The 144,179-nt window shown below is 39.5% G+C and overlaps 2 protein-coding genes across 7 annotated transcripts in view; both read left to right on the top strand.

The window, feature by feature from the left end:
• The first annotated feature begins 44,778 nt into the window (after positions 1-44,778).
• Positions 44,779-115,139, top strand: GLRB (glycine receptor beta). Of its 3 annotated transcripts, none has more exons than XM_032633634.1 (10): positions 44,779-44,916; positions 47,012-47,162; positions 74,505-74,611; positions 76,395-76,462; positions 90,013-90,242; positions 90,343-90,425; positions 92,002-92,142; positions 97,562-97,714; positions 105,093-105,385; positions 112,010-115,139. In XM_032633634.1, the coding sequence occupies exons 2-10, from the start codon at positions 47,041-47,043 to the stop codon at positions 112,304-112,306; spliced, it is 1,494 nt and encodes a 497-aa protein (XP_032489525.1). In that variant the 5' UTR covers positions 44,779-44,916; positions 47,012-47,040; the 3' UTR covers positions 112,307-115,139. The 3 variants fall into 3 exon arrangements, with proteins under 3 accessions (XP_032489525.1, XP_032489527.1, XP_032489526.1); XM_032633636.1 differs by lacking the exon at positions 90,013-90,242 and adding an exon at positions 79,123-79,187 and having other exon boundaries at positions 44,792-44,916; XM_032633635.1 differs by lacking the exon at positions 44,779-44,916 and adding an exon at positions 45,233-45,630 and having other exon boundaries at positions 112,010-114,465.
• A 27,599-nt stretch (positions 115,140-142,738) lies between these two features.
• The window catches only part of GRIA2 (glutamate ionotropic receptor AMPA type subunit 2), a 170,688-nt gene continuing 169,247 nt past the window's right edge, over positions 142,739-144,179 (top strand). The window contains exons 1-2 of one of the 4 annotated variants that reach the window (XM_032632568.1): positions 142,739-143,276; positions 143,841-143,981. In XM_032632568.1, coding sequence (XP_032488459.1) covers positions 143,189-143,276; positions 143,841-143,981 — 229 coding nt within the window. In that variant the 5' untranslated portion in view covers positions 142,739-143,188. The remainder of the gene's footprint in view (positions 143,277-143,840; positions 143,982-144,179) is intronic. The other 3 variants (XM_032632569.1, XM_032632567.1, XM_032632566.1) reach the window with 3 other exon arrangements.

Raw genomic sequence — 144,179 nt, 5'->3', positions numbered from 1 at the left:
CTGCATGGGCCCCCTCCCCCCTCGACTCCCCCATCTCCCGACCTGGCCACACACACACTGGTCCACGCTAGGCTGTGATATAAACTGGAAATTAACCTTTGCTGTGTTAGGCTGCTGAGATTTTGACATGTTTATTACAAAACTAAACTCACTTTGTCTCACTAGATTACGTGTGCTCCTTGAGCTCAGAGGTCTTGCTTTATTTATCTGGATCTCTTGTTCTACGGAAACATCTGAGACAACGCCCTGCACATAGGACATACTCAATATATGTTGAAAAAATAAGTAAATGAGTATTCTCAGCAAGGGGTAATAGGTACCTTTAACTAAGGCAATGGCAGGAAGCCGTATGAGTAATTATTTAAAGACATCTTCAATTTGGAAATGATTTTTAAAAAGAATACTTTTAAAAATATATGGTTCTTTAATAATTATCTATATTTTAAAAATATACAGCTTTTATATTTGACAAATACTGTGTCAGTATTCACTCTTCTTTTAACTTTTTTTGCTGAATATGTCTGGGATTGTTGTGAAATATGAAATGAAAAGTGACGTGTGATGAAACGTATTGCCATGTGTAACATGGAATCAGTTGGACTAATTTTAGGTCATGATGTCACATGTTGTAACATAATTCATTCTCCCCACAGCTGTATCTTCTTAAATCTTTTTCTTACATTGATAGACTTGAATTTTTGAGCAGTTTTAAGTTTACAGAAGAACTGAGCAGAAAGTACAGAGGGTTTCCATATACCTCTCCCTTCCCCTATTATTAACATCTTGGATTATTGTGCAAGATGTTATAGTGGGAAGATGTGTTTTATTGTTTGCTATAATCGATGAGCCAATACCGGTACATTATTAATGACTAAACGCCATAGTTTAGAGTTCACTCGTGCTGTGTTGTAAATGTATAAAGACATGTACCCACTGTTACAGTATCATAGAGAATAGTTTCACTACCCAAAAAATTCTCTGTGCTTGGCTTATTCATCCTTCCCTTGGTCCTTTCTTTTGAAGCCCTGGCAACCACTGATCTCCTCACTGTCTCCATAGTTTTATCTTTTCTAGAAGGTCATATAGTTGGAATCATTCAGTCTGTGTGGAGCCTTTTCAGACGGGCTTCTTTCACTTAGCAATATGCATTTAAGTTTCCTCCATGTCTTTTCATGACTTAATAACTCATTTCTTTTTGTGATTGAATACTATTCCATTGTATGGATGGACCACAGTTTATCTACTTTCCTGTTAAAAGACATCTTGGTTGCTTCCATGTTTTGGCAATGTATAAGTAAAGCTGCTTTAAAAATTCATGTGCAGATTTTTGTGTGAGCAGAAGTTGTCAGTGAATTTGGGTGAATACCGAGGAGGAAGATTGCGGGATCGGATTTTGTGAGCATGTTTAATTGCACCATTTGGCCTCCCAACCAGCAATGGATGAGCTTTCCTGTTAGTCCACATCCTTGTCAACATTTGGTGTTGTCAGTGCTTTGGATTTTAGTCACTTCAGGAAGTGTGTAGTGATTCTTCTTAGATTTTATTCCATGGTACTTAATTCTGTCCTATGTTTTCAGACAAAGTCCTCCTTATTACCTGTGAAAAGCGGAAGAAGACAGTGGAGAACCGAGGTTTACATCTGGGAATGCAGGCTTAATTTATCGAAATCATAGGTCACCTTGGGTCTTAGACTCAACTTTCATGTATGAACAAGTGGGAACTTCGGCTGAAAAACATGCTTCTAAGAGTTAAAATTCTGTGCAACTTACTTTGTTTATCCTTTATTGACTCCAGTACTTTCTGGCTCATGTCCGAGAGCAGGTCAGATCACTGTGATGACGGATGAATCGACCCAGCATCCCCAAAGATCGGAGGAGCCAGTCCCAGCTCTGGAACTAGTGACCCCATGCTTTGCCCTGAATGTGGTTGCATAGTTGGGACTATGTAGTTGCACACCTTCCTTATAAAGTTGCGCTTGCTATGAAATAAACAGGCTGGAAATGGACAAGAGCAGCTGGTATGAAATTCCTTTCGAAGTACTGACTCTTTTATCTCTGCATTTATGAGATGTGACAGAAGGACAACCAAATGGTCACAGGATGGCTGCGGCTTAGGGCACAGGTACGAAACTCAGGGCACTGATACAGTTGCTTTTTGCAGATAGCTGTTAACATTCTGAAGTGACTGTCAGGTGCTGAGTGAGATTTTTAAAGGTGCTGAGAGTGGGTAAGAGAAATTCCTGGTCAGAGACGCACATTCTCTGTGGTTCACGCTTCCCTTCTGGCAGTAAGCTTTGGGATGACTGCTCTAATTCTGACCCTCGTGTGTAAATATTGTTTGAAGGATAGAGCCTAACAATTCATATAATTCCAAAGAATTCCAAACTCTATACTACTGAAGTTTGGGGGAGAGGAAGGAAGGTGGGTAATGGAAGAAATTTTACTTTATTCCTGGTATTGTTACAGAAAAAAATTATTTTTCTTATCTTTCAAATTGAAACCCGAGTAAACCTGGCTGACAGGCGAACTGACCGTATTATGATGGCACTAAAAGCCAATTTATTTGCCAAATGTCCTTCAGTGAGAGCTCTGGTGATTGAATGATACTGAAAGTTGTCCAAAAGGGTGATAAATTCACTTTTATGTGTTTTGACACTACGGATAAAGAAATTACTGTCATTTCTCATGGATTTTTAGTTATGAGTTACTGACAGCTGTGCAGTACCAGATCTAAATGTCATTACTGCGAGCTCATTGACTTTAGGATATGTACAGTAGGAAAGTTAGTACGCTATTTTAATAAAACCGCTTACAGAGAGAGCACGGGGTAAATATGTTTCAGTTTGATTTCAAACTAATTGCTAGTATATTAAAACTATTCTGTAAATACCGAACACGTAGATGATATTCTAGCATCTATCATTAGTCACAAAATATGAATGCTTGTACATTGCCCTGTCCTTTAATTGATTCACATCATAGTAAGGCCAATAAAGGTATAGTAACTGTGGTAAACTGTATTTTTTGTCAATAAATATTCAATCTTCTTCTCTCTTACCACTGAGAGAACCGTACTTCCCCACCCCATCAATTCTGGGTTTGGTCGTATAACTTGCTTTGCTAATGGAATGTGGCAAAAATGACATTTTGATAGCTCTAGCCTTTAAAAGAAATTACAAGTTTTCATCAGTTTGTGAAGCACACCTAATCCAGTTCATAGCCTGAAGCACAGCTGCAGCCCACACAGTCCACAGCCAACAGCAAGCACTGTGAATAAGATGTATTTGCAGTGTGTGCCCTTAAGATTTGGAGATGTTTTTCTTCTTGTTATGGAGCATAACATATTTAAAGCCGACAAATGGAGATATTAACATCTAAGATTGAAGCGTTTTTTACAATAACAACAAAGAAATAGAAAGCTCTGGCATTGGCTTGGGGCTGGCTGATGTAATGTAAGAAAACTTTTAGGAGTCTGGAAAAAATGGCAAGCCGTGTTATGTAATAAGGAAATATTTGGCTGAACTTTTGAATGCAAATACCTGAGGGGCTGAGAATGTAATGGATATGGTGTTTGAAATTGGTTGTGATTTGATATATCTGTAAAGCTAATGCAAGAAAGAATAAGCTCAGAAAAGATCTGCACTGTTTGTGAGGGGACACAGAGAGTCTAAGGAAAGCTGGAGGACTCAGAAATGAAATGGTTTCTCATTTCTAGTGAGTCTAAGATAAAAGTGAGAAACCCCTTGAGCCACAAATGCTGACTAGCCCTCAGGACACAGTGTCAGGGCTGTGACCATCGCAGATGTATAATGTATTATATTTTCTAAGAGGGAAAAGTGAAACAAATAGCATTTGCGGTTGCCATCCTGCCCTCACTACAATACACATTTCCACTCACCCACGTGAACTAACATAACACCTGCTCTGAAATTCACTCATACGTTAACATTGATGCAAACAGCAGCCATGCCTTATTGTATCAGACACCCGTACTCGTGTCTATGTCTGAGATTTAGCCCATTGTAAATGCTCAGTAGTAACTGCTGAATAAACTCTTGATTTTTTCCCAAGGTCTTAGATTTTAGATGCTAATAAATCTGTTTTCAATAAATGAAGGAGACACATATGTCTTGTATAAAAAGTCACACTTAAAGGCTTACCAATTTAACATACAATGTAAATACATAAATAATTTTTGCGTGTGGGTAAAAGAAAGACTTTAAATTAAGACACAGTGAAGAAAATGTTTGGAAACTCCAGGGGTTATCTTTCATTAATGTTCATATTGATATAAAAAGTAATAAATGTATTTTTTGGCCAAGATATATATTGCCTAGATTCAATATTGTTTCTGACAAAGGGTAAGAAGACCCAAACATATGAGTACTAAGGAAAAATGCCCTAAAGTAAAGATGGTCTACAACTAATATTTTTTTCTAGTGCAGCCAGAAGTAAAGAAGAAAAGACTTCCTAAGAATTCTTTTTTTTTTTTTTTTTGGTTTGTTGGGTCTTCGTTGCTTCATGCGGGCTTTCTCTAGGTGAGCAGGGGCTACTCTTCGTTGCGGTGCGCCGGCTTCTCATTGAGCTGGCTTCTCTTGCTGCGGAGCACAGGTTCTAGGTGCGTGGGCTTCAGTAGTTGTGACACACGGGCTCAGTAGTTGTGGCTCATGGGCTCAGTAGTTGTGGCTCACGGGCTCTAGAGCGCAGGCTCAGTAGTTGTGGCGCATGGGCCTAGTGGCTCCACGGCATGTGGGATCTTCCCGGACCAGGGCTCGAACCCGTGTCCCTTGCACTGGCAGGCGGATTCTTAACCACTGTGCCACCAGCGAAGCCCCTCCTAAGAATTCTTGAGAAAAGTATTACAATTGATGTTATTGAGAATTCAAGAAAAATTTCCCCCAAGTTTACTTGGTTTGTGAGTGTATTGGCTTACCCTTCTGAGTTTGCATCAGTTTAAAACTCAGGGGATGTAAAACAGAATTGCCAGCATTATGTCTAGATATCCTTGCAAACCAAAAGAAACTTGAGTCATGAAGTTTGTAACAGTACTAAGGGTGAACTGCACTTGCTTTTTCCATGCTGTCTCTGTCTCCATGACAGAAGCAGCTGTAGAATGAAGGGAAAGATCTTAAGCCTTCTAAAGTCTTGAGTCATTTTAGAAATTCCTTCCCTTTGTATTAATTACATATTTTAGTTTGATGCTGCGTTCTAAGTGTAGTTTCACACAAGAGGCTGAAGACACGAAAATCCAAAGTAGTCTTCAGAAGTCTCTCCAGAAGAGAAAAATCTGTTAGAAATGAGCATGTATAGGAAAAAATAGAAAAAATTTGTTTTAAATTTATAATAATGGAAAAAATTTTAAAATACTGTTTATAAGACTAGAAGCTTAAAGTGTGTCTTTCCACCACAGACTTCAGCATCCCTTCCACTGATACTCATGAATTTTATTACAAAATTCCTTGGCTTCACTACACTAGCTTTACCAGTTGTTTTCTTCGTGGACCTGTGTGAAGAATTAAGTATTTCTCTATTATTTTACTCGTGTATTTACTTTGTAGTTGAATTCAATTTATAATACATAGATCAAAGTCTTCCCAATTTGCAAGAAAATTAGCTGTTTATAAAATATTTAAGCTATTTAAATGTGTTAGAATCCAAGGGACCTCAACATTCCTTTTGAGCTACTCAGTGAAAGTAGACTTTGAAAATCCAAGAACAATCTTAACTGAAATTCCTATCTTAACAAGAAGAGAGAGAGAGGGAGAATTCCTAGTGTGATGGTCAGGGACCATTATACTGCGATGATTTGACTTATGATTATTTGACTTTTGGAGAGCTCAAAAGCACTAGGCATTCAGTAGAGAGCACACTTGGAATTCGGAGTGTTGATCTTTTCCCGGGCAAGTGATTTGTGGTTCAGTACTGTCTTGTGAGGCTGGGCGGCCACGTGGTCACCAGGGTAAAGAACTGACATGCTTACGACCACTCTGTATGCAGACAACCATTCTGCTTTTCACTTTCAGTGCAGTATCCAGTCAGTTACACGAGAGAGTCAACACTTTATTATACAATAGGTTTTTTAGATGATTTTGCCCAGCCGTAGGCTAATGTAAGTGTTCTGAGTCTGTTTAAGCTAGGCTAGGCTAAGCTATGATGTGTGGTAGGTTAGCTGTATTCAATGCATTTTTGACTTACGATATTTTCAACTTACAGTGGATTTATCAGGACTTAGCCCCGTCGTAAGTCAGGGAAAATAAGACATTTTGGCCAGTAACTTAAATCATGAATTAAAATATTTTCCTCTGGAAGCTGTCAAATTATCAAACCACATCTAACTTTGTAAAATATCCATGTCTAAAGAACAGTAAATATGTCATGTTTAAATGTGCCTTGAAAGATTTGATTGTAAAGCTGACAACTTTACAATCCTCAAATGTTTTAATTGGAAAAAAAAGTAAATCACATTTATCATGAACACATTTATAATTATCATGAAAATAGGAGGACTGATTTTTATCACCAGGACTAGAAAGGGTGACAGAAAGCACAAGAAAGGGGGCTACGTAAGATTGCAGGAGATATTTTCTGTGCACGTGTGAGTGGAAGAGGAGCAGCGGTGGGTGAGAAGCACACAGGAATATTCCCTGCTCTTTCCCACAAGGCCTGAGGGCACAGTCTTCTGGCGTCCCACGCATTTGCATTTTTAAGAGCTCGTTGCAGTTAGCATCCTTGTATCTATCTGATACAAACCTGGTAGAGCAGTAAACTCAATGATTTAGAAGAAAATACCATAATGTCCCTTGGTTTCTAAGATTCTAAAAGGAAAGCAGCATAAATTCAACATAAGCTAATTCAGACTATCGTATCGTATCCAAATTATTAAATGGAGGAAATGTTGTACCTTCTCTAGCTACATCCTCTTAGGAGGTTTATAAAATTCATATTTGCTCTTAAGGTCAAGATTGAGGGATTGACCACCGACGAGGACCTTGTCTAATTGTCAGCTTATATATTGTTTTTTATTTCCAGAAAAACGTCTGGAGTCTCCACACAGGTAGCTACCATTGAATAATAAGTAGCATGGAATGGTCCCACCCAGCCAGAAGTTTAAGCACATACAAGGGCAAGGATGTTTCATAATTACAGGCTCTTCTCCCTCTACATGATCCCGCTTTTCCACATCTGTGGTACCATCATCAAGCACAGGGTCTTGCAGTTCTGTATTATAATATCAGGATATTATAACATCCCTCATGAGAGGACTTTCAGCGGTGGACTGACCACTGTTACTGACCTGTAGAGACTTGTGGTGTGGTAAGCACTCATGGCCCCCAGCGTTTGCTGCTGGTTTTCCTCTATTTTTGTAAGCAGCTCTTTGCAGGAAACCGCCCTCAGCAGGAAGCCCCTTTTCTTGTTACTTTAGCAGAGCTATATTGTCACTAATCTTAAACCAGGCGCCCCCATGCTCTATTCGTCTCTGTCCCAAGCACACAATACTTTGCCTAACCTGTTGGTTCTTTCCGTAGATCAAAGTAGAAATAAAGAATAAGTAATTAACAGATGACCAGATCTCTCCCCCAGCTTCCCCTTCAGTAATCTGGCAAAGTGTGTGAACAAGACAACATCTGAAGAGAGATCACCAGCAGTTGACAAGCCTGCCCACAGCGGGGGATGACGACCAATCTCACCTCCCTTCTCGATGATTCACTGAAATTACTTCCCTTTTCCCCTTTAAAAACCTTCACGGCCGAGCAAAATCTCTGGAGGTGGATTTTGGGGACCCTGAGTCCACCTTCTCCCCAGATTGATGGCTTTCGGATTAAAAGCAACTTTCCTTTCTACCAACACTTGCCCCTTGGGTACTGATTTTCCAGCAGCAAGCAGCTGGACCTGAGTTTGGTAATGTTTGGGGACGTGGTTCCGTAGTAGAATGTGGAAACTGTCCCAACTGCATTGCCTTCAGGTATGATTCTCTGTGTATTCGCCTGCTGCAACCAAGAATACTTTTTCTTTTTCTCCTCTCTCTCTCTCTCTCAAACACACACACTTGACAATGAGGGGAAAACACCTTATTACCAGATGTTGGTTTATTAAAACACATTAGCTTTATAAATTTTTTCTAGCATTTTCCAAAAGATATAAGAGAAAATGTATTGAGTAGAAAAACATGATAAATGAAAAATATTTCACGATTCATCAAACTTACCTCATCTGTTCCCCCGTACTGGGCATCAGAATTTGGTAACTGGGATAGAAGAAGGATTTCAATGGGGAGGCCAATATGCAGCAGCTTTTCTCCTAAGGCTTCATACACTTATCAAACCTTAAACCAGTTCATTAAACAGCCAGTGCGATTCACACATCCACTAATTACAGAGTAACTCCTGACATCAGGGACACTGGCACCTGCATGGAAAATGAGTGACACGATTTCTGCAACGGGGCAGGTCAAGTGCAGTGTTTACACCTGAACCACCAGAGGGTCCGACTCACACGTGCTGGGTCAGAATCTACAGAGAGTGGAGCCCAGGGTCATGCCCGTTTTTATATTCACTCTCTGGGTGATTTGAAGGCACACTAGTGAACGTTTGAGGGTAATGTGTGAATTTCTTCTCAAGGAAAACTTAACTCTTAAAACGAAAACAAAGCCATTAAAAACACCGGCAAATGCTTTGCATCCTATGCCACACCTTCAAAATTTCAGATTGTAATTTTCACAGTTTTTAAGGCATCATTTCATTTGCTAAGTTTAGGGTGACAGCATTTTCCTCATCCAACAGAGACGAAAACCATGGCAAATACAAATTGTTTCAAATACTTCCAAATAGGAGGAGCCCTAAGATTTGGATTAAAGTACGACGCTTCTAAAATTCTAGTTGTTTGCCCCGTTTAACTCCATGCTCTTTAAATTCCTTAAGCTTCTTTCTTCTGTAGCCCCATTATGTCACTATTATTCCACCACGAGGCCCAGAATTGGGGCAAGTATTTATCAGACCGTCTCAGGCCATTACCCCAAAGTGTTTCAATGCTCTACTTAATTTGACCATGACAACTGACCCAGCTGTAAAATTTCAACAGGATATGAATTATCACCCAGAACCACATTTTGGAGTGTCTCAACTCAACTAGTATCATCATATCATATCATATCACATCATATCATATATCATATTGTATTCTATTGTATTGCATGCTATTGTATCATAAACTCATAACTTTCTAACAGTCTGTCTTTTGCTGTACAGTTTTGGCCCAGGATCCCCAGGACCCTGGTGGTGAGTCCTACTTTATCTTATTGCTAGAATCTTGAGAAGTACCCATGTCTTTGACTCCTTACCTCACTATAGAGCACAGTCAGTATCAGAGTTACAGTCTAAGCAGGTAGGCTCATCTACACTTACAATATACATTTTCAAGCTTTTCCTTTCGGCTAGGGCTGGTAGGAACTGTTGCGTATGTTACAGGCAGAATCTCAACAACTGGTATAAATGGATTAGTTAAATAGGTATTGGAAGGCTCTGAAGATTCTACCGAATGGCTTTGGGTTTAAAGTGTTAGAGATTAGGGAAAATCCTCCATTCTCCCTGGGTGATATAGTCACTGGGATCTCATCCAAATCTGCCCTCGGAAGAGGCGATTGCAGTGCCAACTGTTAACGAGTGTTTTGTTTATTCAAAAGGTTGACAGGTGACATCCTTTAGAATAGTCACGCAATGCGTTAACATCTTTGAACACGCTCATTCTTTGGCTCGGTTTTTCCATCTGCATCAGGTCTTTGATGTTGATCATTTTTGTTGGCTCATTAATTCAACTTTTCTTTGTTCAATAAATTCCCTGCATGCTGATGTCGAACTGCCAGGAATAAGAATACTGATGATAGAAATGGCACCAGAGGAATCACTGCTATTCTTGGCCACAGACATTTCCAGCCTGAACAATAGCTGTTTTCTTCATAGCTTTCACCAATGTCATATTTTAAGCAGGGATTTTGTGGGCTCAACAAATGAATGGAAAAGTCTGTAAAATATGTTGCAGAAATCTCTCACAGGTAGGCAGGAAATTTGGAATAGATTATCAGGACAGAAAAGTTATATAGAGATGTCTAGGTCAAAAAGACAGAGTAAAAAAGCTGACGCGTGTGGTGAAGTGTGATGCAGTCAGTAGCCCAGCCGTGCTCTTCCCAGATGATTCTGTATCCACTGCTGTGAAAGAAATTAAAGGAGGAAGGCCAGGAGACCTGGCTATTTGAAGAACTAGGAAGTGTTAAGAAGGCAGGTTTCATAAGAATAGAACTATCTTAAGGTAGTTTATTTTATAACTCGGTATAATAAAGCTCTTATCCTTTTACTTTATTTATTTTCAAAAAATTTTTATTGGCACATAGTTGATTTACAATGTTGTGTTAGTTTCAGGGGTACAGCAAAGTGAATCAGTTATATACATACACGTATCCACTCTTTTTTAGATTCTTTTCCCATATAGGTCATTACAGAGTATTGGGTAGAGTTCCCTGTGCTATACGGTAGGTCCTGGTTGGTTCTCTATTTTATATATAGTAGAGTGTATATGTCAATCCCAATCTCCCAATTTATCCCTCTCCCTTTCCCTCCTGGTAACCATCAGTTTGTTTTCTACATTCTTATCCTTTTAAGTGATAATTATTTAAACCAAAATTTTCACAGATTGCAAATATCCAAATAGTCAATTCCAGAGTCAAGGGATATGAATGAGGGAGAATTAGAGAGGACAAAGGTAACATGCTCATACCAGAGCTATCTGCCTTTCTTGGCTTTTCCTTTGAAGCATGAGTGGGAGGTAACACATACAAAGAAAACAATATCTAATTATAAAAACCATGCAGAAGAATAAGGAGTTTTCCTGAGAAATACCTGAGACCTAGGGAAATATCCCAAGTTTATTCAAATTTTCTTCATCTTTCCATCTCTCCAGAGACCCTCAGGAGTGACATCTGCCCCTCCAATACTCCCAGTCTTTTGAACCTTTCTCTTGCTGTTCTATACTGCTTTTTTTTTTTTTTTCCTCATTCCACTTTAGTGATCTCTTTATTATGTGAATCAAGGTAAACCTTCATAGACTTTTTCCTTTGGATCACCACAGTGACTCCCAGCAAATGTACTTCATTCTGAAAGTTTACCTCAAAAGGTCAATTTGTTTCTCTAGTTGAGAAGATGTACTTCATTCTGAAAGTTTGCCTCAAAAGGTCAATTTGTTTCTCTAGTTTAGAAGATGCACCTCTTGTTAGGAAAAGTTGATTATACTGAGACACCACAGGTATTTGTGGAATTAACTTCTCTGTTTTCAGACACTGAGTTCAATGGCTAGGGGTACTGTATCCACTCGTAGGCGGTCTAGGGAAGCTCCAACAAGAGTCACTAGACATACCTGACAATACTTGAGTTAACTTAAATGTACTAAAATTAAACTTTCACTCCCACTTGCCCTATTTCAAAAGCTTACTTGTTAACTACGCCTACTGTCTATCACGTTGGAAAGCACGGATAGAGACCCTTTTCTTCTTTGCAGAAAGTTCTATTGGGATGACTGTTCTAGAAACTTCTATTCAAGGTGCATTCATGGACCAGCAGGGTCAGCCTCCCATGGGAGTTTATTAGGGAAGTGGATTCCTGGGCTCCACCCCGGACCTACTGAATCATAATTTGCACTTTTTCACAAGATACCTGGGGTTTCATATGAGGACACATCGGTGCCCCCAAGAGGTCATTTTGGAGTCTGCCTTTAAATATGAACTTCCTTGCAGAGAGAGCAGATTAATATATGCCTGGTTTTTGAGATGTAGAGGTCAGAACTCCATCTGAGCCTTTCTTATCATGCAATGCCAGAACAATCATTAAGCCCCTATACATTTATTTTAATAATAAGGACAATTTACAGCATTCCAAGATGTCTTCTTCAATTAAACAAGCTAATCATTTGCTATAATTTTTCCAACCCTCACGTCTTTCTGAAATTATGCTTCTTTTATTGGGACCTTCAGAAAAAAAGGAAATCACAGGCAAAGGGCAGCTCATCAAGATGTGACACTTTTTTTGAATCATGAAAATACTTTGGTCAACATGAGGGAGACAGCACCTAACACAGGCAGCTCTCTGGGAGTTGAATGAACTATACTTGTAACTGCAGAATGTAATGGGGTCAACCCCAATTTTTTTTTTTTTTTCGGTACGCGGGCCTCTCACTGTTGTGGCCTCTCCCATTGTGGAGCACAGGCTCCGGACGCGCAGGCTCAGCGGCCATGGCCCACGGGCCCAGCCGCTCCACGGCATGTGGGATCTTCCCGGACTGAGGCACGAACCCGTGTCCCCTGCATCGGCAGGCGGACTCTCAACCACTGCGCCGCCAGGGAAGCCCTCAACCCAATTTTAAAGACAAGGATAATAATTAATCTATATCCACCGTTACAGATAGTCACCTGAAGGTATTTAATATTCATTTAAAATCGTAAAAAAAAATTCAGTTCTCAAAGTTGCCAAGCCACTCACCGTGGCCTCCTTTGAAACTCAGAAAATCTTGCTTCGCATATATTGTATACCTCATCACTTTTTACATTACTGGTGAATTGTTTAATGACAGTGAGAATTATTAACACGTCAAATATCAGAATTATTCGTGTAAGTCTTCTTAGGTAGATACTTTTTTTTTTTTTTTTTTTGGGAGTGTTGAGAGGACTGCATTTTATTTTTATTTTTTTACTTTTATTTATTTTTTTGCTGTACGCGGACCTCTCACTGCTGCGGCCTCTCCCGCTGCGGAGCACAGGCTCCGGACGCGCAGGCACAGCGGCCATGGCCGACGGACCCAGCCGCTCCGCGGCATGTGGGATCTTCGCGGACCGGGGCACGAACCCGCGTCCCCTGCCTCAGCAGGCAGCCTCTCAACCACTGCGCCACCAGGGAAGCCCAAGGTAGATACTTTTAATATAATTACGTCCCAAATATTTGTTCTTGAAGATGGATATTCATTTCTTTATGAAATGCCAAGATTCTAAGATAAGCAGTTCTTGTAAAGATGTATAGGGATTAGCTCAGGCTCTGAAGACAATTTGAAAGTTTCACAATTGGGCTGGCCCTGAATTCCATCTCTTGAGATAAACCAAGGATCCAAATAAAATAAGCTAATCTGGCTCAAGTTTTGTAAAATCAAGCCAAAATTCCATCTTTAACTGGTGAAAAATACAATATACTTTGTGGTGGCCAAACAACAAATAATCACGTTAATTTATGATGAAGACTATGGTCCACGTCTTTCTTTGAAGTGAGATTAAATGTGTTTTTCTCTGGCTCAGCTTCCTTGGTTCAAAGATCACCATTTGTATATCTGAATTATCAAAAACACTGTTCAAAGTGAAAAAGAAAATTTCCAACTTCTAAGCTCGCAGATCCTCACAGAGATCTTTTCTCTCACTCCCTCACTCTCACAGAGATCTTTCCCCTCTTCTATATTCGATACTACTTTTCAATGCTGAAAGGCAGGATATTACAAAGGATGCGTATTTATCATAAGAACCCACTCTCTGCATTTGTTCCCACTGGCCTGCTGGACTCACTAAAATTTCACCATTAGGAGTTTATCACTTTATCTCAAATTATATCATTTCCAAACGGCAGGGTTTTTTGTTATTGCAAAGTCCTGGGGCAGTTTTCCTTGACATTCTACTGTATGCATTCTTTTATCACATGATTAACCTCCAGCTGTGACAGGTGGCTTCAGTTTTAAGGAATGTGGCTGAGGATCAATGGGACAGAAGGACAGAGCCAGAGCCCAGCACGCTCCCTGTGGATGCAGACGTGGCCAGGCTGCTGAGAGGAACTCCTGGGCTGCCTGGTCCCCTGGGATGCCCTGTACGGGGAACAAGCCACACAGAGTGGAGGGGAGGGCGGAGGCTCAAACTTTATCCAGTGTAGACATGGATAAAGGACTATAATATTGGGACACTATATTTATTTATTTATTTATTTATATTTTTATTGAAGTATAGTTGATTTACAATGTAGTTTCAGGTGTACAGTTTACATGTATATATGCACATATATAGTATATATTCTTTTTCGGATTATTTTCCATTATGGTTTATTACAAGATACTGAATATAGTTCATTGTACTATACAGTAGGTCCTTGTTGTTTATCTATTTTATATACAGTGGTGTGTATCTATGAATCCCAAACTCCTAATTTATCCCTCCCCACCCCCTTTCCCCCTTTGATAACCATATGTTTATTTTCTAGGTCTGTGAGTCTATTTCTGTTTAGTTGTGCTACAGCTACTTAATTCAAACAAGAACGCTATACGTAAAGTCTGAATCTTAGTGAATTTTAAGGGTCCAGCTTATTAATTAAGCAGATGGAGTTTCAGTTCAAAAGTTATGCCAAGCAAGGGACATAAAGCAACAAAGACTTTTCATGTACCAGTAAAAATAATTCAAATAACCGCTCCATTTTACTTTCTATTTTGGATATTTGTGAAAAAGTAATTTTTAGAATTTTTGGAATCAGCAGAGTTAACTGCTGATAATTCTTTCAAATATCCATCTCAGAAAATGCATAAATAAATACATCAAGAATAATATAATTGAATAAACATATGGAAAGTGGAGCTGATAGTGATATAAATTCTAAGAGAAATAAACTTATCTATAAAACAAAATTGTTAATAAAATTACATTTGCATGAATCATAAGAATTTACCTGGATAAAATTAACTGCATAAAAAAAGACTAATTATAGGGCTTCCCTGGTGGGGCAGTGGTTGAGAGTCCACCTGCCGATGCAGGGAACGTGGGTTCGTGCCCCGGTCTGGGAAGATCCCACATGCCGCGGAGCGGCTGGGCCCGTGAGCCATGGCCGCTGAGCCTGCGCGTCCGGAGCCTGTGCTCCGCAACGGGAGAGGCCACAGCAATGAGAGGCCCGCGTACTGAAAAAAAAACAAAAAAAAAACAAAAACAGAATCCGCCTGCTAATGCAGGGGACATGGGTTTGAGCCCTGGTCCTGGAAGATCGATCCTACATGCCGCGCAGCAACTAAGCCCGTGAGACACAATTACTGAGCCTGTGCTCTAGAGCCCAGGAGCCACAACTACTGAGCCCGCGTGCCACAACTACTGAAGCCCATGCGCCAAGAGCCCGTGCTCCGCAAGCCCGTACTCCTCAACAAGAGAAGCCACGGCAATGAGAAGCCCGTGCACTGCAACAAAGAGTAGCCCCCGCTCACTGCAACTAAAGAAAGCCAACCTGCAGCAACGAAGGCCCGACGCACCCAAAAATAAATGTAAATTAATTAATTAATTTAAAAAGAGTATATAGAAAAATTCCTGTCTGTGAAATCTTCCATTTAAAAAATCCAAATCTTTTCCTGTATCTGTATGATATAATGCGTTAATATGATGAGAGTCTACTTTTGCAAAAAATTAATAACAATAGCTTTGAAAATAGAAGTTTTTACATTTTTCCAGAGTAATACCATATACTGTTTGTAATTACTTATTAGAAATAATTACTTAAAATTTTAAGCATTTATTTTATTCACTCTAGTTATTAAATCCTCCGAGGATTTCTTATAAAATAGATGTTCTTTAGGAAGTACATTAAATCATTTCTAATTAGCACAAGTAGTTACATATATAAGCATTTTTAAAGTGTCTTATATTTGTAGACAACTAAAACTTGGCTAACTAATGTTAAGCCTCTTGGATTCCAAAACTACCTCCTAAGGAAAGTAATAACATCTTAATTTCTACATCCTTTCATAGTTCTACAAATACTTGATTTAGTTGCATTATATTTAAATTCAAACTATAAAATTTCAACGATAAAGTTTAAAAAAATTTAATTATATTTTACATGGGTACCATTAAAAATATACTGCACCTTTTATACACTTTTTGAATAGATATTTTATTTATTTATTTATTTATTTTAAACATTTTACATTTATTACTGAATCCCCAAATTCCCATTTTACAGATGAAGAAGTTGGACTGAGAGAGGTCAAATAACTAGCTCAAGGTCATAATGGTAGATTTAAACCCAGACCTGTGCAACTCAAAACTTTATTAATCATCTCACTTTGCTCTTTCTTGACTTCCAGAGCTGCAGCAAAATCTCTCTCCTACAAACTACCATATCATCTACTTTTTCACACTTATTTGGTACTTTAAATTTATGGTCAAAATTAATCATGGTACCATTCATTCTCTTTTTGTGTGTAATCCTGTTATGACACGGTACAGTTTCGACTTGACTGGACATCTCTTTCGCACTTTTTTTTTTTTTTTTAACATCTTTATTGGGGTATAATTGCTTTACAATAGTGTGTTAGTTTCTGCTTTATAACAAAGTGAATCAGCTATACATATACATATGCTCCCATGTGTCTTCCCTCTTGCGTCTCCCTCCCTCTGAATAGATATTTTAAATACAGTACTTTACACAAAACTATATGTGCCATACTAATGAATTATTAAGGGATATTCAATGGTAATTTGATTGAACCCTATCTCTATTTTGCACACTGACTTTAGAATCTGATTCTGGCATAAGATATGTCATTTCTCATGATTAGTTGCTCACAGAGCTTTGTCTCAAGGAAGGAAGACACTTAGACATTAAATCTTCCGACTTTCTCTCTCTCTCCCTCTTTTGCTCTCCCTAATGGTAGAGAATTCTGAATTTAATAGTGCAAAATTTGGAAAAATGAAGAGAAACAAATGTCAGTTATTCCTTGTGATGGGGGTAAGCTTATCTGTTAGGGGTCAGAAGCTTTTCGACAGGGAGGATTTAGTATAGGAAATTTGCTACCCAGGTGTTGGAGGGTTTAGGGGCAAAGAGAAATGCTGAAACCCCAGGGAGTCAGAGTAGGAGTTAGGTAGCACTCTGTCTGGGGAGTAAAGAGGGAGATTAGTGTACTCAGAACATGGGAGCACAGCCCTGGGTGCAGGGCACGGCTGGGCTGTGGCTGACACCTCTGAGCAGGAACAAACAGGTGGAAAAGGCTGAAGGCTGGAACTGGCGGCCACTGCTGGGGTGGTGGTGACCGACCGGCACAGCCGGCAAACAGTAGCAACGAAGGCCCTCTGCCCCTCTGCCGATCTCCTGATCTTTCTCTCGTTCCTGAAGGATGCTGGTAAGGAAGCCTGTGAGGTGTCATCGCAGGCTTCCAGTCCCAGCTTTCCAGGGTGCCTTGTAGAAGGGCAGATCCAGAACTGAGATGCAATGGATTTAGAACCAGCACAGCCAGAGGAATGGGTAAAGAAGATGTGGTACATACATATGATGGAATATCACTCAGCCGTAAAAAAGAATAAAATAATGCCATTTGCAGCAACATGGATGGACCTAGAGATTACGATACTAAGTGAAGTAAGTCAGACAAAGACACATATCATGTGATATCACTTATATGTGGAATCTAAAAACAAGATACAAATGAACTGATTTACAAAACAGAAACAGACTCACAGACATAGAAATGAAACTTACCGTTACCAAAGGGGAAAAGAGGTGGGGGAGGGATAATTTAGGAATTTTAGATTAACATATACACACTACTATATATAAAATAGATAACCAGCAAGGTCCTACTGTATAGCACAGGGAACTATATTCAATATCTTGTAATAAGCTATAATGGAAAAGAATCTGAAAAAGAAGAGATATATACATGTATGACTGAATCACTTTGCTGTACACCCAAAACACTGTAAATCAACTAGACTTCAGGAAAATATAATAATGATAAAAATAAAAATAAATAAATGTAAAAAAACCCAGCACAATGATCAGGCAAATATTGACAATGTTTACTTATTACATTATTTGAAAACACCTATCAACGTTCATTTAGCTGTAATTACAAAGTACATTTACAACAAATTAATCAATTCTAATAATATAATTTTTCTGCTATATAGCTACAATTCTTTGGTATTTAAGCTCATAGAGTGAAATTTTCTATATATTACTCCCATTTAACTCTACCTTTCATTAAATGTTATTGAAATGGCAAACTCAGAAGATGGTGTTATGTAGAGGAAAGAACCTTAGATTTTGCATCAGAAAAACTGGTTTCTAATCCAGTTTTGATCACTAATTGATTTTAGATACATCTCTTAAGTTTCCTGAACCTCATAGTTTTTTTTTTTTTTTCATTTAATGAACATTTACTGTGTGGGTTTATTGTGTTCCATACACCAAGATCACAGAACTAAACACTTTTAAACTAAATTCTTTTCTCAGAGAGCTTACAGTCTGGTAAGTGTGGGGATAGATACACAAGGTAAAACATTCCAGTAAATGTGTGCATGGAATGATATAGAAGCAAATGGGTAAGATGGTCAGTGACTTCAAGGGTCAGCAAAGTTTTTCTGTTGCAGATAACACTGGAGTTTATTATGAAGAAAAAGTCTAGGTCACAAGTTGAAGGAAAAAGGAAATTCAAGGTAGAACAAGAAACATAAGACACAGATACACAAGCCAGCATACTGGAAACTACAAGGAATCCAGGATGGTAGGGTAGGGAGGTTTCAAAGTGCTAGGTGAAGAAACATAAGGGACAGGAGAAATGGGCAGCAACATATCTATCAATATTTGCATACTATGTTAGGAAATTTAGATTTGGTTCTGTAAGCAAGGGGCGGTCACTAGAAAAATGAAGAGCTTGGAAGTTGTCACAATCAGAAATTGTTTATTTAAATAGATCACTCTGAAAACAGTACAGAGAATGGCTCTGTAGAGGTTAAAGGCATTGCCTCTAAAATCACAAAGACAAGCGTGGCCTCAGCTTCCCGATCTGTAAAGTGAGAATAATAATCCTAAGACTGTCACGAAGTTTAAATGAGATAATGTATGCAAAACACTTTAGTAGAGTTACCAGCAGTTTGGGTGATGATGAAGATATCACTGCCAGAGACAGGATGAACCTCATAGTCTAAATTTTGGGTTTTATTTGATGATTTCTAATGTCATTTCAAGATTCATGGGTTGGGGGTTATTTGATTCAATGAATCATAGAAGAGCAATACAATGAATTTTGTTATTTGCTGGACAGTGGAATGATATGCTATAGAATGTATACACGTGACCTTGCTTAAAATAACGGTGCTGCAAAGAATATGGAGACATTATCCTGTCTACCTATTTGCTTCCAGATACATTAGCATACAAAAGTAAGATAAAATATTTTCTTTAGTAACAGCACTTTATTGAATAGAAATGGATCTCTGTTTGGTAGAAAATTGTTGCATTATTGCTAAAATTGGAGAAAACTCAATTAAATTTGCCAGAATCAGAAGGACATTGTGAGTTATTGTTTAAACTGTGCTTTTTAAAAATAGATGTTAAGCTGTTGGCCGGGGGAGAGTACAAAGTAATTATTTTAAAGGTCAGTATATTGGAACTATTGAATAATCAATCTCGTATATAAAAAAGGGTTGCGATGTGAAATAACTTTGCATTTTGAAAACTTGCCATTTTTCTGAAATGTGAAAATGAGAATCAAAGTGACATTAATAAAACTGTTGGTTTCTAAAGCAGGATAAAATTTTGTAGAAAAACAAATGGAAAGGACTTGACTAGACAAAAATATAAAAGAAAAACCTGGAGTCTGGGTGCTGAACCCAAGCTGTGAGGATTCTGGAATTTATTAAAAGGAATAATTCATGGGGCATTTGGAAGCAATATTCCTGCTATATTATGCATTCATGAACTCTTTACTAGGATCCCGTGGCTACTTTGTGTCACTATGCTTTGTAAGAGATGTGGACAAACTGGAAAAGGTGGGAAAGGAATGAGGAAAATGAAGAAAGGAACAGAAAATAGTAACCTGAGCAAAGTTTTGAGGAATTGTGTTGCTTATAATAGAGAAGAGAAGCCCATAGGGCAGCCTGATTGTTATAATTAGACACATGAGGTATTTTCACCAGATTGTAACTAATTATTGTTTTTTTCTCCACACCAATGGTTCCTAGAACAAAAGAAAGGTGTTTAATTAAAGAGCATTTAACTGTATATATACCCCCAAGTTAAACGTGTGTGTGTGTGTGTGTGTGTGTGTGTGTGTGTGTGTGTTTGGTTTTCCACTTCTCTGATCTAGTGAGAGAAGTTTAGAAAGTTACCTCAACAATCCCTAGGAGGAGAACTCTCCCTTAAGATCTGGAAATAGATCCCTCTCTTTTTCTGAACAGAGTAGCTTCCTTGGTCTAAAAGAGGGGCTCCGGGCTTCCCTGGTGGTGCAGTGGTTGAGAGTCCGCCTGCCGAGGCAGGGGATGTGGGTTCGTGCCCCGGTCCGGGAAGATCCCACATGCCGCGGAGCGGCTGGGCCCGTGAGCCATGGCCGCTGAGCCTGCGCGTCCGGAGCCTGTGCTCCACAACGGGAGAGGCCACAGCAGTGAGAGGCCCACGTACCGAAAAAATAAAAATAAAAATAAATAAAAGAAAATAAAAAAATATAAAAGGGGCTCCATAGGCTTCTCTTGTGCTTTGCCTGGTCTTAGACCTAGGACATTTGATCTAATAATCCTTACAAAGGTAGGTGGCTGAACTGGTGAGAAGGGGCACATGGGGCCCTTTGGGTTTTGAGAGTTACAAAGGGGCAGGTTCAGAAACGCAAAGACAGTTTCGGAAAAAATGTGGACACTGCGCTCCCTGAGCCTAGAGGATGGCCAAGGATGGCTTAGAGATGTGAGCACAAGTAGCTGGATGATGCACATCCAAGCAGGGGAGATGCTTGCTCCAAGGAATCCTCAGAGCAGAATCCTCTGGGGATGCAGGGACTCATCACCTAGGTGACTGTGGAGTATGAGTTGTCAACAGAGACACCTTGTGGTGGGGAGAAGCAATGGCAGCAGGAGAAGGATGAGAAACCGAGCTTCCCCCCTAAGGGGGGTGGGAGAGGACCACAGAGGAGGGCCGGGGTCTCCTCCCAGCGTGGATACTCCTGAGGGACGTGACCACACCTACAGCCCGTCCTGGAGAAGTAGCTCTGTGGGGGAGAAGCTTGTCAACAGAATGTTTTTAAAGAGGAAAGGAATAATTAACAGGTATAAATACAGATAAGTTGAAAACATTTAATTATGCCCACACAGTATTTCTTTACGAAAGTTGTATCTAATATTCCTAGGGATCAAATCTTCTTGTTATTAGCTCTCATGGCACCCAGAGCCTCTATTTAAATTCATTAAAATTGAAATTTTATGTTTATTGCTGTATATTTGGCAAAAGCCGGTCTCTCCTCTAGAGTATATTCCAGAAGAGAAGGTCCATGCATCTCACCTTTGTATTTTCAACACAAGCTCCATTTTAGGCTCATAGGATTACCGTTGAATCATCAACCTCTATCACAATGGTATAGTACATACATTTGATACATAGCTTGGTAAGTAAGATACACTCAATAAATAGGGCTTAAATTTCACTCCTTAATAGCCTAGAAGTTAAAGCTGAATATGTCATTTAACAACCTCATAGTAGAAATCCCAGACCCAGAAAGATTCACTGGTGTATCTTTCCAAACTTTTAAAGAAGAAATACCAGCCAGACATAAATTCTTCCAGGACATGGAAAAAAGGGAATAATTCCTTGGGTTTTTTGTTTGGTTGTTTATTTGTTTGTTTTTTTATAATAGCATCCAATCATTGATTCCAAACCCTGGCAAGGGAATTATTACAGACCAATGGTGAACATAGATGCAAACATCCTTCATAAAATGTTAGCAATTCCAATTCAGTACATGTATATGTATGTGTCTATATATACGCTGATATCATCCTTCCATATGCAAAGTTAGTTTAACACTGAAAAGCCATCAGTGCAATTTACCACACTAAGAAAAGACGGTGGAGGGGAGAAAAATCACATTATTTTGCTAGGTTGAGAAAAATCATTTGACAATATTCAACATTTACTCATGATTAAAAACTCTGAGAATACTAGAAATAGAAGGGAAATAATCTGTAAGTAATCTATAAGAATATCTATAAAAAACCTAGTGAAAACATCTTACAAAATGGTGAAATACTGAAAAGATTGTCCTTGAAATTCGGAAGGAGACAAGGGTGTTTACTATCAACGTGTCATTCAACACTGTACTGGAGATTTAAGCAGTAAAATAAGTCAAGGAAAAAAGACATAACAACTGGAAAAGAAGAAATAAAATGATCATCATTCAGACATAGCCATTGTATGCTTAGAAAATACAAAGAGTTTACAAACACTTAAAATTAATAAGTGAATTTAGCAAAGTTACTGCATATGTGTTCAATCTACAAAAATCGTTTGCATTCCATCAACAAATGACAAAAATGAAATGGAAAAAATTATACCATTGCAATCACATCAAGTATCTAGGAATAAATCTATCAAAAGAGGTTCAAAGCCTCTGCACTAGAAACTAAAATCCTTCTTAAGATGAAAGACTAAAGAAATGGAGGGATAATTTATGATCCTTGGGAGTACAATGCTAGACACTTCCAAATAGCAAGACCTATTATAAAGCGGCAGTAATTAGAACAACGTGATACTTGTGCAGACAGAGAAGTCGAACGCCCAGAAGCGGCCCCACAGACTGTCACCTGACAGGGGTGGGTGCTCTGATGAGCAGCCCGTATTTCCCTTAACAAATGAAGGGCTCCTTCTGTCGGCAGCTCGGCTGAAGGAGACTGGCCCGCTCAAGGTCACAGCTACTTCTGGGGTTCTCCTGTACCCAGTGACCGATTGGCCCAGGCCCCTCTTTCCCAACTCAGGGCAGCTCTGAAAGGCCATCCCTGCTCCAGATCTCTCTGTGGAATCCGGGGAGTCTTTTACTGGGACGTCATCGCAGCTCAGCTTCTCCTTCTGTCCAATCGTGTTTCCTTTCTGTCTCTTCTACACTTGTGCACTCCCAGGAGCAGTCTTTAACAAATGTCTGGCAAACTCATCTTCATCTCAGAGTACGCTTCGTAGGGAAGCCAAATCGCAGTAGCTGGTGCCAGGAGTGTTCAAAGGAGCAGATGCTAACACAGGATTTCAGGGCTGGCTCGTCTGCGGCCTGGCTGGAGGATGCGGCAGACTACTGGAAAGTCTACCAAGGCGTTATCCAAGTTGCAGCTCCTGAGCCAGATGTGATTGTCTTTGCTAGAGTAGAATAACAGGTGCATGGTGTATGGCCACTGGTTTGATGAGTTTGTTATTTTTCATTCTTACTAACAAAGAGCCTCATAAACAGTTCATATGCAAATCAAAACTACAATGACATATCACCTCACTCTGGTCAGAATGACCGTCATCAAAAAGTCCACAAACAGTAAATGCTGGAGAGGGTGTGGAGAAAAGGGAACCCTCCTACACTGCTGGTGGGAATGTACATTGATACAGCCGCTATGGAGAACAGTATGGAGGTTCCTCAAGAAACTAAAAATGGAATTACCATATGATCCAGCAATCCCACTACTGGGCATATATCTGGAGAAAACTCTAATTCAAAATGATACATGCACCCCTATGTTCACAGCAGTATTTACAATAGCCAAGACATGGAAGCAACCTAAGTGTTCATCGACAGATGAATGGATAAGGAAGACGTGGTGTATATATACGATGGAATATTACTCAGCCATAAAAAAGAATGAAATAATGCCATTTGCAGCAATGTAGGTGGACCTAGAGATTGTCATACAGAGTGAAGCAAGTCAGACAGAGAAAGACAAATACCATATAATATCACTTACTTGTGGAATCTAGAAGAATGATACAAATGAACTTATTTACAAAACAAAAGTAGACTCACAGACATAGAAAACAAACTTATGGTTACCAAAGGGGAAAAGGGGGCAAGGGATAAATTAGGATTTGGGGATTAACAGATACACACTACTATATCTAAAATAGGTAAACAGCAAGGACCTACTGTAGAGCACAGGGAACTATACCTGAATCACTGTGCTGTACAGCTGAAACTAACACAACACTGTAAATCAACTGTACTTCAATTCAAGAAAAAATGGTTCACATTTACTTGGAATAGACAAGACATTTAGAGACATATAGAGTTCTGCCCCAGGGCACACTGTGTCACAATGTGGTCCAAGGAGATCTGTGCCCTCTAGATGCACCACAGCACATCACATTGGTCCATGATAGTGATGCCATTATACTAACGGGACTGGATGAGCCAAAGTGGTTAGTGATTTGGAGGCCTTGATAAGACCCTTGTGTCTGAAGGGTGGGAAATAGAATCCACAAAGATCCAGGGAACCATCACATCAGTGATGCCCTATTATCTACAGGTTTCTCCACTTTAATACAGGTCCGGCAGTGTGTGTGTGTTTCAGAACTATAAATCTGTGCAATACTGGTAACTTCGCATTTACTGAGTATGTAACCTGAGGCAGGTTACTTAACTTCCTTGGACCTTGTTATTTCCATCGATAAAATAATTTCCTAATAGTCCACAGGAAATTTATATGACAAGAAATATAGTTTTCTAGCATAAGATATTTTGCTAAAATTGAATCATTGTTGAAGATATTACTTTGAACTAAATTCTTTTCCTTTATGTCCCCAGTCTACATCTATAAAATGAAAATAGTAATAGCGCACCGTAAGGGTTTTGTGACGATTGAAAGTGATAAAATACGAATTTCCTCAAGTACATTTTCAATCCTCTCTCATCTCTTTATGGGTCCCCTATAATGCAAATGTTGGTATTCTTATTGTTTTCCCACAGATCTCTTAAAATGTTTTTTTTTTTTTTTTGTGGTACATGGGCCTCTCACTGTTGTGGCCTCTCCCGTTGCGGAGCACAGGTTCCGGACGCGCAGGTTCAGCGGCCATGGCTCACGGGCCTAGCCGCTCCGGAGCATGTGGGATCCTCCCGGAGCAGGGCATGAACCCGTGTCCCCTGCATCGGCAGGCGGACTCTCAACCACTGCGCCACCAGGGAAGCCCTGTTTTTATTTTTTAAAATGTGATTTTCTTTTTGCTGTTGTGGTTGGATGATTTGCATTATTCTCTCTTCCAGATCACTTAGGCATTCTTCTGTAACACTTAGTCTTCTATTCATTCCTTCCAGTGTGTTTTTTTATTCCAGTATCGAATCCTTTATTTCTGATTGGGTCTGTTTTGTATTTTCTAGTTCCTTGCTAAAATTTTCACTTTGTACATTCATTCTTTTCCTTAATTCAGTTAGCATTATTTTTTCCAGTGCTTTGAATTATTTATCTGGTAACCTGTTTATTTCTGTTTCATTATTTTTTTTTTTTTATGGTTTTTCTCTCACTCTTTCGATTGAGAGCAGATCCTCTGCCTTTTCATTTCGTTTAACTTTCTCTGCCTCTATGAATTTTGGTGAACCAGTTACCTGCTGAGGTCTTGAAGTGGAGTTTTTATGTGGGAATGTCCCTGTGGAGACTGTGTGTCCAGTGCCTGTGGTGGGACTTGACATGGATGTGACTCGTGTCTTTGCCCAGGGTGTGCTGGCCGCCTTGGTCGGGGGTGGGGCTGAAGTGGAGGGCCCCCTGTCCCAGGGCTCGGCAGCTTCTAATGTGCCCCTAGGGCGAGCGCCCACAATGGCACGGCAGCCCCACCTGGGCTCCGCCCCCGGATCGTGGGGCCTCGATGTCCCATGGTCAAGTCTTCTGCAAACCTGTGGCTGCCCCAGACCCGGCGCCACCCTGTGCCTGGGACCATAGTGTTTGCTCAGCTGGAGCCGAGGCCAGTGTGGGAAACCTAGCAGCCACAGAGCAGACCTATCTCCGCCCGGCCTGGGACAAGCCGGCACAGGCCATCCTCAGGCTTCCCGCTGCCTTCCTGTGGGTCCCAGTGTTCCTCCAATCAGCAAGGGGGGCTTGCCTTCCCGCTGGGTGTCCCAGGACTGGGGCCCCCAATCTGTGGCTCTCACTGCTCAGTTCCTGGGGCAAGTGTCCACCTTGTGTTCTCCCTTTTCCTCCGAGTCCCCTCACAGTGGCCCAGGTCCTGACCTGATTGCTTTCCTTCCATTCTGATTACCTGTCCGGCTTTCCTCAGCCTTGGTTGTACAGGAGTCCTTCTGCCAGTATCTAGTTTTCCGTGAGAATTGTTCCCCGTGTAGATTTTTTGGATGTGTTCCTGGGGGCAGGTGAGCTCCATGTCCCTTAACCCTGCCATCTTTATAGATCTCCAGAACTGTGTATTTGTAATAGAGACAATCTTGCTGGCAAAGTTTCAAATAGAGTAAGTCCCCTACATGTGAACGAGTTCTGTTCTGAGAGAGCGTTTGTAAGTCCAATTTGTTCGAAAGTCCGACAGATTTAGCCTACATACCCACTACACTATTGGCTATCTAGTACTGTACTGGAATAGGTTTATAATACTTTTCACACAAATAATACATAAAAAACAAACACAAAATAAAGAAAACATTTTTAGTCTTACAGGACAGCACCTTGAAAAGTACAGCAGTACAGCACAACAGTGGCATCTAGGGCTGGCATCGAGTGAACAGGCAGGAAGAGTTACTGACTGGAGGAGGGAGAGGAGGTGGGAGATGGTAGAGCCAAAGGATCGTCAGCAACAGGAGATGAAGGGCAAGCTGCAATGTCACTCACGCCTGACGTTGATGGCACAGGTTCTGGTTCCTTGATGGATTCAATTCTGTCTACCCTCTTGAAAAAACGATGCAGTGATGTCTGGGTAGTAGCTCTTTCCTTCTCATCATAGATAACGTGGTAGCACTGGATTGCATGCAGAACAGATGCTGCGACCTTCGTGAACCATTCTACCTTCAGGTCCTGTGCCTCAAAAACTAACAGTGCCTCCTCAAATGAAGAAAATCCCCTTGCCATTTTCCGTGTCGTGAATCTCTTCAGTTCTTCAGTTACTTCTTCTTCCTCTTGTCTCTCTTCACTCTTTCTTGTCTCTCTTCATCCTTTCTCTGGGCCCCCAATTCCTGGCACTTCTTAGCAGTACCAGCTACATCACCGCTGCTTTTACACTTGCTTCCAGACATCCTGATCTTGAAATAAAGTTACTGTGCTACTGTACTCTATAAAGTCCTGTACAGTAAAGTACACAAAGGCACAACCACTTGTAGAGGATGAATGCACGTGACAATGTACGCCAGACACGTGAACTAACTTACGTGACCGGACGTGCAAACGCATGTTCGCTCTTTGAAAGTTCGCAACTTGAAGGTTTGTACGTAGGGGACTTACTGTATTCGTTATCTGGGTCTTTACAGAAAAACGTTTGTCAATCCCTGCAATAGAAAATCCAGTATTCTTTTCAATGTAGTCTGTGGATATTGGGTTTTTTGTGTTTTCTATGTCTTTTTGAATCAATTTTTGTCATTTATCTATCTACTTGGCTGTCATCATCTACGGCAACTGAATTTACTTTTTCTTTCTGTTTTCTCATTACTAATAATATGTTGTTACCAACTTTTATTTTGATAAAAATACTACTTGGCCAGACATTATTATACTTAATGGGCATAATTTACTTGTTATTTATTTTAATTTTTACTTTTGATTTTATTGTCTATATTTAAAAGAAAATTAACCCTGTTCTTCTTTGTAATTTCTTGGACTGAATGTTTAATTCATTTATTTAAAATATTATTGAATTATAATGAATGTATTTATAGTCATAAATTTTCCTCTTAGTACTACTTTGGTCTAACTCTATTATTTTTGAAATATGATTCATGATTAAGTTTTAAAGTTCATATATATATATATATTTGTTTTGATTCCTCTTTAACTCAAGTTTTATTTAGAAATGGATTTTAAATTTTGGAATGTAGTGTTTATGTGTATGTGTATGTTTTGAGTCATTTGTAGCTAATATCTAGTTTATTGCATTGTAGCTTGAAAATGAGGCCTGTATAGATTCTTATTCCAGAAATTAATTGAGTTATCCGCTGTGGCCTTACACATAGCCAATGTCTACTAGTGCAGGGGCAAAGAATTAGGGTTTGGGGTAAGAATATCTGTGGATTGTTAACATTTCTTTGTGATTGTTTTCCTTTGTTATTGGCTATAAACTTCTATCTCTATTAGATCAATCAGTGAATTGTTTCATTCGAATTCTATCCTCAGCATCTGGTCCCAATCCAGACAGAGATGGGAAGGGGGGAGGGAGGAGGGACAATAGGGAGACAAAATGGAGGGCGATTCCGGTTACTGCATATTTCATGCAGTACAGACCTACTCAGAGGCAAGGAGCATCGTATATCTTGTGAACAAAGCAGACAGAGGAAGCAAAAAGCAAACAAATTCTATACCTTTTACCTTTTTTGTCCACTTCATCTGACAATTTCTGAAAGACGTATATTAAAATCTCCCACCATGCTGGTAGAATTGTGTACTTCTCTTTTCATTAATAGAAATTTTTGCTCTACGTGCCTTAAGGCTAGCTTATGAGGCATGAAAATTTGTGATTATCAAACATTCTTTAGGTAAGCTATTTCTTCCCTTGCCATGTTCAGTCTCCTGACGAGGTCATCAAAGGCATTCCTCATTTCTGTCAGTCTTGTAGATTTCTAGCACTTCCTTTGATTCTTTCTTAGAATTCCCATCTGTCTGCTTACACCACCCACTTGATCTTACTTGTTGCTGCTGTCCCCATTAGAGCCCTTATCATGTTAATCATGGTTATTTTATTTTTTAATTTAATTTAACTTAATTTTTGGCCATGCCACACAACTTGTAGGATCTTAGTTCCTTGACTAGGGATTTAACCCAGGCCCATGGCAATGAAATCACCAAGTCCTAACCACCGGACTGCCAGGGAATTCCCTAATCACAGTTATTTTAAATTCCCTGTTTGAGAATGCCAATACCTGTTGTCATATCTGGATCTGGTCTGACGCCCATGTTGTTTCTTCAGATGGTTTTCTTCTTACTTTTTGATGTGCCTTGTAATTTTTTCACGAAATCTGAGCATGCTTTACTGGATAATGGGAAGTGAGGTGATAGGTCCTTAGGGTGTAGTTTTGTGCTAATCTGGTTTGGAGTCGGGCTTTCCTTACTGTTTGCTGTGGCTGTTAAGTGACAAGGCTTCAGACTCATCTTGTGTCCTTATTTTTCTTTTTCCTTCTTGACTTTGGACTTTCTTAAGTACTTCTTAGAGAGTCTGTTTGTATACAGTTGTAATAGTTGTACTCCACTATTATTATAATAAGGTATGGATGACAGAAGGCATTCCACAAACTTCCAGTTAAATCTCTTTCATGGGGCCTATATCTCTGGCCTGTGACCTTCACGAGTGTTTTTTCTTGTATGGCTTCTCCTCTTAGGAAGACAGGGACCAGGCTCTGAGGAAGTCTTTCCCCCGGGGGAGTAGTTTCTTGTGATAGCAAAGTCTCTGGGCATTTATCACAAAGCTCGCTCTTCCCTTCCCCTGTCAGAGCCACTAAGGAACTTTCCTCCAAGTCTTCACTGTGACAATCACGGGAGGTCCCTAAAGGTAAAGTCCAAGATGTGTGACGCTCGCTCTGACCTCAGCCCCCAGCAGCATCTCACTCTTACACTAGTCCTCACTCTGCCTCGATAATTAGACAAAATCACCTTTATGGGTTCCTTTCTGTTTACAGCTCCAAGGGCTTCTGCTCCAGGTAAGTAGATCTCAGCTAGGAGGCTCTAGATTTGACGGTCGCTCCAGATTTTGGGATGGAGACTTTCACTACGAACTTAGTTCTCTGAAAGGTCTAAGAAAAAAACCACTGATTTTCAGTTTATTCAGCTTTTTCTTGCTGTAAGTTTAGGAGTAACAACTTCCAAGCTCTTCCCAGCTTTCTGGAACTCCCGATCTAGTCTTTATCATTATAAATATACTTGGTTTTGGCCTCATTTAATGCGTTTCATGTCATAGCTCACTTTATTTGATTTTTAGATTATTTTTTGTTTAACACATCCTTAGTCATTTCATTATTGTTAGCCTTTCTATGTGACTTTGTTTTTGTCTTTTTCCTTGTGAAAGGCACATAGCTGGATTTTGTTTTCTAATCCAACCTAGTATTTATCTTTTAATAGGGCAATTCAACCCATAAATGCCATATCATCATACTTTGTGTTGAGTGTATTCTGACCTTCAATTTCCCAAATTAATTTGCTTTCAGCAATCTATTTTTAATTTTCTTTTCTTTCCTTTTTTAATGATTGCTTTTATGTATTTATTTAGTTAGTTATTTTTGGCTGTGTTGGGTCTTCGCTGCTGCGCGCAGGCTTTCTCTAGTTGCGGCGAGCGGGGGCTACTCTTCATTGCGGTGCATCGGCTTCTCATTGCGGTGGCTTCTCTTGTTGCGAGCACGGGCTCTAGGCGCGTGGGCTTCAGTGGTTGTGGCACGCAGGCTCAGTAGTTGTGGCTCGTGGGCTCTAGAGCGCAGGCTCAGTAGTTGTGGCGCACAGGCTTAGTTGCTCCACGGCATGTGGGATCTTCCCGGACCAGGGCTCGAACCCGTGTCCCCTGCATTGGCAGGCGGATTCTTAGCCACTGCACCACCAGGGAAGGCCATTTTAAATTTTCTTTATTGACATTTTTTTAATATACAAAATTATTTTTTGCTGTTTAAAATTTTTTTTTAATTATTGTGTTCTCTGCTCTTTGAAGTGTCTTCTTGTATTATTTTAAGAATTCTTTTTTTAAAAAATAATTTTTATTGGAGTATAGTTGATTTACAATGTTGTGTTAGTTTCGGGTGTACAGAAAAGTGAATCAGTTATACATATACATATATCCACTCTTTTTAAGATACTTTTCCCATATAGGCCACTACAGAGTATTGAGTAAAGTTCCCTGTGCTATACTGTAGGTTCTTATTAGTTATCTATTTTATATATAGTAGTGTGTATATGTTAATCTCAATCCTCCAATTTATCCCTCCCCTCCCTTCCCCTGGTAACTGTAAGTTGTTTTCTGTATCGGTGAATCTATTTCTGTTTTATAAATAGGTTCATTAGTACCATTTTTTTAGATTCCACATATAAGTGATATCATATCATATTTGTCTGTCTGTGTCTGACTTACTTCACTTAGTATGATAATCTCTAGGTCCATCCATGTCGTCTCAAATGGCATTTTTTCTTTCTTTTTTTATGGTTGAGTAATACTCCATTGTGTATACGTACCACATCTTCTTTATCCACTCCTCTGTCAAGGGAGTGTCAATGGAGTCTATTTTTCATTTCCTTTCCTCAATATACAAAAATCATTTTGTTGCTTTTTAAAAAACTTTTTTGGCTCTCTGCCCATGTCTTTGAAGTGTCTTCTTCTATTATTTTAAGATTCAATTTTATTTCCTTACTCATATATGGGGAATGTCTTCCTCAGGTGGTGAGGTTAGAAATGAATCCTGTCATCATTTGGTGAGGACCCCATGGCCTGGCAAGCTGACCATAGGTCGAGTGGCCCTATTTGGACTCCTCCAGGTTTGTCAGCTCTTAGGGAGGGAGCAGAGAGGGGCATTCTTCTCCTGGCTTCACATTCCCCTGGCTGGTCCTCCTTAGGGGGGCTGGATGGATAAGAGCTTTATGCTTTTCCCTGAGCCATGATCACAAAGCAGAAAGGGGCATTCCTCTGTGAAAGCCACAGCCTGGGACGTCATCACCCTAGTGCCCTCAGCAGGCTCTCCTTTCAGACTGCACAGCCTCGTGACGGACGCTGCTGCTTGCAGGGCCCCTTGGAAAAGAGCACATTTTACAACACAGGGTGATCTCCTGCTTCTCGCTAAGCTGTAGCCCTTGGCCCCAAATTCTTAGAACACACACACACACACTCAAATGGCTAAAGAGGTAATTTTTTTAAAAAAAGGACTTATGAGTAGCATAGGCAGCCATCTTTACAAACTCTTTTGCTGGTTATTAACTTTCTTCCATCTTCTTGAATAAAAAAAATTAGACAAAGCAACCCTTTTATATCGAGATCTGCTAAAACAGCAATGCATGCCTGACAAAGACTGAAGAATGTTTAATATTTCATCTTTATAAGTAAAAGAGATCCTCACATTTCAATTAACTGAAGTAAAGAACTATATCTGTATCTTTGTATTAGAAAAACTCTTCAATTCTTATTTCGCATCTGGCCAAGTGAAAATTCTCAAATCAAGACTGCCCTATTTATTCACAAAATAATATTATCCTGATAAATTGTGAAAATGAAGAGGCCTATTTTTTTTTTTTTTTTTTTTTTTTTGCGGTACGCGGGCCTCTCACTGCTGTGGCCTCTCCCGTTGCGGAGCACAGGCTCCGGACGCGCAGGCTCAGCGGCCACGGCTCACGGGCCCAGCCGCTCCACGGCATGTGGGATCCTCCCAGACCGGGACACGAACCCGTGTCCCCTGCATCGGCAGGCGAACTCTCAACCACTGCGCCACCAGGGAAACACGAAGAGGCCTATTTTTTGAAATACATTTTGGCCTACTTGTCAATGTGGAGATCATAAAATACGTTGCTCAAAAACAATGGAAATAGTATTAAATTTACTGAGCTTTGCTCATGTGTCAACATTCCAGTTTCTTTTGACCTCCTTAAATCTTGGCATACTTTCTCCTTCCTGGCTTCCCTCATCTTCCTGATCAATTCCCATCTGGAGCCACGCACTTGCTAAAAGCAGCAGTTACGTGTTCATAAGGAAATCAGCGGAACTACACTGAACGCCACCTACTGTAAAATCTGAAATATGTTCTTCCACGAGCCTTGCTTTCAGCTATTCCATCAGTAACACTGTACCTGGTGTGACATCTGGAGGACACATCTTTTGTCTTGGTTTTCAAATGGAAACAACTCAATCAGATGCACATATTTTCCCTTGGAATTATACTAACCAAAATGGAATGGCAATAAATGAAGAATCATTTCTGGAATTCCTATATTTCTTTGTAAAACACACTCAAACATAAACAAAACTACCCCATACTTTTCCAAGGGGCATAGACTCACATCTCAAGTATCATACTGATCTGTTTTTATATGTTTGTCTTCCTACATACATATCATTATATTCTAGACTAGAAAAACGATAATAAATATTTTATCCTTGTGCAATCCAAATGTATTACTCATCTGGAAGTTTTCCAAAATGCATGGACAGAAATTGATATTAAATAGCTAGGAATTTTGACCCTATTGTGTCATATAGTTCTCCAATACTTAGGAAGATAAAAACTTTCATTCATAAATCTAGTGGAAAAGATTCCCCAGGGGTGCTCCAAATTCAGCCTGAGGTGTAAATGTCTCTCTTCTTCCTCCTTAAGTATTCCCAATGCAAGCCTGCCCATTGTGTGCACGTACTCGCATTCCGCGCCTGCCGGGCGTCAGGCTCCCAGAGGCTCAGCAAACCCAGCTACAGTTATGGTAGCACAGGTGCAATTTCCTCGAGTAACACTGATTTGTGTTAGAGCAACTGTTTTTGCCAGCTCTATTTTTTAAAACAGAAGTAGAGTTGATTTACAGTATTATGTTAGTTTCAGGTACGAAGTGATTCAATTATATACATATATGTATATTTTTTCAGATTATTTTCCTTTAGGCCAGTACTATCTTTATTATTTTTTTTTTTTTATAAATTTATTTATTCATTTATTTATTTTTGGCTGTGTTGGGTCTTCGTTTCTGTGCGAGGGCTTTCTCTAGTTGTGGCAAGCGGGGGCCACTCTTCATCGCGGTGCGCGGGCCTCTCACTGTCGCGGCCTCTCACTGCGGAGCACAGGCTCCAGACGCGCAGAGCTCAGTATTTGTAGCTCACGGGCCCAGCTGCTCCGTGGCACGTGGGATCTTCCCAGACCAGGGCTTGAACCCGTGTCCCCTGCATTGGCAGGCAGACTCTCAACCACTGCGCCACCAGGGAAGCCCCACTATCTTTATTTTTTAAAAGTTTTAGGTACAAAATTACTTAACACATACCATTGGGATACAGCCGGTTATCAATCGCGGAGAGAGATTGCTTGACAGTCAAGTTTTGCACAGAATTTGTTAGTGGAGAGATTTACATTAAAAAAAATACCATAAATAACTTCTTGAATCAGTTTTACCTCTATTCTAATTAAGTTACCTAAAAGTAATGAATATAGCACAAAATTGAAATAACGGTGCTGTGTTATTTTGGAATCGCAATATGCTACTTTGAAAGAGATTTACTCTCAGTGCAAATTCATTACACTGTTTGCTTAATCTATTTTAATGACAGCCTTCAATATTTGACAGCAATTCAAAATCAGCATGCTCTTTTGCTGATCATACTTCTTAAATGTTAATCTGGTCGTTTTTATCTCCCAGTGAAAGCTCTTCGATGGCTCTCATAGTCTTCAGAATAAAATGAAAATAAACTCTTAAGCATGTTGTTCAACGTTCTTCATTATCTGGTTATACTCTCCTCCCAGGCTTCATCTTTTTCCATTTCCCTATGATGATCCAGCCATTGTGTTAAGTGGCAACACGTAACATAGTTTTATAAATATATCTGTTTGCCTCACTTTGGATCACTTTAGTGTAAGTACCATTTCTTACTAGTTTTGATATTTCAGTTGCTTCCACAATGTTTGACCCATAGTGAATACCCGAAACATGTTTTTATTGAAAGAAAAATAGAATTAAAATGAGCTATATGGTATTTCTTCAGCTTTAATTAGAGTAATTTTCTTACTAAAAATAAGTATTGTCTGATGTCACTGTTCTAATCAGCTATCATTTCCACCTTCACGAACTTTCAATAACCAGGTTCTAGGTTTCAATAAGCTACAAAGAAAGCATAGGAAACTGAGTTGAATTAATTAGAATTAGTAAATAAAAGAAATTGAACACAAGAACGACAGAAAAATTTTTATAAAAGGTACAGTTAGTTGTTTTGTCTTGGTTTAAATAGTTTTCACTTGGGAGTATCAATTTTGACTAATGAGAACTTCATAAATGCTTATGGACATCTCTTATTGGCACTTGGTGATCTACATATGAGGTCAAAAAATGTCAAAAAAGCTACTTAGTAGAAATTAGCTTCTACTAATGTTTTTTAGAGTCTATCTATATCTAAGTATCTATCATTTATTCTTACCAATTCTATTTTCTGTTCAATACTGTGTTTTGACTTCAAATGTATTTATTTTAACATTCCATATAGGTAATTTACTATGACTCATTTGCATGAAGCAGGGTATGAAAATGAAAAGACCTAGATTTCAAACCTGGCTCTAACACAGAAACAAATGAAATCCGATACCTGCTTCCAGTGTCAGAGACACAGCTCATAAAGCTTCTGGTGTAAGGTAGATGATCCATGCTTGTTCTGGGTCCCTGACCTTCCCCCCGACCCCCCGACCCCATTTTCCCATGAGCTCCATCTTACTCATTGAAGATGGCAAACTGAAGCCTTAGGCTCTGAAGTTCTCTCTCTCTCTCTCTCTTTTTTTTAAACGCTCTCCTTTCTTTGCTTCCATGAATTTCATTTCCTTATCAGTTTTAACAATTTCCCCGTCATTCTTCCTCTAAGTGTGAGCGTCCCCACAGACACGGCTGCACGTCTTATTCTGTATTTTCCCTCAGGGTATCGGTCGGCATTGTGCCTGATATTACCTCTGCTTCCCTGACTTTCTCCTAAGCACTGGCTTGCTCTCTCAACCTCAGTGCCCCTGAAATAAAACACTTCATCCTTCTTCCCACCATTGCACTTCTTCTGTTCCATCTTCCTGTAAATATACCAATGGCCACCTACTCATCCAAGTTCAAAAACTGCGAGCTGTCTTTGAGCGCTTTTCACTATCCTCCACATTTAATCAGTTCTCTGTATCAACTGCATTGTCAGAATCCTGTCACTCATGAATCTGTCTTATGCATTCCAGGTGCTATGACCAAAGTCCAGGTGTTATGATAGGTCTGAAATGGTTCCCTCCACCTTCAGAATAAGAGAAGAAATCAATATGCCCGCCCCGCCCCCATCCCGCAAATGCATGTGTTGTAGCTCCAACCCCTGGTACCTCCGAATGTAGCCATATTTGGAGATAAGGTCTTCAAGAGATGATTAAGGAACAGCCCTCATCCAACAGGACTGGTGTTCTTATAAGAAGCAGAGGAGACACCAAGGATGTGTACAACACGGGGATGGCCGTGAGGCCAGGAAGCAAGAGGGCCGCCATCAGCAAGCCACGCAGAGACACCTCAGAGCAAACCCTGGTGGGGTGGTGGTCTTAGCCTTCCAGCCCCAGAACTGTGAGAAGATGCATTTCTGTTGTTTACGTCACCCGGTCTTTGTAACTTTGTTGTGGCAGCTGCAGCAAACTAATACAGCACTGACCTTGGGTCAAGGACGTTTCAATACACAGGTGTCCTAATGCTGTCCCTCCAGTGCATAATAAGGCTGATCACGTGAGGAGAGAAAAGAAAGGTCTAGCAAAAGGAGCAAGCGCGATTGCAGATGGAGAGTTTCAGAGGCGGGATGCTGTTTCCCACGACTTTGTCTTCATTTAACACCAAAGTTTATTGTCAATTACTTAGCTTTGGGGAGAAGGTTCTTATTTTCAAATGTTGGAAAGTGTTATGTTTAGTGCTGGGGTTGATAGGAAGGGAGCAGCTGGAGGTAAGGGAAAGGGAGAGGGGAAGGCAGCCTCACGGCTCCTGGATACATGAAAGATGCTGAGAGTCGAAGCAAGGTGATGCAGCTGGTGGTGGACGGGAGGAGAGATGGAGAGGAAACGTTTGCTGTTAGCTGAGTGGAGGAGAAAAGCAAAGTTCTCATCATGGGTAGGTTTGTTGAATGAACGTCGAGTGAATGCTGCCTTCCGTTTTGTCCCCTGTTGAGGGTGAGTAGGGAGCCGGGTGATGGAAGTTCGAGGACCATGGAGAATGAATGAAATAACCAAGGAAACCAGAGCAAACGTAATAAGATTGCTGAGCACATAAAGGGCCCGTCTACTATAAATGCCATTAAAGCTGTTCTGTTAAGTAATTAATCCGTCCACTCAGTTTTGGAGAAAGCAGGTCGTGGGTTTCACGCAGGGTTGGAATTTTGTCAAGGAAGGGTAGCAGAAGGACAATCGGAGTGTAGTGCAGGATATCGATATGAAAGTTATTCCTTGAAACTTCCCAACCACAGTTCCCATCGTCCTGTCAGCCACTGAAATGAAATAAAACAAACCAAACACACAAGCCAAGAATAACTTCCCTGTCGTGCCTGTTTTTGGCCATCGGCACACTTGGTTCTGCGACCCTCATCCTACCATGGTCCATCGTGCATCCTTAAGTCTGTGTCATCGACGTCTCTCTTATTCTCTGGACTCTTTATTTCCTGAGACACTACCTACCAACAACTTCCTCAGTGTCTTCTTGCTTCTTGTCTGTCCCAACACTGTCTCCAGATGCCTGTTCAAGTGATCACTCTATAAAACAAATCCGATTACGTAATTCCCTTCTCTTAAGACGCTTCCCAGCTTTATTTCAACCTGTAAAATAAGCATCATTGTAAATGAGGCCCTTACTTGTCTGGTCCATGAACCCCTCCAGCTTCATTTTCTGTCATTCTCTCTCTTCCCTGAATCACAAACTCTTTATGTTCCAGAAAAATATAACTCTGTGGAAAAACGTCCACACCATGTATTGTGTATCTATGTCTCCACACCCACCTTTCCACTTGTTAGGAATTCCCTTTGGTCAATCTGGCACACTGATTCTCTAAAACCCAACTCAGACATGATCTCAATGAGAGATTGTAATCTTCTCCCTTCCCTCAGGCTGTTAATCACTCCCTCCTCAGGGAGCCATGAATACCTCATACATGAGTCTTCTGTCGTAATGATAAAACCCTGGCATTGGCAGGCAGATTCTTAACCACTGCACCACCACGGAAGCCCCCAAAGTAAATCTTTTTAAAAACATATACACCACCACGAAGCTCCACTCACCATAAAATCTGAAGAGAATATTCCAGCAATATTGCTTTTTATCATTAAAATATTGTCTCTGCCCACCCCCCACCTCCCCCACCCCACTTCTTTGGAATAATTATTTTGGTGACTATGGCTCTAATCCCTGTCTCCAAGAAGGAACACATGATTCTGAGAAGAAAGTCATGCATCCAGGGCTTTTCAAATGATCTTTTGAGAGATGGGTCATGAAAATACAAAGACGTAACTAATATAATAATAAAATAAAGCCATACACTCCGACATGCCAAAAAACCAAATCCACGGGCTTCCCTGGTGGCGCAGTGGTTGAGAGTCCGCTGGCCGATGCAGGGGTGACACGGGTTCGTGCCCCGGTCCGGGAGGATCCCACATGCCGCGGAGCGGCTGGGCCCGTGAGCCAGGGCCGCTGAGCCTGCACGTCCGGAGCCTGTGCTCCGCAACGGGAGAGGCCATAGCAGTGAGAGGTCCGCATACCGCAAAAAAAAAAAAAAAAAAAAAAAAAAATCCACGGCAAGCTAAAGTTGTTCTTAATGATAACGTGATGAGCTTAATTTGTTTGGTGAGGCTGATTTTAAATCTTATTTTAAAACCATAATAATTTGATACACACCACAGTTTTATCTCTATAGCTTACTTTTAATATTTGTACAACCATTATACATTCACTTACTAATTCTAAAAAATAAATTGCTGAAATAGGAAGCCAGTTCTTGGTCATCATCTGTCATATCATAGACATAAATTGTAAATGGAGTTTACTGGTATGGCAACTAGAAAGCACTTCCAACAAAGACATAGATTTAGAATCCATGCAATGTGCCTTTTTGGAACTTCCAGTTGATGTAGCTTGGTATTAGAAAACTTAGAGGAATAAATTCTTCATATTGTCCATAGATAATACTTCTCTAATATTAATTGTTTACCTAGGTCTTAAAAGAAAGAGGTAATAAGCAAAAGAAATGAACATTGACACTATTTACAAGTTTCTAAAAGACAGGTTTTGGGTTGCTTTCTAAACTGACGTGACACATCTGCTCTGGTTACCGGGGAAGACAGCTGTTGTTCAGGACACTTAAGGCATGAACTCCTGGAGGAGAGCATGAGATCTTCCCAGACTTGCAGCACTGCTGATGGGCACCTTCAGAGCTGGTCAAAAGAGGCTACTATTTGTTCAGACTTGGTAAAAACTGAAAATACTTTTGGCAGAGATTCTGTTTCACTGGGAGATTTGCAGGCCTGAGTGACTGGCCATCTGCTTCTGCCCCAGGAACTGTCATCACTGCTTCGGAGAAGCATCTGGCTTTGAGCAGTAGGAACGAGCTGGTTTATCACATGCTAACTGAAAAGCAGAAGAATGAAAGACTCAACACACACAGAAAAGGCAGGAATGAGCGAGAGAGGGCACGAGAGAGACAGAAGCATGATGTGAAAAAAATATATATGTTTATGTTAAAATATGTTTATATATATATTTTAAAATAACTGGGAAAATTTAATTATGGGCAGAATTTAGGTGATACTAAGGGATTCTTCATTTTGTTAGGTGTGAAAATGACATTGTGGTAATGTGTGAAGGTGTCTGGTTTCCAGAGATGCATATGGGAGCAAGTATTGAAATAACATGACGACGCCTTTAACTACCTTTAAAAAGACACAGATAAAGCAAATGCTCAATTATTGATAACTGTTTTACGATGGCTATATGGGGGATCGCTGCACTGTTTAAATTCCAGGTCTATGTCTTTCTAACTGTAACCTTATTTACACTAACTCTTCTAGACAGAAAAGTGGCTTCAATACAACTTTCTGCCCCTATTGAAAAAAAAACAAAACAGAATAAATAACTCACACAAACTGATCTGTGGATGACAGTTGCTTCATAATATCTATCTGGATGTTAAGAGCTTTGGTGAAAATCAGTGATTTTGATATCGTTGATATTGGACTAGCCTTGATAACGAAACTGTGTACAAACTCCTGTGTCCTTGATGTTTTGAAGTAAAAGGCTGGGTCAAGAGCTAAGGATTAGGAATATGAAGATGTAGAAACAAAGGTTAGCTGTTGGGCTTGGAAACTGGTAACAATTTAGACTATAAACAAGCCACATAGCAGAATCACTGAACTCCCAGTTCCCTGAAAGATACAGATAAATGTCCGACACACAGTCCTAGGTTGTTTTTATAGGAAGCAGACCCACCAGAGGAAAAGTGCTGACTGTAAGAACGCAGACCCTAGACCATTTGAAACCAGAAGGTTGATGATGCCTGAAACCTCACCTTGATGCCAAACCAATCCAAGAATCATGCACGAGCTGATTGCACACCCTGCAGCCCCTCCCTCACGTGGCCTTTAAAACCCTTCCCTGAAAGCCATCAGGGAGTTCAGGTCTTTTGCGCGTGAGCTGCCCATTCTCCTTGCTTTTGCCCTGCGATAAACGCTGTACTTTCCTTCACCACAACCCAGTGTCAGTAGTTTGGCTTTTCTGCACACGGGCAAGTGGACCCAAGTTTACTTTGGTAACAATAACACTAAATAATCGTTAAGCTCACTTGCTTTTTCCTAATGCATATTCTTAAAGTCTGGTAATAGTATCATGTCATTAACAAAGAGGTGAGTAATCCTTCCTCTTCTTTTGCTAAGGACTTAGGACATAATTTATCTAAAAGCTGTATCATATAATGTCACTGCTTTTATAGTGAATATTCTGGCAAAACATTAAAATCTTGAAAACCATACACCTCCAATCACAGATAGGTCCTCTCTGTGGGGTAAGGGCTCTGGTGGATTAACAGAAGTTACAGTGGCCTTTGATGGTTCGGAACTGTTTCCTCAATTGGATAAGACAGAATATAATACTCAAATTCATAAACAGGAGTTTCTTACTCATATTTCTACTTTTATTTTCTCAAAATTACATCACAGTTAATGTGTTTTGGCTGTATATAAATGTTATTTTGGATGTCATTAGCTACTATTAAATATAAAATTTACAGCCACACAAAAATATTTTTAGTGCCCAGCTTCCAAAATCAGACATACTTAGGTGCACAGCTCTCTCAATCATTTATTAGGAATGTTATTAACAAACTTGGGCAAAGTTATATGATGCCTTTGGATCTTTATCTATGAATGGTAATAAGAAGAGTATTGCCTTCATAAAGGTGGAGAGGAGATAATAAGTTTATGCTGCACCTGGAAAATAGTACACCCTCAATCACTGAAAATGATAATTATTATTATTGCTATTATATGGAACAGAAAGAAAAGTTAAGTGAAAAACAATTCACATATTCATCAATCTTTAGGACCAACCTGACGTTGGAAGTAAAATTCTGGATCTACTACTAGAACAGCCTCTTTTACTTCAACTTCCTAAACTGTAGCCAGAATTCTGTACAAGCCAAGTCTATGTCTAAAAAATAAGCTGTTTTAACTCATGTGCAACTAAAACTGGAGTTTTAATGTTCTAATATGACATAAAGGTGAAGTACTCCTATCTCTTCCCCTTCAACTCTATTATCCTGAAGAAACAAATTCCTTCTCTGAGCCTCTGGTTTGTCATAGATAATAAGTGTATTAAAATAACTTGCAGTCAGAGCAGAAATACATGAAATAGAGACCAAAAATAAAAACCAATAGAAAAGATCGATGAAACTAAGACCTGCTTTTTTGAAAAGATAAACAAAATTAATAAACCTTTAGCCAGATTTATCAAGAAACAAAGAGGGCCCAGTAAATAAAATTAGAAATGAAAGAGAGGTTACAACTGATATCACAGAAATACAAACAACCATAGGGGAATACTATGAACAGTTATATGCCAATAAATCGAACAACCTAGAAGAAATGGGGATTCTTAAAAACATACAATATTTCAAGGCTGAATCAGGAAGAAAGAGAAAATCTGATCAGACCAGTTACTAGTAGTGAAATCAAATCAGTTATCAAAAAACTCCAAACCAAAAAAAAAGATAGCTTCACAGGGGAATTCTACCAAATGTTGAAAGAAGAGTTAAAACCTATTCATCTCAAACTATTCCAAAAAAGTGAAGAGGAAGGAACACTTCCTAACGTATTCTTAGAGGCCAACATTATACTGAAACCAAAACCAGGAAAAGATACTACAAAAAAAGAAAACTACAGACCAATGTCCCTGATGAACATAGATGCAGAAATCTTCAACAAAATATTATCAAACCAAATTCAACCATACATCAAAAGGATCATATATCATGATAAAGTGGGACTTATTCCAGGGATGCAAGGATAGTTCAATATCCACAAATCATTCAATATGATACACCACATTAACAAAACAAAGAAAAAACACATGATTATCTCAATAGATGTGAAAAAACATTTGACAAAATTAAAAATCCATTTGTGATAAAAACTCTCAACAAATTTGGTACAGAGGAAACATATCTAAACATAATAAGGGCCACTTATGACAAACCCACAGCTAACCTCATACTCAATGATAAAAAGATCAGAGCTTTTCCTCTAAGATCAGGAACAAGACGACAATGCCCACTCTTGCCACTTCTATTTAACAAAGTATTGAAAATCCTAGCGCAGCAATCAGACAAGAAGAAGAAATGAAAGACATCCAAGTTGTAAAGAAAGAAGTAAAACTGTCACTATTTGCAGATGACATGGTACCATATATAGAAAACCTAAAAGACCCCACCACAAAACTATTAGAACTAATTAATGAATTCAGAAATTTGCAGGATACAAAATCAGTATACAGAAATCTGTTCCATTTCTATACAGCAATAATGAAATATCAGAAAGAGAAATTGAGAAAACAATCCCATTTACAATCCATCAAAAAGAATAAAATACCTAGGAATGCTTTCTTTAACCAAGAAAGTGGAAGATCTGTACTCTGAAAACTGTAAGACACTGATAAAAGTAATTGAAGACAATACTAATAAATAGAAAGATACACAGTATTCATATATTAGAAGAATTAATATTGTTAAAATATATTTTCTACCCAAAGCAATCTACAGAATCAGTGCCACCCCGTCAAAGTACCCATGCCATTTTTCACAGAATTTTATAATCCTAAAATTTGTATGGAATCACAAAAGATCCCAAATAGCCAAAGCAATCTTGAGAAAAAAGGACAAGGCTGGAGGTACCACACTCCCATATTTGAAATGATATTACACAGTTATAGTAATCAAAACAGTATGGTGCTAGCACAAAAACAGACACATATGTCAATGGAATAAAATAGAGAGCCTAGAAATAAGCCCATATGTACATGATCAATTAATACGACAAAGGAGGCAAGAATACACAATGAGGAAAAGACAGCCTCTTTGATAAGTGGTGCTGGGAAAACTGGACAGCTACATGTAAAAGAATGAAACTAGAACATTTTCCCATACCAGATACAAAAATAAACTGAAAACGGATTAAAGACTTAAAATGTAAGCCCTGAAACCACAGAATTCTGAGAAGAAAACTTAGGCACTATGCTCTTTGACATTGGTCTTAGCAATATTTTTTGGATCTGATTCCTCTAGCAAAAGCAACAAAAGCAAAAATAAATAAATGGGACACAAACTAAAAAGCTTTTGCACAGCAAAGGAAACCATCAACAAAACGAAAAGGGAACCTACCGAAGGGAAGAAGATATTTGCAAATATGTCCAATAAGGGGTTAATATCCAAAATATATAAAGGACTCATACAACTCAATATGAAAACAAACAAGCAAACAAACAACCCAATCAAAAAATGGGCATAAGATCTGAATAGGCATTTTTCCAAAGAAGACATACAGATGGCCATCAAACACATGAACAGACGCTCAACATCACTCATCATCAGGGAAATGAAAATCAAAACCACAATTAACTATCACCTCACCTGTCAGAACGGCTGTCTTCAAAAAAGACAAGAAGTAACAAGTGTTGGCAAGAATGTGTAGAAAAGGGAACCCTCCTACACTTGGTGGGAATGCAAATTAGTGCAGCCACTATGCAAAACAGTATGATGGTTCCTCAAAATTTTTAAATTGAACTACCACATGACTCAGAAATTCCACTTTTAAGTATTTATCTGAAGAAAATTCGAAAAGATACATGCACCCCAATGTTCATAGCAGCATTATTCACAATAGCCAAGGTATGAAAACAACTTGTGTCCATTTTATACGGCTTTAGTGATTCTGCTCAATTTAAGTGCGCTTAAAAGGTCAGGCTTTGAGAAATTGGAAATAAGACTCCGAGATGAAGTTAGATGCCAGGAGACTAGGCAGACGATGAAGGCACAGAAAATGTATGTTACCCGCTTTGGCCCAAGAAGGTCATTTGTTAGTCTATTGTTGGTTTTTGTTGTTGTTGTTTGTTTGTTTGTTTTGTTTTTTCAAACTAATGGTCAGAAATAGACCCTAAACGATTCCAGCTCCTTGAAAAGGTTTTCCTTCTGATCCAACCCTGCCCTCACCACCCCCGCCCGCATCGTCTCCAGCCCCTGGCGGGGACCACATTCTCCCGCTAGACGTGGGAGGGGATGCGCTAGACGTGGGAGGGGATGCTCGCGCGGCCGGGACACCTCTGCCCTCCCCGGCCCCAACTCCGTCCCCAACTCCGTCCCCATCTCCGTCCCCATCAACTCCGTCCCCATCTCCATCCCCATCTCCGTCACCAACTCCGTCCCCATCAACTCCATCTCCATCATCTCCGTCCCCATCAACTCCGTCTCCATCATCTCCGTCCCCATCAACTCCATCCCCATCTCCGTCCCCATCTCCATCCCCAACTCCGTCCCCATCTCCGTCCCCACCTCCGTCCCCATCTCCGTCCCCAACGCCGTGCCCCTTTCCGTCCCCAACGACGTCCCCGCTCAGTTCCGCGGCCGCGCAGCGTCCCGACCGCACAGGCGCGGACCACACGGCGCAGGCTCGGCGGCCGGAGCAGGCGCGTCAGCCCATCTCGGGGACGCGGGGACGGGACGCAGCCGCTCCCCCCGCACCGGCGCGTCCGGCCAGAGCGCGCGTCCTCCGGGGCTGCGGGCGGGGCGCCAGGGTAGGTAGGCTCCGGGGGGAGGGGCGGCGCGGGGGTCCGGGATGAGCATCCCTGCGGCGAGGCCGGGCCGGGGCGCGGGGCGCCGCGGAGGCGGAAGGCGGAGGCGCAGCGCCTCCCGCGAGTCCGCGGTGGGGGTGAGCTTGGCCGCAGGGGTGCAGTCGGCGGCGTTTGGTCTGCGGGGCCCGTCAGCCCCTGCCGCTGCCCGCTTCGGGAGGTGTGGGCGGACGCAGAAGGACAGGGTGGCATCTCTCTCTCCGCCCTTCAGACCTCCAGGACGGCCTCGGGCTTCCTGGCGCCGGGAGGGAAGGCGGGCGCAGTCCGTGCGGCCGTGGGCACAGGTGTCGGGGCCGGATGCCGCCGCTGGCTGGGGTGCGGGGCAGGGAGTCCAGTGCTGCGAGGTGACCGCGGGCAGCTGTGGGCCTGGTGAGCCCCTCCGTCGTCTTCGGGGGAGAGGACCAGGGAGGCGTCCCCTCCTGCTTGCTTAGGGCTGATAAGGAGAAATGTGAGAAGATCAGACTTCCTGGGAGGAAGAGAGATGAAAAACGTGACACAGGAGAAGCCAAATTATGAGGGGGAGCTGGGACTTCCGTGAACGCTGAGGAGTAGACCGGTCTCTTCCTGTGCAGGAAACAGTGAAGGAGACACTGTTTATGGTTTGGGAATTAAAGATGCGGAAGAGGTCAAAATACTACAGGGTTTAGGTGGTGCTTAAAGGTTTGTTTGTTTTAATGCATCAGGCAAGAATGTAGTTCTTCTGGAGCATGGAAAATGTTATTAAAATACAGCTAAGAAGAGTATTTGGAGAAGGCTGACTATATTTGCTATTTTATTTCATACAATGTTGCCTAGAATTTCTGGAGTCAGAAATCATCACTTGAATGATAAATGTCAGTATCACGTGAGTGGGAAAGCCAAAAGCTAACTTAAATCAATGAGCACCTTTTTTGGGTAAAAGGTAACTTGCGAACTTAATGTACATAAATAAAAACAATGAATTTAGACAGTGAAACTCTTTGATAATAGTTTTTTTTTCCTTTTTCTCTATCAGTCCTTTAATACTTAGAATTATCTTTTCTTCGAGAATAGTTTTATTGTTTCTGAAAAAATATACATGCGAAAGTCAAAGAACAGAGGAAATTTAAAAAACAGAACATTGATTTAAATGACCTAGTACGATGTAACCATCTTAAAACAGTGTAAACATCTTTCCATGTATCTTTCTAAGTGTATATTGATATACTGTACAATTCAATATCAATTTACAATTTTATGAAACTATACAGTAGAAATTTTTGCATACTTACCTTGTATTCCTCATAGGGGTCTTATTTTCTATGAACCATTATTTAAACTAACTTTTACTATGAAACCACAAAATGTATAGTAAAGTATAACCACATAGGTCTGAGCAATGAGAATTTTTTTTAAAGCCAAGTAGCATTTATGCAAGTAAAACAAATCACAGACACTATACATGATTATACATGAAAACACCCATGATATGATTTTAAAAGTCTAAAAGTGGACTTCAAAGATGGAACTTACAGAGTTTTTTCTTCAGAAGAGAAAGAATAGAAAATTATACTGAATATATTTAATAAGCTTAAAATATAAAATCTTTTTTTAAAAAATTATTTATTTATTTTTATTTTTGGCTGTGTTGGGTCTTTGTTTCTGTGCGAGGGCTTTCTCTAGTTGCGGTGAGCGGGGGTCACTCTTCATCGCGGTGCGCGGGCCTCTTACTATCGCGACCTCTCGTTGCGGAGCACAGGCTCCAGACGCGCAGGCTCAGTAGTTGTGGCGCACGGGCCTAGTTGCTCCGTGGCATATGGGATCTTCCCAGACCAGGGCTCGAGCCCGTGTCCCCTGCATTGGCAGGCAGATTCTCAACCACTGCGCCACCAGGGAAGCCCCAAAATATGATAAAATCTTAATGTTTGCACCAGTGTGCAAAGACAGATGTTTGCCACGAGCAATGAGAACTTGATGTACAAGACACCCTTGTTCATTGGGTAGTAATGGTCGTGCTCCTTAAAGAGTCGTGTAGTTACCGTTTGCCTCATAAATGTAAACATTTTCTTGTTCTTTCTTGTAGATCGATCTCCTGAAATTTAACTTTTCAAGATGAAGTTTGTATTGGCGGTGGCCTTTTTTATTTTAATTTCCTTGTGTGTTGAAGAAGCCTGTTCTAAAGAGAAGTCTTCAAAGAAAGGGAAGGGGAAAAAGAAGCAGTACCTATGCCCATCGTATGTTCTTCATGTCTTATATTCTTATACGGAGAAATATTATTGCATTTTTCATCAAAGTGGTTTATTGAAACACATGGCAACAGAACTTTCCCTATCAGAATTGCACCCATTTGTTTCATACGTAGAAAGTGAGCGAAGAGGGCTTTACAGTGGGAAAGCTAATTCTCAGTATGGTAAAGGTAAAGTTTTATAAAGTTTTGTCCGTGCCCTGGGCTTCTGTAATTTTCATACATCTTTTATAAAAGTAGAAAAAAGTTACTATTTCTTTCTTACCCTGAATGTACAACTTTCGCTGGTTACAGAGATTCCCTGCTTTGAGCAAATGTCAGTTCAAAAAGTTGACTTTAAAAAAAATACTACTGAAATTGAATATTCATTATAAAAATCACATTGCTAGACTATGATTTTAAGGTCTATTTAATTCACATTAAGGCACGGCAGGAGAAGAATTACATGGTAGATCCATTTTCCATTTCAGTGGGGTTTTTTTGGGTAAAAGATTTATCTTAGGAAATGAGTATATTTCTCAAAAAATATGTCATTAAATTTGAAGTTACCTGTAAAAACAAAATCTAAATCCAATTCCCACTCCCTCCCCACTCAGAAAAAAAAACAGCAAACAAATTTTATGGTTTGGACTCCATTTTTTAAAAAAATAAAATGTTACTATTACTGGTGAATAACAGTAAATAATAACCAATAGTTAGAACAATTGAACAGTATATAAATCAATAGCCTTCACAGAATACGTGCTTTTAAGTAATAATGTTACAACATATGCAGTAATGTGGAGTAAGAATTAATTTGCTGGTACCGGTTATTTTTACATTAAGATTTCCTAAGTGCTATATTGATCTCAGGTAACATTATTCCAGCATCATCACTACTTAAATATTGATTATTATAGTTTCATAGATGTTTCATAAGAATTATTAAGATACCTTCTGGGAAGTAAATTTTGTAAAGAAAGGATATTAGAGTTGGTATTTTGGAATGGACGTCTGTATGAATACGTGAGACGGAAGGTCTGGGGACGGTATGGTGACCCATATAAAGTCCCGTAGTACGTAAAGCTCCCTGTTAAGAAATACCTCCTAGTTTTCAGCGTTAATAGTTCTGCTTCTTTCAGTCTACACAGCCTGACGTCAGGGCCAGGCTTCTGGGTGTGACAGGATGGCCCCATCCGCCGTACTGAGTGTGACTCATCTTCACAGATAAGAGTGTTTGAGCTGCAACCAGGGGACTCGCGTTTTCGGGAACTGGACATGGTCAGGCCTTACTCTTCCCAAGGATAAGGACATCTTGTCGTATTTTGGATATCCTTCATTTTAACGTTTTGTTGGATAAATCTTGGCATATTGATGTGAACTCTTGTATTTGTCTTGAAGGCGCGCTGATCCTATGTGTGGAGTCAAGCCATATGTGGTCAGTAGGGTTCCGCTCTCTGTGGAAGCTGATGGGGCTCCTGTCTCCCTCGCCCCAGCCCTGCTTCCCCCCCCCCACCCCCACCGCCCGCCCGTATCCTGTCAAATGTCATGAATCACAGCTCTGAATATGGCAACTGCAAGACTTACGGCTGCCGTGTACCTTACAAGAGTCTTTTAGAGGGCATCCTATTTCTTCCCAGAACTGCCTGTTGCCTTATATGTAAACTGACTGTATATGCTTAGGCTGTCTCTGGTTAGGACAGATTTTTAACGTTAAATCTGATAGATAAAGAGTGAGACGAAGAAGGTTCTCTTTGGTGCATATGGAAACCTCCAAGTGGAAGGCCCAACATAACACGTGGTGAGCCCGTATCGCAGTGTTTTAGGTATGTTGAGAAATTAAAGTTTTATCTCTGAAATTTTCTACCACAGTTTTCAAATTTTGATTATATTACTTACTTTCTTGCAATTACGAGACTGAATAAAGCTTTATTAACAGTAGCCCTGGTGATGCTGCCCCAAATCCAGCTTATTAAAAAGTAGATGTACTTTGGAGAATTACATTTGCATATTTTTTGTTTGAGCATTTTGCTAAGAATTTTGATTTCACGGTCACTGAACTTCTGAAGGCTAAGGTTTTCTCTGGCTTTTGTTGGATCCATTGTATTAAATTTCTTTGAGTATCCAGGTTGGGAATCTCAGTTACAATAACGGGCTGGGAAGGAATATGCAGATTATTTGTTTCTCAGCGGATGGTCCAGTTTGCCCATCCTGTGTAAACTGACTAAGCATAAAACATCTTGATTAAGAGGAATATTTGAGATCACAAGACTCGGAAGTTACGTACAGGCTTCCATACACTCTTCAATATGGTGAAATCTTGCCCAGTGATGTTCTGATTTCTTTATATTTTTTTCTGAATAGAGTTGAAGAGCAATGGTGTTGAACGGATATATACAGTTGATGTGTTGTGCACGTGTAGTAAACCGGAGCAGAAACTTCCCTTTTTATTCTTGGAACATTTCTTCCCAAAGATTGGAAATAAGAGGAAAACTGTTTCTAAATGTAGAAAGGACTTAGGACCCTTCGTATTCTAGGTTGATGTGGAGCTTGGATCGTATGATACTCTCTCCCTGGCTCTTTATTATTTTTTTAACCTTCGATTGTTTTGAGAAGCTCGAAAGTGATAAATTTGTGCTATTGTTCATTGTTTTTGGTGTAACTGGAGCAGCGGTACCAGGTTGCCAAACTACCTGATAAGTTTGAGTCCCAAAATTTTAGAAATTCATATATATTAATAAATGCACAGTAAACTTTAAATTAGAAGCTATGTTTTAGATTAAGTCCTTGGACACTGTTTAGCTTTTTATTTTAAAAGCTTGAATTTGACACTGACCTGAATCTATTGGTCTTCGGATTTCCTATACATTCTGCCTCAGCGATTTTGTCCAAATCTGTGGCTTAACGCCTAAGGTGCTCTATGCAGCCCAGCCTCTCTGAAGAATGTACCCATACATCCACCACTTCTACCTGATTATCCCATCTTGATCTTAAAACTCAATTCAAAATGATAAAAACTTGAGTACAGAAATCCTCCCCACGTCTCCTAATACAGTGTTTCCATTTGCATCCTTTGCCATCCAGACTCAGATCCTAGGGATTACCTAGGACCCCCTCTTTCTACCTTAGCTTCTCCAGTCCGGTCGTTGCCGAGACTTCCACGTTCAGAGTCTGCGCCATCTCGCGAGTGTGTCCCTCACTTCCATCCCCATCGTGACGCCGCTGTCACTTCTCCCCCCAGCCTTTCTGGTGAGCTCGTTATTGGTCTCCCTCTTCTCGGCTTCCTCCACCAGTTCCTACCCCACCCTGACCCTCGAGTGTATTTTCCAGTGTACTCAAGCCACTCCGGCGCTTAGAGCCCCCTGAGGGACTCCATAACCTTTGGAAAAGCTTCTGATTTCTTGGCTCAGTACACGAAACTCTTGCTGAACTGGCCTCTGACTCCCCCGGCTGTATCTTTGCATCCCGGTCACGCCCTTACTCAAGTCTCACACACGCTTGCTCTTTCACACTTCCGAAGTGTTCTTCCCTTGACCAAAATGCCAGAGGTTTCCTTCTTCCATGAGTTAACCCCTGCCTCAGTGGTCTTATGAAAATCCACAGCGATAAATACCACGTGTTCGCTGTCGACTCCTGTATCTGTGTGCCCGGCCCAGATCTCTCTGAAGAGCACCACATCCATACATCTGACGCTTGAATCTGACTGTCCCGTAATGACCCCACGCTCAAACTTTGTTGTCTCCTTTGGGAAACCTTTTTTTTTTTTTTCATATTATAAAGTGTTTATTATTTCCACCACCTATTAACAAAAAATTAATGCTGGCTGCTGAATCAGAAATCTCTCTATATGTGTGCATGTATATGTATATGCCTATATATATACACACACATATTCATATGCGTTTACTTTCTTTAAATATGCAGAAAAATTCTGACCATTAAGGGAATCATTTCTGAATTATTGCACATGACTCTTGCTTAATTATTCACAGACGCCTAACACCATAATGCATTTCATATACGCGCAAATAGATACTAGTGAAAGACTCCAGGCCATGCTTGCTTCCTAAATAACATAATTTCAGCTACATATAATATTCCTTTATTACATGCTAAGTACAAGGATAGATTTATTTTTGTTTTTTAAACATTGTGAATGGTTAAATTATAGATTCTACAACATTTTAATCCTGACTGATTTTCATAACCCATCTTGCAAGGTGGATATCTATTTTTTTTTTTAACATCTTTATTGGAGTATAAACGTTTCTTAATCCTGACAGTCTGATTTAGACAATCACACTCTGTGCCTTCGAGGTTCCCTAATTGCCTATCCTGCTTATAAAACTATGTGGTGACATCAGCTGTAATTGTCTGCTCCCCCTACTAGATTGTAAACTCCGTGAGGGCTTGTGTTATAGACTTAGTCACCAGAGATCAACACCGTGCCGGGTACAAAATGTACATGCAATAAACATTTGTTTAAAGAGTGAATACAAACTCAAGATCGTTGACCCTTACAAGTCACTGTATCTGGATTTTGTTACAGTACTTGAAAATAATTTATATGATCTCCCTGGACAGTATTTAGACATATAGTCTTAATATAAGGAGAAGAAGGGAGTTAATGTCTAGGTTATTGGTAGAGCGTCTTCAGCCTGGAAGATGCTTCCTGGTGAAAGTTTGGCCTTCTCGTGATAAACATCACATCAATGACTAAAATAAACTATACAGAGGAAACATCCAGATGGAGAGTAATGTGATACTGAGACATATGGTGGGTACGCGAGACAGAATTAGGATCTAATATGACCTTGGAAGTCCAAAGCGATGGGCTGAATCTAACGAGATTGAAGTATAAACTGCACTTTGGTTCAGAAATCACGTGTGCAAGTATAGGATGGGGAAAGCAGTGTGGCTGAACACACTTGGAAAAAATATTAAGTAGTGTTGTAACCGTAATACAAATGAATAATAATATACTGTAGTATAGTATAATATGACATAATATAATATGATATATAATATATATGCCCGACGCAGATGAGCGACCCTGTGCGCTATCTCTCCATCCCAGCTAAATATAACTATATGTATAGTTACTTAAGAAGGAAATTAGTGTTCTTATTTTACCAGTTCTGTGTTAAGCATATTACTAGCCTTGAAAGAATTATATTATTTAAAGCAAGACTTACAGAGATTTCTGCACTGTGCTGGTCAATACCTTCAGCGGAGAGGAATAAGAATAGTTGAGGTAATTAAAATAATGTCATCTTAGGAAGTGCTGAAGGAACTGAAGTGCTTGACAGTTATCTTCAGTTTTGTGAAAACTTGCGATCCAGATGACAGAGTAGACTTTGCTGCTTGGCACCAATACTTACAACCAGGACTAATGAGTAGAACCACGAGAAGGGATATTTTTGGCTCCAAATTAGCAAGAACTTTCTAATAGCATTCTGCCAGATATAATTGCCTGGGAACAGAGGCAGTGGAGCTCACAGCAACCCCAAGCCACGGGGGATAATTACTTGCAGGCATACTTTATAGAAAGTTTGAGCCTTGGGTAGGTAGTTTGGCCAGACAGAGGTGTTTAAGGACATTTCAATTTGTGAGATTTTTAAGAGTCTTTGATTCTAGTATATTGTATGTGATGACGGTCTTATGATTATCCAATTGCAGAATGATATAGAAAGAATCACCTTTTAAAAATTTAATCTCCACCCAGATTTAAATAGCTTGGCTGCTAATTTTGGTGCATTGTCGTGGAGAGCCCTACCATATAAAATAAGTATATCTTGGTCTAATAATAAGGACTTAAAAACTTGCAGTGGTAGCATTTCTTCTTGAAATTTCACAAGTAATCAGGTTTTTTGAATATCTTTCAAACTCAGGCCATCTTTTCTCTTTTCTGACCTAAACCAATCGGAATAAATATGTCAAGCTACTGTTAATCTCAAGAAATAATGATTGAGGGATGACGAATATTAATAATCTGAGCAATGCCTGCCATAACTGATAAGAAGAAGGTATAGGTTTATGGATTTGTGTTGAAATGTCTATTGTATATGAAACCAGAACATTCTAAAATATACTTGCAGAATTCCTGATTGAACGAACAAAACCAAAACAAAACAGAACTATTTGAACCAAAACCGAAGCATTATTTGTCACTTCTGTTTGTGCTCATAGCAGACACAGTAACACTTTTTAATACTGAATTTGGCCCGACTGTAACCTCTTGACACATACTGACATTTTCGTCATCGCTGAGTTAGGGATCATCGCTGAGTTAGGGAACTTTCTACCATTTGTTGAGGACTGTTTGAATTCCAGGCATCTGATAGCTCACCGTAAGTGTAACGAATTTGCTTACCAGTTACGTTTGAAATCTTTCTCCCATTTTGGGCCCAGACTTGTACCTTAGGTGTGAAGGAGCATCGTAAGAAGCCCTTAATTGATCCTGGATGAGGACTGCTATTATTTATATGACTGTTCGGTCATGTTTGCCTGTATTTACTTCATCCTAATGATTTTTCCTCCAAACTCTTGGTACTCTAGCTTTAAAATCATGACATGAAGATTTATGGTTCTGTGTGTGTAATGAGAAACAATATGACTACTTTTTATTAGTTTCTTCACAACCTAAAAAAGTTGTGTGTGTATAAATGTGTTTGATACCAATATGAGATTTTTTTTGTCTCCTTCAGAGAGATACCATTTAATGGTAGTATTCGTAGACATCAGTTCTGTGTAGTATGAAGGGTTGGGTTAAGTATAATGTTAGCCATTTTCTTCCTATTCTGATTTTATTACCTGTTATTCATTAATAGAATGGATTGATTTCAGTTTAGTTCCATTTCCTTACTTCCTAATGGAAATGTTCAAGATAAATACATTGGCCCAAAAATGAAAGGCTGATTGGAAATGGATATGGAGAATCTGTACAATGGATATAATTGAAAACTGCCTGTATTATTATTACTATAACAAAGGTAGATCAAACTTTTCATCGATGGGCAGTTATGTATTTTCTTACTACCTAACGAACAATTCTGATTTAATGGCATGATGTTATTTTTCAGTCGACTGAATTAATGATCTTCCCTTTCCAAATAGTTTCCTAGATTTTGAAATCGGAATCCTCATTATTTTAGTTATTCCGGCATGAAACTTAAATGGAACCTGTTTTCTCTTAAAATGATCTCCTGTATCTGTCCTGTTCATTGCATCTCCTCTTACCGTCATTTTCTACATAGTCTGTTACAATAGTTTCCTAATCACTCGCCGTACTTTTTTTCCCCGCTCATTATTATTCATCTTACGTACCGTTTCCATTTTCATCTTGTTAATCTTATGTTCCAGACCCACAATGTCTTCTTATTCCCTCAAGGATCCAGGGCAGACTGCTCACTCCGACTTTCAAAGGTCTCTCTGATTTACATGTGGAACTTTGTGCGAAACTACTCTCTCATCTTAGAAAGGCTGATCTGTCCTTGTGCCACCCTGCCACTGCTTACGCTTAGACATGCTTATGGTTATAGAGCGACAACCTCCTGCTTAATCTACACGGTCCTTCAGGGCTCATCTCAGTCATTCCCTTGCCTGATGAAACCTTTTAAACGATTAAAAGTGTTCATTGAAAGTAAGATTAGTGCAAATTATTAGCATGCTATGGCTGTTAATGCATTAAGGTCTTGGGCCTTATTAGAAATACAGTGTTTGCAGAGGGAAAAAAAGGGTTAATTTCGTGGTGGGTATATCATACCTGGAACATTGTGTTGAATTCTGGTTGCATTCGTTTGTGAGGATTGGATTTACGTGGGAGTTTGTTCCAATAATCATGATCAGCGTTTGCAGGAACATGAAAGTCTGTGGTTTGATAGGTTTACCGTGGGTTATTTTCTTTAAGAGTAGGTGAGTAATCCACCATTGTGAGGAGTTTTCATATAATAGGAGCTAGAATTCATATTTAGACCTCAAGTTATAGAACCAAGACCAAAGAGGGAAACATAGAGGAAGACATTTCCATTTGAAAGGATAGGATATAACTATCCAACAAAGGATTTCCTTGGGAGGTTCTTTGTCACCAGAACCTCCCAAGGTTGGGTAGGGACACTACCTAAACGAAGCGTCACTGGGAGGTTGCCGAATTTAAAAGTTCTTTTCACCAAGGTTTCATGAGCTTATGATTAGAGCTAAAATTAAACTCCCTCTTCTTGATCTCTTAGAATCCTTTCTGTGCATCCTGCGTGTTTTGACACTTGATTAGATTCAACAGTAATATTCTTCCTATGATATCTTTTATTTTCTAGTTGAAATGTATATATTGTGTTAACTCTTCAGCCAAATTATAAATACTTGAGATGAGATGGCTCTCCCTCTCTCTCCACTTTCATTACAGTATATACACTTTCATTTAGTAAGCATAAATGAAGCTCTGATTCAAGGAATTTTGAAGTAGGAAGAATATATATATATACACACACACTTTCGTAAAGATACACACTTTCATATATATATATAGTTTCATATTCTGCCTATTTCAATGCTCTCTGCATTTCAGCTATGTTTATACTTACTAAATCAGATGGAATCAAATGGGTGACTGATCAAATAGAAAAATCATAAATTAATCTTTTGATGGGTCAGTGGCTCACTGGGACCATGTTTAGAGATCACCTTGAAACATGCATTGTTTAAAATTCCCTTTGTATGTCTGCTTCATCTAGATGGATAAAACCTTGTAATTCGGGAGAAAGCCCACTGCTGTATCTCAATTAGGACTTTTGCTGACGGGCTTGATAACTTTCAATAAGTCAGTTAATTTATTTGGGTCTCAATTTTCTCATTCTTATGGTGAAAAGTTTCATCTCAGTAGTCTCCTAATCTTATTCATTCATTCCAACTATCTATTATGATGCAGTCACGTTTTATTTGTGATTGTTTTGCTACCTTTATATTCAGGGCTAACTATTCCTGTTTTTGTCAAGATTTTTCATTTTCTGATTTAGAACTAGACAAGCCTAACCAATGGAAAGAGAATACACAAAATTCTGTTTCTTAAGCAAGTTAATTACTAAGGGATCTAATTGCAGAGTTGACTTATCAAAATGTAGGTATGTAACCATCCGCCCAAGTAGAAGAATCACATGTGCGCAAAGGTAAATTGTACCCATTCTTAACTCTATAATTTTTCACAAACTGAGGAATTTGACTTACAAAAATGTGTCCTGTGTTTGTCTTTTGTTTTCTTTTGGAGGTGAATAATTTCTGTAATGCAGTAAAGGATAGAGTATCTTTGCCGAAGTCTCCTGTATCCTTGAGCAACTACCTCAAAAAAGCACATCACTGCGGTCCTCCAGAGAGCAGGGAGCACGTCGTAAATGAGTCCCTTTGCCCTCAACATGGAAATTTACACTTAGAATCCAAGAAGCAAATTATTCAAATTTATGTACATACAAATAGCCCCTCTGAGAGATGATGTAAATAGGAAATTACCTTTCTAAGAGCTCTGATTGGAATAACAGCAAAACAATGATTCAGTTGCTAATAGACTTTGTTGGAGAATGTGAAGCATCTGACCTTTATTAGTCCTCCTGTGAGAAAACAGTAGGAGGAATTCTTGATGATTCGGGGGAGTTTAGGACTCCACTCCCAAGAGTAACCTAATAGAAGAGGCCCACATTTAATGAGTGGACTCGTAGCCTTCTTTGCATCTGTGTTCAGCTCTCAGTTACACCATGGACCTGGCTGCTGAGATAATCCAAAGGTCGTATTGCAACACCCTTTAATATCTCCCAGGAGTTCCATATGTATTTGACTGGAATATCTGTAATGTTTTCGGTTTCATTCTACAAATGTTGTTTGGACTCTTCATTGGTTTATTTTGTGTGTTGATGTAGCCTTGGCTGGGTCTTCATTGTGGTGCCTCAATTCTTCACTGGCCCTTAGTGGCTCCGCGTTTCTCTTTCCCTAATAATGGTTTCAGCCCTTGATCAATACCGCTTTCGGTCTTCACCTACGATACGAACTTCTACTTTAAAGAAAAAAAATAGAAGTTGCTAGACTCGAGCTCACTCACCCCTCCATCTCCCCTCCAGAGCTGCCTGTGGCATCATCCTTTCTCTTCTCCTTGGCTCCTGACCGAGAGGAAGAGGGACGTCCTTTTCTCAGTCCCGGATTCCGTCCCCCACCCCCTTCTGAGACGCGCCCCATCACCACATTCCGCTTGCCCGTGCTTCATCGTCTTCTCTTCTTTGGCTCCTTTTTCTAAGGGCTTAAAACTACGCTGAAGTGTCGCCTACCTGAAAAAATGCAGTATTTTGTTTGTTTGGCTGCACTGCATGGCATGTGGGATCTTAGTTCCCCAACCAGGGATTGAACCTGCATCCCCAGCATTGGAAGCATGGAGTCTTAACTGCTGGATCACCAGGGAAGTCCCAAATGCATAGTTTTTGTATTCCTATTTCATCAACTTTGTTTTTTCCTCTGTGTTCATTGTCCCATTTCTTAAACTGACAGTCCACAATTTCAGCTCTAATGCACAACATTTTCCTTTTCTTTACTTGAATTTCTTTGAATTGCAAAAGCCAGACGTTATTGTTGTAACGAAGGAAACGGTAGAACCACTTAATTCTCCTATTAGTATTGACTCCTGCCACCATTCTGTTTTTTGATGAAGATATTTATTTTTATTCCTTTTAAGCAAATCTGCAAAATTTCTTCGGAGTCCTTACTTTACTTGACAAGGACAAATGATTGTCTTCTGCGTCCTGAAGTGATCTCTTACCCCCAAACCCTCTGCCCTGATTTGCCTTCCAGCTTTGCGTCTGCCTCTCCTGCTACCCCTGATTAGACACCTTCCCAGCTATTCTTTTTTGTCTGTCCAGAAATAGTGGGTTTGGCCACATATTCATATCCTGGATGTTGCTAGATGTTCATCTTGGTCCTTTTAGCTTCTTACTTATCGCTCTTCCCCTGAGTAATTTCTACCTGTGTCTGTGGTTGCACACACATCCTTATCTCCGGGTGTAACTACTCTTGTGAGTTCCAGGGCACTATTTGTAACTTCCTACTGGACCTCAGAGTTAATATATCAAACCAGCTCTGCCTTCAGCCTTCCTCAACTCCGCACCCAGCCTTTCATGAGAAACGGCTGAAACATCTTCTGTTCTGTCCCGGACGCTCACCTGGATCATGTCATCAGTTACTCATTCTGTTGATTCTTGCTCAGAAATGACTCTTGCGTCCGGCTATTTCTCCGCATCTCAACGGGTGTGGTCCTTGTTGGGTTCTAATCATTTCACCTTGAATCTGTTGTTGCAGGGACTTCCCCAGACTCCTGAATTCCATCCTGTCCTCTGTAATTCATCCTCTATAACAGCGGCTCTCAAACTTTGGTCTCAGGACCCCTTTACAATCTGAAGCATCTTTAAGGACACAGTGAGCTTTAGTTTATGTGGGAGTTATCTACTGATGTTTCCTTGTTATAAATTGAAACAGAAATTTTAAAAAATATTTATTAAATTACCTAAAATATACGCATTGCAGATTAACATGAATAACTTATTTTTATGAAAATTAACTATATTTTCAAAAATAAAAAAATAGTGAGGAGAGTGGCATTGTCTTACAATGTTCCTGTCTGTTCAGTGGCTGGCATAATGGAAGACGGCTGAATTCTCATAGCTGCTTCTAGATTCCGTTTGTTGTGATATATTGTTTTGGTTGAAGTAGGTGAAGAAAATATGACCTCATGCCGACATATAATTGGAAAAGGGAAGAGTATTTCAATAGCCTTTCTATAATTATGAATATTCCTTTTTAATGCCATGCAAAAATTGGACAAGTGATAGTTCCTTAAAAGTTAGTTGTGATGTAAAATCTGAAATCAGATCAGTGAACATTTTGATCTCTGTTGTATTAAAATTTGCTGGTCTTTCATTTTGAATGGCTTTTTTTTTTTTTTTGCCCAAACATGAATTTATAACATGCATCGATCTTTTGGAAAATATTGGTTTGCTGGGTTTTGCAGATCTTCCAAATGTTGACAGGTTTCATTATACAGTATCAAATAATCACATCCATTTACTATTACTTTTGATCTCACTGGGAAGTCTGTTAGTATCAGCAGACCGGCAGCAAATACTCTCATTAGTTTTTCTCGAACTTACAGGTTTTCTCCTTTCACTTGTGAAAACTTTTTTGCCAAGTATCCAAGTCTGAATCACCATAGGTTTCCCATGGTCTTCCATGAAAACAGTGTTGCATGAAAAGTCTCTTGTTCACTAGCAAGTCGAACAGTCATCCAAGTGCTGTTCTTTGGAACAATTCTCGTAGTTCAGTTTTCTGTGCGGCAGAAGTGCTGTCTGGATACTTGCCATTCTTTTCATGCAGAATATTAAAATAATATGGATTTAAATTGCAAAATTTAATAAATTTAATATTTTTTACTGCTTCTTTAAGAACATTACATGGGAGCACCATCTTTCACATCTTTTATTTATTTCTTACCGCTGGTGTCTAGAGGTTAAGGACACGAACACTCTTGCTACGTAAAACTATTAGTTTCCTGAGTTGTGCACTGGGAGTCTTATCCACCGTTGCTCGTGCAGCATCGGTGCAAATGTCTGCAGCGTGAAACAAAGTAAATGTTGTTTTGAGGAGGATGACGATGGTGATGATGGAGATGAAGAGAACAGTTTGACTTTCTGGATGCTCAGAAAAGGTCTTGGGCACCTTCAGGTGTCTGTGGACCACTCTTTGAGAACTGCTGTTTTCTAGTGTCAGCAGATTTGAGATGCTCGTTGTATATCCAACCATGTATTTCTCTCTCTCTTTTTTTTTTTATTGGAGTATAGTTGCTTTACAATATTGTGTTAGTTTCTACTGTACAGCAAAGTGAATCAACTATACGTGTACATATATACCCTTTTTGTTAGATTTCCTTCCCATTGAGGTCACCACAGATCACTGAGCAGAGTTCCCTGTGCTATACAGCAGGTTCTCATTAGTTATCTATTTTAATACATAGTAGCGTATTTGTGTCAATCCCCATCTCCCAATCCGTCCCAACACTCCCTTTCCGCCCTTGGTGTCCACACATCTGTTTTCTATGTCTGTTACTCTATTTCTGCTTTGCAAATAGGTTCATCTGTACGGTTTTTCAAGATCCCTTATATATGCATTAATAGATGATATTTGTTTTTTGCTTTCTGACTTCTTCACTCTATATGTCTGTCTCTAGGTCCATCCACATCTCCACAAATGACCCAATTTCCTTCTTTGTATGGCTGAGTAATATTCCATTGTATATATGTGCCTGTATATATGTGCCACACCTTCATTTCCTGCCATGGTGTGCTTCTCAGTGCCTGTCAGTCATCTGCTGTGTTCACTGTGACCACCTCCTGGAATCTGCTCTCCAACTTCCCTTTCCACCTGTTACCTGCTTCCTTATCCTTCCAGCCCAGCTCAGGAGTCACCTAGTCTATTAAATCCCTACTCTAGACACAATTAAATGATAGAGAAATAAAATTAACATTGACAATTTTTTTTTTTTTTTTTTTTTGTGGTACGCGGGCCTCTCACTGCCGTGGCCTCTCCTGTTGCGGAGCACAGGCTCCAGACGCTCAGGCTCAGCGGCCATGGCTCACGGGCCCAGCTGCTCCGCAGCACGTGGGATCCTCCCGGACCGGGGCACGAACCCATGTCCCCTGCATCGGCAGGCGGGCTCTCAACCCCTGCGCCACCAGAGAAGCCCTGCTCTGGCCTCTCTTTACTGAATATCTTGTTTTTGAGTTTTGTTTGTAGTAGCAAGGAAAACACTCCCTTTTACTAGTTCGGTGCTGTAAATTTCGAGGGAGCAGTAGGAATAGAGTGTTGATTTGGAAAAGAAGATGCATGAATGTACGTTATGTGTATGTGTAAGAAATCAGGATATTCTACATATTTGGGAATCAAATCACATACTGAAAACTTCAGGTTTGGATCAGCTTTTTTCTGACTAGGGGTCTTCTTTTTTTAAAAAATAATTTATTTTTATGTATTTATGTTTGACTGCATTGGGTCTTCATTGCTGCGCACAGGCTTTCTCTAGTTGCGGCCAGCAGGGGCTACTCCGTTGCTGTGCGGTGGCTTCTCGTTGCGGAGCGGGGCTTTAGGCACGTGGGCTTCAGTAGTTGTGGCACGAGGGCTCAGTAGTTGTGGCTTGTGGGCTCTAGAGCGCAGGCTCAGTAGCTGTGGCTCACGGACTTAGTTGCTCCACGGCACGTGGGATCTTCCCGGACCAGGGCTCGAACCTGTGTCCCCTGCATTGGCAGGTGGATTCTTAACCAGTGCGCCACCAGGGAAGCCCTAGGGGTCTTCTTAATTGTAACCAGTTTCTGTTCCTTTGCCGATGACCCAAGATAGGGTACCGTGCACTGATTGATGTATAACACCAAGTATTTGGTGTGTTCTAAGCTCTTACGTAAATCACCTAATTTGATTCTGAAAACATGCCTTTTATGAAAAAGAGTGATTTTCCAGGATTATCAGCACTGTTTACAAAACAGCTAATTGAGGCACAGGGGTTAGGTGTCCAGGGCCACACTGCTAGTAAAGCAGGATTCACACCCAGGCGGCATGGCTTTCAGAGCCAGGATGCTGTCACTAATGGTGCCTCTCATGTCAAGGGCTACATATTTCTTTTTTTTAGATGAGAAGGGGATCTTGCCTTTAATATATGGTTTAGAAAGGCTCAGAATGATATGGTGACAATCTCAAAATCATCATAAACCATACAGAAAAAGTATCTCTAACAACGATGTACAGTGCGAAGAGTCATCTCTAGGGCGCTTGCAGTGCCCCATGCCACGTAAACGCTATGTAAGAAGTTGCCAGCACACTGCAGACTCAAGTTTGGCTTTTTGGAACTTTCTGGAATTTTTCTTCTCCTCACACGTTTTACACCTGAGGTTGGTTGAATCCTGGTTGCAGATATGACTGTACTACAGTAAGTTCTCCCATCTTTGTTATGCATTTTCATGTCTTAACAGTGTCTCTTGATGAACTGAAGTGCTTATTTTTTTCTTCTGAAGTATAGTTGATTTACGGTGTTGCGTTACTTTCAGGGGTACACCAGAGTGACTCATTTATACACGTACATGTATCCACTGTTAGATTCTTTTCCCATATAGGTCATTACAGAGTATCGAGTAGAGCTCCCTGTGCTGTACAGTAGGCCCTTGTTGGTCATCTGTTTTGTATATAGGAGTGTATATCTGTTAATTCCAAACTCCTAATTTAAAGTGCTTATTTTTAATGAAGTCCGATTTATTAATTTTTATTAATGCTTTTGTGTTTTATTTAAGAAATCTTTCTCTGACGCAGGTCACGAAGTAGTCTGTTTTGGTTATTTTCCTAGAGGCTGTCACTGTTTCGTGTTTCACATTTAGCTCTGTAGCCCACTTCAGCTCATTGTTTGTGTATGATGGGACAGGCATATCCAGTGAGGGCAGCACATTTATGCAAAAGGCTCTCCTTACTTTGCTAAGTGGCAAGTGTACATTCACTGTAGGTCGGTTATCGCTTCTCTTTTCTGTCCCACTGGTCCGGGACTGCTCACCTTGTACAGTGACACACCCCACATCAAGGGAGTGGAAAGCCTCACATCCCCTGCTTGGTTCTCCTTCCGTGTCACCTTGGCCGTCCTGGGCTCGTAGCATTTCCCTGTGAAGTTTAGAATCAGCATATCCATCTTCACACAGGTAGATACAAAAGCTTGGAGCGGTCCCTAACATGGTATGGACTCGATTTTGTTTCTAATTTTTAGTCGAACGTGAAATAGAAAGGTAAACAAAGAAACGTACGTGGGAAAATAGGCAAAGCAAATGAACTGGGAGTGGAGATATTTATCGTCAAGTTGTGATAACCACCTTTTTCTAAATGTGGCTGGATCCTGGGTATTTGAAAGCACATCAGACGCAAACCTTAGCACTGAACAGTGCACGTTCAGGACTGGCACCTGGGGGCTTTTGGATTCCTGTCCGGTGGCAATCACTCCATGAGTCCAGGGTTGAGCTCCAGGAGGGCAGGTGTCTTTGCATGTTGTTTTTTGCGCACGTTTCCAAGGCTGAGGAAAACGCCTGGCTGCAGTTGGCTAACTCAATATGTGTTGAATGCTACCCGTGCAGAATACGAAGAATGGTAGTTCTATTTAAGTATGGGTTCTGTGAGGGAGAAATAGATTCAACTCTTGAAACATTTACGCTCACAGAACATTTCCCCCCAAAGGTGTTAACAAGTATAGACAGTGAGAGGCCGTAATTGATATTAGTCATGATTAGTGAATCATTTAGCAACAGCATTGGATACTGTATCATAATACCTTTAAAACGTAAGTTTCAAAATCAGTCACATTGATGTATTTTTGGTTACCTTTAAGGTTCGGAATTGTTTTCAAATGCAATTCAGTATATGTCATTTTTTATCTTCTGGGTGCTCTGTGACAGCTTAGTTCTTGGCAGGTAAACAAGAAGATTGTTCTGGATTGTTAGAGTGAAACTTTCAAGGAGGACAGGACATCTGTCTGACTGTTTCCCACCAGGCATATGATCCTGCCTGTATTCCCCACCTTTTCCCTTTCAGAGAAGGCACTCCCCACCTCCATCCAGGACTCATTATGTCTCCCATGACTTAGGTTTCATTGACTCTGGGTTTTTTTGGGGGGAGGAGGGAATCTGAAATGGGAATTAATATTTCCAAGTTTTTCCACTCAACTGCATCTTTTATCTCCTCAGATTTTACAACACAGACTAATGTAAAGAAAAATTCCCACATGTTTCTGAAACCCACACTTGCTTCTAGTCAGTTTTTCTCCTTTTCTGGAGTCAGTATAGTCCAAGTCTTCTTTTGGGGGTGGTAACAAAGAGTAGATTTATTTTATTAATTTTTGAAGCCCAGGTATTTAGGAACTATACCCAGTGATATTTTGTCCTGCTAGTATTCACTTTTTATCTCTTCATGGGCCAGATTCTCCTTAGAAGAAAGCCAGGACGTTAAACTTGGCTTTCAAATATTAGCTAGGGAACTATTTCAAATAATCAGCCATTTGGTTTTTAAAAAAAAACAAAAGCAAACTAGTAATTTGACGGATTTTTTTTCTACCTTAAATTGTGTAATAACTCAGTCACAATATTTTGTTATGTATAAATACAGTGTGGATTTTCTTTTGGGGCGAGTTGTCACTGGATATATATATATATTTTAATTTAAAATATTTTTATTGTGGCGAGAACACTTAACATGAGATCTACTCCTTTTCACAGATTTTGTGTCCAATACAGTGTGGTTGACTTTGGGTACAACGTTGTACAGTAGATTTCCAGAACTTACTCATCTTACTTAAGTGAAATTTTACACCTGTTGATGACCAACTCCAGTTCCCTCCTCACTCCCACCAACCCCCATTTTTTCCTTTGTCTCTATGAGTGTGACTGTTTTAGGTGCCTCATATAAGTGGAATCCTGCAGTATTTGTGCTTCTGAAACTGGCTTATCTCACTTAGCATACTGTCCTCCAGGCCCATCTGTGTTGTTGCATATGGCAGGATTTCCTTTTTTAGGGCTGGGTAATATTCCATTGTGTGTATGCATGGACTGCTTTCAAAAATCCATTCATCTATCAATAGACGTTAGGTTGTTTCCGCACAGTGTCTATTGTGCAGAGTGTGGCAGGGACCCTGAGCTGCAGACGCGGGGACGAGCTGGGGTAGAGTTTTATTTTTTATTGTTTTAATAAATTTATTTATTTTTATGTATTTATTTTTGGCTGCGTTGGGTCTTTGTTGCTGCATGCGGGCTTTCTCTAGTTGCGGCGAGTGGGGGCTGCTCTTCGTTGCGGTGCGCGGGCTTCTCATTGCGGTGGCTTCTCTTGTTGCGGAGCATGGGCTCTAGGCGCGCGGGCTTCAGTAGTTGTGGCTTGTGGGCTCTAGAGTGCAGGCTCAGCAGTTGTGGCGCACGGGCTTAGTTGCTCCGCGGCATGTGGGATCTTCCCGGACCAGAGCTCGAACCCATGTCCCCTGCATCGGCAGGCAGCTTCTCAACCACTGCGCCACCAGAGAAGTCCCCCAGAGCTGGGGTTTAGAGCTCAACACTGCACTAAGATGGTGGGAGGGGCCATGGCCAGTTCTCCCGGTTCCAGCCCCGGCTTGGATCTCTGTGGTCCCCACGGGATTGGTATCCACCGGCCCCATCACTGTCTGGAGGCAGGCGAGCTAGAAGCCCATCCCTGGGGTGGCACCCCAATGAGCTGGGATGCTGGTTCCACTCTTTCCCTGTTCTCCCTGGTCTGTGTTGTGGTGGGCGGTGCCTGGGGGGTGGGGATTGTGGGGATACAGTGTCTCCCCTTTTCCTACCCGGGCCATTGAGGCTGGTTGGGTGGAGAAGCCTGTCCGTTAGTTTCTGGATTTCTCATAGAGGGGATGGATCCGTGCTTTGCTGTTGAGATGGTGTATCCATGGCGGGAGGAGAGTCCAGGATTTCCTGTTCCATCTCCTGAAGTCCCTCCAATCAAATTCTTCATTCCGTCTCCCGCCCTACATCTTACCATCCCATCCAGTGTGGCTTCTGTCTCTCCCTCAGCTGGAAAGCAGCTCTCCCTTTTGCTCCATCCTGTGAAGAGTCTTTAGTCCTCAACTTATTAACCTCTCAGCAGCTTTGGTCCTGTGAACCAACCCTTCCATCAAATATTTTTTTCCTGGAGTTCTGCTGACGCCACACTTGTGGGTTTTCTCTGTTGACGGAAAAAAATGCACAGCCTAAAAGTTGAGAATTATGCTTTATTTGGCGGACAAAACTGAGGACTTAAGTCCAGGATGCAGCCTCTCAGAATAGCTCGGAGGGACTGTTCCAAAGAGGTCAGGGGAGAGCCAGAACACAGAGGAGTTTCTGCAACAAAGACCAAGTAATCGGAACATCAAAAGATTACCATTAATTAACGAAAGCCAGACATCTCAACTTAATGAATTTAGCAATTTTCTATGTATGGGAAGATGCAAGAGTCCGGGCTCACTGACACCCTTCCTTTGACGTGCACCTCAGCTGCCGGGGGCCAGCGTTCTCATCCTGAGTGCCCTCAGGGGGCACCGCCGGGGGGCGGGGGGGCGGCTGTCGTGTGACGGCTTGATGGCTGCAGCGTCCTTTGTTTACTGATACGGCGGCTACATTCTTTGCCCACACCTCCTCCTTCTTGGGCAGCTTATCCTTTGCCTGAATTGTCGGCTTATCTTCCTACATCTGCTCATTAAATGTTGGGGCTCCTGGTGTTTCAATTCCATGTCCTTTTGTCACTGTAAACTTTTTTTTTTTTCCTAACTAGTGATTTGTCTAACCATTAGAATCATCCAAGGAGCTTTCAAATGCCGATGCCTGGGTCTCATCCCGCACTAGCTCAATCTGGAGGTGGGGCGTGCGCCTTCGCATCTGTAGTCTGCGGAGCTCCTCCGGGGGGCTCAGTGCACGACTGAAGCTGAGAATCGCTGGACACGTTCATCAGGACCTGCAGCTTTAAATACCACCTTCATGTCAGAGTCACCCGTGTGTGTGTTTGACTCTACCTCACTAGCACTGCACTGTGCATGGCGTGTTGTGAACGCCAAGAGCTTTCTTAAATGAAACCTTAAACGACTGAAGGAGAGGAGAAATGCAGCAGATCGTAGTGGCGTGGCTGGTGAAGCTTTTGTTGTTCTTTAAGGGACCTTATTGTTTAATGTCCTAAGTTGAGTTTTCTCAGGGAGGGACAGACTCTGAGATGGAGATTGACCCGCAGAATGAGATTGTTTTGGGAACAAGACCTCTTGGGGCTGAGAAAGGCAGATTCAAACACAGGAACAAGGCAGATGCAACTGAGGCTTCAGTCGACGCCCCAGGAGCTCGAGGCTGGGATGGCCTTTAGAGCGGCCTCGGTTAGTAGAGAGGGACTTGGGGCTTGGTGTCCTCACAGAGAGTCTTCAGACATGGCTCGCCTTCAGCTGAAGGCTGTTTCTGAAGAGACCGAGCTCAGAGCCTTAAGCAGCCACATTTCTGGCAGCCTCAGTTGTGCTGGGAGGTCTGGGGGGAAGCAGCACCCCAGGATCCATCACAGGGGTATCTGGATTGGCACCTGCACGGATCTTAGAGTTCACCTCGTTTAGACCTTCATTTAAAGGTGAGTACACGGAGGCTCAGAGAGGGGAAGTGATTTGCCAGCGTCACGTGGCAATCGCACAGTCTGTCTGGCACTAGTACAGTGTCCACTCTTAAGATAAGAGTGTCTTCAGTGATACCCGTACTTAACTTTATTACGTGACTGTGGAGCTTATCTTATTACCACGTCTCTTAGGCCAGAAGGGAAGTATTTTACACTTATGCTACGTGCGGAAAACTGACAGAAGATAAGTCCTGTTCCAGTTGTCATTTGTCTCAGAGTCAGAGGTATTATTGCAACACTATGGATTCTGATTTGCTGGGCTGGGTGGAATACCACTTCTGTGTAGTATGGAAAATAATTGCACAGTAAACATTTTGTTTGGGTTGAGGTTTAAGTTTAATTTCTTGTGCCATGAGGCTTGTATCCAAAGGACCTCAGTCTTTGATGAGTTTTGGAAATCACTAGTGTCCAATATATAGCATCTCTAAATAGATGTTTCTGCTTCATGAAAACTATTTTTTTCTATGAGCCATGGGTAATGTAATTGCGTAATTGAAGACAGACAAGTTTGTCAGATGTTTCCATGGGATTTAACAGTTCCTTAAGCCCAACAGGACAAAATGGTTGTTGAGGAGCACTGTTTGTAATTACAATTCTTGGACAATTATAACACAACAGACTTTGCTGAACATATACACATACCCTCATAAACACATTCTTTTCAAATAATATAAAACTGAGTAAAGTCAACTAGTCAGTCAAAGGTATCACTCACTGTATTCATAAACCTTCCGTCCACAATTTGGGAAAACCAAATGGAAAATAAATACCGAAGCTGTTAAGAGAGGTGATAATTAATCATACTATAGCAAGGCGAATACCAAACAAATAAAAGTACAATAACCCCACAATTATCTGGATTCTTAAATAACTACTGACCTGATTTATTACCTGAATCTAGGAAGTGTTTGCCTGTCTTTGTACGTCTATCTGATTGTCTAATTAAAAATTCTTCCATGTAGATAAAAATGGGAACTAACCTCTTAGTAAGGGGATATGTACAGACTTGTAGCAGTGGTTTTTCATAAGCCCCAGCCTTCACGTATGATCAAAATGTCAGTTTTACCTGACTGTATAGAGAGTTTACCTCCAGTTATAGCTGTGGATTTTGGAATAAGAAAGTGTGAGTGCCTCTCTGAATCTTTTAGCTTCTTTCTTGTTCTTTCTCTTAACTTTACTTTTTCAGAGAATTTTTAGGTTCACAGCACAATAGAGAGTATGGTACAGAGATTTCCCGTGTACCCTCTGCCCCTACAATGGCCTAGTCTCCCTCATTATCAACATCCCCATCAGATGGTACATTTGTTACCGTTGATGAACCTACATCGTGATCACTCAAGGTCCATAGTTTCCATGAGGATTCACTCTTGGTGGTGAGCATTCTGTGGATTTGGGCAAATGGACAATGACATGTGTCCATCATTATCGTGTCATACTGAGTATTTTCACTGCCCTAAAAATCCTCTGTGCTCTGCCCACTCATCTCTCCTCCAAACTTCCAACCCCTGGGCAACTGCTGGTCTTTGTACTGTCTCTAGTTTTGCCTTTTCCAGAATGTTATATAGTTGGAACTATACAGCCTTTTCAGATTGGCTTCTTAGAAATATGCATTTCAGTTTCCTCCTTTTATTTTCATGATTTGACAGTTCATTTCTTTTTAGCGCTGGATAATGTTCCACTGTCTGGATGTTCCCCAGTTTATTTATCCATTCACCTACTGAAGGACATGTTGGTAGCTTCCAGTTTCGGCAGTTATGAATAAAGCTGCTGTAAGCCTTGTGTGCAGGTTTTTGTGTGGACATAAGTTTTCATTACCTTTGGGTATATACCAAGGAGTGCTATTACTGGATCGTATAGTACGAGTATGCTTCATTTTATAAAAACCCACCAAAATGTCTTCCAAAGCAGCTGCACCATTTTGCTTTCTCACCAGCAATGAATACAAGCGTCTGCTGGCTCCACATCCTTGTCAGCATTTGATGTTGTCAGTGTTCCGGATTTTGGCCACTCCGATCGGTGTGTAGTGGTACCTCGTTGCTGTTTTCATTTGCATCTCCTTGGTGATACACGATGTGGAGCATCTTTTCATACGTTATTTGCCACCTTGCTCATCTTTGGTGAGGTGTTTATTATTATTATTATTTGTCCCCCCTCTTCCTTTTTGTTCCTCAAATGAACTTTTTTTTTTTTTTTTTTTTGCGGTACGCGGGCCTCTCACTGCTGTGGCCTCTCCCGTTGCAGAGCACAGGCTCCGGACGCGCAGGCTCAGCGGCCACAGCTCACGGGCCCAGCCGCTCCGCGGCATGTGGGATCCTCCCGGACCGGGGCACGAACCCGCGTCCCCTGCATTGGGAGGCAGACTCCCAACCACTGCGCCACAAGGGAAGCCCTCAAATGAACTTTTTAAAACAATTAGAACAGGGACTTCCCTGGTGGTGCAGTGGTTAAGAATCCACCTGCCAATGCAGGGGACACGGGTTTGATTCCTGGTCCAGAAAGATCCCACATGCCACGGAGCAGCTAATCCCGTGCGCCACAACTACTGAGCCTGCGCTCTAGAGCCCGTGAGCCACAACTAGTGAGCCCGCACACCTAGAGCCTGCGCTCCACAACAAGAGACGCCTCCACAATGAGAAGCCCGTGCACCACACAGAAGAGTAGCCGCAGCTTGCCGCAACTAGAGAGAGCCCGCGTGCAGCAATGAAGACCCAACGCAGCAAAAAATAAATTAATTAATTAAAAAAAATTAAAACAGTTTTAGATTTATAGAAAAATATAGGAAATATAGAAAATAATATGGAGTTCCCAATATCCTGCATCTAGTTTCCCCTATTATTAACGTCTTACATTAGTTTAGCACATTTCTTACAACTCAAGACTCAGCCATAAAAAGAAACAAAATTGAGTTGTTTGTAGTGAGGTGGATGGACCTAGAGTCTGTCATACAGAGTGAAGTAAGTCAGAAAGAGAAAAACAAATACAATATGCTAACACATATATATGGAATCTAAATAAATAAATAAATAAATGGTTCTGGAGAACCTAGTGGCAGGACAGGAATAAAGACACAGACGTAGAGAATGGACTTGAGGACACAGGGAGGGGGAAGGGTAAGCTGGGACGAATTGAGAGAGTGGCATGGACATATATACACTACCAAATGTAAAGTAGATAGCTAGTGGGAAGCAGCCGCATAGCACAGGGAGATCAGCTCGGTGCTTTGTGACCACCTAGAGGGGTGGGATAGGGAGGGTGGGAGGGAGACACAAGAGGGAGGAGATATGGGGATATATGTATATCTATAGCAGATTCACTTTGTTATACAGCAGAAACGAACACACCATTGTAAAGCAGTTATACTCCAATAAAGATGCTAAAAAAAGAACCAACAGTGGTATATTGTTATTGACTGTAGTCTATATTTCGATTACTTAGTGTTTAGCTAATGTCCTTTTTCTGCTCTAGGTCCCCAGTCAGGATACAAATGGCATCCAGTCCTCACACCTCCTTAGGCTCCTTTTCGCTGTGACAGTTTCTCAGACTTTGTTTTTTGTGGCCATGGAAGCTTTGAGGAATCGTGGTCAGGTAGCTTGTAGAATGTCCCTCCGCTGGGATTTGTCTGATGTTTTTGTCAGGACTAGATTGAAGCCATGTTTTCTGGGGAGGAAGAACACTCGTTTAGAAATGACAGTCCCATCACATCATATTAAACGTACACAGAGTCAACATGACTTATCACCTGGTTAGAGGTTAAGGTTAATCACCTGGGTGAGGTCGCCTTTGTCAGGTTTCTCCCCCGAACTTACTGTTTCTCCCCCTTTCCATCCCACGCTCTTTGGAAAGGTGTCACTGTGGACAGCTCACACCAAGCTGGGGGTGTGACGCTCCAGCAATTTGAGAGCAGAGGCTCTATGCCAGTTATTTGGAATTCTGCACGGGAGATTCGTCTGTGCTCTACCATTTACTTATTTACTCAATCAGCCATTTTATTTACATCTTTATGGACTCATGCGTTCTTATTTTATACTTTGGATTATAAGCCAGTACAATTTTATTTTATTGCTCAAGTCGTCCTAGATTTGGCCATAGGGAGTTCTTTCAGTTGGCTCCTGTGTCTTTTTGACAAAGTCCCATCAGCTTTAAAAAAAAAAAAAATCTTCCCTTATCTCACTTTAGGTGAGGATAACAACATTTGTTTCCACGAAGGAGGGTTTCTTAACCTGTGGGGCACATCCGGGAACCCTCAGCATTGCAAACTTTGTGGCCATTTTCTAAGAGAAGCACATAGCTTTCATCATATTCTCAGCGGTACCTGTAGTGCTAAAAAAGAGGTAAAGAATCACTGCCCTAGAGTAAAGAGGAGAAATAATACAACGTACACATTTCACACGCCTTGCTCTTTCCTCCCTCCGCGGTGCTTGCTTTAGTTCACAGCCAGCAGGCAGCTCCCTCCTTGAGATGACCTGGCTAGTGCCCTGCCACACTCAGGTCTGCGAAGACCTGTGACCATGGTTGCTGCACTTATAACTGGAAAAACAAAACGGTCCTTTGACTCAGATTCCTGGTTTAAGGGAGGATGTGAAGCCAATATGCCCGCGCACACCAGCTTTGAAATGCAGCAGTGCTGTGTGGTCGCTAAAGGGTCATGGAAAATAAGTACATTCTGCAGTTAATGGAAAACTGAGCTTCCCTCTTTGGAAAGACATTTCTGGATTTTTCCTTTAGTGCTGGAAAACATTACATCATCCAGCTATACAGCCTGGTCCATTCCTTAGCATTTTAATAATGACATCAGTTCAAGTTTAGGTGAGCGAACAAAAGAGGTAGGCTGTAAAAAGGCTTTTGATATAAAAGACATTATTTTCTCTAGTCGTTTGATGACTTTGCCTCAGTAGACTCAGTTATTGTCTTAAATTAATATCATATTTCCATGAAATCTATCCTGTTGTGTAATAATATCATAATCGTTGATAGATTTATTGAAAGAAAACACAATGGCCTCATCAGATGGATAAAACATTGGACTGAGATTCAGAATGTGAAATCTCTAATAACGAAATAGACATTAGGCATGGAACCTAATTAAAATCATTTAACTCTTCTTATTCCTGGTTATTTTGTATAAATACTAGCCACTTTCCAAATTATAAGGTTATGTATAGTAAAGTGCAAACACAGGAAAATGTGCTATATGCAAATTGTTTCAGCTCTCTTGAAGAAAGTGATGTAGCTATCTAGGCTTTTAAAATATATTTTACTGTGTGGAGATGACTTTAATGTTATTTTAGGATTGACCAAGCTGAAAAAGAATGATTTCTATTTTTTTATTTAGGTAGGAAAAACATCCCTGAATTCATCCATGAGAATATAAATACATGAGATTTCACTTAAATTTTAAAATGTCTTTGAATTTCTAATATAAAGAAAGGTGAAGTATTGATTAAAGACTCATATCGGGTTACCTGCAGCAGAGACATGAAAATATGTATTGACCAATGGTCAAAAAAGAAAAGAAATTGTTAATTGTCTTTATGTTGTCTGGTTCATTCTATTGCTTAGAAGAAATGTACTTGTGAAGGATTCTATATCGAGACATAATAATAGCAGTCCTTAATTGATCCAATTCAAGTGTAGTTTGTAATCCATCAATTCCGTTTTCCTCCCTTGAATGAGAAAACTTGTAGATGGGTTTGGACACTAATTTGCATCTTAATATCTAATTTTGCCACATAACCTCATTCTCTTGAGAATGAAATGGAAAATGAATGAATGGGAAAAATCTCATTACTGGTCCCCAAATCCTGGAGAATGAATGGGAAAATCTCATTACTGGTCCCCAAATCCTGCAGCTAGGATATGGGAGCTGATAAGGTCTTGAGAAACAAATCTACTTAATCTCCTGTACCTTTGGGGGGCTTAACTAATTGGTTTTCATTTTTTTTCTCCAATGTTCTGGATTCTTTCTGAGAGCTACTTGAAAAGGTTGTCTGTATCAACTCACAGTAGTTTTAGATTTTTTCATACGCTTCTTAATATCTGTCATATTTCACCTGTAGTGGTTGTATCTTATCAGCACATTGTACGATAATTAACACAGAAAAGAATTGCCTGATAGGTCAGAGCTGGGATTTTAAAACAAAGCCAAGCACATGACATTTTTTGCTTCCTATAATGTCATTTATGAAATTGACACTTTTACCGTATCGGTACAGAATAGACAATGCTGGATGCTCCAAGTGTAGTTTTAATCTTCCCTGTGATTTTCATGAATATTATTTTTGGACTGGGAAAATGATTATATGATAAGACTTTACAGGTGGTAAATGAATCCAAACCAACAGTAAAGAACAACAGTTTCCATTGGCTTCCAAGGAAGCATTTACATGCTCCCAAGCAACCACCAGTTTAGTCAAGATTCATTGTTCAAAGTTGATTAAAATAGAAACAATGGCATTTTTTCTCTTTTTGATAGTTGACAGCAACTATGTGCATGTAAAAGAAAAGGCAGCTGTATCTCAGAGCTCTGTATTTTCCCCGTTTAATTGGTCTGATATTTGAGGAACTGCTTTTACCAATCCCCTGTGTATTTTACTCCAGGGAGAGCACTCCTCGTGTGTTTCTTGGACAATATCATTTATGGGTCAGCATGATTGTTTTGTGAATTCTTGGACCCTCTGGCCGTATCATCCTGTAGTATTCACATACTCCTTTGCTTAGGTGGAAGGTTAATATTATATATATATTATTCAAAAACTACTTTTTGCTCTTGTTTCCTTGTCTGCCATTCTTTTGTGCTTGTCTAGATTTTGACTGCATGTTGCTTCAGGACAAGTGAGAGGTCTGCTTAATTTTATTTAAAGAAAGTAACATGAAGTATTTAGGGCAGTGTTTCATGCATTTGGTAAAATTAAACGCTAAAATACTTTTTGTGTTTCTTTTTATTTTTTATGACAAATACTTTTTGGGATTCTGATAAGTCTACTACTTTTCACCTCTATTTGGAAAAGCCATGCTGCAAATTTATCTCAAAAAGCGAAGTCTTTTCTCCAGTGAACATCACGCATTCCCGTTGCTTGCTATTCTAAATACTTACCAGGGCTTTGTTTTGCTTTTTCTCGTATAGGCAGCAGTCAGCCGAGGACCTTGCCCGAGTACCGGCCAACTCCACTAGCAATATCTTGAATAGGCTATTGGTCAGTTATGATCCCAGGATAAGACCAAATTTCAAAGGTTGGTCTCCCTCCACCCCAATATCTCCATTCTTTGCAGTTTAAAAACTAATTTTATCTGTATAAAATCATTTATTCGTTTTATTCAAAACAGTATATTTTAAATTGACATCTAACTGTCATGTAATGTGCTTAAGTCAGAGCAACTTAATGCAAAGCTGTTTAAAGATAAGCAAAGCATTAGTTCTAACAGGCTTATATAGTTCCCAGTTAAAAACAAAAATATGTGTTGTGAATTAATAGGCTAACCGATCTGATGGGCTTTCTAAGTACTTTGTATTCTTAACCTTAATAATTTAAAATTTAGGCTCTGACTTTCATTCAGACACCAAAGTTCTACTTTGTAGGAGAATGGCCATAGACTCATTTGAGCATAGAGAACGCTCTGATAGACATTTAAATTCTTTTTTTTAAATCTTCATTAGGTTTTTACATTGATTAAAAAAATTCCCTCTACTCTTTAGCTGAAAAAAATGGCCATATGGTTTTTAAAAGCGTGTTAACTTTGTGAATAAAATGACTATGTTTTCTTCAAGAAAACATTATCTCCTATCATTCCTTTCAAGAACCAAAACTGTACTTGAGCTAAAAGTTGTGGGAAGATGGTACAGCTTGCCTCCCTCCCTCCCTTCCTCCCTCCCTCCCTCCCTTTCTTTCTTTCTTTCTTTCTTTCTTCCTCTCTCTCTTCCTTTCTTGCTTCCTCTTGATGAGTTAGGAAAAGTTATATGAATATATCTCTGGAAAACTGTCATCTTTGTTGCTGGTTAAGGACAGGTATTAATGTAGATTGGATTAACATTATAAGGCTTGATTATTTTTCCTTTATGGAAAAAAGAAAGAAAGAAGGAAGGAAGGACAGAAGGAAAGAAAGAAAGAAAGAAGAAAGAAAAAAGAAAGAAAGAAGAAAGAAAGAAAGAAGGAAAGAAAGAAAGAAAGAAAGAAAGAAAAGCTTGCAGCTGCTTCTAGTCAAGTGAAGTTATACGACTCTGTTATAGAAACAGGGTTTTTGTTCATTGCCAGAACCTGCGGTTACTTTCAGCAGCACTGCGCTCTGGGTTGTCACATGTCTACGCTGTATCGATTCAACACCTGTTTTTCATCAGTCAGAGGTTATGTGGCTAAAAGGCTACATTCACATTTTCCCTTTGTTAGCCCAAGCAGCGGTTCACAATGAGTAAAAAAAAAAAAAAAGAAACAGAAAGAAATTGGCAACATTATACTTTAGTTCTCACTCTATGAACTTTAAAATTATTTTCCAGCAGGTCAGGCAAAAATCTTAATAATGATTCTGTTATATGTCTGATTAACTTTGCATTTTCATGAATTAAAAATCAAAATATAGCAATTGTAATTGGATTCTGCATTACCATTTAAGGTAACAATTTAAAATGATTATAAAATGCAAAAAAACCCCCCATATTTTAAACATGATGTTTTTTAAAGAATAATTTACACTCTCTTAAAGTAAACGCATCAGCCCAATTAAAAAAAAATTTAAGGTAAATGTATTTTCCCAGAATTTCTACAATTTAAGAGAGAAATATTTCTGAATACATAATGCTATAAAGTACAAGGTAACTCATTTTTTATTTGTGTGTTGATCCCTATTTAGAAAAATAAGTCAATAGCAACTGTGAACATGGTATCCTGAAACCATAGGTTTATAATTTTACATCCATACAGACTGGAAAAAATAGAAAAATCAAATGCATAAACCATAAAAAATGAAGATTCTGACCAAGTTTTTTACAGCTACTAAATATATCCTTAATTTTTATTGACAGGCATTCCTGTTGATGTAGTTGTCAACATTTTTATCAACAGTTTTGGATCTATTCAAGAGACAACAATGGTAAGATTGCAACCAATTTAATATTTTTAATTGAGAAGATTTTAACTGGAGGATAGTGGAAGAAATTATAACTGAAGAATAAGGAGTAACTCTCAGGGAAAAAAATGCAAGCTGTCTCCTAGTATAAAATATTCAAATTTCAGGGTTTTGTTGAATCAGTGATTTCAATGGCTTTGTGATTTTGCAATTCAAATTTAGTCTTTATATTGCATTGAAACTTACAGACTTGGGAGAATTAACGTACTCACTCTGAACGGCTAATTGGATACCACCTGGGAAAAGGATTTATGCAATTAATATTCTGGAGTGACATTTTTTTCCTAATATGCTTATGTGTAGAAGCATTCAAAAATATTTAAGTGTTCACAGTTTTTTTTTTTTTTCTTCCAATTTCCTGAGAAGAATCTTTGTTTTTTCTCTTGTGCTAATTTTGTGATGTGTGGAGCAGAGAATAGTAAAAAGCAAATTTGATTTTCCTAAACTAGAGTAGCGGAGCTCCCTGAAAAGATTATGCGCCACAAAGAAAGGGCAAGGAGACGGCCAGGAAGAGAAAGGAGGGACAGAAAAGAGCTAAAGGAACAGAGAAGGGAGGCTTGAGGTGGGGCTGCCATCCAGGGTGAGTTGGGCCTTAGGGGCAAAGATGTCTGTGGAGGGTGATTAGTAGATGCCCTGAGCCATGTGTGATGCAATTACCCCTCAGCTTTTAGAAGACATTCGGTACAGTCCACTTATTAATGTTTTAACATATTAGATTTGTACCCTTTTTGAAAAACCATATGCTGAAATGATACTTTAGGTGGGAGAAAGAAAGCTTAATTTTTTTTTTTTTTTTGGTATCTTTTTTCTTGAGATACTTATATTTTTCTTAAGGAATAATATAAGGTTTGGATTAAAAGCCTAATAGCAATGGTTAGAACACAGTAGAGTTTTTCAGGGAATACCTCAGACCAGAGAAAGAATGATTTTAAATACGTTTTCCTTTATTCCTAGGAGCAGCAGAGTATGTTACAAAAGCAATTGTATATTGCATTTAAATTATGACACCTATTTTTATATTAATTAATATAAGAATATATTAATTGTGAGGAGAATGTTATTTATTTTTATAGAACCATGTCTTTAGCCCTGAGTACTTGATTTTTTTTAGACAGTATGTAGATATTTTGGATAATTAAAGATTTTGAAATCAAGTCCAAAATTCACTTGCAGTGACTTTAGTTCACCTAAATGGCTGTATGTCTAATATAGTATAGATCACTAGAAGACAGCTCTGAAATAAAGGACAGACAACCATATATCACTCAGGAGACAAGGATAGCCCTCATCATTTGAAAATATGACTAGCTTATCTAAGCACTTCACTTAACAAGAGTGAGAAATTTCATTTTCTCAAGGTCAGACTTTCAGGGGATCTATTTGGTATCTATACTCTTCCCTGTACCCTGTTTTATCTTTCATGGCACCGTTACGCTAATCCCGAAACACCACCATCGAGGTGTTTCAGCCTGTGGGAAACATTCCCAACTCTATCTTGCATTTTAGGACAACTAATGCAGGGATGTTTTTTCTCATTTGCATGAAGGCTACATATGTGTCCCAACTCAGGCAGTACCATTAATGTATCTGTTCTTTAATGAACATCGAATGCCTCCCAAATATCAGATGCTACACTTCTCTAGGTCCCATCAGTGGTTACTTAATTGTATCAAGCTGAAAACATGTGGGGGACATAGAAAAGGAGTAAGAACTTTCTTACAGGCTATTTGAGGATTATAACAAAATACTGCGTAATTTCTCACATAATCTTCTCTTGTCCTCCTGCCTGCTCTTCACAGTAGCGAGCCCAAAGCACCCGTTGTTGGGACCAGATCCCACCAGTTTTCAGCAGCGTCTTTGTCGCCGCTACTTGCCTCGAACCTCCATCTCTCATCTGTAATCAGGGCCTCTTACTCTGAGCTACTCCCACTCACCCTGTGCCCCCTTTTCCATCCAGGTCTTTCAGCTCTATCACGTTTGTTAAACCAGATCGCTTCTTGACTGTAATGCAACTATTTTTGTGTCTTTTCCTTTTGTTCTCTGATGGACTATTAACTCCTTAAGTCAGGAAAAATGTATTCAACTTCTTCATTTCCTGTAAAGTAGGAGACAATAGGCCCTCAGTTAGTGAACACATAAATAATGTCATATTATTAACTAATACCGGTTAAATAAATGAACAAATAAATTCTATTTGTCTAGCAAAAAGTGAGTCCACGTAGCCATAAAAAAATTGGCAAGCAAATTTAAACAATAGACTCATGTTGAACATTTATAGGGTTAAAAAACAGAGCAGGGCTTCCCTGGTGGCGCAGTGGTTGAGAGTCCGCCTGCCGATGCAGGGGACGCGGGTTCGTGCCCCGGTCCGGGAGGATCCCACATGCCGCGCGAGCGGCTGGGCCCGTGAGCCATGGCCGCTGAGGCTGTGCGTCCGGAGCCTGTGCTCCGAAACGGGAGAGGCCACAACAGTGAGAGGCCCGCGTACCGCAAAAAAAAAAAAAAAGAGCAAATAATGTTATAATAGTAGAGGGTTAGTTTTAGAGACCTTTATGCAGAGGAACCAAATTATTTATATTTACTGTTTCTTTTGATGAAATAACCTGGCTTTCCCTTGTGTTGGGAAGACACAGCCCAAAGGTTCAGAATTGGAACCATACTCATCAAATAGACTGAAGTGTTCCATTTTATCGTAAGTATTATTTTTTGCTTTTGCAGTGTTTATTTCATGCATACCTATAAGACAGAGATTTATAGATGTGTGTTTCAAGGCTGTCATATTTTATAGATTTACTCAGTCTTTCCAAAAACAGATGCCCTAATACCTTGTTGCTTAATAGTTAGGAAAGGTACAAGCTATTCTCGATATAGAGATAACATTAGGATGTCTTCTAAGGGAAAAAAGTGTTATCTAAGACAAGCTTGCTCTTCATTACTTGTTATAGACACCAGTCAGAAATAATAGTGATGACTCAGCAGGGTAACTAAGAGGGTCCACGTGTGGAGAGCAGTTATTTCTTTCTTTTTCCTTCCAATCACCCAGGGTGGGCTTTTTTTTTTTTTTTTTCAGCTTCATTGAGGTATAACTGACAGATGAAATTGTAAGAAATTTAAAGTGTATGTGATGATTTGATATGCCTCTATATTGTGAAAGGATTTCCCCCATCAACTTAATTAGCACATCCACATTTATCTCTTTTTTTTTTTGATGAGAACATTTAAGTTCTATTCCTTTAGCAAATTTCAATTACACAATTGTGTTATCAACTACAGTCGCCATGTTACACATTAGATCCTCAGACCTTATTCATCTTACAACCTAAAGTTTATACGTTTTACCAACCTCTCCCTATTTCCCATACCCCGAAATTCCTGGCAATCGCTCTCCTACTCTCTGATTCTCTGAATTCAACGTTGTTTTAAGACTCGACATATAAGTGATAGCATGGAGTAATTGTCCTTCTCTGTCTGGCTTATTTTACGTAGCATAATGGTCTCCAGGTTCATCCATATTATTGTAAATGACAGTATTTCCTTCTTTTTTCCAGACTCAATGGTATTCCACTATATATGTATGTATATACCACATTTTCCTCATTCATTCCTCCATTGCTGGGCACTTACGTTGTTTCCATGCCTTGGCTATTGTAAACAATGCTGTAGTGAACATGGAAACACAAGCGTCGCTCCTAGATATCTTGTTTCCTTTGGGTATAGATCCAGAGGTGGGATTGCTGGATATGGTAGTTATATTTTTAATTTCCTGAGGACTCTCCATACTGTTTTCCATAGCAGCTGTACCAGTTTGCATTCCCACTAATACTGTAATATTGTTCCCCTTTCTCTACATTCTGACCAGAATTTATCTCTTGTCTTTTAAAAAAAAATTATTGAAGTATAGTTGATTTACAACGTTGTGTTAGATCTCTTGGCTTTTTGAAAATAACCGGATAGCATATTTCTTAAAAACAAAAGAAAACAAACAAAAAGACGCCTCCCAAAAAAAAGAGGTTGGAAAAGCAGAGAGCCTTAGATGTGTCTAAATATGATATATGTTCATAGAGACGGTATGATGAATAGTGTAGTGTGTAGGTTGTGATATCAGACAGGCTTGTGCTGGAATCTGTTGTGTACTTGATGTGTTACACCCTGAAAAGAGCGAAAAAACTATAGAAATAGAGCAGCAGCGTTTTGCCTGGCATAGTAACTCTTAGGGGTGGCTCACTGTTTGGTTGTCATGCATTTGCCAATTAACGTACCATCAGGATAGAATCTCATCCTAAAGAAAATGAACCGTTTATGTTTGTTAGCAGCTTCATTGTACAGTTGTGGTTTTGTTTATGAATAGGCCCCTGGGAAATTCCCCTACAAAGATCTGAAATAAAGGAAGCCCTAAAATTTGGAAGCTTCAGTGTTGCCCAGAGCTTTCCTCTGCAGCTCAGATCTTTCTACTTTAACCTTAAGGCAGTGGCTTACTCCAGAAAACATAATGTAGGACACAGAGCTTGGGGTGGGCGTAGCGCGAGGAACTGCAGACAGAGGTGGGGCAACTTCTGAAGGAGGAGGGCAGCCCTCTCCTGCAGTGTATGAAGTTCATTGCCAAACAAAGAAGCCGTCGAGGTGGTGTACATTAACACTGCTGTAAGGACATTTTAGCCAATTCTGTTTGGAAAACATGCCTTCCTGCTTATTTGTCTCTAATTCAGAGGCTATTTTTTTTTTTTAACACCTTTCTTGGAGTATAATTGCTTTACAGTGGTGTGTTGGTTTCTGCTTTATAACAAAGTGAATCAGCTATAGATATACATATATCCCCATATCTCCTCCCTCTTGCGTCTCCCTCCCACCCTCCCTACCCCACCCCTCTAGGCGGTCCCAAAGCACCCAGCTGATCTCCCTGTGCTACGCGGCTGCTTCCCACTAGCTATCTAGTTTACATTTGGTAGTGTATAAGGGTAAGCTGGGACGAAGTGAGAGAGTGGCAGGGACATAATTCAGAGGCTAACTCGCTAAACTAAAATCAATCTCACATTTGTTCACAAACTGTAACTGTGTAGTGGAAGAAACAACGTCACAGCCATATTAATGCTCCTTAAGCCCTTCTAACCTCCATGGTTATGTATGTGCTCCTTCAGCTTGTTTCATAATCTCATTTTTTAGCTTTATGGTTCCTATTTCTCATGTCGGTGCGTTGGCATTCTGCTACCTTCCATCTCTGTAAGACATCGTTGTTAATGCTGTAAGTGATATTTACTGGCTTAATCGCAGCGTTACCCAAATCATCAAATAAATGTAATCATCCTCATTTGAATTTGGTAGAGCAGTCACTTGTTGTATCAGTTTATATGCTACTGCTGGTGACTACCGAAATAAGACCTTCAAAACAAAAGAGTGGTTTGTTAGAGGCGAGGTGGCATCTCCTCTATGGTTATACTGAAAATATTTGTTGATTTTTCCATTCAGTTCCTACCTTTGGCTTACATCAGTTGGTTTTTAGAATTGAAAATGTGAACTGTTGCACTTGTGGGGGAAATTAGGTATTAGGTTTATTGTAACGATCTGTACACAGACACTTTACCTCATCAGGAGTACGTAAGAACTCTTTCATGGAAATAAAAGCCTGATTATGCAATCCATTTTCTTTGGTGTAGACACGCTTTGTAATTATATTGAATTATTGTCGCACTACGATTCATGATCCTGCCAAAGCTTTCCGTGCCTCTGTGTTGCATGACCTTTTCAAGAAGAAAATCGCGTTTGGGATCAGCTCAAAGACCTTAATTCTAGTTCTTGGCACTTACTTACTTTGTTGTTTTAAAACAATTTGATTTTATATATTTTCTTCTATATGTAACTTTAAATTTCCTTCCTTACAACTTGTCTTAGTTTACTAAGTTACTCTCTATCCTATTTCTCTTAGCTGTATTATTCAGAAGCACTGGTGATCAGACGTCGTAAGTAAGAGGACTGTACAGCTGACCCTTGAACAACACGTTTCTGAACTGCACGGGTCCACTTTATACAGATTTCTGTCACTATAGTACTATATACGTACTACAGTATTACACGATCTACAGCAGTTGGTTGAATCCATAGATACAGAAGGGCACACGATAAAGTTACACGCGGACTTTTGACTGAATGGCGGGTCGGCACTACTAACCCTGCGCTGTACGAGGGTCAACTGTCTTAGACAAGAAGGAAGGATGAGAAATGTCCCAGTTTTATCTTCTCCTTCCAAAATTTGTCATTATGAGCTGGTGCAGAAAAATTAAATTAATGGTGTAAACAGTGCTAGCCAAATATCCTAACCTGTCAAACTGTCATAGAAATTATTTCTTCCCTTCTGTCTTTAACAGAAATATATTGGGCACTTGCTACATATCCAGTCCAGCAGACTGCAACTCATGTAGTTTATAGTTTAGGGTGGTCGCATTGTATCACCTAGCAGGCGAGAGTTGATTTTCTTGATTTCCTTGAACGCCATTTTTTTTTTTATCGTAATGTAAAGAAATCAAATGAGGAAACATCACGTATGTGAGCGTTAGGTAAAAATTACAAGTAACCAGAAGAGGTATCCTAACAGCAACACAAAATATAGATGAACGGTTCTTAATGTTAAAATATCATTAATGAAACTAACCATTTTTAGTGCCTTCTCGCGAAATGTTTTTATTGCCTTGAATAAGTGTAATTTGGGTGTTAATTGGTACTGAAAATCTTGGAGAACATCCATTCTCCAGATCATGACTACTAGTGTGCTATTTGGAATGAATAATGATAGTATTTGTCACCAAGTTCTTTCAAAACAATTAAGTAATTTCCCAGTGATAAAAGAGGTCTGTTTCTGATGGGAAGTTGTTTATTGCAAAATAAATGATAGAGCTATAAGTATAGTGATTGAATAAGTGAAAATGAAAATAAATAGGTTTCTAAGTTAGTTATCTAGATACAGAGCCTTTGAAATGCCAATAAGTAGCAATTATTTGGAAATGCCCGTAAAGCATGAACCAAAGCATACTAATTAATAATCTTTTATCTTTTAATGAATGTTAAGCCAAAGCTATTAATTTAAATTGTGAAACTTTTAAACACTCTTAAAAGATGCATCAGCGCGCAGCAACTTGTACTGAATATAATACTATGTAGCTACACAACTAATAGAAAAGCATCTTGGAAGCGCTTTCCTAATGAGATAATAGGACGCAATGACCAAGAATGATACAATGAAGTAACTGATTTCCAGTTTTTCAGCGATACTCCTTGTAATGCAACTCTGGAGTTCTACTCAGAAATAAAATTTGAAAGAGGATTACAGTAGAGACTCAAAGCTTGTGGTATATTGAGCTTACATGAGTGTAGCTGAAAGCAAGAAGCGTTCACTTCAGGAGATGCTCAAAGCAGTTTCAAGATTTGTGACCTAGAAATGGATTACCGTTAAGAATAATTGTAGGTCGATCACAGTACAGAGCAAACCCGATGAATTACGGTATAGGCTTGATTTTTTTTTTTTTTTTTGAGGCAAAAAGCCTATTCACCTCTATTACCAACATTATAAAAGAATAACAACATTAAGGATATATACTATCAATAATGAGACAAAACATTGATACTTGCTTAGTGCTTAATATAGCCAGATGAACTTTGTATACTTTACATATGTTTTCTCATTTATTGCTGATAAAAAGCCTGTGTTGTGGGTGTATCATTATTATCTTCATCTTATAGATAGGCAACGTTGTTCACGTCCTAATTCTCTGTCATCTTGCTTTTATATGCCACAGTGTTTTGCTGAAATCATCAGTGTCTCCCTCATTTGCTGAAAGTATTCAGTTTGATTGTACTTGACCTTTGATGGCATTTATTGCTGTGAACCATCTTAAAGCTTTTGACTCTGGTTTGGTGAAATCACATTCTCAGGGCTTTCTTCTTTTTCTCAGACTTCTGAGAAAGCCAGCCCTTTAAATGCTTACCCTCCCTAGGGTTATTTTATCCCCTGCATTCCTTCTCTAGGTAGGAATATTGGACAAACTCTTTCTTAGTCTTGATTTTTTGGGGTAGTGTTTTCAAGATTCATTCATGTTGTAATATGTATCAGGATGTCATTCCGTTTTATGGCTGAATAATATTCCACGGTGTGTGTATATGTATATACCACACTTGTCTATCCGTTCATCAGTTGATGGGCACTTGGATTGTTTCCACCTTTTGATTATTGTGAATAATGCTGCTATGGAAAAGGGTGTACAAATAGCAGTTGTAGTCTCTTGCTTTTAATTCTTTTGGGCATGTACCTAGGAGTGGAATTGCTGGATCATATGGTAATTCTATACTTAACGTTTTGAGAACAAAGCACAATTTTTAAAAAGTTAAAAACATGAATATTGTAAGGACATGTCAGTGATTTATTTGACTCATTAATGAGGGAACCAGCCAGATAGTAAAGCTGATTCAGTAGAGAATTCAGGAGACTGGAGAGAAAGAATGCTGCAATTAGGTTGCTAAATTAGATATACTTGTTAATGTTCCACAGGGCAATAAAGGCATACCTTTGGGAATGTCTTTCCTACCTGACAGAAATCATTTGTAATTTAGTAATCTTCTTGAAATGACATAATTGTACAGAGTCTGGGCCCTAATCTATAGAAAATGGCAAGTCAAACAAAGTTACATTTTCCTAGAGACTCATACAACCCTTAGGTGGGCTTGTTAGATAGCATTTAGTGTGATGTTGAAAGGGCCATCTTTTTGCCTGTCTCCAAATTTTGGCTAACTTTTTATTTATTCCCTTTCCTTTTGTTTACATAATTTTTTGCATTTCCTTTTTTTAAGTAGACTTTATTTTTTAGAATAGTTTTAGGTTCACAGCAAAAATGAGTAGAAAGCGTAGAGAGTTCCTGTCAGCCCCTTACCCCTGGACGTGCAGAGTCTCCTCCACTATGGATTTACTCCACCGAAGTGGTCCTGTGGTTGCAATCGATGACTCTACATGGACACATCATCACCTAAAATCCAGAGTTTAGATTAGGGTTTGCTCTTGGCATTGTCCGTCTGATGGGCTTTGACAAACATATGATGACAGGTATCCACCATTATGGTATCAAACAGAAGAATTTCACTGCCCTGGAAAACCACTGTCTTCTGCCTATTCATTCTTCTCTCCCCCTAACCCCTGGCAACCACCGATCTTTTTACTGTCTCCTTAGTTTTGCCTTTTCCAGAGCGCCATTATAGTTGGAATCGTACAGTATGCAGCCCTTTCAGATTGGCTTCTTTCACTTAGTCATATGCATTTAAGGTTCCATTATGTCTTTTCATGGCTTGATGGCTCATTTCCTTTTAGTGTCGAATAATATTCCACTGCCTGATGGAGCACAGTTTATTAATCCGTCACCCGCTGGAGGACATCTTGGTTGCTTCCAAGTTCTGGCAGTTATAACTAAAGCTACAATAAATACCTATTTGCAGGTTTTTGTGTAGACATAGTTTTCAACTTTTTTGAGTACGTACCAAGGAGTGCAATATGATACGAGTATGTTTAGTTTTGTAAGAAACTGACAAACTGTCTCCCAAAGTAGCTGTAATATTTTGATTCCCAGCAGCAGTGAGAGTTCCTACTGCTCCACACCCTCATTTCCATTTGCTGTTGTCAGTTATTTTTAGTCCCTTATAGTTTCTTTATGGCTGCAGGAAACGTGTGTCCAGGTGCAAGCCCTGCAGCAAAGGATCCCAGGTCCCAGGTCCCAGCCTGTCTCAGACATATAGAATAGAAAGGGGGTTGACAGTAGATTAAAACATTCTTGTATCATTTGTAATTTTGTAATTTTTCACACAGACAGTTTATTTTGTCAAGGTCTCTGATACTATCTAGGGCTTTCATCAGCTTTCAGCTGATTAAAATGCTTTGAACTTAATAAATGATAAATGACATGAATATATTCTGGGATGGTGTGGAAACGTTGATTAGACTTCAAGAAGAATTTAGAAAAATGGACTTCACATGGAAAAACACTATTGCAATTGCTATAAAAATTTTAAAAGAAAAATAATTTGGCGATACAGTTTTAGATGAGTTAACCATTCCATTTTGGAAATAGGTGGGAAGTAGAACAGCGCTCCCAAAAGAATGTGTGCCTGTGTGGAGATTTCGAGGGGAGCTCGACACAACGCAGGCTTAATTCCTGAAGTTCCACCCCAAACATTGTAAGATGGCTTCTTTTTTAATTATGCAAAATATGCTGAAGTTAAAGGTCAGCGTTGCTTTAATTCCTGTCAGATATCTTTCTGATATTGAAAAAATACTGATATAGTGTCTTTAGAAATTAATGACTAAGAAGCAAAATGTAGTTGCTTGGGTCTAGATAAGGAATACCAACGAGATCTTAGTATTTCTATCTCTACACATATTTCTCACCCTCTTTAAAGTAATAAAAGCTAATATTAGGCTAAAACAAAGCATCCAGTTTTAGAAGCCACACTGGTAAAGTTGCTTGGGAGTTGTGCCCAAATAATACTGAAAGAGCCTTGTCAGTATATGGCAGTGTCTCAACGGTTATTTATTTTTTTATCCAGTGTCTCAACGGTTATTTATTTTTTTATCCAGTGTCTCAACGGTTATTTATTTTTTTATCCAGCCTCCTGTTTCTGGAGAGGATTTACAGTATATAATAATAACAGAAATACAATGAAGTAATTGAAACAGTACTAAATGTGTCAGAGCCATACAATGATGGTCATACCAGGATGTGAGCTATACATTAATTCAATTAGCTATAGGGTTTAGCTTTCAGTTCCCTAGCCGCCAGACAGAAAGGAAACACGACAATAAGCTTACCTTGTACTTCCCAGTAATAGGAAGCATTTATGAGCACCAAGAGACCATTTTCATAGTATAAACTTCCAAAAATAGTCATATTTTTGTAAGGCACTTAGGCCAAATATGCCTAGCACGTAGTAAATACCTATACAAAGATATTATAGTTATATTTGGATAAGCAAATGAAAAATTAAAGAAAAATTCATCTTCAGTATTTTCATGTCATGGTTATTGACCAAAATAAGGGACCATAGCTTTAATAATAAGCTTATAAAAGATACATCGGCAACCTCATCTGACCCTTAGGACACAGTATTTTATCATAATACCGTGAATGCGTATTTCAAGTACCACAGCTTAAAGATGTAGTGTTTGATGATTTACCTGGATAAGAAACAGTAGTTATAAGAGGGTAATAGAATAGCTTTTACTGTATATAATTTTAGAATACCAGTCATTTTGGCTGATCATTACAGGAAAGCTTTTTAGCAAATAATTTGGAATTGGATACTGTTAAGTGCGCAAAGTAATGGCAAGTGTATGTCAACCATGTGCTTTAGCGAAGCTAGCATACTAGGAATTTTATTTGAAAATGATCAGATCTATGGTGTATTTCTTCTTAAGTTGGGGGCCATGCATGTTTTTCTGGGATGAGAAGAACTTTGGTCAGGAAGCAGCATTGTGGCCACTGGAAGGCTTACCAGCTGATAGGCCTATGTCCTGGACATGTTTTGAGCTAATTTCTTTAGCTGTCACAATCAGATATGAGGTAACCACTTAAGTCCCATTATGAATTGTAAGATATGTTTATATTTGACAAAAAGTTAATGGAGCTGTGTAGTGCAGGTCTTCATCTTCCAGGGTCCTAGGTCTCCTTCACGTCCTCCTTGATTCCATGTTCGTTTGATTAGGAAAATGTTATTTTTGTTTTCCCTGCCAGTGGTACAGATACGTTCAATGCCAGCTTACATAATTCTTAATTTATTTGACTTTCGCACTTCAAGACCACCTGCGTATGATTTTTAACAATCAATTTATATTATGTGTTGAAGTTTATTTATTTATTAAACATGTATTTAATTGAAGTATAGTTGATTTACAATGTTGCGTTATATGTGTTGCAGTTTTTATAGACATCAAGTTTAGCTGTTAGACGTAGGTAGGTTAAATCTTACTTCACTGTCTGTAGTTCAGTAAATATTTATTATCAATATGTACCTTACCCTCCTCTGATTACTATTATAGAATCTGAACATCATAGGAGAGAGGAAGTGAATTCCTCAAATTTTCCTAGTCACTGTGCATTGCTTATGCTTTATTTTATACATAAATAAAATGTGCGCATTTATGTTTCATATAAATATGTTAGGTCTTATTATTTAAAGAAAAATAATCTATCATCTCTTCCTATTTAAATATTTGGATTTTGATTTGAAGTTTATGATCTGATTCATTTTGATCATGTCAAAAGGCCATGGATAGATAGTATTTTGTGAATTTTGAATGGGTGAAAATAAGGATGCTGAAGCCCAACACATTTATGCCTTGAGCACTTTGGTGCATATTCTGAGTTCAGCATATAAAATTAAAAGAAAACAACCTGAGCATAATGCCGCCATGCTGCTTTGGATTGTATATACCCCAGTAACCCAGTGTGTGCCAGAATCTCATTTCACTGGCAAATATAAAACGTATTAGGGTATTAAACAATGTTTCCAGGTCCATATATTCTTAGAATATACATGTCTTGATATAATCCAACTTTTACAAAGTTTTACAATTAAAACTTTGGAGACAGGCAAAAAACTGAAGAAAAATAATCAGCTGTTTAGTGGATTTCAAAACCTTTTCCTACTGGAGTTGAATATAACATTTACACATTTTTCACGTACTCTCATCTGGCAAAATCCAAATGTTATTTGACTACCTCTGTATGATCATTTACATGTATGAGTAGGCAAGGATCATTTTTCCTTTTCTTCCTCAAGTATAAAGTATGTGTTTTAAACATATGTGTAGTTTTGTTTTATTTTTATTGATGTACAGTTGATTTACAGTGTTAGTTTCTGCTGTACAGCAAAGTGATTCAGTTATACTTATATACACACTCTTTGAAAAATTCTTTTCCATGGTGGTTTATCCCAGGCTACTGAATGTAGTTCCCTGTGCTCTGCAGTAGGACCTTGGTGTTTATCCATCCTATGGATAAACAGCTTCCATCTGCACACCCCAAACTCCCACTCCTTCCCTCCCCACCCCCCTTGTAGCTTTATATACATATAAATTATTTTTGTAGCTTGCTACTTAGTAAGATACAAGTGAAATATTTTCTCTTGGCTTCTTATCTATTTTTAATGAAAATGTATCCTACTTTTGGGGGAAGGATAATGGCAGTATTTAGCAGTTCCTGTGCTTTTTTGACGATACCAACTAACCCCCTGGTATAATTGGTGTTTGTATTACAGTAAAGCAATTATTGGTAAAGTTCTATGACGACGTTTGAACTCGCAAGCGCTAAGAGGATGTCTGTAGAGAGTCTGAGAAAGACACGAGGGGCTTTTTATACCAAGCTATTGTGATCCTTGTTAATGTTGGAAGAGCAAACGTATTTGTACTGCTAATGATTGAACCCTTTTTATTCTGGCGCTGAACGCATTCTTAAAAATGGCAGTAAACACACACGCACACGTAATTTTCCCAGGATTATAGAGTCAACATCTTCCTGAGACAGAAGTGGAACGACCCCAGACTGAAGCTGCCTAGTGATTTCCGGGGCTCAGATGCCCTGACGGTGGACCCCACGATGTACAAGTGTCTGTGGAAACCTGATTTATTTTTTGCAAATGAAAAAAGTGCCAATTTTCATGATGTAACCCAGGAAAATATTCTCCTCTTTATTTTTCGGGATGGAGATGTCCTCGTCAGCATGAGGTACTCTCTAATATTTGTAGATTCATATTTTCCTTTAAAAATCAGCATATCACAGAGACATGTGTTAAACAACTTCTAAGACGACTGTTTCTGCTTTCAGGCTATCTATTACTCTTTCGTGCCCTTTGGACTTGACCTTGTTTCCCATGGATACACAACGTTGCAAGATGCAACTTGAGAGCTGTATGTAAATGAGACCCTAAGTCACCATAGGGATAAAAATGCTTAAAATTTCTAGGCAATACATGCTACTAATATCTTAGATAATAACGGTGAAACTAATGCTTTTGATTCCAAACAGACGTTAGAATAAGTTATTTAGGGAAATTATAGTTTTCCTTTTACTGTATTAATTTGTATACTAAGATAGATGAATTCTTTTGTTACCAGTTGATTTCAGTTGAGTTGTCGTAGGTGTAGGTGTGTACCCTTCTAACTTATTCCAATCACCACCTTCATTTGAGTTAGTAATACAGGCAAGGTAAAGGAGAAAATGATGTCCTAATAACTTTTCTAATGTTAAATCCACATTTTTTCAGAGCAGAAAATTTGGAAAACATTGAAAAATATTATCTAAATCCTACCAAGCATTCATTTTCTATGGATCTATAAAAAAATTATGTTTTACAAAATTGGATTTTAGATTTTCTATGTTTCTAGAATCATATATTTTTCAGTTTCTAAAAGAGGTACCAGGTGTAGTCATTGAAATGCTTATCTCTAAAATATATTTATTAATTAATTTGCTATGAAGCTTGTCATGTGAAAATCAAAGTAGGAAATAAAACTTGAAAAATTAACACTAATGGAAGGAATCTTCAGCCTGAATACCCATACACTGTGACCTATTCCTACAAAGAATCACCTTATAAAATGTATGTGCTTGCTTGATGACATGCTTTAAAGTCACTTAGTGGTTACTGGTTGTTGTTTAATTTACTGAAGCTGGGTCCTAAATTTGAACAATATTTTTTGCTTTCTAACTATAATGTGAGATTTTGCAGATATAAGTGTATGTATGTACACGTCTGTGTGTGTATTGCATATACGTGTGCCTGTGTGTCAATATGCATTTTTTATAAATAATTCCAAATGTGTATATACCTTCAATTCTATTACTAGATACACTAAAGTATGGCTTTAAAAAATATAGGCATGTAAGAGTTGAACGGTAGGCTACAACATGCTGTAAACCCATGGGGCCCTTGAATTGTAGCCAGGTTACCTAAGCCCACAATGTGGGTTCCGGGAGGCGCTAGTGATGGAGTGATGTCCATTTGAGGGGCTGTTTTATTGCTCTCCTCTGGCCATGCAACTCCTCTAGGGAAGTTGGTAGCGAACTCTTCAAAAAAACCCATTTTGGTGCTTACGTTTCTTTAAAAATCTCCAGGTAGCACATTGCATGATTGTAAATGTGTACATTCAGAAAGCTAATATCACTTATTTGCTACTTTTTCATTGATGACAGTTCAGAATTCTGACATAGACAGATGCACTACTGTTCATGACACCCGAGGATTTTTGCCATCTGTGACATGCTGATTATTTTAGCTTGTTCTTTCTTTAAGCCACTTATCTGTAACTTGTGCCAGTATTTTTATTAGTGGCCATAGATTTTACCTCTTTACATTTCTAACAAAAGTTTCATAAAAAGGCCTATTGTTTTACCATTTCTGTGTTTAATATCTGGATGTTAAAATGTTAAAGAAGGGTCAATAATTATATTTCAAACTGATATTTTATTTCCTTTTGTTTATAGTTGGTTACACAACTGACGACTTACGATTTATCTGGCAGTCAGGGGATCCTGTTCAATTAGAAAAAATTGCCTTGCCTCAATTTGATATTAAAAAGGAAGATATTGAATATGGTAACTGTACAAAATACTACAAAGGCACTGGTAAGTAATATTCTTTAAATTAAACAAAACTAAGTCTTATTTCAAAGATTTGTTTCAATATTAAAATATGCTAGGGACAGAACAGAGAAAACTAGTTAAAAAATAAATTCAGTATTTATAAACATTATATCTGTATGTTGATATATTTAAATCTTTCATAAAATTACATCCACTAAAGTTCAAATTTATTTTATCACTAGTTAGTTTTGCTTTTCTTTATGTAATTCCGGATAACAAGAGGTTTTCAGCGTTTTATTTTATATGAACTCTCCAGGCAGTGGTTTTCTTAGATGTTGCCTAGAAATTCTGCTCTGACAGGATTCATATTAGGGCCAAACGTTATGGATATAAACGATGTAACCCATATATATTCGTCTGCTGTCTTTGGGGCAGTTTTTCAATGTTGGTTGACCCATTTTCTTAAGTTTCAAAAAATTTGATCTTTATGCTGTGCAGGAAACAGTAAACACATGAAATAATTGGACATGAGTAAAAATTTGCCCTATAATAGTCTTGATCTAGGTTATGGAACAGCCAGTTATGAAAACTCAACAAATTAACCTCACGCATTAAATCACGTCAAGCTTTCCAGAAATGAAAATACAGTACTCACTGATCAATACTTTCATAACACGGTTAGTATTCAACCTTTGAGTCTCCCCTAGAGGTTATAGGTTATTGAAGGCTCTAGATATTAAATATAGTGCTATTTTCCTCAGCAATATAAATAAAAAGGTGAATGACTTTTGACCAATACATTCACGCGGATAATCAGCCTAACTTATAAATTACCACAAAATTCTAATTCTGCATCAGGAAGTAAATCATGACAAAGATATTCAGGAATAGATGTAATTAAAGTTTAAGTTTATTGCAACATTTATGTTGACTTTGCAAAAATAAAAATGTGTAGAGTAATTGTGGAAAATTTACTGAGGTGAGATGTTTGAGCTAAAATGCTGCATTCTGACATCATCAAGGACAAAATATGATTTAAAACATACCTGTTGATTAGAATAAAAGATAGAGTGAATAGTTGCATATCTACGTTGTTGTAATAAAAAATACAACACGGGCCAACTTAGAGATAAGGTTAGTTTAAGCATCTGTTGTCGTTGACCTTCAATTAAATTAACAGATTATATATCATTTATATATAAATAGTCCCTTCTCTTGTAGAGCTTATAGTATTTTAGGACAAGAGACAAAATAAGCAAATACACTGCTGAAGGAATTATCAAAATTTTTAATGGAAAAACAGAGCTCTTAAAAATTTGACCATCAAAGTATGCAGTGAAGAAATCGTAGATACCTTGATTGTCAGATGTGGGAGTGATCGGTCGGCTAATGCTGAGTCAGCTCTTTTGTTGAACACAAAAATAACTGAGATGCAGGGTCAACGACTTCCTGAATGTCAAGGGCAAATCAGTGTCAGCTGTAACCTGGGCACAGTCATTCTCCTCTCTATGACTATGCAAATTGAGACTGACTACAGTTTTCAGGGATTTCTCACCTAGTAATGGAAAAAATAAACTTGAAAGCCAAGAGAATAAAATCCTACCAAGCATTCATTGGTAGGATAAAGCATTCATTGGTAGGATAAAGCATTCATTGGTAGAATAAACTTGAAAGCCAAGAGAAGTTTTTTGGAGGATTGATGTATAGAAACATTTAATAGATGGCTTTTTGAGTTCTTGCTATCTGTCAGGCATTGCTTTAAGCACTTTGCAGGAATTCTATCATTTGATCCTCACAACAGTCCTGTGAGTTCAGTGAGTGCTATTATATTTGGAAAATAGTTACCCACATCCAGATTATATGATTAACATTTCAAAATGAATAGTCTCTAAATTGTTTGAGAAACTTGAAATGGAGTTTACTGAAGTTTTTTAAACTTCATCTAGAGATGAAAAATAAAACCAGTAATTTTATTTCTAATTTTATGTAGTATAAAATCATGTAATAGTATTGAAAATCATGGGGTTATTCATTTTTTCACCTTTAAGCCCTGAACTTAAAATGTCTCGGGACTTCCCTGGAGGTCCAGTGGTTAAGGTTTCACCTTCCAGTGCAGGGGATGCGGGTTCGATCCCTGGTCGTGGAGCTAAGATCTCACATGCCTCGTGGCCAAAAGGACAGAACCTAAAACAGAAGCAATATTGTAACAAATTCAATAAAGACTTTAAAAACGGTCCACATCAAAACAATCTTAACAAAAAAGAAGCCTCTACTTGGGGACTCAGTAGTGAATAAAGGACAGATCCCTGCTGTTTTATAGATCCATATTCTTACATGGCGAGCAAGTAAAGTGAATATAATTCTTTTAGTCCTAAGAAGGAAATAAGAGGGTGTGCTGTGGTAGAGAGTATTTGGGGATATACTCAAGATTTACGATAAGTAAATCTTTAATAGATTTTTGTGTGTGTGTGGTATTTTTTGAGTTATCATAAATAAGTCGCTTATATCTCATTAGATACAGAAAATAAGAAAAAACTGGGCTTCCCTGGTGGCGCAGTGGTTGAGAGTCCGCCTGCCGATGCAGAGGACATGGGTTCGTGCCCCGGTCCGGGAGGATCCCACATGCCGCGGAGCGGCTGGGCCCAAGAGCCATGGCCGCTGAGCCTGCGCTCCGCAACGGGAGAGGCCACAACAGTGAGAGGCCCGCATACCGCAAAAAAAAAAAAAAAAAAGAAAAAGAAAATAAGAAAAAACTCATGGCTAACATAATAATAATTGGCACTATATTTCAGTAAACATGCTTTGTCAGTATTTATATGAATCAGTATATGGATATAAGAAAAACATTTTAATGTTTGGATAATACTTAGAAATGTATCTAGGAAAATAGAACATCCAAAACATATGGAATGCTTAACAGTGTAGAACACTGGAAAAGATACAGAAAGCAACATATAAAATGATGGCCAATATTTTCTTTAATTTGTACAAAATTATCTGAAATGGTGATTTGGCTTTAACTTTATTAAAAATTAGGGTTTTATTTATAATAGTAGAAATTACACAGGTGGAGAAATATATGGGTATAGAAAAATCTTTAAATTGGAAGCCTGAGTGAATAATAATCAAACAAAAGCTCACAGGAAATAGAAAGTAAATTGAATTTGCCAGTGAGCATTTATACCCGTTAGCTGCCCACCTGCCCCTCATAAACGTAACAGTACCAGGAAATCAAAAAAGATCAAGAAATGTTTCTCATAAAAGCTTATGGAGCAAATCGCTATGATATCCCGGCGTATATTTTACTGCTAAATGCGCCCACGTCGTGGGAAGCTCCCCGGGGGGTGGCTTCAGATGAAGCAGTCAGTTACTAGGCTGTCGTCTCAATGTGGTGGACGGGATGCGCAAATGCGTTGGAAAGTGAGCAACTTTATAGAAAATTGTCATAATCCTTGTGACAGCCTAGGCTCCTAAAGATACATAATAAGCACATATGTGTTATTCCCCATTTTACAGGCACTAGGTGAGTGTAGAGTTACCTTGAGGGAGTGACACTCTTGGAAAGCAAGGTACTGCAGACCCGCGTGTAGGAAACGCTGTGGGCCTCCTTAATTGCAGTGAATGGGCTTATGAAAGATTATAGTTTGGAAGTTTTGCACATGGTTGTTAGTTGGAAGCATATGTTCTCATTTGTCCAGGCAGGAAGTTGAGATAAGAGGTAGGCACTGAAAAGGGAGGGGGATTTTCCATCGTTTTGCCTTTCATATCTTTTTAGAACCTGTGCACCATTTAAATGAATTGCCTAGTTTTAATGAACTTAAAATTTAAAAAAGAAAAACACTCTGCATTGCTTGTCTTGTTTTTTTTTTGCGCTACGCGGGCCTCTCACGGCTGTGGCCTCTCCTGTTGCGGAGCACAGGCTCCGGACGCACAGGCTCAGCGGCCATGGCTCACGGGCCCAGCCGCTCCGCGGCATGTGGGATCCTCCCGGACCGGGGCACGAGCCCGTGTCCCCTGCATCGGCAGGCGGACTCCCAACCACTGCGCCACCAGGGAAGCCCATGCTTGTCTTTTTTTGATATAATATGGAAACATTTGGCATAATTAGAATTTACTTCAGTTCAAATCAACTATTTATTTTTGTTACAGATTAGCCCTAACATCTTTCTAATCCCTCCGAGGTATCAATGATTATTGGGAAAAGGATAGATTTCTAATCTAAGCTATTTGATAAAGGGATGAGAATAGCCATTCTTTGAAAGACCCTATTTGTGTGCAATTACTGCTCTAGATACTATTAATGAATAAATATGACGATTATTCTAGCATCAGAAATATATACCTTCTTCCCAACTAGGAAAACTAGATAAGTACAACTTTTTAAACTAAAACACAGTAAAAAAGTAATATTGTATTTTTCCCCATAATTATTTTATTTATGCACTGTCCATTCATTTGTCTCAGCATTTTAAAATAATTATGTACAGTTTAAACTGAACACAACTGAAGATATTTTAACGTTTTGGAATTCATGCATACCCTTCCTTTTGTTGAATGGGAAATGACATTTTTATCTAAATTGAACATTTAAAAAATTCATCTCAAACATCTGGAAACGTCTCTTGTATGCCAGTGCTGGGAGGCTATTTGTGTCACTTATTTTCTTTCTCCAGTCAGCAAAGGCTATTATGAGGCTGCCCATAATTTGTGATTAATTTGAGAGACCACTTGACATCATGGCAGTCCTAGAATGATGTGTAAGGGCAATGTCTGCTTTAGTCTCAGCCTGTGAAAGTGAAGCCCTTTCCCTCGATTCCAGAACATTTGAGGTCCTGGAGTGGAACCAGGGGAGACTTGGTTGGGATGTCAGATGTTTGCCTTTACAAACTTTTACCTGCATAGACTGGGAACACTCACTTACCCTGCTCGTGTTTACCTCCAAGACTGTCTGCACATTTCATGCGTAAATGTGCGTATGAGCTCTGGTAGACGGTCATCCCTTCCAGATAAGAAGTGGTCCACGTGGCTGAAAATTATACCGACAACGTGTAATCCAGGCATGTTTCTTTTTAGACTTGCTCTGCTCTGATTTGATGCTCCCGGTGGCTTCTTTAGATCTTTTGCTCCCAGAGGACCCAAGGATAATGGGAAGTTTAAGTCACTGCAAAATCTCGGAGCAAAGACTTAAAAGCCGAGACTGGCCGTCCCAGAGCAGCACATGGTGTCTGTTTGTCAATCTCATAATGAAGTTGCAAGAGGTCGGGTGAAACAGGTCTCATCATGCCGTCCTCTTAGATCACGTGAATGATACATATTTACAGAACCAGCCCCGTCCTTTTTACGTGGAGTTCACTTTGAGAAATTACCTCAAGCAGGAACGACCTGTAATTTCCGGGCACGATGTGATTTTGCGGTGGGATGTGGCGGGAGTGTCACTCTTGCCCGTGTCTGTCGCTGGCAGGGTACTACACATGCGTGGAGGTCATCTTCACCCTGAGGCGGCAGGTGGGCTTCTACATGATGGGCGTCTACGCCCCAACCCTGCTCATCGTGGTTCTGTCCTGGCTGTCCTTCTGGATCAACCCCGACGCCAGCGCTGCCAGAGTGCCCCTGGGTAACGTGTTCCAGCCTCTCTCGGGGGGTCGCGAGTGCGCTGCATCTTTATAGAAATGACTGTATAATTTTGAAATTATACCAAATGATTTTGAGACAGTGAGTTTTGGAATTGATGGCAACCTTTTTTTTTTTTTTTTCTCAGACTTCCTTCAGTCCTTGACATTGAACTAGATTTTCTCCGTGTTTATGCATTCTATAATTAAACTAAGTTTTCTCTTTTTGTGTCCTTGGGGTATTTTAAGCAGTTAATCCATCCTACTTTGACTCTCATGAAATAATTATTAATAAGCGATTTTCACGGATAACGGAAGGCTAAAATCCCCAGTGGTGCCAAGCTTAAAAACAAATGACTATTTAGATAGAAATCTTTCTAAATCATATACTGTCTCATACTGTTCATCAGGGAATATGTAATAGAATTTATCTTTTAAACATGGCTTTGCATCATTTTCCTAAACACTAGTTATTGTGTGCTGTACCACCAAGAGAGGCTAGAGAGAGGAAGGGCTGGTTAGGCCATGCTCTCCAGTTTGTGGTGTTTAATGCTCTGTGACATAGAAACACCAATAGCCAGATTTGAAAATTCTGTCTCTATAGGGCTTAAATAGTCTCGGGTTGGGGAAATAGTCGAGAGCCTTTCTTTTTTTTTTTTTTTTAATTAATTCATTTATTTATGGCTGCGTTGGGTCTTCATTGCTGCACACGGGCTTTCTCTAGTTGCGGCGAGCGGGGGCTATTCTTCGTTGTGGTGCATGGGTTTCTCATTGCGGTGGCTTCTCTTGTTGCGGAACACGGGCTCTAAGCACGCACGCTTCAGTAGCTGTGGCACGCGGGCTCAGTAGTTGTGGCTCGCGGGCTCTAGAGCGCAGGCTCAGTAGTCGTGGCGCACAGGCTTAGTTGCTCCGCGGCACGTGGGATCTTCCCGGACCAGGGCTCAAACCCGTGTCCCCTGCATTGGCAGGCAGATTCTTAACCACTGCACCACCAGGGAAGCCCTGATTCTGCTTTCTTAAATCCCACACGCAAGACATCTTGCAGATGGTATTTAAGGCGATGAGTGGAGTGTAGGTAGAAGAATCTCAGGGCTAAAGCCTTGGGATTGAGAAGATGAGGAACAATCTATGTGATGTGGCTTCCTAGAATCCTGCCAAGTGGAGAAGGTGTGTCCAGGCGAGGAGAGTGACCAGCCAGCTGCTTGTAGGTCAAGGTTAGGGCTAAGGATTGCCCTTGGCTTTAGCAGCCTAGGGGGTCACTGGGATCCAGAACAGAGACAGTCTCCATGGAGTGAGGAGAAGAGGGAAGCCTGGTCGGAGTGACTCAGGAGAACACAGGAGGGGGACCTAGAGCCCTCGGTGTAAACGGCCTGTTGGAGGTCGTTAGCTGCCCACAGGAGGGGAGGGTGGGGAAATAGCCAGGGGGGATGGGAGCTGAGAGGTTTCTTGGTTTTGTTTTTCTAAGGGGCACAATCCACACACGTTTATTTTTGGTGGAAAACAACCGGTAGTGAAGGAAAAAATGAGAGTCGGTAGAAGTGCAGGAGCAGTGAGAGGGGATGGGAGGTAGGAAACGAGGGATCGGCCTTTGCTAGAACACAGTGGATTTGTCCACGGGGTCAGCAAACTCCTTCGGCGACAGTTTGAATAGCAAACATTTGAGGTTTCTGTTGAAACCCCGAAATCCGCTGTCATAGCACTAAAGCAGCCTTAGACAATACATAGCTGAATAGGTGTGGATATGTCCCAGTAAAACTGTATTTATAAAAATAGGCGGTGGGTCAGATGTGCCTGGTGCATCGGGTTGACTGACTGCTGGTCTGTAGCGTCAGGAGAGAAGGTAGAGCTGACGGGCACACAGCGAGATGCGAGGGTAGACGTGGTCATGGGGGCTAGCCTCTGATTTTGTTTTCTTAGTGAAATGGGAAGCCAGGTCATGAGTTGCAGGGGTGATGGGGAAAAGCGCTGTGGTTCTGAAGGGAGAGAGACTGGTGAAGGAACTGGGGAAGTACACCCTGATTGCCTGGTAGGATCGCGGACCTCTGGAGGTCAGTGGTGGTAAATTGAAAGTGGGATCAGTCAACATGTTGACTCATGAAAAGAAAACTAGGGACATATTTAGGTTTTTGAGATTTATATGTGCTGTTGCGTGTGTTAATGTTTGGTTCTATCTGATTACCGAGTAGCGTTTCATAGTATGGATACACCACCGTGTGTTTCTCCTTTAACCAGTTGTTGGGGATTGGGTTGTTTCCAGTTTTGGGGTATTATACGCGATGTGATGAATAATTGCGTACAAGGCTCTGTGTGGGCATACATTTTCATCACTCTTGGGCAAACACCTAGAAATGAAATTTCTGCATTTTATAGGAAAAGTATGTTTAACTTTTCTAAAATATTAGCATAGTGTTTATCAAAATAATGGTACCGTTTTGCCTGATTCACATACTCCTGTGTCATATACTCCCCAAATACTTGATTTTTTTTACTTCTTGTAGTGCCTTGGACCTTAGTACAATGTTGAATACGGTTGTGAGAGATGCTTATTCCTGATTCTGGGTAGAAACAGTTGAAGTATTCACTGTTGAGTGTAATAGTGGCTGTAGTTATTACAGATCTCTTAATCAGGTTGAAGAGGTTCCCTTCTCTTCCTAGTTGGCAGAGGGTTTTTATCATGACTGTTGACTTTTGCCAAATGCTTCAGTGCTTTCTCTGAGTATATTTAAAGGTTTATATGTTTTTTTCCTTTATTTTGGCAAATTTTACCAGTTGATTCCTAACTATTAGATGAGTAGGTAAAATTATTAGCACAAACACCTTCATAATATTGGTTTTTCCTTTTCACGTCTAGCTGTAGTGAAGTATTCATTCCTACGTACTGATATTGTTAAATTGTGAATTCTTTTTTTTTTTGACCACTCTAGATAAAGACTTATCCGTTTTCTTGGTATTTTCAAAACATCAGCGTTCATTTCATTCATTTCTATCTATTTGTTTATTTTTCTTTTTCATTGATTTTGGCTCTTATCTTTATTATTTCTTTTTACTCAGTCTGGATTTTATTTGATCTCTTTTTGATGATTGAAGTAGAAACTCAGATATCCGATTTTAGACCCTTCTTCTTTTCTAACATGGGCATTGAAAGTTACAAATTTCCCTTGTAAGTCCTGCTTTAGCTGCAGTGCACAAATTTTGGTATACTGTATTTTCATCTTCCTTCATTAAAATAATATTCTCTAATTTCCCTTGTGATTTCTTCTTTGGTCCGCGGATTCTTTATATATGTGTAGTTTGGATTCCAAATATTTAGCGTTTTCATAAGTACTCAAATATGATTTGTTTTTAATTTTGGCAGGGAACATACTCTATGATTTCAATCCTTTTATGTTTACTGAGACTTTGTTAATGGTCCAGCCCAGCATATGTCTCCTGGCAAACATCCCATGTCACTTGCATTGTATATTTGTCACTCTTGGGTGTAGAATTCTGTAGATATGAGTGGAGTCAGGTCGGTTGATAGTACTGTTAAAATCTTTTATGTCTTTTGTCTAGTTATTATAGTTATTGATGAGAGAGTTGTTAAAATCCCCAACTCTCATTATGGAATTATGCTTCAGGTATTTTGAAGCTCTGTGATTAGACCCACACATATATATAATTTTATCTAAAAAGAAAAAAGAAATAATATTACTTACAGATTAAATATCAGGATATTCTGTCAATACGGCTATTTTGACCCAGTGTATCTTTCCTTTTTCTACTTTTTTTCCCCTACATTGTTCCAAAAGATTATGAAATCAATTTGCCAATCTTTTCCTTCTATGGCCCATAATTTTTATTTTCTAAAATTTAGGAGAAGAACATATATCATTTACCCTAGACTCATTTTGCTTTTTTAAAAAAAATCAGTCTTCTGTTCTAGTTTTATTTTTCTTCCTATCTCTTTTTGATTTACTTTTCCCATTGTTAACAAGTATCAAAGCTTCCTCTGCGAACTTTAGGTAGACTTTGTCTTCAGCTATTTCTTTAAGTATAAAAGTAACTGTGGAGGTAACGTCTTACATTTTTTACCCTACGTAAACTTTACTGTAACACATTCTTTTTCTGGTACATGAAATGGTTTAGTTGCTGCTAAAAAGGATTTTTTTTAAACAATACTTTTTAATTATACATGTAAAAAGATGAATAATTCAGGTCGCAATTCAGACCTCTAGCAGGTCACACACAGTACCTTTCTTCCTTATTATGGTCTTTTCTTATCATCTGGAACAGTGGTTCAAGATCTTTTTGATTATAAGGATCTCTTTCAAAACTGTCAGATATTATTTCTGGATTCCCACATGGTAGTAATTGTGGTTTTCCTTTTAGTATCCTTTGATTAGAATGCTGTGCAATGGTAACATGCTGATGTGATAATTTAGCAGTATTTCTAAGTGAATTTTCCTGTTATTAATCACAACTCCATATAAGAATTTGGTGCATGGTGTAGTTTGTCTCAGTATGGGATAAAGATGATTTCAGGTTTAGACAGTAGCTGTTGGGCACAATTTCTCCTTGATTTGCTCTGTTGGTTCTATTTGTTGTTAATAAAAAATACTACCGGGACTTCCCTGGTGGTCCAGTGGTAAAGAATCCGCCTTGCATTGCAGGGGACATGGGTTCGATCCCTAGTTGGGGGACTGAGATCCCATGTGCGGCAGGGCAGCTAAGCCCACGCACCACAACTACTGAGCTTGCGTGCCACAAACTACAGAGCCCACACGCTCTGGGGCCTGCAGGAGACAACTAGAGAGAGAAAACCCACACGCCACAACTAGAGAGAAGCCTGCGGGCTGCAACGAAGACCCAACACAGCCAAAGGAAAAAGAAAAAGAAATAAAAGAAATAAATAAATGAAATACAAAAAAAATACTATCTCTACCTCCCCTTTCTTTTCCTTTTATTTTTTCACCCTTTTTCTTGCTTTCCTTTTTCAATCTTCTAGGTTTTGGTATTCCTCTTTTAGGCAATAGATTGCTAGAGTATATGCTATTAAAGAATTATTTTTCAGATGTTTCCTCTGAGGTTGTCTGAACGAGAAATCTCTGGACATCCCATAGTCAATGGGAGTTCACTATCAATAGTGGTCTCTTAAATAAGGATTTTATCACTATAAAGTTCTTTCTGCATATTGATGAGCTAAACAACTTTATCTTCACCCTGAATTCTTTATAGAAGTTTTTATTCAGTTTAACTATTTTATGTAGTTAATTTATTAATACTTTGATTTATATTATTTGTTAGCCATATAACTTTTAGTAGATGTAGACCTCACGCCTGTTTATCAGAGTTGATAGCAATTTTACGACATGCTCCCTGATTTGAAATCTAGAATTGGTTTGTTTTTGCATTAGGGAGAGAAGGTAACAAATGACAAATAAGGACTATATGTTTTAAACACGTTATAGAAAGATTATACCAAGAAGTCCTGGAATTTATTAGAGAGGTGCTCCATTAAATGGGGATAATATATTAAGAACACAATATTGAAATTATAAATATCCCCATTTTTTTGAACGATGGGTTTCACATTTCTTTTTATTGGTTCATAATGTAGGAAAATTCAGACAGCATTTCACTATGAGTTACTTAAACAATGACATAATCTCATCTGAAGGCCATGTTAAGATAAGGCTGAAATATTTGTCCGGAGAAATATCTGCTCAGATTTCTTATTTTAGGATAAAAAAGCAAGTGGACGTTTCCTATTTTAATGTGATTTCCTGAAGACAAGGCACACAGTGAGGTCCACATTCTCTTCCTTCCCAACTGACCTCCATTTCCATTCTTACATCTTCGAAATGATACAGATCTTATTGGAATTGGTCACCATGGTTTTTAACTTAACGCCTGGGATTATAAATATCTCCCAAATGTCCATTAATATCCTATTATTCTGAATCTTTCTCTGCTCCTTTGACCTCCTTTTTCTGATGCCTGAGCCTCTCTGGAGTCCCCTCCCTTTCCACCACAACCTCCCCTGAACGATACTGGCCAATCTGTCCTTCAAGAAGGTCCTGGGTGCCCTGTGCTGAGTCGTGGTCACCAATTCTTTGTTTCTCGGCCTTTATCTGGCCTAACTTGGTGTTTTCTTTCCAAGGTCACATCTTTTCTATATTCTCCTCTTCCTATATTTCATGGGTATTTTCCCAGTCATTCTGTTTAGAAGTTTGTCTCAATCTTTTCCTTCTTCCTTTAAACAGTAATCAAGTTTTAAAAAATGTTTTCTCCAAAATCCTTTCACATTCATCCTATCCTTTATTTTCTTATTCTTTGTTTCTGCATCTCCTATATTTTTCTTTCTCAGTTTATTTTTTTATCCCTAGAAGAGTGACATTATTGAAATATTCTCTTGATAATGTCATTTCTCTACCAAATACGATAAAAGATCCACTCTAGGACTTTGAAGGCCTTCTACAATCTGGCTTATTCTCCATTTCATTCATAAAGTTGCTAATATATCAGGATAAAGATTCAGGTATACTACTAAATTTACTACAATTTGATACATTCTGTGTTATTGATGAGCATGAAATGCTATGGAAACACAGAGAATGGTGTCAATATGTGCTACTTCAAGGCTTGTTTTTGATTGATAAGTTGACGTAACATTTGATTAAGAATAAAAAAATAACTTGGGAATGTGATTTGCTAAATTAATGCCCAAAGGTATAATTAACTGAGTTTAGGGCAATGTTTGAGAAGATCTTGGATTTTTATGTTACTTTTCACTTCCAGGTTAGAAAACGTTAAAACCTATGTTAACTTTTAAAACATAGTCCTGTTAATTAGTTTTCTTCAGGATAGAGGATAATTACAATATAATAGTAATATATATATATATATATATATATGTAATATTGTTTCAACCTGCAGAAGTTATATTTTACTAAAAGCCTTTCTTTCTAGGAGAGAGTCTCTTAGTTCTTCAATATTAAAAAAAAAAAAAGTCCCCCAAACTCCACACCTTTCAGGAGCCTCTGACATGATGCAACTGGTGGAATATATATTTTTCAATGTTTTAACTGATTATTGATACTAATATAGTGTTTCCCGTATTCCCAATGCAAGAGCAAAGAGAACCAAGTACATCTTTCATTATTAGGGTAATAATAAAAAATAAATATTTATTTTTTTAAAATGTTAAGTGTTTACACACATACCACCCACATTCAATAATTCTTACATAAGAAGCAAGTACATGGTATTACTTCTACTCTTTGAGTTTTAAGGGGACCTGAGGGCCATTGAAAGTTATTGGAGGGGGATTTCATCAAAGAGCAGTGATTGTAGGGCATTTCACGGGAGTAAAAAGCAACTTGAGTTCCTGTTTCTGTCCTGCAGGAATCTTCTCAGTGCTCAGCTTGGCCTCTGAGTGCACAACGCTGGCTGCGGAACTTCCCAAGGTGTCTTACGTGAAGGCTTTGGACGTGTGGCTCATCGCGTGTCTGCTCTTCGGCTTTGCGTCCCTGGTGGAGTACGCGGTCGTCCAGGTGATGCTCAACAACCCCAAGAGAGTCGAAGCGGAAAAAGCCAGAATTGCCAAGGCTGAGCAAGCCGATGGGAAGGGGGGGAGTGCGGCTAAGAAGAACACTGTGAATGGCACGGGCACACCTGTTCACATCAGCACCTTACAGGTAAGGATGACGTCGGCCAGCAAAGTGCGTTCTGCGGGTTTAAAGGTTTGGTAGAATTGGTTCTCACTCGTTTTTCTCTCACAGATGCAAAGGGACTAAGCACAACCTACTTTTTGGAAAAGAATAGAAAACACTTAGGTCCAATAGTAACTGAGAAAAAAATCAACACTTTATCAAATTACTGGAGAACTTTCTGTGGAATTTAAGGATGCTTCAATTCCTTTGCTCTGATGGTCACCACTGAATGTGGAGGCCTTGCCCAAGTGACAGACCTTCCTACTCTTTCTCATTTGACACACCTTTGCGCATGGCCGGGGGGCTGAAGGCTTACGGGGCCCACGTTCTTGAGTCAGTCTCCCACCCATTCCCCATCAAGTTGGAGAGCTTCACAACGCTCATGTCAGGCAGGCTACTTCTTTATTGGTTGCCTGGCTCATAGGGAAACTATGCCCATGGTTTGGGATTTGTCCAGCGCAGTGAGTAGCTAGAGAAGAACTGAACAGTTAAAACCCATGACCTTGCCTTGTCACTTGGTGATGGGTCTAAGAATAGCGGCCCATGCCTCTAGATTCAGGTACTGATAAATCCTGGAGCCACAGACCACGTCATGGATTGAGGACAGTTTTCCACTCACTCCAGCATGCCTGTACTTGATGACCTCTAGTTGAGAAGACCCTAGGCCAGGGGACCATTTCCACTGAACGTAGCATGGTAAGTTCCACAAGAGACTAACAGGTCCAGACCATCCTACAGCCTTGGAAACCTTGCCTGCATCTGGCCCCAGACCATGTCCATTTGCTGACTGCCACTCCTACCAACACCTAGAACGTTAGACACGTTTTTAGAGACAGAGGCAAGCAAACTGTTCTTACGTGATGCTGTCTGCAGGTCTTTTTTAATTTTTTTGTTTTTTGTGTGTGTGTGTGGTACGCGGGCCTCTCACTGTTGTGGCCTCTTCCATTGTGGAGCACAGGCTCCGGGCACGCAGGGTCAGCAGCCATGGCTCACAGGCCCAGCCGCTCCACGGCATGTGGGATCTTCCCGGACCGGGGCACGAACCCGCCTCCCCTGCATCGGCAGGCGGACTCTCAACCACTGCGCCACCAGGGAAGCCCTCTCACGTTTTAATTTGTATATTTAGATCATTTAAATTTAATGAACTTATTGATATATTTAGGGCTTCAGTCTATTTTATTTTTTTTAATTTTATTATTTTTTTTTATTGGGGTATAGTTGCTTTACAATGTTGTGTTAGTTTCTGCTGTACAACGAAGTGAATCAGCTGTATGTGTACGTATATCCCCTCCCTTGTGGGCCTCCCCTCTCCACCCCTGTCCCACCCATCTAGGTCACCACAGAGCACTGAGCTGAGCCTCCTGTGCTATACAGCAGGTTCCCACTAGTTATCTGTTTTACACGTGGTAGTGTGTATACGTCCATCTCAATCCCCCAATTCATCCCCCAACCCCCATGTCCACATGTCCATTCTCTATGTCTATGTCTCTATTCCTGCCCTGCAAATAGGTTCATCTCTACCATCTTTCTAGATTCCACATATATGCATTAATATACGATATTTGTTTTTCTCTTTCTGACTTACTTCACTCTGTATGACAGACTCTGGGTCCATCCACGTCTCTACAAATGACCCAGTTTCGTTCCTTGTTATGGCTGAGTAATATTCCATTGTGTACATGTGCCACATCTTCTTTATCCATTCATCTGTCGATGGACACTTAGCTTGCTTCCATGACCTGGCTATTGTAAGTAGTGCTGCAATGAACATTGCAGTGCATGTGTCGTTTTGAATGATGGTTTTCTCAGGGTGTATATTTTGTGTCCTATTTGTTCTATTTTTAATCTCTTTCTTCTTTCTCCTTCTTCCATGTGGACTGCTTGAACACCTCCTAGAATGACATTTTGAGTCTCCTGTATTGTTTGTAAGCATGTCACTCTCTTGCTTGGAGGCTGCTCCAGGTGTCCCATTATATACACATGACTTTATCACAGTTTCCTGATGTCACTGTGTTGCCACTTTGTGTGATGTGTAGAAATGCTACCTCCCTTTAACACCTTTTGCTTTCCTCTTCACATGACAAAATTATTGTAAATACTTCTTAGAACCTAATTAGAAAGTGTTACACTTTTTGCTTCACCATCACACATAATTTGGAAAACTCAGAGAGAGAAGGAAAGTTTATTGTATTTGTGCCTATTTTTGTTTACTTTGATCTTTCTTCCATTCTGATATTCCAAGGTTCTATCTTTTATTGTTTCTTTCCTTTTAGAGAATTGCCTTTATCCATTATTTTGGGTAGCGCTGCTGGTAACAGATCCTCCTAGTTTCCTTCATCTGGGAATGTCTTGGTTTCCCTTCATTCCCAAAGGATCTCTTCACTGGGAATGGGATCCTCGGTTGAAAATTCTTTTCCTTTGGCACCTAAAAAGTATTGTGCCCATTCCTTCTGGACTCTGTGGCTTCTGAGAAGAACTCTGCTTCGTTCACACTGTTTTTCTCCTTTAGGTAAAATGTCATTTTTCTCTGGCTGCTTTCAAGATTTTTTTTTTTTGCCTTTAATGTTCAGAAGTTTAATTATGTATTTTGGAGTGGTTATTTTAGGGGTCATCCAGTTTGGAGTTTGTTCAGCTTGTTAGAAAAAATGCAGGCTTATGCTTCTTGCCAAGTGGGAGAAGTTTTCAGCTGTTATTCTTTGAGTACCTTTCCTCCGTCCTTCTAGGACTGTAACGACACAGATGTTAGATTCTCTGTTACAGGCCCACACGTCACCACTGAGGCTCTGCTCATTTCTCTAGTAAGTTCTCTGTTGTTCAGGTCCCTTCTGAGCACATTTTTATCATCTGTAGAGGATACCTTTACCGCCGTGAAATCACACCTAAGTCTTCTGGCCCAGAAATATCGCCTCGGGTGATTCGCTTTTACCTGTGTGCAGATTCAAGCTGGAAAGGACCACAAAGAAAATCTTAGAGGCTACAGTTTGAAGCCTTTGGAAGTTCTTATCTTCATCATTTTTTATCCTTGACAGCCTCATTATCGTAGTACCTCATTTTTGCTACCAGTAATTTTCAGAAGTGACAAGTTTATATGATGAAAGTAAATGAGACACATATCCATATGAGGAAAAATGGGGAAAGTATAAATTGGAGATCTGTAGAACCAAGATCACTTTTAAGAATGTGTTGAGTGGGGTTACTGTCTTACTTATAAGTAGCTCATTTAATCCTTCTGCACGTGATATTATAATTGTTTAAAATAGCATTTATATTGTAAACTCTTTGTACTCTTATGTACATGTTTGATTTGATAATGATGTGTGGAGAGTATTAACTAAAGAAAGTTGTGTTTGTGTAAAGTCTCTGATGAGCAGAAGAAGAGACCAGCAAATGAGGTGATGAATTATGAGCTGTTTAAGCAACTAGAGGACTTCTCAGTAGGGAACCTAATTTTATTGCTATTCAGCTCTGACACGTCCTTAAAAATTACTTCTGCAGTAGACGTGCTCTTCACCAACACACACACGCACCCCTCATTTCAAATACAAGAATCTGCAAATACGTTTGTAGAAGAGTGTTCAATACACAAAATGATGAAGCATCTAGTGTAACCAGACGGAAGTTTTTGGAGTGATTTTTCCTGTTATCACTTCAACATTGAAGTAATTATTCTTCCCTTAACTATTTCCTATATTTAAACAATCTCTTGGAATAAATGTAACATTCTATGTCTACATTTTGAACGAGCTGTGTAGGTACAGTTTTATAATGATTAAAATTGCTGGCAGGGCTTCCCTGGTGGCGCAGTGGTTGAGAGTCCGCCTGCCGATGCGGGGGACGCGGGTTCGTGCCCCGGTCCGGGAAGATCCCACATGCTGCGGAGCAGCTGGGCCCGTGAGCCATGACCGCTGAGCCTGCGCGTCCGGAGCCTGTGCTCCGCAACGGGAGAGGCCACAACAGTGAGAGGCCCGTGTACCGCAAAACAAACAAAAAACAAACAAAATTGCTGGCAGAATCTAAGAATTTGTTTATGTAAACAAAACACTAGAAAATTTTAAGTGTTAATATGTATGACTTAGGTTATAATATCATATAAATTGGGCTACTTGTCCAGTTACTTATAGATACTGAAACTACCCCTAAAGCCATGAATAAAATAAGGTTCAGAGTAAATGCACTTCTGTAGTAAATATGTATGGCCTTCTTTGTGCAAAAGTAAAAAGAACTGGTAGGAGTCACGCTTCCTGAGTTGCTGTCAGAAGCCAGAGTCCTCCTTTGTTTTGATACGTGATTCTAAAGCACAGTTAGTGCTCTTGGAGCAGAGGATTCTAAGTGAGAGAGAGCCTGGGACACCCACGGAGTCCCAGAGCTCGCGGGCTGCTCTGAGAGTCTGAGAATAGTACAAAGGTTTGCTATGGAGAGGCTATTCCCAACTTCTCTTCCGATCAAGGTCATGATTTAGTCTTTACACAAGTTCGCTGACACACACTGAGACTTACCCATTCGTCAAACAGCCCTGGAAAACCAGAGCTTCAAATGCGGTCTTCTGTCTGGGACATTTACCAGCAGTGTATGTGAATGTGAACACATGTGTGTGTGTGTGTGTGTGTGTGTGTGTGTGTGTGTGTGTGTGTGGAGACAGAGCTTAGGTGACAGACTGCTTGATGAAAGTGACCTTTTAAGATTTCAAATTGGGGAATTTAAATAAAAGGCCTGGAAGTAAATTTTAAATATATGTTTTCATAATTTGTGATATATATATATATACACATATATAATATATACATGAACGATTTCCCAAAGTCACATTTAAATAACTTAGATTCTCGTTGCCAGCTTTGTTCTGTCTCATTCCATTGATCAGTCCCTATTTTTTGCCAGACATTTTCCTAGACACTGGGTTAAATTGCAGACCAATGGTGGCTCCACCAGGATATAACTCCTCTTTAAGCTCTACTGGGTCCTCACCATGGGGAAGCTGGGATTGTACGTTAAAAAACGGGGAACGGTAATCCTCTTTCTTCCGGCTGGCCTCCTTTAGCTCCAAGTCCCGTCAAACCAGGACGGAACTAAATCGACACTTTCTAAATATTTTAATATGTTGGTGATTCACATTTTTTTAACCTATAAGACATTCAGAAAGGATGAAATTCCAGTGCCTCAACCCCCATTCCTACTTATCAACATTTTCTTGTGGACTTTTGTACAATTATATTTACATAAACATCTTTTTCAAAAGTTCTTACCCAACAGGATTGTACAAATATCTATGTGGTATAAAGATATAATTGTAAAGCCAACATTCATAGATCAGCTTAAAAAAATAACATTACCAGTACTTGTTCAAAATTGAAAAAAAAAAAAGGCAACAACCTAAATGTATAAAGCCAGGGGATGTGGTGACACATTTTCATTTGTTTTTTCACTCAGTGTATGTTGGTTACTTTTGCTTCCACCTCTGAGCACTGCCATCTGGCTTTTGCCCAGAAAATATGCCTCAGTGTTTGTTCGGATAAAGGATACCGTCCTGGTACCTGAAGGGCTGCTGGGGAATGACTTGTTTTACATCTTACATTAAGCATCATTTTTACCCAGCCATAATCTAGTAAATGTGAATAGAATCCACATAATTAGTCAATGTCTTATTCTAACTAAGGCAAAAACTAGAGTGTACTAATAGTGTACAATGACATGGTTTCCTTTTTCGGTAAAACAGTAAATATTTTAGTGAAGATTCCCAAGGTGAATCACAAAGCTCGGGAGTAAGAACAGTGGAAGATGAAGCAGTGGCATCATGGGCTCCCCCTTCTGTGGCCTTTCCCTAAGCCACTGGTCAGCCTCTGTCTTTTCCACGAGCTTTTCTGACAGCCAGAGAGAGTTCAGTGTGAAATAATTATTTTGTATATTGTAGGGAACTGAGTCAAATGTAATACTTCAGAGGTGATCAACTGAACAGTCTCTGTAGCATATGATCTGGCTGAAACATCCAGTTTCTTTGGATTTTCTGAGTTTGGATTCTCCGGCTAATTCATCTCCAGGCAGCAAGTGAGGAACGCCTTTGGCTGGTCAATCTTTGTTCATGATCATTGTGACCATTTTTAGTTCTTACCTGTGAGTGTGGTTTAGAGACACAGTGTGTCTCATTGCAAGGATAAATGCCTCAGTCTCTTATAAACAACCCAATTTGGCAATAGGATCCCTGGGGAAATCAAAGGTCAGAGGTACCAGAAGACGTTTGTATTCCGTATGTTCTGCTAATATGACCTGTGTCATGGTTAGATGTTGGATTTTCATTTATTGGTCAGTCTTTCAACTGAGAACTCTCACAAGCCTGGAAGCACCTAAGATAAAGGATGATTTGCGCCTCGATCCCTTAACATAAAATAACCTACCAAAAGTTTATTCCATGACGTAAGCCTTGTTGTATAGGCAGCCTTTTAGAGCCCTAAATGTTCAGGTAATTCCGTGGTTTAATCAGTTGACTATTATTTCTGTTCGACAAAGAGACATAATAGTCAACTGAGTAAACCATCAGATTTTTAAAATGTCTTTTTGAAGACGTTTTATAAATAGAAAAATTCTAAATATCCTGTCTTTAATTTTTATTCTCAGGTTGGAGAGACCAGATGCAAAAAGGTTTGTACGTCCAAGTCTGACCTGAGATCTAACGACTTCAGCATCGTGGGAAGCTTACCGAGAGATTTTGAATTGTCCAATTATGACTGCTATGGGAAACCCATTGAGGTCAACAACGGACTTGGGAAATCCCAGGCCAAGAACAACAAGAAGCCGCCTCCTGCCAAACCCGTTATTCCGACGGCAGCGAAGAGGATCGATCTTTATGCCAGAGCGTTGTTTCCTTTCTGCTTCTTATTCTTCAACGTTATCTACTGGTCTATATATTTATGATGAACCTTTTCCATTCGTATAAAGTCAAGTCCCATTGCGTTGTGAACGACCTCGTTCATTAATGCCAATCTGTGAACATTCTTTGCATTTTCATAGCAATATATTGCATTTTGGATGCCATTGGAGTGTAATACAAATATGGCGCCTTCATCAGTGGAATGGCAGCATGATCTTATTACGTCTGTGCTCTAATCATGATGTATTTACGTAAAGCAAACATAATTGCTTTAGGAATAAATGAAGGATAAGCGTACTACGTAAAATAGAATCCGAACATTTCTCTCCAGTTAGTGTAAATTGCAAATATTCCGATAATTCTGATAATAAAATGGGGTGCACTCTGAACCCTGTTTCGTCATCATCGCAACGTACGTAGTGTTTCAGATCCCTTTCCTTGTAACTTTCGGAGAAAGCCATCTTATTCTTGTACAATTTTAGATGGTATTATCATAGATAAAGCAAAAGTATATTACATATGGTATACCTTTATAAGTAGAAGTATATCAACTCTAACTACATGAGCTCTGTGGAGAAATAAAGTTCAAACAAATTCCTAATTTGTAAAAGCAGCTCATTTTAAAGTGTGCCTGTGTTGTCAAATGCCAGATGATAAAGCCCAGTGAGCATTTTTGAAACAAAGGGAAATCTAGATTTACCTAAATTCGTGCCGAATTCTGGTTTCTCATAAAATAAAAATAAAAGGAGATATATTGATTAAATATTTCTGATAAAAGAAATTCTATTTAGTCCACTTTAAAACCTAGATATATTTTCACGGATCTTATTTTGTTGATACAGAGTATACAAAATCATCGTGCCTTAAAAAGAGTCATAAATATTTTGAATTGGAATATAGCAATGAATATGTGATTTCATACCATTTGTAAGAAACCAAGAGGAAAATACCTTATTACTAGAAGCCACTTGAGTTGGGAAGAAAAATCCATAATCATCAGAGGATTTAAACTTCTTTATTTTATTAAAATGCTCACATCTTTTAAAGTAAAATTAGATTTTTTTCCTGAATTTCTTTTTTTCTTATTTGAATAGTGCTTGATTTTGTTACAAGACATTTAAAGGTTAAGTAAATGATTACTTAGTTAGATGTCACCTCCATTTGTATCTTCTTTCTTGCTAAAAGTCCAGGCTACTTGGATTAATTGCTTTGGTCTTATTCCAACTTGCAAAATAGGTACTTTCTGGTCTATAAGACTTGTATTCCCTCGTAATATCAGAGCCAATGTACCTTTTTATTTCTCTGTAGCTGATACTAGGACTATCAGTAATCCATGTAACGTGAACGTAAGACCAAATAAGTATATTTACATTATTTGGAGAGTTCGCAGCAACTGAGGGTTTGGATTGTCAATTCAATAATAAAATGTGTTTACGTATTGTTTATGCAAATTGCATCTATAATTCCATGTTATTTTATTGAAGACTTTAATTTGTAAAAGAGTCACTGATTACTGACTCTTTAAAAGACGAGATGTATCTAGTCCTCTGTGGTTCTTCGGCACCCTCTAGTTGCAAAAGCACAGTCACCTGAGTCACTTTAAAAATGCCACAAGTCGCCCTGTTGATGGACTTCGACATCCTGCTAGGACCCGGACGATAACATCTTAAACTCTGAGAGGAAAAAGCGTCTTGAATAATACTTACACCATTTAAATTTGTAGTTATAATAATTATATTTGCGTATGATCTCTGTTCTTCATTCTTGCCAATTTCATTCATTTTAGGGAGTTTGATTTAGATATAGAGTTTTAAGTGGGAAATGTACGAAATGGAAGACAGTTCTCATTCCATAAGAATTTATTTCTTGAAAATAATGTGAACGAATTCCTTTGTGTAATACAATATTGTAGCCTCTTAAGATCCATTTTAATACCCAAATATATATAACTAGCTATCCCAGGATTAAGTGTGTATGTATAACTACAAATGGAACATTACGCAATGATCATAAGGTAGTGCAATTGGTGTCCACTAACAGTTGCTTTCTATTGCCATCTTGAGAATTTAGTCACTTAACCCCAGGGTAGTTCTGATCTGTGTACTTTAAATATTATGTCGTTCTAGGAAACTTGCAGTATATTTACCTGGATGTCAGTATCGCAAATTCCATGTTTCCAAAATAAAAAAGATCTTCTCCTTACAAATCAGCCGCTTCTCTTATTTTCTGTTTCCAGTAAAGCCATCACTATTCCAGTCCCCCGTGGGCCATCTGCCTTCCTTTGTCACACGGTATACCCTGTCAAGTTCCGAGTCCTAAAATTTCCCCCTTACACCAACCACTGCTTCTCCATTTCTGCGGACACCACCCTAATTCAGTTTCCCTTTCGCATGCATCAGACAATTACAGCAGTCTACAAACTTACTTTGTGATGCATCAGACAATTACAGCAGTCTACAAACTTACTTTGTGATGTTTATTTTGTATGGCATAAGTAATACATGAATATCTCGACGTATTAGCAAAACAGGTGTGTCTCAAATAAGTAAGCCCTTAACGTTGTCATAACCTTCTATCTTCAAACCTTTCTCTTTTCCCAGAGGTCACCACAGTGACCTCTAGGCATCTACAACCTCTACCTACCTTTTAAATATAAAAGATAACGTAATGGGATTTAACGTAAATGAGATTTTACCATATGTATGTTTTTGCAATTTGTTTTTCATCGACTGTATTTTGGAGCTCTTTCTATGTGAGGATATATTGGATGCTGATAAATCTTTTGCTCCTATTATTCTATAGCATGAATGTGCTTGAGTTCAACTTCTTTTTAAACATGAATTTTGATTGTTTTTCTTTTCTAATACAAAATAGCATTGCACTAAATATTTTTGTGCGCACGTGCGTATATTTCCATGAAGTGGATGCCAGACGTGGAGTTGCTGAGTTGAAAGATGTCTGCATGCTAAATTCTGGTGATGTCTTTAGACTGTCAGGATGCTGTGTGCAGACTCTCACAGCCTGGTCATCTCTTAACCTGTTGTACGTAGTGTACGTATGACTTTTCTTTTTTAAAAACGTTTTTTGACCTTGTTTCAGACTTCCAGAAAAACGTGCAAAAATATTACGAAGAATTCCTGTACACCATTCATGCCGGTGCCCCAAAGGTTAGTACTTCATCACACTAGGTTTATTTTCCCTCTCGCACTGTGTGTGTGCTCACATGAGACACGTTTTTTCTGAAACATTTAAAATACAGTTGCAGAGATGATGATGGCCCTTTGTATTTACACACTTCAGTGTATGTTTCCTAAACAAGGAACATCCTTGCAGAACCACAGTGGTACCAGGTACCCACATCAAGAAATTGACATTGATAAATTACTATAATCTAGAGGCCTTATTCAGATTTGCCAGTTGTCCCACCTTTTCTTGTTTGTTTGTTTTGGTTCAGGATGTAATCCAGTATCACATTCTTTATTTACTTGTCATGACATTAACTTCTTTAAAATAAAGCTGAGATCACGGCATTCTGCTCAAACATCTCTAGAGCTTTGTATTGCCCGATGAACTAAGGAAAAAAGTCCTCCCTCTGACATATAAAACTCTCCTTGTTAAAGTTTAACTTACCTTGTAGCTGTTTCTCACATTGCTCACATCTCAAACTCCAGCCAAACTGAAGCCGACCTTAGCTCATCACACTTAGCAGTGACAGGATTGCTCAGTTCAGCGAGGTACCTTTCCTTTTGGTTAGTGTTTAACTTTACGTCTCATTATTTCTCTTAAGTGGGTCAGTCTTGGATGGTTTGTCTTCCCATACTCATTTTAACTGATATGATTTTATTCAACATTAAGCGTGTGTCAGTTATACAGTTTCGTCTCTACTGAATGATAAAATTAAAAATATTTCCCATTGCACATGCAGTGTTCAAATTAAGCTGCTTTAAAAACCATTCAATTTATCATCATCTGTATCATGGAAAATTTCAGTTTACATAAATAGCTGGATATAAAAATTTAAAGGACCAGGCCTAAGATGAGAAATAGTTTGAAATCTTTTTTAATAACCTTTAATAAGGATTTCTTGTTAAAATTTTATTATCTTGTTTTAGAAAAGCAGATTTATTCCAATTATATTTTCAAATGAAGTGCATATGTTTACACAACCTATCAATAATCTAGCATTCACTAATTCCCCCCAACCTTTTTTTATGAAGCTGGTTGTAACCTTTTAAGAGGTTAGGGTCCAGTTCTTTCGAAGCATTGGAAACATCAATGGAGTAAATATGCTTCACCGACTTTCTTGTGATTGATATGAAAGGATAATATAGATGCCGTATTCAAGGGTGGTTATAATCTTAGGGTGTTTATATACACATATGCATAAACTTGATATTTTGTATTTTAATACATTTTGCATTTTCTCCACATACATACACACACATATATACATAGGTTTTTTTAAATTAATTTTTTATTTTTGGCTGTGTTGGGTCTTTGTTGCTTTGCGCAGGCTTTCTCTAGTTGCAGAGAGCGGGGGCTACTCTTCGTTGCGGAGCACGGGCTCTAGGCGCGTGGGCTTCAGTAGTTGTGGCTCGCGGGCTCTAGAGCGCAGGCTCAGTAGCTGTGGTGCACGGGCTTAGTTGCTCCGCAGCACGTGGGATCTTCCTGGACCAGGACTCGAACCCGTGTCCCCTGCATTGTCAGGTGGATTCTTAACCACTGCGATACCAGGGAAGCCCTACATATGTATTATAAAATTTTGTCCTTAACCAGCAAGAACAATGAGAAAACTCGTGGATTTTGTTCCGGTTGGAATTTCTGTACTCCGAACAATAAGTGCATTTTCACTGTCATAAGTATTTTTACAGTTTCCAAATCTCACGTATCACACCCAAAACAGGTCTTTCTAAATCCTCTCAGAGTAGAATACTAAATAACAACAACAAAAATGTAAATCAGTAAATGCTTCTTGGGCACTTGATATTTTGAGGGTCTTGTGTCAGCCCAAAACCGTGAAGATGAAGAAAACATTTAAGAGTGGAAGCTCTCTTAAATGATAGTCAATAGTGTGAGAAGGAAAAGTATGCTAATTATACAGTTCTCTATAATGCAAATCAGAATACATAATGCATGTCATTAAAAAGCATAAGGGAAGGAAGAAAATCAGTGATTTGAAAGGAAAAGACTCGTCTTAAAGAAAATTAAGTAAAGTATATTTTACTGTAGTTAAATAAAGGCCATTTTACTATAGATCATAGAATTTTGAAGCTAGACATTAATGGAAAGAAAAATTATGAATTGTAAAGTGGAGAAATATTGCCATAAAGAAAGTTAAAGTGCTCTTTGAATTTTATTTCCTAGTTAACATTGCTGAGGAAATAATGAAGAGGAAAAAGCAGATTTTCCACAGCTGATGATGGAAGGCGCTTTACCTGGTGTTTGTTTCTTAACTAAAACTCCCATCTGATCTTGATCCTATAACTGGAAAGAATTTTCAGTAAATCTCAGTTTGCAGCCCGAGGCAATGGCAGTTCAATTAATATTATGCACAGTGAGGTGACCAGGAGTCACCTCCTGGGCTCCGTGATTTAGCAAGAATGCAGCAATTACCACATCAAATAGGGATTTTATTAGTCAATTAGCATTGCCTTGCCCCTAAGCCACTGCTGACGGTGCAAGGGAAACCCTATTTTGTGAGATGGTAAACTAGACGACGAGGCAAAGGATTTTAGCTTTTAAAAAGCTCGGCTGACTTTACTGTCTGTTCTCAAGGGATGGAGCTGGCAACGTAGCAGGAGCAACATGGCATTTCGCAATAGTAAACACTCTGGCTGCTATCCTTCAAGGACCACGACCTCGTGCCGTAAAGCTTTTAGAAACCTGCGGAGGACAAGCATTGGGCACACGATAGCTGCATCATATCTGCTGACTTACTAACAAGCTTCAGCATTTTTAATAAATCTGAGTCCGAATCTGCAGGCTTCTCAGCTACAAAGATGATCTCTCACTTATTAACTGAAAGAATATTTTATGGAACCCATTAGAGGGAATACCTAATAAATTCTGCCTTGGACTGTTATAAAGCCTCTTTCTAAACACAGCTGCCCTTCTCTGGTTTATTCATTTGTATACTCAAAAGCCCTTTCATTCAAAAATCTCTAGAGTTTCCAATCAGTCCACTGACATCTTGGAAGCTTTCAAATTTCAAACGTCCAAATAAAAATGTGAAATTTCCTAAGGTATGTACATGGGAGGTGCATCCTACAGAAATAATCCCAGGAGCTACGCTAAGTCAGAAGCCAATCCAGTATATAGACACAGAGGGAACAGGAGAGGGTAGAAAGACTTGGGCTGGAAGGAATAAGAATACGTTATAGTTATAGTTTAGTTATAGTTCTGGGTTTGCTTTTCACAACCCTGCAAACCTTGTCAAAGAACGGTTTTCTCAATTACCTTATTCCTGAAGAGGGAATAAAAATAATCTAAGAATTGCAGATTACAACACGTAAGTCTATCTTTTATAGCTGTTACAAGCAAGGATTTTCAAACACATAGTCTAGGCTAGAGTCCCATTTACTACGGTAAATCTTGGCAAATTTTTTTAACATCCTGAGCCTCAGTTTCCCCAATTATGAAACACGGTAATGGGGCTTCTCTGGTGGCGCAGTGGTTGAGAGTCCCCCTGTCGATGCAGGGGACACGGGTTCGTGCCCCGGTCTGGGAAGATCCCACATGCCGCGGAGCGGCTGGGCCCATGAGCCATGGCCGCTGAGCCTGCGTGTCCGGAGCCTGTGCTCCGCAATGGGAGAGGCCACAACAGTGATAGGCCCGCGTACCGCAAAAAAAAAAAAAAAAAAAAAAAAAAAACCCACAAAACAAACCAAAAAAACACGGTAATAATGACCACCTCATAACATTATTGTGAGGATTTAATGTATTAAGTAAAGCGCTCAGCAGAGTTCCAGCACATAGTAATTGTGCATTAAATTGAGGTTATTATTATGTCCTTTTATCCCTTAGTACTGCACGATTTCTAGCACTAAAACTACTTTTTTTTGTTCTCTTCAAATGAATTTATTAATTCAGCTCTTCATGTTCCATAAATTGTCACTGATTTGGTAATTTGTTGAAAACATTTATATACAAATATTCCACTAAAACATAAAACTTTAATCATAAAGAAAATACTAAAACTACTTTTAATGAAGTTTGTCTTTCAAATAAAAAACGCACTGACATCCATAATCATTGAGTTCAATTTTTTTTTAACGTCTTTATTGGAGTGTAATTGGTTTACAATGGTGTGTTAATTTCTGCTTAATAACAAAGTGAATCAGCTATACACAATTTTGAATACAAAATAATTTAAGGAACAATAGCAGAAACTATCAATTGCATATTAAAATATTCTTGGAGTGTGTTAAGGAGTCCTTAGATTATTTACTTGGAGTTCTGAAGTTTAAGAATTAGGTTGTGGGCAATGGAATGCCCAAAATTCCAAATACACATAGTTAAGGATCATATTTTACATTTATCCTTTAAAAAGAAGAATAAATGAGAATACTTCAGATTTAAAAAAAAACATAAGGAAAAGAATTTCCTAGGTGTATTAAACATGCACAGATCAAGATCATATTAACTCACGCGTGTATGGTACTGATGCACGTGTTGTAGGATCTCTTATAACTCATGCGTGTAGAGTCCTAACTAAAGATAATTAATGCTCATAATGGTCATCCTGGCAGACTGCACGGTTGTGAAATTCTTTCTGAAGCAGAGAGAAAACACTAAATTGTGTTTGATAGAATTGTCATGTTAAAATATTTTATTGTATTCTCATTCTCTAAAGATTGTTGATCCAACTACTGAACATAATGGTTATTCTCAATTAATCAAAATATCCAATTAACCCAATTCTGTATAAATGGAAATGTATTGCATTCTGAATTCATGCTAAAAATGTATGAAGTCAACCTCTAAGTAATAAAACCATATTTAACTCTCCTTAAGGCAATATATTTTATATTATAGTAACAATAGTTATCTATTTATTGAAGAAACATGGTTAAACAATTAAAACCTAAGTATAATACTGGGAAGAGATTAGATTTTTAAAAGTACATATATATATATATGAATGTGTATATATATGTGTGCATATGTATATGAATGTGTGTACGTATGTGTGTGTGAATAGGTTTAGGTAAATACAGGTCTATATTTGTATATGTATATACATATCTGCACATGTATATATGGATACATAGAGTATGTAACATTAACTGGTGTTTTATCTGCAACTAAGACATATTACATTTTTGCCCTTTTGGAAGTCCTGCAGGGTAACCTATTTTATGTATGTCTGGAACAGTCTCACAAGAAGGTTACACTAGGAGCTCTGGAGGGAATGCTTATTTAAGGGTCAAAGAAGTGTGTGCTAATTGATATGAACCAGACGGTGCACAGAAAAAGTCTTAGCCTCAGCGGACTGTTCCATTTATTTATTTATAAGCAATCATTGAAAACCGCTCCCATTCTTGTATATAGGCCAGGTCCGTTCTGCTCCGCCTCAGAAAACGCACATCCCCTCTCCCGCCCCATCATTCTAGACATGGAGAACAGCTCCTCTTTTCTACTTGCCAAACGGTCCTGGAAGGAAACACACCCTGGTGTGTTCCTGCTCACCTGGTCTCGTTCTTTTGGATTCACACGTAGTTTAGGCTGAATCTGACAGCTTTCACACACGCCAGGTCACACCTGTCCTCCAGGGCATACTGGCACGTGCAGAATACCCCATCTCGTGGGGATGTACCATCTTAGTACCTGAGAACCGTCGGCCTGATCGCAGCCCGCACCTCAGCTACTCTGGTCTTGTCACTCTTCCCTCCCCAGGAGCGGCCCTCCTCTCGTTCCCTCTCTGACTTCTGGGGTCTCCATCCTTATAAACAAAACCTTAGCGTTTTATTCCTTTTCCTGCCTCGCCTGACCTTAGTCAGAATGCTCCAGAGAACTGTTGAATTTAGATCTCAAACCATGTATGTTTCAAGTGGCCCCTGTTTGTTTTCCCTCACCATCTAGGGATGTGGGACTCGAATTAGCATTTTTCTTGCTCTCTAATTATGCTCCCAGATTATTTCTCTACCTATGTGTCTTAGCTGGCCTGAGCTGCTTTCGCAAATTGCCGCAGACTGGGTGGCTTAAACAGCAGACATTTATTGCTCAGAGTTCTGGAGGCTGGTGGTCCAAGATCAGGGTGCCAGTGTGGTCAGGTCCTTGGTGAGGGCCTCTTCCTGGTTTACAGAGAGAGGTCTTCTGGCGGCATCCTCGCACGGCAGAAAAAGAGCTGGCCAGCTCATTCTCGTGTATAAAAAGCACAGATCCCATTCAGGAGGGCTCCACCCTCATAATCTAATGACCTCCCCAAACCTCCATCTCCAAATACCATCCCATTGAGATCAGGGTGTCAACATTTCAACGTATGAATTTGGGGGGTAACAAACATTCACAACATTGTACTATGTAAAACTCTTTTCTTCGGAGCTTGAACTATCTTCCTATATTATGCTTTTAAGTGTGTGTGTGTGTGTGTGTGTGTGTGTGTATCTACGAGAGAGACAGATTGAGAGAGAGAGAGGAGAGAGACGGGCGGGAGTCGATAAAAGCCAGAAAAATGGTGAAGGAAATATAATAGTTACCTATATTCCAACACTGAGAATTAAATCACTTTAACTTTCTGACATATTTGATTGAAGTTTTATTCTTTTCTTCTATTAAGTAATATATAACTTTGTCTTTTTAAAAAAAAAAAATTAAACCTTAAAGATAAACTTGAAGTTGTCATCACCTCCAAGTCTCTATCTTGGTCCTCTGCAGTTAGACCTTTAGGCAACCATGATTATCAGTTTGTTTGTACTTTCCCAAAAAACTTAATAATATTTTAAAGAAAAAAGTGTACAAATATTAGTGTTTTTAAATTTACATTAATGCTATGTGTGTCACTCACATTAGGTTTTTTGAGAGCTATTCACATAGATATCCAGATTATTTCATCATATGCATGTGTCACATTTTATTTAATAAAGAATATTTATATTGTTTCAAATTTTTCATTATTTCAAGCAATGCTGAAATAAACATACTTGTGTATATATTCTAGTATTTATGGGAGACTGTATAGTAGATAACTACAGATAGAACCCCTATGCAATTAAAAAATTAATTGATAACGCAGAATTTTTCTACAGTAACAGTATCAATTTACACTCCTGCCAAGATTGTAAGAAAGAACTCATTTCCCATCCTCCATTCAACAAGTGGTGTAGTCAGAATTTAAGATGCAGAAATCTTGCCAAGCTAAAATGCTGAAGAAACTCATTGTCTCAATTTGCAGCTATTGACATGATATTGTTTTTCTCCTATAAACTGTAACATAGTTACTGTGTTAAAAGATTTTCGAACTTGAAATAATTCCTGGGATAAACTGGTTTTGCCTGTGATGTATTAATTTTGGCACGTTCCTTTTAGCTTTAGTATAGTTTTTCGAGTTATGTAAATTGTTATATCTGTATTTATAAGTGAGATTGGCCAATAATAGCGTGTTCTTATGTCATCCATATTCTGTTTATGCATCAGGGTTACATTTGTCTCATAAAATGAGTCGTGTATCTTCCTACTTCTTTCTGGACTCTGGAAGAAATTAAGTAAGCCTGGAGTTAATGGTTCTTTGAGTTTTCTAAAACTCCTATAAAACAGATCCATCCTTCTGTTATTGAGGGTAGATTTAGGGACATTTATTATTCTGAGCACATTAAAAAGAAGTACATAACGTTCTATGCAGACTTTTTCCTTCTTAGATGAATTTCGATAACATTTCTCTCTAGGAAATTATCAATTTTTTATGGTTTTTAAATTATTGACAATTATCCATGAAATAATGTCTTGGGACATCTAAACTCTCTGTTATAATCCATACCACTTTCTTTTTAAATTAATTAATTTTTGGCTGCGTTGGGTCTTCATTGCTGCGTGCGGGCTTTCTCTTATTGTGCAGAGCAGGGGCTCCTCTTCGTTGCAGAGCGCTGGCTTCTCATTGTGGAGGCTTTTCTTGCTGCAGAGCACGGGCTCTAGATGTGAGGGCTTCAGTAGTTGTGGCTCGCAGGCTCTAGAGTGCAGGCTCAGTAGTTGTGGCGCATGGGCTTAGCTGCTCCTGTGATTTCCCTTTTCTTAATCACACTTACAGAGGTTTTCAATTTTGTAAGTCTTATCAAAGAGTCAGTTTATTTTTTCATTGATCAACTCTGATTTAATGTGTGTGCATTCTACTTCATTCATTTCTCCTCTTCAGTGTTGCCTTTCTTCTATTTTCTTTGGATTTATTTTGGTGCTCTTTCCTAAACTTCTTGATTCAAATGCTTAGTCCATGTTTTTCCAACCATTCATATTCTCCAAATACACTTAAAGCTATAAATTCCTCTTTAAGTACTGCTGGATGCTACAAATTTTTATATGCATTTTTGTTGAAGTAGAGTTATAAATGCTTTTAAGTTTATTTTTAATTTATTCTGTAACCTGAAACTATTTAAGAGTGTGACTTCTAGAATCCAAATTCATGGATGTTTGGCTATCATTAGGGATATATCTATTTTATTATTGATATCTTATTTTACTAGATGTGATTGCTGAACATTATGAGAAAAATGCTTAAAATTTGTCCTTTTCATAATTCTATTAGATTTGACTCTCTATATTTTGAGGCTTTATGAATATTTCTCTCTATATATATTATACACACACACACACATATATATATATAAAATCTGCACACATTTGAATGCAAGACTGGCATTTTCTGATGAATTACTTCATTTGTTTGTATGAATGGTGCAGTTTAGTCCCATTTCACACCTTTCTACTTTAATTCTACATTTTATTTTGCCTGATGTTAATTTTGTCATGTCACTTTCTCTTTGCTGATCTTTCCATCTTTTTGGTGTTGCTTTGCCTTAGGTGTGTCCCTTACGAACTGCCTGTGTCATATGGGTTATTTTAAAATCTAACTTGAACGCTGGCTTCGTCATAATAAAACATTAGAGAAAGTCAAACTGAGGGACATTCCTCCAAAGACTTGACAGTCTTCTTCAAAAGTGTCAAAGTCATGAAAAAACAAGGAAACTCTCACGGTTTGGGGGAAACTGGAAAGACATGAGAACTAAAGGCAGTGTGGTATCCTGGGCGAGATCTTGGAACAGAAAAAGGACATTGACGAAAAATGTGGGGAAAGAGAATGAAGGCTGTAATTTAGTTACAATACCGTGCCAATGTTGCTGTTTTAGCTTTGATACATATACTGAGTTTATTTTCCATGTCCACATGAGAGAAAGCTACAGGGGAGGCATAGGGAACTCTGTATTTTCCTTGTTACTCTTCTGTAAATAAAAATTTATTTAAAAGTAGAAGTTTACGAATGTAACTCGAGGCAATCCTCTGGTGTGCAGAGGTTAATTTTATTGAAACGTAGTTGATTTACGATGTTGTGTTAATTTCTGCTGTACAGCAAAGTGATTCAGTTATATATATATATATATGTACACACACCTTCTTTTTCACATTCTTTTCCCTTATAGATTATTACAAAATATTGAGTAGAGTTCCCTGTGCTGTGCAGTAGGACCTTGTTGAGTAGCCGTTCTCTACATAATAGTGCACACCTGCTAATCCCACTTCCATTTTATGAGAGGACTTTGCTGTGTGGCTCTCTCCCTGTGAGAATGCTTCTAGGACGTCACCTCAGTGGTCATCGATATTTCTGGCCTTATATTTTTGAACCCTGTCTGCCGTGGGGGGAGTTTGGATTAGCATCCAGCAACAAGTCAACACTTTCCTTTCAAGCAGGTGAGAAGGGACGGTGGTTTTAGGAAGTTCTCCGATAACCTGCGAGGCCTCGTCTGGGGAGCCTGATTCACATTTTGCCAAAAGGTCTAGTCTGTGTCTGTTTGGGCTGCAGATAACTCCAAGGTAATGTGAGCAGCTCAGTCCTCAGGGCTCAGCGGGGGACAGCACTCTAACACTTCAGTGCTCCTTTCGGCTCAGAGCCCAGCTCAAATTCAGATTTCCTTAAAACAGATAACCAACAAGGTCCTACTATACAGCGTGGGGAGCTATGTTCAATATTTTGTAATAACCTATAAGAGAAAATCATCTGAAGAGACTATATATATGTATATATAAAACTGAGTTGCTGTGCTCTACACCTTAAACTTACATGATGTTGTAAATCAACTATACTTCAATACATTTTTTTTAAAAAATCCCCCCCTAAAAATTTGAGATTTCTTTCTGTTGACCTTGTGGTTAGGAGCCAACAGGAGTCCTGAATGAGAAGGATGATCTTGCTTTTACATATCAAGTAAACTGAACGAATCAGAGGATTCACCACATTTAACCCTTAATCCGCTATTGTTCACCTTTTGTTCCTGCCTGACATACTGGCTGGACAGGATTGTGACAAACAGAATAACCCTTTAACTGGTTCCTAATCAGAGCAGTGATTGGTCCTTGCCCTTCTGGGTTTTTATCTTCCTTAACGTTTACTACGGAGGAGAGCTCAGGGGATTCCACAGTTCCCGGGTCATCGTGGCCAATTTAAACTTGGCCAGAGGCAGACTTCATTTACAACCCTCAGGAAAATCATCCCTGTGTCCCATTCACATGTAACATCTATCCCAGTGATGATGTCTTCAAAGGCAATGAGGCCACAGACTCATCCACCCAGCCACCGTTTCCAGGCTGCAGTTCCATCCCCAGATTGGTTTTCCTAGCTCAGTGTCTTTATACCCTCCCACTTCCAGCCTTGGGCCTTTGAGGGCACCATCCCCACCCCCAAGGGGATGACTTCGAGCTCTGTGCAGGGAGGCATGTGCTTGGCATCTTATTCCAGAAGCTTCATTCATTGTCAAGCTCTTCTTCCTTGTCCTATACAGCAAGTCCCCTACATATGAACCGTCAACTTGCGAACTTTCAAAGGTGGGAACGTGAGTTCCATCAACGTCAGGCGTGAGTGACATTGCAGCTTGCCCTCCGCCTCTTATCGCTGACGATCCTTCAGCTCTACCACCTCCCATCTCCCATCCCTCCTCCAGTCAGTAACTCTTCCTGCCTGTTCCCTCAATGCCAGCCCCTGGAGGCCAGCTGTTGTGCTGTACTGACTAAAAATGTTTCCTTCATTTTCTGTGTTTGTTTTTATGTATTCGTTGTGTGAACAGTATTGTAAACCTATTCCAGTACAGTACTAGATAGCTGATCGTATCAGTTGGGTACCTAGGCTAACTTGGTTGGACTTAAGAACAAATCGGACTTAACAAACGTGCTCTCGGAACGGAGCTCGTTTGCATGTAGGGGCCTTACTGTACTGATCTCCTGGTCACTCATATTTATTGAGGAATTTGCCAAGTGCTATTGCAGATCATACTTGCGGACCGTCTTAGGGCCCATCCTTCAGCTCTGATGTGACTTTATGTGGAAAGATCATGGCTGAGACTCCTTCAGAGCATGCTGTGGACACTGACATGACTTTGTGAGCAGAAAGGGGGCCCTCATGTTTATGGAAGCGTTTCAGCTAAGCAATTCTTTCTAGGTCCTCTGTGTAAGATTTGAAGACGGAAATTCTTTAATTTTTTTTTAACATCTTTATTGGAGTATAATTGCTTTACAATGGTGTGATAGTTTCTGCTGTATAACAAAGTGAATCAGCTATACATATACATATATCCCCATATCCCCTCCCTCTTGCGTCTCCCTCCCACCCTCCCTATCCCACCCCTCTAGGTGGTCACAAACCACTGAGCTGATCTCCCTGTGCTATGCGGCTGCTTCCCACTAGCTATCTATTTTACATTTGGTGGTGTACATATGTCCATGCCACTCTCTCACTTAGTCCCAGCTTACCCTTCCCCCTCCCCGTGTCCTCAAGTCCATTCTCTACATCTGCATCTTTATTCCTGTCCTGCCCCTAGGTTCTTCAGAATCTTTTTTTTTTTTTTAGATTCCATATATATGTGTTAGCATATGGTATTTGTTTTTCCCTTTCTGACTGACTTCACTCTGTGTGACAGTCTCTAGGTCCATCCACCTCACTACAAATATCTCAATTTCATTTCTTTTTATGGCTGAGTAATATTCCATTGTATATATGTGCCACATCTTCTTTATCCATTCATCTGTCGATGAACACTTAGGTTGCTTCCATGTCCTGGCTATTGTAAATAGAGCTGCAACGAACATTGTGGTACATGACTCTTTTTGGATTATGGTTTTCTCAGGGTATATGCCCAGGAGTGGGATTGCTGGGTCAAATGGTGGAAATTCTTTTAATATTTGGAAATGGCAACTGAAGGAAAATTTTGATGGTTTGTGTCAGTTGGACTGTAGCACTGACCAAAGCTAGAACAACAAACAGAAGGTATGACTTCCATTCACAGTCATAAGGACAGTATAAGGAAGGTCCACGGTACCCTTATTTTGCTAAATTAAATTAAATCTGAGTCTATGCCCTAGCTTCGCCAGCTGGCAAGAAATTCAATTTTGCCGTATTTTGAGGGACCTTCTCTTTCGCGTAATAAACTGGAGAACTTAGCAATGCCTGGAAAATGGAAGAAAGAATTCCAGTCTCCAGGGCATCAAGACATTTCCTGAGTCCTGTGCTCTTTCACGTTGTGTGAGCAGCTCTATCTTTTTGCTCAAGCCTCAGCACAGAATGTTTGCTCAACACCAAGGCGGTGGTGCTAGGGTTCTCCATCTCTCCAAGTGTCCACATGCCACCCCGTTTGGGCTTCTATCAGCTCTCAAGTTCTTCCATATTTTTCCATGTCTTCTGAAGATCCGCATTCCCCACAACTCTCATGAAAAATAATCAATTCCAAAGCAAACAAAACACCGATCTCTATCCTTCACATCAGAGAAATTGTCTAGTGGTTTAGACATTTTCAGCCTTAATTTTCCACCCTTCAGTGTATAACAATTTAATCCAAAACCCATTAAACCTGGCCCTAGGGTAAAGGCATCCATCTGCCTCTAGGACTCAAAACCCAGCAAAACATTTCAAAGGGGGTTGGCGGTGAGAGAAAGAAAATAGTTCTCATTCTTTAGGATTCTTCTATGAGACGAGAACAAAAGACTTCTTGTCATTAACGTCTGCTCTGCGATGCCTTCCAGTGAAAAGGAAGGTTAATGGCACATCTGAATGAGGCTTTTGTGTCTAACCTGGCAGAAGTACTTTTCCAAAATTAATAATGAACTAGACAGATTGTGCAAATTTACAATTAACTTTCAAAACTTCAGGTGGTTGGTTTCCTTATTTCAGTGAGTAGCTTTGATCCATAGGTGAAATGAAGTGTACTCGAACTGGAATGTTTGCTTTCATGTCACCATCTGTAAAACATTTTTTGGTTGCAAATTTAATGTGTTCATCCATACATGATATAGAGCAGCAAAAATCTGTCATTGGTACTAAACCAGTCAGACATGGCTCTGTTTTAATGCCGGGTGAGGGGAAGCAAACAAACAAAAACTAACTGACAACAAAAACAAAACTCTTTCTGTTATGACAGTATAAAATTTTGTTTTTTAACTTTTAAACATAGTTATCCAACTACGTTGTGTTTTAGCACAGTCACATAAAATACCTAATTAGTGCTGCCAAAAGGAGTCTGAACTAGTATGTTTGTGGGCTAGAAATTCTTTTATGGAACTCATTAGTGGTATCAGATACATAAATATTTATGATGTTATAAAACTGCTGGGAACAGAGAGGGCATTCAGGGCAGTTGAGGGTTAATTTGTGCCTCAAAGCACTTTCACGGCCTTGAACTTTTCTCAAGCTGTACATGTGGTAGCAAATGACGCTGTTTCAAAGGAGTTTATAGTGTTACTGGAATTTATACAATGTTGAAGGAATAGCCTTTGAAGTGAACAGAAGGCTATAGTCATAGCACATTCTACTTAAGTGATCGAATCAGTGTAAATGTTTCTAAGATGAGAGAAAGCATGTTTCTGTATAAAGTCATAAAATTTCTCCTTGATTAGAATTACCCTTATTCTCCCATATTTATTCTCTCTGGTGGACAGGCTGGTCTCTGCGCTCAGCTCTCCTTTCTCCCTCCTTCCCACTGGTAATGGTACCCACAGATCCACTAACTCCTGGCTGTAATGGTGGGTCCCAGATCTAACCTCTGTTATTTCTTCGTTCCAGACACAGGCATTGGGTTAAAGCTGGAATGTGACCTCGGCAAGCTGGTTAGGATAAACCTCAAATCTTAGCATGTCTTGTTGGAAAGCGGCAAGGAAACTGCTTTCTTTCCAGCTGGAAACACCAGTTGCTACCTCCATGAGAAGAATTCATTTTTTTTTTCTTAACTGAAGTATAGTTGATATACAATGTGTGTTAGTTTCTGGTGTAAAGGAATGTGACATATATATATATATGGTTATTTTTCAGATTATCTTCCCTTACAGCTTATTACAAAATATTGAGTATACTTCTCTGTGCTATACAGTAGGTCCTTGTTGGTTGTATATTTTATGTATAGCAGTGTGTGTATGTTAATCCCAAGCTCCTTATTTATCCCTCCCCCCCCTCACCCCGCCTTTCCCCTTTGGTAATCATAAGTTTGTTTTCTATGTTGGTGGGTCTATTTCTGTTTTGTAAATAAGTTCACACTCTGGTCAGAATGGCCATCATCAAAAAATCTACAAACAATAAATGCTGGAGAGGGTGTGGAGAAAAGGGAACCCTCTTGCACTGTTGGTGGGAATGTAAATTGATACGGTCACTATGGAGAGCAGTATGGAGGTTCCTCAGAAATCTAAAAATAGAATTACCATATGATGCTGCAATTCCACTCCAGGGAATATATCTGGAGAAAACTCTAATTTGAAAATGTACATGCACCCCTATGTTCATAGCAGCACTATTTATAATAACTAAGACATGGAAGCAACTAAACTGTCCGTCGACAGATGAGTGGATAAAGAAGATATGGTACATACATAAAATGGAATATTACTGAGCCATAAAAGATAATGAAATAATGTCATCTGCACAACGTGGGTGGATTTGGAGATTATTAAACAAAGTGAAGTAATTCAGAATGAGAAAGACAAGTGTCATATGGTGTCACTTATATAAGGAATCTAAAAAAAGAGAGAGAGAGAGAGAGAGGAGACTTCATCTTAATCTTAGACTAAAACTGATTGAAAGAAAATCAGAGTGATAGGGTCAATCAAATCCTACTGTAACGCTGGGATTATAGTTCTATGAATTGATATACTTAGCTTATTTTTAAGACAGTTGGAACCGAATTTTTGTTGTTGCTATTTGCATAAAACTTCATGGACTTAGCAACTAAATAACTCTTTTTAGAAAAGGAAACTTCTATTCCCTCCCATCCCATTCAGGTATAATAAGAACTTAAGTACTGCCATATTAAAATTGATTAAAATTTTCTGTAGCCTTCAGTCTCCAATAGTTATTTAAATTTTTTCCCCTTTGAAAAAATATTTTTTCTAAAATGTGGGACAGGGCTGTAGATATTCCTCTGAATATCCAAAATCCTTGCAGTAACTTTGCTTTGCTCTCTGCTGATGCAGAAGTGGAACTTTTCCTCACAGCAAGGTTTCATGGAATGTTAGGGTAAGGAAGAGGGTTACAGCCTAGCAAGACAAGCTAACTTGGAATATTAGATCTTCATTTCTTAGTAAGTACTTTATATCCTTTTTCCCATGAATTTCTGACCATGTCCTCTGTAGGATCCTGATTCCTGCTGTGCTGTGTTTCTTTGCGTCTGTTTTCTGGGCCATTTATATTGGGTGTCTTCTGGAAATTCAATTGTCCTCCTTTTAAAAAAAATAAGTGTAATCTAGCTGTCTCTGCCTTTCCTTAGCTGTAGATCCACTTCCACAGGTCTCTGTGGAAAAACAGATTTATCTTCCCTGTCATGAGAATCACGCCTCCCCTTTTTTTCCATAACACCTTATCCACTCAATGCAGGAGTCTCTCTCTCTCACTAGAATGTGTGCTTTCTGAAGGCAAAGACTATCACATTAACCTCAATTTCTCGGGACTTCCCTGGTGGCGCAGTGGTTAAGAATCCGCCTGCCAATGCAGGGGACACGGGTTTGAGCCCTGGTCCGGGAAGATCCCACGTGCCATGGAGCAAATAAACCCATGAGCTACAACTACTGAGCCTGCACTCTAGAGCCCGTGAGCCACAACTACTGAGCCCACGTGCCACAACTCCTGAAGCCCGCACGCCTAGAGCCCGTGCTCTGCAACAAGAGAAGCCACTGCAATGAGAAGCCCACGCACCGCAACGAAGAGTAGCCCCCGCTCGCTGCAACTAGAGAAAGCCTGCGTGCAGCAACAAAGACCAAACGCAGCCAAAGATAAATAAATTAATTAATTTTTTAAAAAACCCTCAATTTCTCTAGTACTCAGCATTTACATGACCAATAAATATTTGTTGAATGTATTAAAAGGTAACTGAGCAATAAAAATAAAACTTTGAATATATAAATAATTTAAGTCAACCTGATAATCAGACGTGGGCATTTGCGCAACCCCATCCAGGTACTATATCCTCTTATTACTCTCCATGTGATAGCTTTCAAAATTTAGACTATTCGTTCTTTAATATTATTTGAATTAGAGCTCCTTAGGATAACTGCCCCATTTAAAAACTTTGCATAGCTTATGTTCGTTATATTCCAGAAAAAAGAAAAGCTACCAGAGGGTAATGTTTTTTACACTTCTTATTAGTCAGTGTTGAAAACAATAGCAAATTCATGTCTAAGTACTAAGCTAGGATTGTACACCTATTAATAAAGTTACATCTAAGAAATTAATTTCAGAAGATCAGACTAATTTCTGATCTTTGGTCACATTGGAAAGGGAACCAATCCCCTAAAAACTGATCTCAACAGTGTAAACAGTGTTTCCCCAGGTCTCCTCAGGCTGTTAATTGGGTAGTTTTGTTTTGTTTTGTTTTGTTTTTTTGCGGTACGCAGGCCTCTCACTGCTGTGGCCTCTCCCGTTGCAGAGCACAGGCTCCGGACGCGCAGGCTCAGCGGCCATGGCTCACGGGCCCAGCCGCTCCGCGGCATGTGGGATCTTCCCGGACCGGGGCACGAACCCGTGTCCGCTGCCTCGGCAGGCGGACCCTCAACCACTGCGCCACCAGGGAAGCCCCAGGTAAAGTTTTTCAAGCATCACGGATCTGAGGTTGGCTGTACCTTTCAGCACCTCTCACACAGAAAGAAACAAAGTCTGGTAGATCTGTTCGCATTCTGCAGGCAATGTGCACCACATTTGGGATTGCTGCCCTGTCACATTTATTGGTACTCACCTACGAGGCTGCCGGTTGGACCCAAAGAAATAAACTACAACAGCAGTTTCAGGCTGCAGAGCAGGCTGACACTCGAGTCTTGAGACCTAGTAGACCCAGTGGTATTTGAAGTGTCTGGGGCAGACGGCTGCTGACATAGACTGTGGCAAACTCTAATAAGGGAATCACAGCACAGATGCCTAGGGTTTGAAGTAAAACCTTGCTCCCTGCTGCTGCCAACTACTTTCCATTTCAAAAGTAGCTTCTGACTTTCCACTGGGCACTGGGACTGGGCTTCTGTCCAGAGGATTTGACATGATTCTATAACCCACTATTCCCATCCTAAAGAAGTGACATCATGTGATCCACTGAACCACGAGATTGTACACTCACAGCAGCATACCATTGTGAAGTAGAAATGGTGTGACCCGAACCAGGGGAGAGGAAATGGACATGCAATGGAGGAGACGTGATTAAGAATCCACTGCAGGGCTTCTTGTATTCTCTTGTCCAGTATTCATGCAAGACGCAACTCTAGAAATCCCCAACAGAAAAGACCACGAGGGACTCAGATCCTGCAGGCATGAAGGTTTGGATCCCATACACCAAGGAAAGACTTCCATCTAGCTGAAGTGCTGACAAAATAATGTGGAAATGGAGCCAGTGCTTGAGGAAGGTGGCTGTGGTTCCATATTTAAATCTTGTAACCGTCTGCGGATTGGAAAATGGTTGTGGCTATGGTTTAAGCTATTTATTTGTTTCTTTTCTTCTCCTTTTTGTCCCCTCTTACATGATAGGAGAACCACAGGGGAGGCCTGCTGAAGACTTTTGGCTAGCAGCTTGCCCTTCTAATTTCTGCTGTCACCCATTGACTGAAAGCCAAATGTATTAAAAAAAAAAAAAGAAAACATTTTATGACAGTTGAATTTGATATCGTGATTACATAATTTAGTTAAAATACCTTCTAAATTGACAACACGTGAAAGGAGAATTGTTGAAAACTCTGTCGAATGTTCTGGAAAGGGTCAGTCATGCAAACAGGCACATTTGATTCTGGTTAGGAGTGAGTGAGACTATCATATAATATTAGAAAAACCCTAAAAGTGGAAAAAGATTTAGTGTTAAGATTTCTCCACAAATATTCTTAAATTCTCGTCCCACTTTATACAGACTGAAATGGGAAACTATTCAGTAGAGCCATGTTCAAGGTAACGGCCTGGTACCTCTTCAAATAAGAGGAAAGGTTTTATGTTTATCAGTATGAAATGAAAGCAGGATTTTTAAGGTATGCATACGTCTTCTCTGTTTTAGATTTTTTGCTTTAACTGCCTTTTTAAAGAAATAGTAGCTATCATATGAAACTCCAAACGCTGATAATTCTCAACATTAACCTCTGTGTGAGACCTCTTCCCCGAGTTTCAGAATCATTGTCAAGTGCTGACACAACATCTGGAGAGGGCGTGTCCCACAGACCCTGTGAGCCCAACACATTAGAGAGTAAACAGGCCACCTTGCGTGCTTCCCGGATTCTCTACAGCTCGTCCTGAGATGAGGCAGCATTTTCCTGGGCCCTCAGCCTCCTGTCCTGGGAGTCGGCTTCGTCTCTTCATCACCTGTATCTCCAGCACGTACAAGTTCACTGACGAGTTCTACTGAGTTTCCATCCTAAATACTTCCTGAAACCAACCTTTCCTTCCTCTCTGCACGTCTCACTCTCTTAATCCAGTCAGCCCCACCAGGAATACAGCCATTTACCCACTCCCCTAACATTCAAAGTTTCCCCCTAAATACGTTCTCCCCACAGCCTCCAGAGTGTTCCATTTAAATGCAAATCTTAAGAACTCACCTCTCTACTTAAAACTCTCAAATGATTCCCCTTTCCTATTGGATAAGCTCCATGTTTCTTGCCATGGTCTGGCTTATTCCTGTTTCCCCTTGTCTCACACGTCCCATCCTACAAACACTGCACTGTGTGTAATTCCTGGATCGCACTCATGCCTGTCCTGAGGGGACTGCACTTAAATGAGGTGTTCTTGGGGGTCAAGCAAGATGGCAACATAGGAGGCCTCTGTGGTTCTCCCCCTCAGGGCTCAGCACAGAGGAAGCAGGCAAAAATGAAAGGGACCCACTGAGTCCTCAAGGATATACTGTACAGCAACAGAGAACATAGCCGAGATTTTATAATGATTTTACATGGATTATAATCTATAAAAATATTGAATCACTGTGTTGAACACCTGAAGCTGACAAAATATTGCAAATCAATGACACTGCGATTTAAAAAAGCTGCTATCTGAGTATTAGCCTTCTGACTTAGCATGCCTCTAGGGGTTGGCCAACGTCCTCCCTGGAGACTGGGGAGGCTAAGCAGACACCTCCCCTCTTTTATCCCTCCAGTCCTCTCTAAGTTGCTAAGTTGCCAGTATCCCCCTAGAAGGATCTTGTACACGTCTGGACCCCCAGCTTTGGGGCTGCTGCCTAAGGGACAGGCCCCAAGATCACCAGCTCTGATAGCCTTGCTATCAGAGGCTTGCATTCATAAAGAAGCAGTTCTTAATGGGTACAGGAGCACCCTCCCCATTCCTCTGTGGCTTCACACCGGGTCCAGCACAGAGGGAGAGCAGGAAAAACACCCATCTCCAAGTTCACCCCTGGAAGGGGCTTAATTACTTACGATGCCAGCTGCTGTCTGAGGACCCACCTTCCAATCAGCCTGCATCTCTAGGTGCAGACTACAATTCTCCCCTTTGGGACACTGACAGGTCTTGGCATGTTCTCAACTGCTAGAACAAATAAGAATGAAGACGGTGGCTTGGACAATCACAAACGTTTCAGAGACAAACCGGAGCTCGGGCCAGGCTGATTGACAAGGTTTATCTTCCACACGAGACCACTCTGTCAAGACTGGGAGAGGTGGCCGTTTTATCTAATGTGCAGAGACCAACACATAGAGTCAAGGAAAATGAAGAAACAGAGGAATACATTCCAAACAAAAGAACAGGATAAATCTCCAGAAACAGATCTTAGTGAAATGCAGATATGCGACTTACCTGACAGAGAGCTCAAGATAGTGGGCATAAAGATTGAGCCATGAAGAAACAGAGGATCTGAACAGACCAATTACTAGTAAGAGGCTAATCAATTGCTAGTAAAGAGGTTGAACCAACAAAGAAAAGTACAAGATAAGATGGCTTCTCTGGTGAATTCTACCAAATATTTAAAGAAGAATTAATACCAATTTTTTCTCAAACTCTACTAAAAATCAGAAGAGGACGGAACACTTCCAAACTCATTTAATGAGGCCAGATATCAAATCCAGACAAGGACACTACAAGAAAAGAAAATTTCAGACCAATATTCCAGGTGAACATTCATTAAAAAATATTCAACAAATCATCCCACCACCACCTCCTGCCCCGAGATTCGGATTGACATATATACACCAATATGTATAAAATAGATAACTAATAAGAACCTGCTTATTTATAAAAAAAAATAAATAAAATTAAAATTTTAAAAATTCAACAAAATATTAGCAAAGCTAATTAAACAGTACATTAAAAGGATCATACACCATAATCAAGCAGGATTTATTTCAAGGATGTGAGGATGATTCAACATCTGCAAATCAATCAGTATGAAATACCACATTAACAAGTGGAAGGATAAAAATTATCAATAGATATAGAAAAAGCGTTTGACAAAATTCAATTCTTTTCATGATAAAAACTCTCAATAAATTGGGTATAGAGGGAATGTTCCTCAACATAATAAAGGCCGTATATGACAAGCCCACATCTAACATCATACTCAATGGTGAAAAGCTGATAGCTTTTTCTCTAAGATCAGGAACAAGACAGGGATGCCCACTCTCACCATTTCTATTCAGCATAGTACTGGAAATCCTAGCCTGAGCAATTAAGTAAGAAAAAGCAATAAATGACATCCAAATTGGAAAGGAAGAAGTAAAATTGTCTCTCTTTGCAGATGACAAGTTACTGTATATAGCAAACCCTAAAGACTTCACCAAAAAACTGTTAGAACTAATAAACTCATTAAAGTGTCAGAATAAAAAATCAACATACAAAAATCAGTTGCATTTCTGTACACCAACAATGAACTATCTGAAAAAGAAATTGAGAACACAATACATTTACAATAGCATCAAAAAGAATAAAATACTATACACTGAATCCTATAAGATATTGATGAAAGAAATTGAAGAAGACCCAAATAAATGGAAAGTTATTCTGCATTTATGGATAGAAGAATTAATATTGTCAAAATGTCCATACTACTCAAAGCCAGCTAGAGTCAGTGCAATCCCTATCAAAATTCCAATAGCATTTTTCACAGAAATAGAAAAAAAAAATCCTAAAATTTGTATGAAATCACAAAAGACCACAAATAGCCAAAACAATTTTGAAAAAGAAGAAATAAGCTAGAGGCAGACTCTCTGCTTTCAAACTATATTACAAGGCTTTAGAAACCAAAACAGTGTGTTATTGACATTAAAAACAGACAAATCCATGGAACAGAATAGAGAAATAAACCCATGTATATATGACAAATTAGTTTTTGATAAAGGAGCCAAGATTATACAATCAGGAAATGATAGTTTCTTCAATAAATGGTGTTGAGAAAACCAGATTGTCACATGCAAAAGAATGAAATTGGACCCCAATTTTACACCATACACAAAAATCAACTCAAAATGAATTAAAGACTTGAACATAGAACGTGAAACCATAAAAATCCTAGAAGAAAACATAGGGGGTAAGCCCCCTGACATGGGTCTTGGCAATGATTTTTTTTGGATTTGACACCAAAAGCGAAAATAAACCTGTAGGCTTATATCAAACTAAAAATCTTCTGTGCATCAAAGAAAACCACCAACAGAATGAAAAGGCAACTTATGGAATGGCAGAAAATATTTGCAATTCTTATATTTGATAAGGGGTCATATCTGAAATATATAAGGAATTTATCACAATAGCATAAAAACAAATAACTTGAATTAAAAATGGGCAAAGGAACTGAATAGACATTTTTCCAAAGAAGACACACAAATGGCCAACTGGTACATGAAAAGGTGCTCAATATCATTAATTATCAAAAAGATGCAAATCAAAAATCACAATGAGATATTACTTATCCTTTCAGGATGGCTATTATTAAAAAGACAAGAGATAGCAAATGCTGGCAAGGATGTGGAGAAAAGTGAATTACTGTATACTGTTGGTGGGAATGCAAGTTGGTACAGCCACTATGGAAAACAGTATGGAGTTTCCTCAAGAAATTAAAAATAGAACTACCATATGATCCAGCAATCCCACCTCTGGGTTCTACTCAAAGGAAATGAAAGCATCATCTCCAAGAGATATCTGTACTCCTATGTTCATTGCAGCATTATTCATAAGAGTCAAGGTATGGAAACAGCCTAAATCTCTGTCAATGCATGAATTGATTAAGAAAATGTGATATATATATATAATATATATTATGTACTATGCATATTATATATGTTTTATATATATATATATATATATATATATATATATATATATATATATTCCACTGTGGAATATTATTCAGCCTCAATATACATGGACATGCAGGGCATTATGCTAAGTGAAATAAGCCAGGAAGAGAAAGACAAATACTGCATGGTGTCACTTACATGTGAAAATTTTTTTTAAAAAGTCATACTTACAGAAACAGAGAATAGAAAAGTGGTTGCCTGAGGTGAGGGTCAGGGAAGGGAGAAGTTGGTAAAAGGGTTCAAACTTTTAGGTGTAAGGTGAATAAGGTTTGAGGATCTAATGTATAACACGGTGACTATTGTTGATAACACAGTATTGTATAATTGAAACTTAGTAAGCGAATAGAACTGAAGTGTTCCTACAAACAAGCAAGGGTAAAACTGTGAGGCGATGAATGTGTTAATTAACTTGATGGGGATAATCCTTGCACAATGATGTATACGTGTATCAAATAATCACATTTTATACTTTAATTTCTATTTTATTTGTTAATTATACTTAAATAAAGCTAAAAAATAAAAAAAAAGAAGTGTTCTGTTTACCTACATCTCAACCTTCATCTGGTTAATCTCTACTTGACTCAATTTAAGTGTCAGCCTTTAGTGATTTTCCTCTGCCCTGCGCTCCAAGATATAACGTGGATAATAAGTTTTGCTTTTGCCTTGTTATATTTCTTAATCATATGCCTATTTATTTCATTTCTGACTGCCCTTCTCACATGGTCCTAACTATTTGCTTACTTGAATGAAGTCTGGAAACTTCTTGAGGAAAGCTTCTGTTGTACCCACGTTTTATCCACTGTGACGTCAAGCTCATTATTTAGAATATCCTTGTCCCGTTTAACTTGTTGAATTAATTAATGGATTGAAACACTTTTCCAATAAATATTTCTGCTATAGGATTGCTATTAATTGGGGTAAAATTAATTAAAATCCATGTAATCAGAGCCCTTAAAGAAAACAAAATGAAAACTTCACTTATTCTTTCCATTTTTGGACTTCATTCTAAGTTCATTTTAAAAAATATACAAAAGCTTAACTTTAGATATATGCTTTGAGTCACATAAATTGATTTTAGTCAATCAATGATCAAGTGTGTCACAAAAGAAAAGAATAATCAATATTGTCTCAATCTGAATAACTATTTATATTAATATTATTCTTTATCTTTAATTGAAGAACGGAAACTCCCCGGAATGAATATCTTTTTCTATGTACTGTCCTGAGTGATTAAGATCCTCGTGTTTTTTCTTCTTTTTATTTTCTCTGTCTCAGCCAATAATGTCTCAGGTTTGGAACCTGGATCCTTCTGCAGCATCTGCATCCGAAGCCTTTCCGATAGCCTACCTGTTCACGGTTCCAGGGATCGATAGGAAGGCAGGTGATGATCTTCACCTTACTGAAGCTTCATCACGGGAAACTAGGGCATTGACATCTATAATCCAATTCTGGTAACGAATTCAGCTAAAATATGCTCTGCCAGTCATTTCAAAGCTGTCACCCCCCCTGCCCCTGTCCCACCCTCTCACACATATAACGACTTTCCTTGATGCTTTTTCATTACGGAACACAAATTGAAACTTCACAGAATATGTACGCATATATAAAATCTTAAGCATTGCAAACCAGATTTAAAAAGAAAATTATTATTTCCTATATTGAAACAAAGACTGAGTAAAACAGAAATGAAGATTTTATGTATAATATTTATTTCTAGCCTTAATGCTAAAGTTATATTTAAACATACACACAAAACAGCAACAGTAAAAGGCGACCGAGCAAACGAACAAATGACAGAATGGATAATATTTTTATTTCTTCCGTTTTTACTGTAATTTTATCCTTGCTTCAGAAACGCTTACATTTTAGATAATTACCAAAATTGAACAGCAGAGGGCAGAAAATAGCAAACTGTTTCTTTGAGCACGCGCTTTTCTATTCAATTGTATTCCTGGTAGTTTTGAAATTTTCAAATTTGATTTTATTACTGATCAATTTGAGGTATTTTCTTGAAACAGAGTTTCTAGGTATTAAAAATAAATTGCAGTATTTTTCATTTATTTGCATAACCACTTCCTTCAGCCAATTTAAATTTATCACATTGATACTGACAGTATTCTATGCCTGAAAAATGTTATGTAATAAATGTTATAGTGAATTTGAAAAAGTTCCATGAATGATATATAAGTACAGTGATGCTAACACTGCAGGAGATGTATCTATATATGATGCCAAACGTACATGCCTTGTGAAAGACACATTAACAGAAAAACAGTTGAATTACAAGTCATGCCTCCTAAAATTATTTCCATTTTATACATGAATTATAATTGGTCACTAAACAGTAATACTTTCCTTGAGTTACTACATATTATTTACTAGGAAAGGTGTTTCTATGATTCAGCAAATTCTTATTTTATATTGTTTGTTTTTATAGAATGTAATTCAGTCAATTTTGAGTCCATCTTTTCCCCTGACTTTAAAATAGATTAAGATGAAAATAGTTTTTTTTTTTTTTTGAAAATAGTTTTTAAAAAGTCCTCTTTAAAAATAAAAATTAATTTACATTGACCCATACTTCAACCATGACCAATTATCCACATTTAACTTTCTCTCTCTCTCTCTTCTTTCATTCCTAGTTACTTGGCATGAAGTTGAAGTTTTTCTTGGGGAAAAAAACTGAATGAAGAAAAAATATGGCTGAAAAATGTATTTTTTATTTTGCCCTGAGCTCTTATTCATTCTTTTACGCATTAAAAATATTTTAGAGAATAATTCAAATCATTTTGGTGCCTTACATCACAACTAGTGATTGAATAGATAAGATGTATTTAATTATTGTTTATATTGTAAACTTGGATATATATTTATGTCTTCCTTACCATTTTTATTCTTTTTTAATTTTTTAAAAGGCTAAATGCATTTTGACTCACAACACCTGTTATATGCAGAGAAGCGTTTATTAACGGACTAAAATAAATTCTTGGTGACAAAATTGGGAGGTATTTTTACCCGTAGTATAAAAAAACTTAATAATTGATTATGGATATGTTTACTTCCTGGCTTAGGAAAACATACCGAAAATCAAAAACAGGGAAAGACCATGATTTGAAATCAGGATTACAGGATTAGAGAGCCATAGAGGCCGCTTTGCTCATCTTTCTCATTTTTTAAAAAAATTGAGGCCCAAAGTGATTAAGGGTCAAGTATGAGACCCTACAAGGTCAACAAGGAGGCTGTACGAATGATACTCATGGGACGAGTGCCCAGGATAGCAGCACGATAGACTAACTCTTGGCGTTCTGACATATTACCAGGCTACGCCTTCCGTATCGTGGGCTCCGATCTCCCGCCTTCTGGAAACAGTCACTTGTACTCAGTCGTCCTTGATTTCTTCGTTTAAACCGCAAAAGCCATAGACGGAGTGAGGAATTTCTGCCACAGCAGGTCCCAGGCATGTTTGGCAGGCAGTGTGAGGCCCGTAAGTTCCCACGGTTAAGTCCAGGCTTCCATCCTGCCCACCATCCCCCTCCCCACAAACTTCTAATCCCTTGCCTCATCTTTCTTCTCCAGTGGTCTCCAGTTCGCGGGTTCAAAGGGGTGAGAGCTTAGTTTACTTTCTTTGGGCGGTGATATTTTCAAAACTCACGACCAAAACGCGATGGAGCAACCGGTTTCTAACTCAGTCTCTGGGAAAGGGTGTGCAGCTCAGCGGCCTTTCCAGACTTGCTTCAGCTTTTAATTTCTTTATCCTACGAAGCTTTCCTTGAAACGGAGTCCTCTGCTTTCAAGCTGTGTAAAGACATACTTCTACGGAGCCAAGACTACACATGTCTCTACGACGGGGCGGGTGGCTAAGGGAGGGAAGTCTGCAGTGAAAGCTGCGGGAGGGACCGGCACGCAGCAGGCTGGGCACGGTGTAAAGATGGGATTTCCATGCAAAGTATTTCAAAGGTTCAGTCTCGATCTTCTCCTGTGCGGCTTTGGCCTTTAAAGATAGACCTCAGGGTTTTCCCTGGATCCTGGCTACCTCCCATTTAGCTAAAGTTGACAGTTTTGGAACCCCTCCTCATGGGTGTTTTTGGGTGCTTGCTCGTTTGCTTTCCTGGTGGATCAGGTGCGGTGGGAGGCAGCGTTTCTCTATTGCTAGGAGGGTTTTACAGGCTCTGGAAGATAAAAATCAGAATTGCTTGTATCGTACGGCAGCAGGGCCTGGTGAGAGAACGCTTCACCGCCAGCAGCACGGAGCCACTCGGCTTCGCACGGCAGCCGGAAACGGGCTTTGCTGCGTCCGGTCCGTGCTGGAGCACCTCGCGGCGCCGCAGCTGCCGCGGCGGCACAAAGGTAGCGCCGCGCCGCGCAGGCGGGAGCGGGGGCGCTGTCCGCGGTGCTGAAAGGCGAGCGCCGGTGGGCGCGACAGCTCGCGAGACCCGAGGTCTCGCCCGGAGGCCGCGGCACCCCGGCTCCGAGCCGCGCTCCTAGCTCCGCGCGCGCGACGTCGTGGCGCGCGGGGCGCGCGGGGGGAGGGGCGCCCCGTCAGCCCGCCCGCCCGCCGCGACTCGCGCACGCGCGCCGGACCCGTCTCTGAGACTCGCGTGCGTGCGTGTGTGTGTGTGTGTGTGCGCGCGTGTGTGCGTGTGTGTGTGCGCGCGCGCGCGCGTGTGAGAGCGGGGAGAGGGAGAAGCGCGCGAGGGTGAGTGTGTGAGTGCATGGGAGGGTGCTGAGTGTGCCGAGGCGCTGGGACCACAGCGGCAGCCTGCTGGAAGCTGCATCCAGCCAGTCTCCGGACTTCGCGAGCGGGGACCGGGCGCAGGGCGGCAGCCACCCGCAGGACCTTGGAAATAGGGATTTCTCTGCCACCACGTCGGGTTTCTAGCAGCTCGGTGCTACATTGCTGTCTCAAAATGCAGAGGATCTAATTTGTCGAGGAGAACGGCCAAAGAAGGAAGAGGAGGAAAAGGGGGGAAAAAAAAGGGTATTTTGTGGATGCTCTACTTTTCTTGGAAATGCAAAAGATTATGCATATATCTGTCCTCCTTTCTCCTGTTTTGTGGGGACTGATTTTTGGTGTCTCTTCTAACAGCATACAGATAGGTAGGTACCCTTTGTGCTCTGCTTTTGAATTGTGCATAATTTGGTGGTAATCTTTGTTCACGGTGGACAAATTAATTCATGTCATGTAGACTTATGTCATACCTTGACTGCATTCCAGATTTAAACTGCCTGGAATATATATGTTTTTCTTAAGATGAGGCAAGGGCAGAAGACTATTGCCTCTGATACAAGAGAGGGAAAGGGCTTCTCATTAATGACCCCCAGATTTTTATTCCTTCTGCCGTCACAGCATCTTCCGGTTTGTTCAGGTTCTGTAGGGGTTCTGAACGCACAGCTTGTGATCACTAGGGAGGGAGGACGTTTCTGGCCACCCACCTTGACCTCGGGCTCCCCTGTGCCTTGACCCTCGGCCTAGGATGCTGCCCTCCCCCCGCACACGCACACGCACACGCACACACACACACCGGCTCCCGGGTCTGTGGATGTGTTTATTCGGCCTGCTAATGTGAACGAGGGGCTCCGGGGCAGTCGGGCGCTAGCGGGCTCCCCTGCTTTCCGCCGGGCGCTGACACTGTCCTCCCGCTTGGTGTTTGTTCTCTGCAGGGGGGCTGTTTCCCAGGGGCGCCGATCAGGAATACAGTGCATTTCGGGTAGGGATGGTTCAGTTCTCCACTTCGGAGTTCAGACTGACACCCCACATCGACAATTTGGAGGTAGCCAACAGCTTCGCAGTCACCAATGCTTGTGAGTAAGGAATATTTATGTCCTTTCGGGGGGCCGCACGCGGAAAGCGGGCTGGTGTGTGTGTGTGTGTGTGTGTGTGTGTGTGTGTGTGTGTGTTCCTGCGTGTCGGTGTCGGGGCGCAGTGACTGCACGCGCGCGTGCGTGTGGCAGCGTCGGGGGAAGGTGTCGGCGATCGCGGGGACGCCCGCTGGCTGGGGC

The sequence above is a fragment of the Phocoena sinus genome, chromosome 5 (assembly GCF_008692025.1).
Source record: "Phocoena sinus isolate mPhoSin1 chromosome 5, mPhoSin1.pri, whole genome shotgun sequence".
NCBI classification, from domain to species: Eukaryota; Metazoa; Chordata; class Mammalia; order Artiodactyla; family Phocoenidae; genus Phocoena; species Phocoena sinus.
The sequence above is the reverse complement of the archived record's forward strand: the minus strand, read 5'-3'. Positions and strand labels throughout refer to the sequence as shown.

Bases quoted from the DNA above. Each gene is read 5' to 3' on its own strand.
- GLRB (XM_032633634.1), top strand. From the start codon at position 47,041: ATGAAGTTTGTATTGGCGGTGGCCTTTTTTATTTTAATTTCCTTGTGT. The intron at 90,243-90,342 runs GTACTCTCTAAT...TTCTGCTTTCAG, and splicing joins GATGTCCTCGTCAGCATGAG to GCTATCTATTACTCTTTCGT. The intron at 97,715-105,092 runs GTAACGTGTTCC...TCTGTCCTGCAG, and splicing joins CGCTGCCAGAGTGCCCCTGG to GAATCTTCTCAGTGCTCAGC.